Source organism: Elgaria multicarinata, chromosome 1 (genome assembly GCF_023053635.1).
Source record: "Elgaria multicarinata webbii isolate HBS135686 ecotype San Diego chromosome 1, rElgMul1.1.pri, whole genome shotgun sequence".
Taxonomy (NCBI): Eukaryota; Metazoa; Chordata; class Lepidosauria; order Squamata; family Anguidae; genus Elgaria; species Elgaria multicarinata.
Window position 1 is genome coordinate 210,559,943 of NC_086171.1, and position 144,179 is coordinate 210,704,121.

Sequence of the window (144,179 nt, forward strand, 5' to 3'; positions counted from 1 at the left end):
ACACAGGTACCAACCAATCAGTGCTGTGCATACATACAAACTGGTAGAAGCTGGTTTTCCCCATAGCTTGATTCTGGGAAGAAGACTGTAGGTATGAACAAAACACAGTGAATGCACTTTCATAGTGGTTCCACCATTCAAATATGTGCACTCTTAAATAATTTACAGTATAATTCAGCTAACTACTTTTCCCCAACCCTTCTTTTTCTTTAAAGGAAGTGCAATTTCTCTACTCTTATATACTAAATGAGCTGCAATCACCACCAAATTGGACTCTATTTACATACTGAAAGCATTATGTTTTTAATACTTCATCTTTTTGCTCTTTATGTTGCTTTCTGTTTGCACTTTCCACAGGTTGTATAGATAAGCCAAGTCAAAGAGCCACATGTTTTAATCACCTTTGCACACAAGTCAATTTACTCAGATGAGTAGCTCAAGAGGTCTACACCAAGGCTATGCATTTGAGTAAAGTTGCCCTTGTGGGTTTTTTCTCTCTACCTGCTCCATTGGTTGTTACTTATTGGAGCCTTCTCATTGACTTCAAAAAGTTTTAGTTTATAGCCTAAGTATATCCAGGATTAGGCTTTTAAGGCATTTTCACACCGAGGCTTAAAGTCGTTCATGTTTCAATCAAGTTTGTAACATGAATATAAAATCCATGTTAGCCAGAATAATCATTTGCATTACAAATGCCTCTCTTCTACTTTTGCTTTTCCTGTAACAACAATCAGGTATTCATGTAAATAGGGTGAGAGAGGCTCAAAAGCTCACATATCAAAAACAGCCTCCATATGAAAATGCTCCCAGAAACCCCATCTTTCTAACTTTGGGTAGAACCTAGTCTGGGATCCAAAGGGTACATAGCATTCATTGAGCATAGGGTGACCATATGGAGAGGAGGACAGGGCTCCTGTATCATTAGCAGTTGTATTGAAAGGGGAATTTCAGCAAGTGTAATTTGTATGCATGCAGCCCCTGGTGAAATTCCCTCTTCATCACAACAGTTAAAGCTGCAGGAGCCCTGCCCCCTTGACCAGATACAAAAGAAGGCAGGGTTCCTGCAGCTTTAACTGTTCTGGTGAAGAGGGAATTTCACCAGGTGCATACAAATGACACCTACTGAAATTTCCTTTCCTATGCAACTGTTAAAGATACAGGAGGCCCTGTCCTCCTTTCCATATGGTCACCCTACATGAGCTAAACAAAGTTTATCAGCTCCCCTTTTTCCACCGTAACCCCTTGTGCTCCTTCAAAAGTTGCTCCTGAAGATTGGGGAACCCTCTGGGGGATTCCACACGTCGTACTGAGGGTGCTTCCTTGCGCCCCCAGTGCGGCCCCAAAGCGATTGTGTAGCTTGCCTGGAGAAGAGACGAGGAAGAGGCGTCCTTGCCGCCGCCACCCACCTACCTCCTCGCTGGCGGGGTCGGAGAGCTCGGCGGAAGAAGGCGGGGTCCGCTGAGCTCTCCGACCCTGCCGAGGAAGTAGGTGGGTGGGGGCGGCAGCAAGGCCGCCTCTTCCTCGTCTCTTCTCCAGGCAAGCTACACGATCGCTTTGGGGCCGCACTGGGGGCGCAAGGAAGCACCCTCAGTACGACGTGTGGAATCCCCCCTCTGAAGCAGCATTTGATGTGGTGTGAAGGGCAACATCCAGAAGGGGGAAACTGGTATGCGCGCACACACACACGTGTGTGTGTGTGTGTGTGCATGCAAAAGTGTCTTAGGTGCAAACAAGGAGCCTTTTGGAAACCAGCCCTCGTCTTCATCAAATCAACACGTTTTGTCATTCACTTCAATGAAGCCAGGATTTCATTGTGTGTTTTCAGGGAAAAACCTGTCCAAGGCCATCCTAGCTGGCTAGAAAATACAACTACAGCACAATCCTATGCATGTTTTCTCGGACGGAAGTCCCTTTAAGTTCAGCGGACTTACTCCCAGGTAAGTAGGTATAGGATTGCAGCCTTAGAAGTAATCATGGGATTTAGTTGCGAAAACCAAATTATTGCCAAGAGAAGGGAGATTTCAGCACCATAAACCATTTCACAAAATAGTTAATACTTTTATCATGTCAAATTTATCTAACACGTCTTCTGGCATGTGGATATGCTGGGACCACAGTTCACAAAGCGTGAGGAGTTCCTACATAAGGAGGCATGAGCAGTTGCTGGGAAAATGAGATCTCCTTCTGGACTCTTTACAGATGTAGTTTCATGATTTTTGGGGTGGGCCTGTAATCAAGAAGCTGATGTCTTCCAGCCATTCAGTACAACACAGGCAGCTGTGGAGCTTGGACTACACTCTGCAGTAGTATGGCATGAGTAGCTGCCAAGTGACCTTCCATGGGGGGCTTTAAGTAGGGTGACCCTATGAAAAGGAGGACAGGGCTCCTGTATCTTTAACAGTTGTATTGAAAAGGGAATTTCAGCAGGTGCCATTTGTATATATGGAGAACCTGGTGAAATTTCCTCTTCATCATGCTAGTTAAAGCTGCAGGTGCCCTGCCCTCTTTTAAATCTGGTCACAGTATAGCTGCAGTATAGCTCCTGCAGCTTTCACTATTGTGATGAAGAGGAAATTTCACCAGGTGCGATATGCATATAAATGGCACCGGCTGAAATTCCCTTTTCTATGCAACTGTTAAAGATCCAGGAGCCCTGTCCTCCTTTTCATATGGTCACCCTAGCTTTAAGGGAGGGTCCATACAGTGGAGGCTGGTGGCTCCAATGTCAGTGGGGCAGTGAATCCGCTCCGGGTTTCAGTCAGAACTCTAAAGGAGCCTTTGACATTGGATCCACCAGCCTCCATTGGTGCCATATGATAAGATTTGATACTCCCACATGCTGATTTAGTATTTGCGTCTTCCCCCACCACTCTTACCTCCTTTTACAAAACCAGCAATACATAACGTGAGTGAAAGAGGTGCTGAAGCAGTTGGTTTTGCAAGAGACATTCACTTCACTGTAGTTCTCTAAGTGCACCGCGGACTACGTATACTGAAGGGATAACCGAAATACAAAACAAAACGAAGCGGTTCTTTGGAAGATCTATACCCAACTGTTCCTTTTGTAGAACGACGATCACTCTGTTTTGTTAAACTTATAAAAAAATGTAGAAAACAAAGCTGAGAACCAAGAAACATTGCCATGTATGTATCAGCCAAAGTCCTTAGTGGAGAGTAAATACTCTTCATAGACTCCCTCTTGTTCCTAATCGTACCTTAAACATGTCTCCGGCGTTGATGTCTGCAGTGCTTTCCAGCTACTCAACGATGACCACAACAACGAACAGAACCAGAACTGTCAGCAAAAGGACTTTCCAAAAACTCATGTACACTGGACCATGACACACTTAGAATTCTTCCATACGAAATGTTCCAATATTGGTCTGTTCATTAATAGCTATTCTCTTTTCTTTTCTTTTTTTCTTTTTTAAAGACGGACAAAGGAATACTGTAGTTGCAAACTCCAAAAAAGCTTCCCTGAGAACCTTTTGTATTTTTTTTTCCATTGCGCTTTCCACTGGAGATCCAGAGCTGCTCTTTTGGAAAATAAAAAATAATGCTACTCTATAATACTTGTAAGAGTTCTCATGTCCAGCAGGTATCGAAATCCTCGGTGGGGTAAGAATCCCATTCCGGATTCAGGTGGATGGACAGCCTGCAGCTCCAGCTTTATACAATACATGTCACATAATTCATGTGTGATCTGGGGACATGGTCACAGGCATCACACAAGGTTGTGGAGCCTGTTTGCGATACAGACAAAAGCCCTGTTCTTTTAATGCTCTAAACCTTGGACTAACTACTACGGAGCCTTCTTTGTTAGTGGAGGTGCCTAGCAGCCTGTGAAGATCCATGGTCTCCATCTGCTTCTAAGTCCATCTTTGAATTCCTCCCCATAGAATGGGGTGAAAAAACAAAACTAAGCTCCCACTGTTTGCCAAAGGGGTTTCATTGAGTAAACAAAAACATTGGGTTTAATTCTGCTTCTTCTGAATGGCCTCTTGGTTAAGTTTTGGTCCTTTTATTCATTCATTCAACAAGTTTCGTAACTTGTAAACCTGAATATGCAGAGTGAAGGTCCTCTATATTCTTCCAGTTACTTTAATTATTTTAAATGTTTTTCCTTCCCCCCCCTTTTCTTTTTTTGCCCCACTGTAATTAGACCTGAATTCCTTTAATGGCCTGTTTGATGCTTTCCAGTAGGTCTTTGTTCTCAGGATTCTGATAGCACTCCTGGTTCGTGTACATGTCAGTAAGGGTGTTGACATAGGCATCAAAGTTCTGCTCACTGATTGGCTCCTGGGTCCAACAAAAACAAAAACAAAAAGCAATGACAATCAACCATGAAGCCTAATTGGAAGTAGGATGCAGAGAGAAAACGCTCTAATCTTGGGCTCAGGTGAGACTAGATCCATGTTTCACAGTATAGGCTGGGCCAGAATTTCTCTACATTCCTGGGAAACAAGTATATCAGCTGTTCCTAAATAATTCACTACTAAGGGTTCCATCCAACGTTGCCTGAGTGGATTTCTGCTCATGCAACAGAACTTTCTTCTCCTGTCTCTTATAGCCTCCACATCTGCTCTGGGGGTCCCCGAAGGGAGCTCTGCAGAGGGAAAGGGGAATTGCCCCCTCACTGTTCCACTGACAGGAAGCCTTCCATCGGCCAAGCGACACTAGTTCAATTTTATCATTTTTTTGCTCATTTATTTTGTCAGGGGGAAAAAAAGCTAATCTCTGCATGCAGTGTTATAGCCTACCTCCCAAATAGAATTATTGCAGCAGCCAGCCACACAACGTGCAGCCATGCCTATGCTAAAGGGCCTTTTCAGACAATATAAAATATTTTTATCCTGAACATCATGCCTGCACAAGCTCCTATCCCGCACCAGTTGCACAATGTCCTGTCCTTCAGCGCCGGCCCTACCATTAGCCTTAGTCTGGATTGTATTAGCTATATGCCAAGCCTATTTACCAAGGACATACCAGATATACACTACAAACTTACACTGGATTTATATCTGTTTAACTGCCATGGATAACCCTAAGTAGTCATGGGAATTGCAGACTGGTAAGGGCGAAAGAGCTGGGATTTTTTTCTAGCCTCCCTTCACTGAGGCCGCAGCTAGACCTAAGGTTTATCCCAGGATTGTCCTGGGGTCAAACCTGTTCACCTAAGTGCCACACAGGGCATCAGCGCTCAGGCAGGGATGAACCCGGGATGATCCTGGGATAAACCTTAGGTCTAGCTACGGCCTGAGTTCCCTCAAAAGAGGAAATGACTCTTTTAAACCAGTTTTTGTCTACGGAACGAATGTGTTCACAAAGAAATTTCTCAGTTTAGTATTACAAAGAGGTTCCTAAGTTTAACATCAATTTACCAGAGAAACAGACTGCCTAGAGAGGTTGTAGGAAGTGGCATTCTTGCTAAGAATGCTGAACGACCAGTTCAACCTCTGCATGTTTATTCAAAAGCAAGACCCCTTTGATTCAGTGGAAGTTAAGTAGGTATAGTACTGAATCCCCAACTTTTTTGTTTTGAAGCTTTGGGGGAAAGCCCCAGGATGCCTGCGTGGTGGCTTCTGCGTCATGTAATTGACCCAGCGCCACCGCACACCCATCCCAGGGCTTTTGACACATACAGACACATCTCTCATTGGTCACCACCCCACCTTCTCCTGATGTTTTGAAGTGGGTGATTCTTAGCTCCATCTTAGTATCCTGTTTTGTGTGTGCTTTTACAGTGCTTGTAGCAGAGCAGCTACCAAAAATTTAAACAGTTGTTTTTCAAATGAATGCTTGTAGCACAGGGCAAGAGGACTACAGCTAGGCTTATTTCCAAGTAAACATGTTTATAGATCAGGCTAGAAGTAGAATCATAGAATCACAGAATGGTAGAGTTGGAAGGCCATCGAGTCCAACCCCCTGCTCAATGCAGGAATCCACCTTAAATCTCCCCTGACAGATGGCTGTCCAGCTGCCTCTTGAAGGCCTCTAGTGTGGGAGAGCCCACCACCTCCCTAGGTGACTGATTCCATTGTCGTACTGCTCTAATCGTCAGGAAGGTTTTCCTGATGTCCAGCTGGAATCTGGCTTCCTTTAACTTGAGCCCATTATTCTGTGTCCTGCACTCTGGGAGGATCGAGAAGAGATCCTGGCCCTCCTCTGTGTGACAAATGTTTAAAGAGTGCTATCATGTCTCCCCTCATAGATGTCACCTGAGAATGCTTGATCTCTGGTCAATTTCACAACTGGATCTAATCTAATCAGATGTTCTGAGCTAATCAGTTTCACAACCCAACCCAGTCAGTTTCATAACCCTGCCAGAAAACGTGCAGGTTTGATTTACCCTTCCAGAAAACATCTCTATTTTATCATAGCAAAATTTTATTTTTTAAGTAAGAGAGTAATCTTATGGTCCCCAGGGAGAGTGTTTTTTTAGCCTGATTTACTGTTCTCATTGCTATGATTATTCCTTTATTTCTGTTTTGTGTAACCCCTTCCCCCTTTCATATGTTTTAATGTGATTTTAGATTGTAAGCCTCTAGGCAGGGTATTGCTGTTTTATTTGTATATTCTGTACAGCACCAAGGACATTGTTGGTGCTAAATAAATAAATAAATAATAACAGGACTGCTTGGAAAACGCTTCTGAGATTGGAGACAGTGCTCCGGCTTCAGAAGGGGGAGTACGAGATCCAACCCCAACCCCTCCCAGCTGGCATGGAGACAACTGAGGTCGGAAAAGCAACAGAGAAGACGACAAGTGGGTGGGGAGTGGAAGAGACTGGAGAGGCCAGAACAGAAGGTATCCTAAGACTTCTCCACGCTCCTTCCCTCCCCCTCTGGAGCACCCATGCTAGATGGACTAAAAAGCCCATCTAGCTAAAGTCACATAAGACAGAGGATGGGGAGGCGAGGGTTGCTTCAGCATGGCAGGGAATAGGTATCTCAGAAGCCTCTGAATTTGGAGGATTTTAAGCAGGGAGGAACTTGTTAAATAATTTAAAAAGTGCCTACAGCACATGGCTAGAGGATTGCAGTGTTACAGGATTACAGATGGAATCTACATACCTATACTCAGAAGTAAGCACTGCTGTCTTCAAAGTAATAAACTAAACAAATAACTAATTGAAATGTGTGGGTTGAGGAAATCTCATTCCCGGAAGCAATTAATCAAGGCTGAAAGATCAGGGAAAGGACTGCAGTACAGGGCATGAAATGGCTCTGAAACAGAAAGGCACAGCATGCAATAGAGAAAGGAAGGTTATTTCCAACATGTCATTTACCTTCCCTGGGGACAACTACTCCCACTGTGCCTCAGTCACACATTTTCCTAGCCACATCTGCAAAGGTTATGGTCGTATTCTGCTCTTTCCCTCCTTAACGGATTTTCTGTGGTAAGAATAGGATGACCATATGAAAAGGAGGACAGGGCTCCTGTATCTTTAACAGTTGCATAGAAAAGGGAATTTCAGCAGGTGTCATTTGTATATATGTAGAACCTGGTGAAATTTCCTCTTCATCACAACAGTGAAAGCTGCAGGAGCTATACTAGAGTGACCAGATTTAAAAGAGGGTAGGGCACCTGCAGCTTTAACTGTTGTGGTGAAGAGGAAATTTCACCAGGTTCTCCATATATACAAATGAAACCTGCTGAAATTCCCTTTTCTATGCAACTGTTAAAAATACAGGAGCCCTGTCCTCCTTTTCATATGGTCACCCTAGGTAAGAAAAAGGACGGAAGAAGAGGTGGGAAAACACAGGGGGATTGCAATTAGGTTATGATGTTGTGTCGGGTCCCATAAAATTGTGTGAAAGAGGCATGGTGATTGCACATTAAAAGCCTCATCTGGAAGCACCCATGATCCATCTTGGATATGTGAGGTACTGGTTCTTCTCTATTCGGCCCTGGTTAGGCCTCATCTAGAGTATTGTGTCCAGTTCTGGGCTCCACAATTCAAGAAGGACACAGACAAGCTGGAGCGTGTTCAGAGGACGGCAACCAGGATGATCAGGGGTCTGGAAACAAAGCCCTATGAAGAGAGACTGAAAGAACTGGGCATGTTTAGCCTGGAGAAGAGAAGATTGAGGGGAGACATGAGAGCACTCTTCCAATACTTAAAAGGTTGTCACACAGAGGAGGGCCAGGATCTCTTCTCGATCCTCCCAGAGTGCAGGACACGGAATAATGGTCTCGTTAAAGGAAGCCAGATTCCAGCTGGACATCAGGAAAAACTTCCTGACTGTTGGAGCAGTACGACAACGGAACAAGTTACCTAGGGAGGTTGTGGGCTCTCCCACACTAGAGGCCTTCAAGAGGCAGCTGGACAACCATCTCTCGGGGATGCTTTAGGGTGGATTTCTGCATTGAGCAGGGGGTTGGACTCGATGGCCTTGTAGGCCCCTTCCAACTCTGCTATTCTATGATTCTATGTGTTACCTGGAAATGAACAAAAATTGTTAGTGGACGGCAACATGCCAAAAGCTCCTGCATAGTTATTACTTTCCTGAGCTGAAGCCCGTCCTTGATATGGCTAAGAAGTAACTAAGGGATTGGCTGTTTTGGATAGATTCTAGGAGGGATCTACAACTAATTAAAAACTCTAAATTCTCCTGGTGGTTCCCTCTTTTGAAAACAGAACATTTCAGAGCCAGCTATTGGTCCAAACTGAGGCCACTTTCCCTAAGAAATGCTTTTATTGAACTGAGATTCCAAGTGATGCCAACTGCAGTTCTGGGTGGACGCTATCACAAGGTGCCATCTGAATGCACACTGTGCATCTGTGGCCAACATCAAGCGGAAGACATTGTTCACTACATGTTAATTTGCCCTCTGTATAGGGACCCAAGAGAGAGATTCCTGAAACCCTTGTTAACACATGCATATAGGAATGCCCTGGCAGAAACGTTTCTTTTTCTTCTGAGTGATACCAACAGAAGATGCGAATAGCTGTTTTGTATTTCATAGAATCATAGAATCATAGAATAGCAGAGTTGGAAGGGACCTACAAGGCCATCAAGTCCAACCCCCTGCTCAATGCAGGAATCCACCCTAAAGCATCCCTGACAGATGGTTGTCCAGCTGCCTCTTGAAGGCCTCTAATGTGGGAGAGCCCACAACCTCCCTAGGTAACTGATTCCATTGTCGTACTGCTCTAACAGTTAGGAAGTTTTTCTTGATGTCCAGCTGGAATCTGGCTTCCTTTAACTTGAGCCCGTTATTCCGTGTCCTGCACTCTGGGAGGATCGAGAAGAGATCCTGGCCCTCCTCTGTGTGACAACCTTTTAAGTATTTGAAGAGTGCTCTCATGTCTCCCCTCAAGCATTTAAACCACTCTGACTTTAGGCAATAGTGCTACTTTATAATGTCCTTTCCCCAAAGAATTCTATGAAACGAAGAAAGAATTTATGGGTCGGAAGCGCTTTTTCACTTAATTATATGCAAAACTCCTCCTGAAAATGCTTTCGGGAACTGGTGCTTTATCGTGCAGACGGAGGCTGAGTTCATAAGAGAGTTCCTCACCATGTGTGGAAGGCGGATATTGGCAAGACTTTGGATAAGAGTCTGGCTCAGTCCTGAGAGCTCAAGGAAGAGGGCTTCGTTCTGTTCCTCTATAATCTTGTTCTCCTCCTCAATGTTCTTGAGGTTCTTCTCCATGCTTGAGATCTGCAGCGTGAAAACAAGAGGAGAAATGGTCAGTATTTTGAAAGTTCCATTGAGTGGCACAAGGTTTATTTAATGCTTGTTTATTAGGATTGCATCCTGCTCTTCTTTCAAACTGCATGAGACGATGGCTCCTGCCAAAAACAACAGACTTGTGGCCAGTAATGCAAAATGCATAATACTAAAAGATCATGCTGCACATTTCCTAATCTTCACTCAGCTTCATTGGCTGCTGCTTGCATATGGTGACCCTATGGAAAGGAGGACAGGGCTCCTGTCTCTTTAACAGTTGTATAGAAAAGGGAGTTTCAGCAGGTGTCATTTGTATGCATGCAGCACCTGGCCAGAAGGTTTACAATATTTCAACACAGGGGAAATTACAGAGGAATAGGAGGCGAGGGAACACATGCTTTGTATTAGTTAATCTGTGAGATAGGGCTTCTCCACATTCAGCAGAAGTTCTCTTCTGGAGTCTTCGCGGGTTTAACGATTGGCAAAATACGTGAACTTTCCTCATTGTTTTTTTCCAGTTCCCTCTCGTATGTTTAAATTCTACCGCCAGTAGATGGCGCTCTTTTACAGCGTGTTTTCCATTTATTACTGCATTTTCAGGATTTTATAAAAATGAGGGATTTCCACTTGAAAACAGCGGGAGAGGCATCAGAGGTTGGCGACATCATGAAAAGGACTTGCAAACTTCCATGAGTGACCAATTACGAGCATGCAATAAACCGCTCATGTGGAGAACCTCCTAGTGACTGGCTCAGTGTCACTCAGACAGCTTTGTGGCTGCACAGGGATTTGAATCCAGGCCTCTCTAGTCCATGTACAGGGAGGACTGCAGCCTTAAATGCACATATGCTATTCACAATTGCCAGTGCCATGTGCATATTTTCCCATTTGGCTGCAGCCAATTTTTGTACCCAAGTTCGAAAAGCCTGCTTTGGCTTTCAGGTCATTTCTTTTTCTTGCTATCAAACACCAAATCTGGGGGAACGGGCACAGCACCACGCTAATTCTCCACCAATTCTCATGCATTTTTGTGTTTGAGGCCATAATTCTAAGATATGTGGCAAGATGGCACGGTGCTCACCCTTACACCATCCAGGCTTAAGCATTTCCCACTGTTCTGAGGTCTTTCCATAAAAAACAGGACAATGCTGGAACTCAAGCATTGAGTTCCCAAGCATTTACAGAGAAAGTAAGCTCAGTCTTCACATAAGGAGCAAAGAGAAGGAAAATAAATGCTTGTTCATTAGGCTTACACATTTCTATCACCTTGAGCGTGCCCAAACTCTGAGGAGCAGAGGATCTTGTTGAGTTCAGAGTGCAGGAGATCAAGCTACACTCCATCCAACGGATAAAGGAATTTGAGGCACTTCATTTATGGGGCCATTGCAATGAACTCTGTTGACTTGGCATCAGCCCATGACTGTGAAGCGTAGCTATGCAAGCGATCGAGTACACATACCTGTGACTGCAGCTTCACCATGGCTGCTTCCATCTCAGTGTTGGATTCATTCAGCTCACTAATTTCTTTGTTTAACTGCTTAATTTCTTCATCATTCTCTAGAACTGTAAGGGTGAAAGGCTGAAATGAAACAGCAGCCAGAAAATGTCCTGCACTAATATATACAAATAGATCCAAAACATGGTGCAATTTTTGCTGAATCCTTGTCTGGGTTTGGTCAGTGTTTGAATGGGAGACCACCTGGGGACCATCATGTATGCCACCTTGAGTTCCAGAATGGAAGAAAGGCAGAATATACATGTAATATTCTGACCAGATAGTGGGTGTTCAACCTGTTCTGGATGGGGTTGCACTCCCCCTGAAGGAGCAGGTTTGTAGCTTGGGGTTCTCCTAGAATCATCTCTATCCCTGGAGGCTCAGGCGGCCTTGGTGGCACGGACTGCCTTTTACAAACTTCTGTTGGTGGCCCAGCTACGCCCTTTTCTGGACAGGGATGACCTAACTACAGTTGTCCATGCTTTGGTAACCTCCAAATTAGATTACTGCAATGCGCTCTACGTGGGGCTGCCTTTGAAGACGTTCGGAAGCTGCAGCTTGTGCAAAATGCAGCAGCCAGACTGATAACCGGAACCAGAAGGTTCGAACATATAACACCGATTCTGGCCCACTTGCATTGGCTGCCTATACGTTCCTGAGCCCAATTCAAGGTGCTGGTTTTAACCTATAAAGCCTTACACGGCTTGGGTCCACAATACCTGACAGAATGCCTCTCCCGACATGAACCTACCCGTACACTGCGCTCAACGTCTAAGGTCCTCCTTCGAGTGCCTACTCCGAGGGAAGCTTGGAGGATGGCAACCAGGAAGAAGGCCTTTTCAGTGGTGGCCCCCCAATTATGGAATGATCTCCCCAACGAGGCTCGCCTGGTGCCAACATTGCTATCTTTTCGGCACCAGGTTAAGACTTTTCTGTTCTCCCAGGCAGTTAACAACATATGCTGAGTTTTTAAACTGACCCCAGAAGAGCTGTTTTAAATGGATATTGCTGTTTTTATGCTTTTAAATTTTTGTATATTTGTTTTAATGTTCATTGTTTTTAACTTTTGTAAACTGCCCAGAGAGCTTCAGCTATGGAGCGGTATATAAATGCAATAAATAAATAAATAAATAAATAAGAGAGATAAACACCAACCATTTGAAGTGTGGCAAATTTGCAACACCACAAAACGTTCTTAATCAAGCAGAATAGGTTTTTAGACTGACTGGAGGAAATTTAAACAGATCTTGTTATATGTCCCAGAATGCAAAGGTCTGTTGGTTGGCCCTACAGCTATTAAAATATGGGAAACTGGGAGAAGGTTTCGTTCACTGAGTCACAGAGAAATCAGGCCTGGCCTTACTCAGAGAAATGGCTTGGACTATGCAAAAGCGATTCGATACACTGAAGAAAAGCAAAGTCATGGAAAGCACAGAATGAGTTCAGTACCAACTCAGGGGCAATTTATAATTTAACCTAAAAGTATTTTTTAGCCTGCCTTTAAGGGTGGAAATTAGGGATGTGCTCCGCTTCTAATCGGACCGGCGAATTAGAAGCGGAGTGGGGGGCTTCGCCTGCCCTTAAGGTGGAGGCGAAGAGGATTGGGGGGCCGGCGGAGTGTGGCGAAGAGGATCGAGGTGAAGGCGGATCCTTCGCCTCGATCCGGAGCTCCGCCGGAAAGGTAAGTGGGGTTTACCGGGCCCTGCCGCTGTCGCTGTCGCCCATGCGGCGACAGCAGCGGGGCCTGGTAACCCCCCCCTCCTCTCCCTTACCTGCCTCCGTCCGCGGTCCGTCAGCGTCTTCAATTGAGCCCGTGGTTCCAGCAGGAAGTCTGGGCCGCTTGCGGCCCAGACTTCCTGGTGGAACCGCGGGCTCAATTGAAGATGGCGACGGACCACGGATGGAGGCAGGTAAGGCCCCCCTCCCCCTTACCGGGCTCTGCCACCGTTGCCACATGGGCGGCGATGGCGGCAGGGCCCGGTAACCCCCCCCTATGGGGGGGGGAACGGAGCTCCGATCCGGATCCGGAGCTCCGAGCGGAGCAGAGTGGGCATAGGCGGAGTGGGGACGGGGCGGAGCGGCCCGATCCGAAAAATAACGGATCTGAAAGTGAAGCGGAGTGGGGGGTCCATGCACACCCCTAGTGGAAATCTCTCAAGGCTATCAACCAAGTAATCAATTTTATTCTCTTACCATCGCTGGTCTTGAGTTTAGCGTTGAGAATTTCATAGTGGGGTGGGGTGGGATGAGGAAGAATGAATCTGGGCTCCAGTGTACGATCTAAACAATATCGCACAATTTGAATGTTCCAGGCATTTTATATACAATGGCCAATTTGCATGCAGTGACAACTCCTGTCTTTTAAAACCTTGTTTTTTTCTTGAACAAGCCAATTTGCTGGTCACTGCAGCTCGATCGATCCTGCTTGGATTCTCCTGTCAGAGGGAGCAGCTAAATAACCCAGGCATGCTCCATCTCTGAGTTCTTTAGCACGACGTCCAAACCCAGAACTTTGGCTTGTCTCTCCTGCAACAAGCCAGAGTTGAAACCCCGGGTTGTTTGGCTGCTTCTGCTGGCAGGATCAGCCAAAGAGGAATGATCGAACTGTGGTGATCAGCACACTGGCTCGATCAGAACAACCCAGTTTTTTTGTTGCGGTGTGCGAACTATGCCATTATTTCATTAATCCTTATTACACCCCTGTAAGGTCAGGTCATAGAATCATAGAATCATAGAATAGCAGAGTTGGAAGGGGCCTACAAGGCCATCGAGTCCAACCCCCTGCTCAATGCAGGAATCCACCCTAAAGCATCCCTGACAGATGGTTGTCCAGCTGTCTCTTGAAGGCCTCTAGTGTGGGAGAGGCCACAACCTCCCTAGGTAACTGATTCCATTGTCATACTGCTCTAACAGTCAGGAAGTTTTTCCTGATGTCCAGCTGGAACCTGGCTTCCTTTAACTTGAGCCCATTATTCCATGTCCTGCACTCTGGGAGGATCGAAAAGAGATCCTGGCCATCCTCTGTGTGACAACCTTTTAAGTATTTGAAGAGTGCTATCATGTCTCCCCTCAATCTTCTCTTCTCCAGGCTAAACATGCCCAGTTCTTTCAGTCTCTCTTCATAGGGCTTTGTTTCCAGACCCCTGACCATCCTGGTTGCCCTCCTCTGAACACGCTCCAGCTTGTCTGCGTCCTTCTTGAATTGTGGAGCCCAGAACTGGACGCAATACTCTAGATGAGGCTTAACCAGGGCCGAATAGAGAGGAACCAGTACCTCACGCGATTTGGAAGCTGTACTTCTATTAATGCAGCCCAAAATAGCATTGGCCTTTCTTGCAGCCATATCGCACTGTTGGCTCAGATTCAGCTTGTGATCTACAACCATTCCAAGATCCTTCTCGTTTGTAGTATTGCTGAGCCAAGTATCCCCCATCTTGTAACTGTGCCTTTGGTTTCTATTTCCTAAATGTAGAACTTGGCATTTATCCCTATTAAATTTCATTCTGTTGTTTTCAGCCCAGCACTCCAGCCTATCAAGATCACTTTGAAGTTTGTTTCTGTCTTCCAGGGTATTAGCTATCCCACCCAATTTTGTGTCATCTGCAAATTTGATCAGCGTTCCCTCCACCTCCTCATCCAAATCATTAATAAAAATGTTGAAGAGCACTGGGTCATCAACCCTAACCTTATAGAATTTGCTTCCATTAGATGAAATGAGGACAACCAAATTGGATGGCTTTAAAAGAGGATTAGGCAAATTTATCAGTGACTACTAGTCATGATGGCTATATGTTACCTTCAGTATCAGAGGCAGTATGCCTCTCTATGCCAATTGCTGGGAACATGAGCGAGGAGGACACTGTAGCATTCTAGTACACTCATGCCCTGCTTGTGGGCTTCATACGTGCATCTGGTTGGCCATTGTGCAAACTGAATGCTGGGCCAGATAGGATTTAGATCTGATCCAGCACGTCTCATCTTATGTTCTTAACATTTTAAAGACTGGGAGGTGGGGGAGCTGAATCTGAGAGAACACAGGCGCAAGTAAGGTTCTCTAGAGCTCACAGCTTGGAACCAGGTCCTTTCTACTGCACAGTTTAAAGTGCCAGCCACGCCATCACACTGGGTTTGACAACCCATGGTAAGTGACACAGCTGAAGAAGGATTTAAATTGGTCTCATGTGGCGCAGAGCGGTAAAGCAGCAGTTTCTGCAGCTGAAACTCTCCCCACGGCCTGAGTGCAATCCCAGCGGAAGCTGGTTTCAGGCAGCCAGCTCGGGTCGACTCAGCCTTCCATCCTCCCGAGGTCGGTAAAATGAGTACCCAGTTAGCTGGGGGAAAGGTAATAATGGCCGGGGAAGGCAATGGCAAACCACCCCGCTATAAGGCCTGCCAAGAAAACATCAGCGAAAGCTGGCGTCCCTCCAAGAGTCAGTAATGACTCAGTGCTTGCACGAGAGGTTCCTTTCCTTTCCTTTTCACATTCAAGAGGCAGCTGGACAACCATCTGTCAGGGATGCTTTAGGGTGGATTCCTGCATTGAGCAGGGGGTTGGACTCGATGGCCTTGTAGGTCCCTTCCAACTCTGCTATTCTATGATTCTATGATTCTATGAAACCACAACATTCAAGCATATCACGTGATCTAGTAGGAAGAAAATTGGGAACATTTTAGGAGTATTTTAGCGGTGTAGTATATTTCTAGCTTTTGGGAAGCTACGCTAGCCATATGTGCAAGAATTTAATTGAGAATAATATACATTTTGTTCAGATATTGGAGAGGATGTAAACTGAAACAAGATTTGTGTTCAATGTTGTCAGGGACCTTCAGAGTGCAATAAATATTCTGCTTGAATAGTAAAGCAAACATTTTAGCAACTAAGTTACCAAGTTCTAATTAAATTTGCAGGGATTTTCTTGGTCCAATGATACTGTTAATGGTGTCAGTATACACATCGTTTATGAAGTTATGTTGCAGAACTAGCCAAGTGATAAATCATGTTCTCTTACCATCGCTGGTCTTGAATTTAGTGTTGAGAATTTCATCCCCTGAGATTTTTCCCTTTTTCCCAGCAAATGTAGCTCTTGGACACCCCGACAGGCTGAAAGACAAGTAAAAGAGGATTTTAATAGAACTTCCAAAAGTAACTGCAACTACATAATATTAAGGCTAAGACCTTAAATATACACCGTATTTTAAGTAGTAGCAAAAAAAGTTTCTCTTCTGGGTTGTTAATTAGCATTCACAGTAAAAATATTAACTTATTAATTTATATTGCCCTCATTTGCCTCACTCTCAATTCTCTCATTTGACCCCACTGAGAAATCTGATTGGATCTGTTTACCCACAAGTTTTTAGGTCCTGATATCTGGTGATTTAATAGCTGGTATAACTTTGTGATAATCATTACATGATCCCTAATCTCTCCGACTAATTCAGGAAGAATTAGGACTCTGAAAGCCCTCTCTGAAATTCTATAGAGCTGGCTTGAGCACCATTCTTGGCTGAAAGGTGGAGTATAAAGCAAATAAATAAATAGAAGCTGCCAGTCAGTGTAGACAACACTGAACTAGATGGACCAATGTTCTGACTTGGTATAAGGCTGCATCCTATATTCCTAAGAAGAAGCAGAATTAACAGAAGCCATGGAAAACCAGTGTGCCAAAACAGAGCAGAGGAAAAGTGAATAACAGTGTTTTTCTGGGAAAAGTTCAGCTTGGCTGAAATCATTCGTTCTGATCCAAAATAGAAAGGGAAAGATTTGGAAAAGTTTTTCAAAGAAGCATTTTTCGTTGAAACTGTTGAAATTCCCCTCACATTTTGTGACTAGAAATGTTTACATTTGTTTTCAAAACAAAGCGAAAAATGTATTTTTGTTCTTTGGGAGAAGAAAGATTCCTCTAATTTCTGTTTTTTATTATTTCCTCCTCCTTTTTTCAGTGGGGGAAAATTACATAAAGAAAACAGCTATTTTATGTTCATTGTAAAACCATTTCCCAGTGGCAGATTTTTCAGCTGACTCTATAAGCAGTATTTTTTATACATCCATCAGGAATTTGCCATCATTTGGACAAGCTTGTGTTTGAAAGTTCAAAAAAAGAGAAATGTCAGTTATTTATGAGAGAAATTCCCTTGCAGGTTGGCCCATAAAAGATTCAGCTATAAAATGCGGATTTTAATCAAAGTGCATATTTTATGTCCCATAAACCCGAACAATTCTAATCCTAAAACTTGCAGTACTCCCAGATAGCACAATGAACTGTTCAGGACTACATCTGAGCACTGCATGAGATACCCACAGTGACGTAACAGACCCTTATACTAGGCCCGTTGCATAAATCCTTCTCAGGCCGAGCCCCACCACTTGAAGACCTGAGAGATTAATTAAAACCTTTCCCCTAGCTATGAGGGAAGCAGGTTTAATTCAGGATCTGCTCTAAATATACTGTGGGTATAATCTGGGGTGGGTGTTTAATTTAGGTGACCGTATGAAAAGGAGGACAGGGCTCCTGTATCTTTAACAGTTGTATTGAAAAGGAAATTTCAACAGGTGTCATTTGTATATATGGGGAACCTGGTGAACTTCCCTCTTCATCACAACAGTTAAACATACACGGGCCCTGCCCTCTTTTAAATCTGGTCACTCTAGTATAGCTCCTGCAGGGCTTGTTACTGGCCGGCCGGATGGCTGGCTTTTTTTAATTTCAATTTTTTTAAAAAAGCTTGTGTATAATTGTCACAAGTTTCTCTACTCTAACATTAGGGTGGGTGTTGTGACAGTTTACCTAAAGACTGGAGATCCCCTTAATGCCAAGGGCTGAAACAGCTCAATATGCACAACCCCAAAGAGGAGGTTTGACAACCTGAGTTTGAAGGATATGGCTCCAGCAGTTTTAAAACACAATAATTTTAAAACTTTGAACTTTTAAAAAAACCCTTTAAAAAAATGGATGAACAGATCTGATTCAAACCTGGCATGGCTAAATCTCTCCTTAAGAGCTATCATGGTGCCAACTTTCAGCCCTTTATCTTTTAAAAATGTCATTTTAAAAAAAATAATTTTAAAACCTCAAACTTTAAAAAAAAATCCTAAAACTCAATGGATGGACAGATCTGTTTCAAACTTAGCACAGCTAAAGTCCTTGTTAAGAGCAATCATGGTGCCAAGTTTCATCTCTTTATCTTTTAAAATAATATTTTTTTTTTAAAAAATTAAATCCTCAAATTTTAAAAAAAATTCTAAAAATCAATGGATGAACAGATCTATTTCAAATTTGGTATGGCTAAAGCTTTACCTAAAAGCTATCATGGTGCCAACTTTCAGCTCTTTATCTTTAAAAATGACGGAGTTATAAGCATTTTTGTTAATTCCCATTAGAGCTGCTCTTTGGAAAAATCCGGATTTCCCCTCCCCCTCCCGGATTTGTGATCAAAAACCCGGACAAATCCGGTCAGAGCCGGTCATATGGTCACCCTAAGGTTCGAGCTCGCCACATACTTTTTCTTCTTCTTCTGGCAGCCTCCTGGCTCTGGGAGGGCAGCTTCCGGGTGGCTAGAGCGGCTCTGGGAGGGTGGCTTCCGGGTGGAAGTCCAAATGTGGAGCCACCCCACCACCCCAGTGTCCCTGGCTTCGCTTTGGCTGGGTGGGTGCGGGGCACCATCTCACCCGCCCAGGCCCAGCTGACAGGCTGGCCCAGCCCGGCTCACAGCCAACAACGCATGTGAGTGCTGCACGGTGCCCCCTCTTAGCTTGGCGCTCTAGGCAGCCGCCTGAGTGGCCTCTATGGTAGCACCAGCCCTGATCCCAATGAAAAACTCAGCAACTGTCAGGTTTTTTTTCTAGATCCCTTGGCTCAGCTACATATCAGTGCAAAATGGATGTACAACTAGCTCTTGGTACAACACCTCCTATGTTTGTATTTATATGCCTCCATCTGACAAGCGTTTCATTGCACGCTCATTACTGGGCACTCGTGGATTTTTTGCAGGTCCCTCACATGACATTGTCTGCCTCCAGCGCCCCTTCTGGCCTTCCTTGTGCCACAAGAAAACCCCTAGAAAGTCCGAAATATTTTTAAAACTAGAAGTTGCTGCTTTCTCCTGCTGTGTGCAGGAGAAGCAGCGTGCTTAGAATGCCCGACTGAATGGGCCTGGTTCTCGTTGTTTACTTCCTGTTTTGAAACAGGAAGTAACTGAGCAACGAAACCAGGAGCAGAGAAGTGACGGTAGGGAGCATGTTTTCCCACGTGTGATGAAGGCTATAATCTGAGACGGTTCAGGCAAATGGGCAATACAGTAGAAGGCAATCTCTCTTAGAGGAAAAAAAGTAGTTCTGAATCTTCTCCATACATGTTGTGATGTAGGGTTTAAATTAAGGATAAGTGGATGCATCAGCTTCCATAACACTGGGCATGAATGAAATTCGCAGGGCAGAAACACGTTTTGCCTAGATTTGAAACAGACTGAATTTTCAGCATTCAAAATCAGAAGTCAATGAGATAGTATAGCAGAGTTGGAAGGGGCCTATAAGGCCATCAAGTCCAACCCCCTGCTCATTGCAGGAATCTACCTTAAAGCATCCCTGACAGATGGCTGTCCAGCTGCCTCTTGAAGGCCTCTAGTGTGGGAGAGCCCACAATCTCCCTAGGTCATTGATTCCATTGTCGTACTGCTCGAACAGTCAGAAAGTTTTTCCTGATGTCTGGCCGGAATCTGGCTTCCTATAACTTGAGCCCGTTGTTCCGTGTCCTGCACTCTGGGAGGATCGCGAAGAGATCCTGGCCCTCCTCTGTGTGACAACCTTTTAAGTATTTGAAGAGTGCTCTCATGTCTGCCCTCAATCTTCTCTTCTCCAGGCTAAACATGCCCAATTATTTCAGTCCCTCCTCATAGGGCTTTGTTTCCAGACCCCTGATCATCCTTGTTGCCCTCCTCTGAACATGCTCCCCCCACATTCTTCCAGTTAATAAACAGCTGTGTTTAGACTTTTGAGGTATGTAGCTAATTGCACCAAACTCCAAATCATTAGATACCTGTATTACATATTCACAAGAACAGCTCACTTGAGTCTGTTTTCAAGATTATTCGGTGATTAAAAAAAGGAGAAATCAAAAACTGGAGTTGAAGAAAGCTTTAAAACAAACACTACTCTTTCTACTGAAAAATGTGCACTGACCAGCATAGTCTGGAAGAGAAAATACATTCAAGTCACAAAATTAAAATAACAAATAATAGAATCTATGTTTTGAAAAAAATGCAGCATCCACATATAGCTTCTGAGATGTGGATTGCTAAATGAAACTTTGAATGAATTTGTCCATTTAGGCAGCAGTTCTATATACTTACCTGGAATAAGTCCTATTGAATTCTATGGGACTAATTTCTCAGTAGATTGGAATGTTAACAATTACACTGTTAACGTTCCAATCTATAGTTTATTTTCCTTGGCTTCCCACTGAATGTTTAAAGGGCAAGGAACACAGGTTCTGTTGAGAAATTGTTCCTCACCACCCCACCCCGGATTACATCTGGGAAGAGGTTGGGAGTGGACCTGGGGTCTCTTCTGCTCCAAGTGCAGAGCAGTGAATAACCCCTGGCCTGCTCCTAATCACTGTTCAGCTACAGTGGCAGGAAAGAATATAAAATCTGAAGAGGCTATTAGAGTGTGATCTTCAGAACACAGTATAGTGTGTGTGTGTGTGTGTGTGTGTGTGTGTATGTTTGTGGATCATGTGAACACCCTCTCTTGGGATCTCAGTAATTGTTGCACAAAAACATCCATGCAGATCCAGGATCCTGCTCTGTATTTCAGGGTGACATGCACACTTTACAGGATCCTCAGGCTATTTGGCACAGATCGGGATGAAATTCTTTCCTTCTCGTTTTAAGAGGGATGGTCTAAAAGATCTAAAATATTTAGCTTGGTTCCAGGAGCTCAGGGTTGCTGAGAGGACATCCAGATGGCTTTGCAATGTGGATTTCAATTACTAATTTCTGCATAAGAGATTGAAGCTGCATGCATAATGTTTACCTTCTATGTGTGAGGAAGCTTCCGTTTGCATGACCTGAGCCATCACAACCTGGGGTTGGACAGGTTGGACCCTCGTTCTTGAGTGACTTCCATGAAAAGGATGAGCCATTGAGAGACCCTTCTTTCTGCCTCCGGGCTGCAAGGGGGCACCCGGAGGCACTGCGATGGGAAGCATATTTACCACTGATGTGTCCAAGCCCAACACAGCCAGGAACAGGGCACCTAGAGAAATGCAAAGAGAAACAAGGGTGGAAACTGTGAACAAGAAGGCCTTACAAATATGGAGAGATGGTTCTCAATAACAGCTGGATTTTATATTTTCAGAAATGGGGGATCAACTATTGTTTGCCTCATTCTTGTTCCCAGCAATCCTGGGGCAGATCCAGGTGAAACATGAAACCACACCTGGTAGAGTCCAAATTTGAATGTCTACAAACCCTCTTCCACCATTTCATCTTAAGCCTCTGACGATGCAGAAAGCATGACTTCAAGGTTAACATATTCTTTAGGGGTGTGCAGAGCAGGTCTGCTCCTCCCCAAAATTTGGGGTGGAGCTCCGTTGAGTGGGTTTCCCACTCCAATTTTTGGAGGCGCTCCGTCATTACTCGTCGGACAACCACTCCATTTTTGGAGAACCGCACTATTATCGTCAATGGGAATTAACACAAATGCATACATCTCTTTTTTTAAAAAAGATAAAGAGCTGAAACTTGGCACCCTGGTAACTCTTAAGTAGGGCTTTAGTCATGCAAAGTTTAAAAGCAAATCCTATCATCCCTTGATTTTTAGGATTTTTTTTTAATTTCCCCCCTCAAACAATCCCCGCCATACACACACACATCCGAAACTGCACAGGACCTTTTATTCTTTACTTTGCTGAGGCACAGTTGTGCATCTTCAGTTTATAAAAATAGATATCTGCTGCGTTCCCTGACCGTTTGCTCTAATGGGGTGAAATGGGTGTATGTGTGTGTGCTCTCCCTATGAGAGGTCAAACAAGAACAAACATAAATATAATGCATTTATTTTTTATATATATTTTTCAAAGAATATAAACTTGAGTCCTGTCTTCAAAACAGGAGATATACTACCACCAGCAATAGCAAACATTTCTCTTGCTGCCCCTTCTTCTCTTGACTTTACACCAGGGCTGAGTTGCGTCCATACTTGCAGTACACAGATCAGCCTTTGGCACAAGATTCTTTTCCGTATCCTAGTAATATTGGCTTGTGAGACTGTGTGGATCTACACTGCCTGCCAGTCATCATCACTTCCTGGAACAACTCATTTACATGGAATGGTTTTCATTTCCGCTCCACAAAGTCTTTAGCTTAAACCCTTATTTCTCACCCCCAGCTGAATCAAAGCAAGTGTACATGCAACAGTGCTATGCTGGATTAGACCGAGGGTCCATCTAGTCCAGCACTCTGTTCACACAGTGGCCAAGGAGCTGTCGACCAAAGACCAACAAAGGAGGACATGGTGCAACAGCACCCTCCCACCCACGTTCCCCAGCAACTTGTGCACACAGGCTTACTGCCTCAGATACTGGAGGTAGCACATAACCATCAGGGCTAGTAGCCATTGATAGCCTTCTCCTCCAGGAATTTATCCAACCCACAATTTGAAAACAGTCCGGAAGCTTCAGCTGGTACAAAACAGGGCAGCCCGTTTACTAACAGGGACTGGCTGGCGAGATCACATTACGCCAGTCCTTTTACAACTTCATTGGCTGCCAGTCCAGGTCCGGGCCCGATTCAAAGTGCTGGTATTGACATTTAAAGCCCTAAACGGTTTGGGGCCAGGTTATTTGAAGGAACGCCTCCTCCCATATGTACCTACCCGGACCTTAAGATCATCTACAGGGGCCCTTCTCCGTGAGCCCCTGCCAAAGGAAGTGAGGCAGGTGGCTACTAGGAGGAGGGCTTTCTCCGCTGTGGCACCCCGGTTGTGGAATGAGCTCCCCAGAGAGGTGCACCTGGCTCCTACACTGTACTCCTTTCGTCGCCAGCTGAAGACCTTTTTATTCTCTCAGTATTTTAACACTTAATTTTAACTCAAATTTAAATTATACTGTTTTAACTCTGTATTTTAACCTTATATCAATTGTGCTGCGTGGTTTTATCCTGGTTGTGCTTTTTATATTGTATTTTGTATTTGTATTTTTAACTTGTTGGTTGTTTTATGATGGTTTTAATTTTTGTGAACCGCCCAGAGAGCTTCGGCTATTGGGCGGTATAAAAATGTAATAAATAAATAAATAATAAATAAATAAACCCTTCAAAGCCATCCAAAGTGGTGGCCATCACTACACCTTGTGGTAGCAAATTCCATAGCTCATGGGATGACCCGAGTTCTATTATTATGAGAGACAGAGGAAAATGTCTCCCTATCCACATTCTCCATACGATGCATGATTTTGTACACCTCTATCTGGTCTCCCCTCAGCCTCCTTTTCTCCAAGCTAAACAATCCCAGCTGTTGTAACCTTCCCTCATAGGGGAGATGCCCCAGCCCCTTAATCACTTTAGTTGCCTTTTTCTGCACTTTTTCAAGATCTATAATATATTTTGTTTAATTCATGCCATGTGACCCCTTTCCTCTCCTTTCTCTTTGTCAGATCTGTCCTTAAAAACATTGTATTTTAGAATATAAAGTTAAGATTGTAAGTTGCTTGAGATGCGGACCTGCCATCTCTCTCTCTCTTTCTTTTTTCTTTGCTTTTGTTGTATGTACATTGATACCATGTACATTGATAATGTCTATAATAAAAATGTCTATATCAGTATATATGTATGTGGTTCCTGAGTTCCTTTCTGCTGGAGGGTCCCGGGAGTGGAGTTCTGCTCCTCCCCCATGCAGCCACTTGCACCTCCTGAAAATCAGCTATGGAGGGTGGGGGACAATGGGGAGGGGCTGCATGGGGAATCAGCAAAGGTCGCTCCCCCTGTTCCACAAGTGGAATCCTCCATTGGATGGGAAACATTTCCACAAACAGAAGGAGCCCTTCCACTTATGAAGAGGAATTCAGCATCCATGGCTATAAAAGTGAGCATATAACATGACATAAAGCAACAGCCGCCAACGATATCAGCTCTGGAAATTGCCCACGTGAGTCTAAGGCCTTAGCAAGACCTAAGGTTTATCCCGGGATCGTCCCGGGGTCATCCCTGTTCACAGGGCTGGCGCTGCCATAGAGGCCAGTCAGGCGGCCGCCTAGAGCGCCAAGGTAAGGGGGCGCCGAACGGTGCGCCCGGAAGTCGCCCTCCCACTCCCAGAGCTGCTCTGGCCGAGCGAGGGCAGCTTCCGGGCGCACCATTCCAAAGCTGCCCTTCCGCCGCTCCCCCCCCCCCAGCGTCTCTGGCTTGGCTTCAGCTGGGCACCCGCCCAGCAGCTGAAGCCAACCCGAGACACTGGGGGGGGGGAGGCGGATGGCTCCATATTCTGATGTCCGGCACGCGCCGAACGTCAGAACTTGGAGCCGTCTGACCGCCCCTCCTCCAGCTTCCCGGCTTGGCTTTGGCTGGGCTCGCCCAGCCAAAGCCAAGCAAGGACGCTGGGGGGCGGAGCGAACAGATAGCTCCACGCTCGCCCCACAAAGCCAAGCTGGGATGCTGGGGGGCGGGGCGGCGGCGAACGGACGGCACCACATTCTGGCCTCTGGGCACGCCGGACGTCAGAACGTGGAGCTGCCCGCCCGCCCCACTGTAGCATCCCAATCAGCCGAAGCCAAGCTGGGAGGACTTCAGGTGAGGGAAAGGTAGGTAACGCGGCCTCATCCCCGCCTGTCTCTGCCTACCTGGGGTGGGGGGGTATGGTGGGGTGAGGGTGAAAGCAGCTCGGCTTGCCTAGGACACAAAAAAGCCTGGCACCAGCCCTTCCTGTTCATGTAAATGAAACACAGGGGATCCCAGGAGCAGGCAGGGACAACCCTGGGACAAACCTTAGGTCTAGCTAAGGCCTAAATGCCTGATAAAATAAAAGAGCATTTAAAAGTCTCTTCCTAATCCTGGAACTGAGGGGACTCGTTAACCCTATTCAGATCTTCAAAACTGTACAGGCTCAATGTTTATACGTAAGGCATGGGGAGAATGCAGGCCATGTCCCTGCCAGGCTTCCATGCAACTACATTTGTATGGGCTATACAAATATAGTTGCAGGCAGAAACCCTGCCAAAAAAAAAAAAAGCAGGGAACCCAATTGTGTGCAGGGAGCATATGTGCAGCTCTCTGCGTGAGTGTAGGATACACAAACTACTGATATATATATATATTATAAAATATATAATATTTATGCGGTACTTATGGTTTTAACTTTTGTGAACCGCCCAGAGAGCTTCAGCAATTGGGCGGTATAGAAATGAAAATAAATAAATAAAAATAAAGTAGCAGGGTTCGGTCCAGACCTTATGTTGAATGCAGATTCCTTCCGTAGCTCATACGATCCTTGCTCTGTATCAGGGATGGGGAAATTGTGGCCATCCAGATGTTGTTGGACTACAACTCCTATCATCTCTCACTATTGGCTATGCTGGCTAGGGCTGATGGGAGTTGCAGTCCAATAACATCTGGAGGGCCACATATTTCCCAGTTCTGCTCTATATCCTGGCTCACCAAATTCCTCTAGACTCTTCTTCTGAACCAGATTTCTCCAGATCCTCCCCGTCACCTTCTAAATCCCTCCAGACACTCTCTCTGGCTCCGCCTGACTTGATCCCACCCGATGTCTCATCCCATTTCTTCTGCAATCTGAAGTTGTCAGCCCTGTTCTTATAATGCCCTTGCAATTAAGGTTTCTGCAATTGTTTGCATTTGTTTAAATATACATGTCAATTATAAACGCACATAAAAGTTTGTTACTAGTCAAAGCTTTAAAAGGAAGGGGCTGATGAGAAACAGCGGAGCCATCCCTTTATGTGAGCCAGCAATTAGGGACGTCAAAGACGACTGTCAAAACAAGCGCCCGCCCGCGCTTGAAATTCACATTCTACGTTTCATTGTTATCATCATTATTTTTATTTTATTCCATAAAAAAAAAAGAGAGAGAGAGCAGAGGAGTTGACAGTCGAGGGCTGCACCACTGTTATTTCATCCCCCCTCCGAGATAATTTGAAAAACGCTGATCCTGTTTTTAATCATCTGCAAATGTGGCACAATTCACTTATTATATCGCTGCCAGCAGGATGCTCACTAAATTCATAACGGTGTCGCTGTTTATATGATCGCAAGCAAATTACTGAAACCTCAGGAGAAAAAGAAAGAGACTGGGGGAGGAAAGAAAGGGGGAAGGCAGCGATTAGTATGTGCCGTTTACGGCCCAGCCGTTACATATTTTACACTGTTAATTTAACTTTCATTACACTTTTATTGTAAAAAATAAACCAGAGCCTTATTGTAGCAAACAGCTGGCTTGGGATGTGTCGGGGTGTGTGTGTGTGCGCGTGTGTGAATGTTTTTTTAAATTTATTATTGCTGTTTAATTGAAGTGGTAGTAACGGGTGGCCAACTGAATAGTCACCCTCCTGAATTGTCGTCTTCCTTTTAAGAGGGAAGGCAGAAGGTTGAGGTGCTACGTGGAAGACGGTTGTAATTTATTGCTTACGTGATACTGCGTGGCTGGGGCAGAAAGCATGCCCTTGGATGTAAACAGCGCGGTAAATGGCGTGAGGAAGGAGCAACAAGGCACCAGGGACTATATTAGATTCTTCTCGGTGGCAGCGTGGAAATCTCGGACTGCAGCCAAGCAGTTTTCTGGCACACAGATGGAGCAATGGAATTACTGCAGAGCCTCTTTAATGCAAACCTGTAGGGACCTTCATGAGAGCATACCTTGTTAGAGAAGACAAAATGCTACTTTCCCAAGGACTGCAGGAGTTTGGCAACGGAGGGGAAAGCTTGTCTTCTTGCAGTTTCTCCATCTATTCATTTCAAAGGGCCTCATTTTTTTCCCCCAAGTGTGTGGCCTACATGACAGGTGGGGCTTTGGGGAGATGTTTTCTGCCCTGATTTTGCAGTGCAAAACAAATAGCTGAATCCAAACAAGCTAAAGGCAAGGGCTGAACCAAGGAATCTTCTACAATAATATTATTAGTAAAAGGTGTATTAAAGTGCCAGGTGTGTACGTGTTTCGAACGCGGTTGCGAATGCATTCTAAAATTATCCGTCCCTCGCCCCCATCCCATCCCCAGTTGTCCGTCCCTCCCCCCATCCCATCCCTGGTTGTCTGTCCCTCGCCCCCATCCCATCCCCAGTTGTCCGTCCCTCCCCCCATCCCATCCCTGGTTGTCTGTCCCTCGCCCCCATCCCATCCCCGGTTGTCTGTCCCTCGCCCCCATCGCCGGTTGTCTGTCCCTCGCCCCCATCCCATCCCCGATGTCCGGCTTTCCCCCCCCCTCTCCTGCCGGTCTGGCCTTTCCCCCCCTATCTCCCCCCCTGGGATCCCCCCGGCCCGATGGGCACAGCGCTGAGCGCTGTGCCCAGTCCGTGGCTTTTCCCGGCTACTCACGAGTAAGCGACTAGCCACAAAAAGCCACGGACCTTGCTAGACGTTCCGCAGCCCCGGCCTCAGGCCGGGGCTGCAGAAAAGGTGCACCATAAGCGACTTCGCTTATGGCGCGTTAGGGGAGGCTTCAGCGTGGCCTGACCCCGGATTCCCCTGTGCGTCATCTGGACGCACAGCAGGGAAACCGGGCCTCAAAGCGCGCTAAGGCCTCGTCTAGCAAGGCCCTTACAATTGAAGAAATATGGTAACAGAATGTGAAGTCTGCAACATAATGTTGTAGTGTGGAGTGCTCCTGTTCAGGTAGTCAGTCCATTTTTCAAGGTACTTCATTTCGATATCCTTCCCTTATTTTTGTCTCCTCCCCCTGGTTCCCCGCTCCCTGATATTCAGTGTTCTGTGGCTACTGAGCATGCTCAGTCACCAGTGGGCTGTTTTTCAGTTCCCCAAACCTTAGGGTTAAAACTATATACTTCTGTAAACACTGGTATTTCCCAAACCTGCAGATACCTTTCTCTTGTGTATAAATGGTGCTTTTCTGGCTACATAAAGACTAGTATCTGGAGAATTAATTTGCTATTAATACATAGGATGGGAAAATCCCAAACCACAGGATTTTGAAAGTTATGATGAGGGTGTAGCGTTGGAATGACACCCTTAACACACATTCAAATCTCACCCATAGCCATGAAATCACTCCGGCTTAGGCAGGCCACTGTCTCTTAAACTGAGCCCTCCATCTGCAGTAGGGGATAATAATACTGACCCACCTCACTGGGTGAGTACAAAAGGGCTGGAGATTAATTTTAAAAAGATATGGAAGCAGAAAGGCCAAGGAAGTGGCTTAGAATATCCTTGAGGAGGCCTTTTCTTTGCAGGGTCCTCTGCCCTATGATTACCGACAGTACTAGGTAAAGACCCAGAGGAGACGTAATGTGGACTTTTAATCCTCAAGGCCAGAACGAATGCTAATGAATTCGTCCTGAGTTCTGGAAAAGGAATGTGGGTCTGTCTCCTCTTTTTGTTGGTAGGAAAGAACCAGCCATAATGTGTCACATGGCTGTGAACAATAGCTGGCATTTTTATCTGTACTTGGGTCTCTAATATTTGCATTTGTGCTTCTTTTATAGAATTTACCCATTCCCCAAATGGCAGCCTCCTCAAAGATAAGCCAAATGACTATCACTTGGCTCATGCACTTTTTACTAACTTTTCCTGCTCTCAGAAAGGGCTTTACTGCCCTCCGTTTCCAAACAATGCCCACAGCTTATTTGGAGGGGAAGTACAAAGGGGTTCCCTATGCCTGGTGGACTTTGTGGGGCAGGGGAGGTAGAAGACATAGTACATTACTTGTTACACTGCTCCTTGTATAAAGATATTAGGGATTGCTTTCTGGGAGGTCTTCTGATAGCGAGAGCGGTTTGACCCACCACTGATATTATCTGTGATCTGTTAGCAGATTATAGTAAAGTGATTACAATCAAGGTTGCAACGTTTGCTGCTGCAGCAGCTCAAAAAAATCCACCAAAATTTTCTAAAGAAATCTGGCATAGACTGCAGAGGGGACCACCTGCTATAATCTTCAGTTATTATTATCACGACGGGCTATATTAATTTTATTTTAAAAAAATCTTAGCCTCTTCTCCCAGTCTGGTGCTTTTATATGACCTTTCATTCCCTGACATCTTGTTGTATTGTTGTGATTGTAACGGCCTTTGTGCCATAGACAAATAAAATGTATTCACAAGTCACTTTTTACTAGGTCATTCCATAGTGCTTAGACGAGGCCATCATGGTGGAAAGATCCTCAGTATGACATCTCACATAGTCATAATGGGTTTGCCAACCAGCCAACTTTTTACCAGGCTGAGCAGTAAAAATATGATATGTTAGGCTCTGTGAGCTTCCCCCCATAATCCACCAGGTTCCACCGTAGCCCTACCTATCCTGGCTCCATCCTTGGTCTACTAGGCTGCCGGTGGCTTCGCTTTGATGGTCCTTGATCCAACAATTTCTGTTTTGGCCCACCCAAGGATGAACAATATTTTTTAAAATCAAAAGCTTGGAACCCTAAGTAACATGTTGACATATTTACAAGCTGCATTGATCCTGCTATAGTACTCCTGGAACTATTGCAGAAGAAGTCAATGCAGAGGAAGGAGATACACGGCCTTCTTAGTTGCGCTAATGGCTGTAAAGTGCACAACATAGCATTTAACCTTGGCAGTGTGATCCATTTCTATTCTTGTTTCTCTGCCACTGGACAATGGAATGACATTATGGATTATACATGGTTCCACCTCCGCAAGTGGTTTAGAGCATTAAAGTCAAAAGTGTAGGTTTTTGTTGCTGTTGTTCCTGTAGTTTTAAAACTGGGGTTGCTCAATTTTTAATAAACTCTGCTTACTCCTACTAATTGTGACACGGCTCATTTGATGCAAATGCTCTCCTTCCTGGGGATAGAAGGCAGAACAGATGGCTCCAAACGTCATCTGGTTCTTACAAAGACCTTTGGATCACTTACAGCATCACTATTTGCAGCGGATGCTTAAGTGTGCAGAATTTTCATACCCTTCCCCTTTCTTTGCTCATAATGCAACACTGGCAAATCCTACAGTTGTAGACAAGCAAGATGAGAGGGCGGGCCAGAGTGGGAAAAGCATGTACCTTAAGGAGAGGCAGCATACTCAAATCATAGTTTATCACCTAATTTCTCTCCAAAACTCTGAAATGCCACTTCATCCTTGGGTACCGTTGGCTAATCTGCTGCATTATAATGCTAAGCTGCAGCTCGTGCAAAATGCAGCGACCAGATTGATTTCGGGAACCAGAAGGTTCGACCATATAACACTTGGTCTGGTCCGCTTGCACTGGCTGCCTGTATGTTTCCGAGCCCAATTCAAGGTGCTGGTTTCGACCTATAAAGCCTTACACGGCTTGGGACAATACCTGACGGAACGCCTCTCCCGACGTGAATATACCTGGTCACTACATTCAACATCTAAGGTCCTCCTCTGGGTGCCTACTCCGAGAGAGGCTTGGAGTGTGGCAACGAGGGACAGGGCCTTTTCGGTGATGGCCCCCAGACTATGGAATGATCTCCCTGACGAGGCTCGCCTGGCACCAACGCTGCTATCTTTCTGGCGCCAGGTTAAGACTTTCCTCTTTGCCCAGGCATATGGTGGCACATCTTAATCACCCACGTTTAGTTTTTTAACGGTTTTTAATGCTTTATGTATGTATGTTCTGTGTTTTAGAATTTTAAATTTTGTATACTCGTTTTAATCTTAATTTTAGAATTTCTGTAAACTGCCCAGAGAGCCCTGGCTATGGGAACGCTATATAAGTGCAATAAATAAATAAATAAATAAATAAGTGTACAGGAACATAAGAAGAGCCCTGCTGGATCAGACCGAGGGTCCATCTAGTCAAGCACTCTGTTCACACAGTGGCCAACCAGCTGCCGACCAGGTAACCTTCCCACACATGTTCCCCAGCCACTAGTGTATATGCTTACTACCTCTGATAATGGTGGTAGTACATAGCCATCAGGATTAGTTGCCACTGATTGCCTTTTCCTCCTCCAGGAATTTATCCAACCCCCTTTTAAAGCCATCCAAATTAGTGGCTCCTGTATGTTTAACAGTTGTATTGAAAAGGGAATTTCATTAGGTGTCATTTGTATGCATGCAGCACCTGGTGAAATTCCCTCTACATCACAATAGTTAAAGCTGCAGGTACCCTGTCCTCTTTTGTATCTGATCAAGAGAGAAGGGCTCCTGCAGCTTTAACTGTTTATTTATTATTTATTTATTACATTTTATATCGCCCAATAGCCGAAGCTCTCTGGGCGATATAAAAATGTTGTGATGAAGAGGGAATTTCACCAGGTGCTACATGCATAGCAATGACACCTGCTGAAATTTTAGGTTTTCCAGCCTCCAGTCTGCAGTTTGCAGCTTGAAGAGCAGCAGCAAGTAAGCTCTGCAGAGAAGCAACATTGATTGGTCTGTTTGAATTTCAGCATCTGCTCCGCCTCTTTTAGGTTTTCCAGCCTCCAGTCTGCTGGAGGCGCGAACCTTCGGCGTGAGCCGAAGGGCGCGAGCACAAGGGCTCTCGGCCTGAGGCTCTCTGCCATGGGCGCGAAGCCGGTCAAGCGGAACTTCTACTCCGGAGGAAAACCCCAGCCGCGGTCCGGTCACTGCTACTTTCTGATTCAGGACACAATCTTCTCATTTCCTCCTCTCAATTCTTCTCTCCTCATATCTGTTCCTTATGGCTCATTCCAAGTTCGTCTCTCCTAACTTAGTTCCTATTCGGTGTCTCCCCTCTTCTCAGCTGCCTTTTTCGTGTTCCTTATGGAACTGTCGCTCTCTTGCTTCTAAGGCCCCTGTCATCCAGGACTTGTTTATCTCTAGGTCTCTCCACCTCCTTGCTCTTACTGAAACCTGGCTTCCTGCCCATGATACTGCCATCTCTGCTGCCCTCTCTCTTGGAGGACTCTCTTTCTCTCACACTAGTCGCCCAGAGGGTCGGGGTGGTGGTGTGGGTCTTTTATTATCTAGTTTGTGCCAGTTCCAGCCTCTTTCCATTCCACCTTCACATTGTTTTTCCTCCTTTGAGGTACATGTGGTGAGGCTTTTCGCTCCATTGCGACTGCGGATTGCAGTTCTGTATCGCCCCCCAGGCTCGTCCTCAAAATTTATCTCTGATTTTGATTTGTGGCTGTCCTTTTTCCTCTCTGATAACTGTCCTACTCTTATTTTGGGTGATTTCAATATTCATGTGGATGACCCTCAAGACGCTGCAGCTCTACGATTTCGCTCATTATCTTCCTCTTATGATCTTAAGCTTTGGTCTGATGTACCCACACATTCCCTTGGACACTGTCTGGATCTTGTTCTCACTCGGAATTGCTCTGTGTTGGACTTTTCTACTGCTCACTTTCCGCTGTCAGATCATCACCTAGTTTCTTTCAATATTACTCATAATCCTCCTGCTTCACGTCCCGCTTCTCGCTCTTGTCGTGACTTGCAATCTATCAATTATGAGGCTTTTTCTCAGTCTCTAGCCTCCTCTCTTCCTTCTGTCTTTTCGGCTGTCTCCTTGGACTCAGCTGTCTCCTTCTTTAATTCCTCCTTATCTTCAACTCTTGATACTCTTGCTCCATCTACAACTCGGATAGTTCGCCCTTCTCAACCCCAACCGTGGCTCACCTCTTTCCTCCGCTACTTTCACTCTTGTTCCCGGGCAGCTGAACGCCTTTGGCGTAGGACCAGGGACTGGGCGGACTTTGTCCATTACAAATTTGTACTCTCCTCTTTCTCTTCTGCCATTTCATTGGCCAAACAGCAGTATTACTCAACATTGATCCAGTCAAATGCTAGGCATCCTCAGTGGCTCTTTGCGTCCTTCAATTCTCTCCTGAAGCTTAATCCACCATCTCTCCCCGCCTCTCTGTCTGCTAATAACTTTGCCTCTTTTTTCAATGCTAAAATCCAAACTATTCACTCTGATCTGGCCAGCTCTGCTCCTCTTCCAGTTCCTGTTCCTCATCTGTCAGTTCCTCCTGCAAATTTCTTTGCGTTTACTTCGGTCTCAGCTGATGAACTGTCTACAATACTGCGCTCTTCGAAGCCCTCCACTTGTTCTCGTGATCCGATTCCCTCTCACGTCTTTATTAACCTTATCCCTGCTATCCTCCCTTCCTTGCTTCATATTATTAATTTTTCTCTGTCCTCTGGTTCATTTCCTTCTGCTTTTAAACATGCTACAGTCTCTCCTATTCTCAAGAAACCTACTCTTGATAGGCTATCTCTGTCTAACTACCGACCTGTCTCTTTGTTGCCGTTTGTTTCAAAGATCCTGGAGCGTGTGGTCTACTCTCGTTGTCTTGATTTTCTTTCTAGTAACTCTGCTCTGGATCCTTTTCAATCTGGATTCTGTCCTTTGCATTCCACTGAAACAGCCCTTACTAAGATTACCAATGATCTTCTTACTGCCAAGTCTAAAGGCCTTTATTCCGTTCTTATTCTCCTTGATCTAACTGCAGCCTTTGAAACGGTTGATCATGATCTTCTTTTAGATTCCCTTCATGACCTTGGATTTTGTGGCTCTGTCTATAACTGGTTTGCCTCCTACCTAGCGGGTCGCTCTTTCAGCGTGTTGGCTAATGGCAGCTCGTCTTCTTCTTTTCCCCTTTCAGTAGGGGTTCCGCAAGGCTCAGTGCTTGGTCCGCTGTTGTTTTCTTTATACATGTTGCCCTTGGGTAATCTTATTCAATCTCATGGCCTCCAATATCATCTGTATGCCGATGATACACAATTATATCTTTCTTCTCCGGATCTTTCTCCTGATGTTCACGATCGTATCTCGGCATGTCTCTCAGATATCTCAGCTTGGTTGCTTCATCGCCGTTTGAAACTTAATATGGCAAAGACTGAATTGCTTGTTTTTCCTCCTAAACCTTCTCCTCATCTCTCATTCTCTCTTACTGTCAATGATGTTACGCTTACTCTGGTCAAGGAAGCTCGTAGACTTGGCTTTATATTTGATTCCTCGCTCTCCTTTATTCCTCATATTGAGGCAGTAGCTAAATCCTGTCGTTTTTTCCTGTATAATATTGCCAGGATTCGATCATTTTTGTCTGTCTCTTCTGCCAAGACTCTTGTCCATGCATTGGTTATTTCTCGGTTGGACTACTGCTCCCTTCTTCTCACTGGCCTTCCTTCTTCTCACATCAGTCCATTGGTTTCTGTTCACCACTCTGCTGCTGAGATCATCTTCTTGGCTCGCCGCTCTGACCATGTTACTCCACTGCTGAAATCTCTTCATTGGCTTCCAATTCACTTCAGAATCCAATATAAACTTCTCCTGTTGACCTACAAAGCTTTTCACTGTCTAGCTCCTTCCTATCTTTCCTCTCTCATCTCACACTATTGCCCCGCTCGTGCTCTTCGCTCCTCTGATGCCATGTTTCTCACCTGCCCAAGGGTCTCTACTTCCCTTGCTCGGCTTCGTCCATTTTCTTCTGCTGCCCCTTACGCCTGGAACTCTCTTCCAGAACATTTGAGAACTACAAGTTCAACCGCAGCTTTTAAAGTTCAGCTAAAAACTTTTCTTTTTCCTAAAGCTTTTAAAACTTGATTTTGTTCTGACTTTATACTGTTAGTTTTACCCTACCCAGTGCCTGTTTGCATTCTCTTCCCCTCCTTATTGTTTTATTATGATTTTATTAGAATGTAAGCCTATGCGGCAGGGTCTTGCTATTTACTGTTTTACTCTGTACAGCACCATGTACATTGATGGTGCTATATAAATAAGTACTACTACTACTACTACTACTACTACTAATAATAATAATAATATGCAACTGTTAAAGATACAGGAGCCCTGTCCTTCTTTCCATATGGTCACCCTACATTAGAGAGGGGCTGGATTTCAAAACTGGAGGAATCAGAATACGTACTCACAGTTTGTTAATCCATACCCCCTTATAAATTGGGCTGACTCCCACCCCCCACTGAATTCAGTTTCTGCTTCTGTCAGCAAGTCTTTCCAGCCAGTTTCCATAGCCAATTTACCATTGCAAAAAGGAGGGACGGTTTCATGGGCGTGAGAAATTTTGTAGGCCTCTCCTCCTGAGCATGCTCAGGATTTCCTGCCTGGGTGCATGGGAGCTGTAGTTTCCTTTGCTTCCCAATGAAGTGATCCCACCGGCTGGTAGTCCCGGGCCTGCACAAGGGCAAGCTGTTTTGAGAGTAGCAGGGAGGGCTGTGGGCAAGCCTCCCCCTCCCCCCCCCCCCCCGGGGAAATTTTCCCAGAAAGATTGGGAAAACATTGCCATGCAGAGTCAGAAGCTGCCACTTTTAAAGAAATCCCACGCTTTCTCTGCTGTGGGATGGTAACCCCCTGCCACGACACAGGCTCTGAACACCAGACCTCCCGTCTGCCACCACTTCTTATGGGGCGACACAGGCTCTGAACACCAGACCCGGCCGAGGCTACTCCCTGCTCAAGCCAAGCACCAACACTTGGTACATCTGAGGCAAGGGATAAAGCCCACCCTCCTCCAAACTATGTGGAGAAAGGGGTTTAAAATGGAGAATGGATTTTAATATATATAATAATGCGCTGTGAGTTATATCTGCTTAGGTGAATGATTGTCAGAGTGGGTGCTGAATGTGTAAACTTAAGATGATAAATGCCAAACAGACACGTGGGATTTTTGTGGTAGTTTTAAAAACAAACAATCAAAATTTATTTTTAAAAGTTCGTAAGCTTTGTTTCAAGTAACAACATTTAAAAACCTTTTTGAAACCTTCCATACAATCCTGTCACTCTCACATTCGCGCTTTCCTTTTTCTCACACAATCACTCTTGAACTTTCTTTATTCTCAGTATTGATTAATATACATCAACTACGTGCACGCCACACTCTAAAGACACCACTCACTACACTGACTCTCAAATTTCCCAGAACTTAAGTACCATAAATACAGAGAGCACTACAGACTCTAAGAGTCCCTAACAAGTCTCCCTGAAAAGTTTTCCTGAAAAGATCTCTCAATCCCCTCAGTCCTTCCCTTATATATCACTCCTCCCCCTCCCAAGACATTCTAACTCCGCCTACTCAGGCCAACATTCTAAAAACCACAGACTTACAAACCACAGACATACCTTTGGGATTGACTTGTGGGGTGTAACGTGTGCCCCAGCACAACGCCTGGAACCCCACTTGACTGCATGGGTGAACTGGGTGCTTCTTGGGGGTGGGGAGGGGGAGGAAAAGGAGGACAAAGGGGGGAGGGGAAAGGTAGTGGTTGCTTTGCCTGCCACAATCTTCAAAAATCATCCTGAAAATATTATTGTGGTTTTAATGTCCTTAGCTACACTTATGGAAAGGCGGGATCTTAATATGTAAAGTAAAGAAGCAATGAGGGGTATTGGGAAGGGTCGTGTGCCTGTGCCTGAGAATAGTTGTTTTTAAATGGAAGGAAAGGAAAGGAACCTCTCGTGCAAGCACTGAGTCATTACTGACTCTTGGAGGGACGCCAGCTTTCGCTGATGTTTTCTTGGCAGGCCTTGTAGCGGGGTGGTTTGCCATTGCCTTCCCCGGTCGTTATTACCTTTCCCCCAGCTAACTGGGTACTCATTTTACCGACCTCGGGAGGATGGAAGGCTGAGTCGACCTGAGCCGGCTGCCTGAAACCAGCTTCCGCTGGGATCGCACTCAGGCCGTGGGGAGAGTTTCAGCTGCAGAAACGGCTGCTTTACCGCTCTGCGCCACACGAGGTTGTTTTTATACTTTCGGTGGTTTTAATTTTTGTATGTCTGTTTTTAATGTTCATTGTTTTTAACTTTTGTAAACTGCCCAGAGAGCTTCGGATATGGGGCGATATATAAATGAAATAAATAAATAAATAAATAAATAATCCTGATGCAGGGAAAGCATGGGGTTTGTGGTGTCCGTTCACCCTGCCAGGCCCGCCCCCTGCCTGGGTGGATGGTGCCAGTTGCTGTAATGAGGTTAGATGGCAGATTTATTTATTTATTTATTTATTTATTTATTTATTATATTTTTATACTGCCCAATAGCCGAAGCTCTCTGGGCGGTTCACAAAAATTAAAGCCATGATACAAATACAGATGTGCTGTATTTAATTGGGGTAAGTGGCTGACTTTTTTTTTTAACTCACAGCTTCGCGGGAAAGGTCTGCAATGGCTGTGAGGTGGCTGCTGAGTCATATACCTGACACAGCGCCACTGCGCACCCACCGCAGGGCTTTCAGAGCGTCCAGGCAGCCACTTAGATTCTCCACCCCTGGGCCTCCATAACAGGGTATAACTCCAGCAATGCTGCTGTTTACCATAAAGTACCCACAGAAATGAAGGATAATTGAATAAAGATTTTTGTAAATCAATTAACTACCTGGGCTTTTAACTAATCAATTAGTCAATTAAATTTAAATACGTTTGCATATTGCAAAACAGCAAGAGAGGGCCACCTGAGGATCCTGAAAGAAAGAGACTGCTTCTTGTAAGATAATTTTAAATGAAATGGACATTAAGAGTTAGTACTCATTGGTAGAAGGAAAGGGCCATTTTGTGCAGGAAGCCAACACATCTTTGCAGCCAGCATGGCAACAGCCATTTAAGAATTCCATTTTAAGTCCTTCTGACTGTGAGTTCCATTGATTAATCAGGGAAGGGGAGGATTTTCATCTGTGATTAAAGTTTTTGCCAATTAAGCACACTAATTTGTGGAAATGAATTGATGCAAGCTGGTACAATACAAGTTGTCCAATCACTGTCACCAACCATATTTGTTTGAGCTAAGCTAATCATGTCCAAATCCCAGTACTCTCAAACCGGCAATATTTGGACTTTCCTGGTGTAAAAATACAGTAAGAAAGTACAGATCAATTTTACATAAAAGTGCCAATAGTCTTCAGTGGAATAGGTAACCCCACTGAACAGTTTTAAGGTAAGTGCATGCTCAGAGCAGGTGGAATATTATCACCTTTATTTGAGAATCATAAACCAGGAATTCATTCCACTAGTTTTGGTGGGAATTCATTTTATGTACATCCAATCCTGACTTGTTTTTTGCCCTATACTTTTGTCCTAGGGGTAGTGCCAGGCCCATATATCTAAAAACAATTGATGTATTAATATAAAACTTTCAAAGCTGTATCTACATATCTGCATTTTGTATAGGACGTGCACAATAAGGTAGTTTAGGAAACCTGCTCAGAAATTTTCTGGTCACTTACTTCATCAGCTCTGGGTCCTCTTTGTCATCTTTTGTGGGGGTGATCTTGATTCCACTTTTCTTGGCACGAGGGCAGCCTGATAGACTACGTTTTCAAAAAGAAGAAGAAAGGTCATCACACTTGCAGCCTGGCAGCATATACCTCGTTCCCAGACTTCAGTCACCTTATTTTCTTTAAGAACATATGAAGAGTTGTGCTGAATCAGACGAAAGGCTTATCTGGTCCACCATTCCATTCCACAGTGGTCAACTAGACACCTGTGGGAAGTCAGCAAGTGCAAAAGCACTCTCCCATTCATGTTCCCCAGCAACAGGTATACAGAGGTGTAATGCCTCTGATACTGCAAGTAATCTATAGCTATGATGACTAGACATTGATAGCCTTATGTTCCATGCATTTCTCTAATCCCCCTTTTAAAGCCATTCAAGTTGGTGTCTATCCTACATCTTGTGGTACCCAATTCCACAGTGTAACTATGTGCTGTATGAAGAATTACTTCCTTCTGTCTGTCCTGAATATCCCACCTATCAGCTTCATGAGATGACTGTGGCTTCTATTATGAGAGAGGGAGAAAAATGTCTCTCTATTTGCTTTCTCCACACCATACATAATTTTGTACACCTCATCTCTCTCCTCACTTGCCTTTGATTTTGATCGCTTGCTTACCCTGTCTCAAGGACTTGGGTTAGGAAAAGATGATCTAAATTGGATAAAGCATGCGGGATAAGATAAAGTTAGGGAATGAAGGAGGGTAGCAAATACACTTCTAGAAAACTAATTCATCAGTTAATTCTACTCTCATTTTCTTGGCTTCATTTAAAGAACTTTCCATTCTTTTTCAACACAGCCAAATGTGAATGTTGAACATCAGCATTTATAGCTACAGCTGGATGCACCAAAATCTCAGGTTGACAATATTTAAAAGCTTATCCCCATTATGTATCTGAGACAGACATTGTCTGGCATAATCTTTGACTTTTGCACATATTCAAATGATTATTGGATCCTGTCACTTCTTTCCTTTCAATATTGCCAGCATCTGCCATTTCCTTTGCACCCTATGTCTAGACCTTTAGAATACTGGGACCCTTGCTAGACTTCCGTTCTATTTAAATATCCTCTCTCCAATATGTCTTGTATTCAGACACATTGAATTAACACTGCTCCTTTCTCTCAAGCACACACACACACCCTGCCTACAGATTCCATGTCCCTCCTTTCCCTTGGACTAGTAGAAATCTTGCAGGTGGCCTATGTTAAGAGCTTTGTCAGTAGCTGTAGAAAGAAACCTGTTGTATTATCAACACTAGAGCATCATCACACGGGGAAAATCGCATTTGCTTACTGTCGCTTCTCCGCCCACACGTTTGTCCCTCATTACTTCCTCTTTCGAAAGAGGAAGTAAACAATGTGCATGTGGTCCATTCAGTGGGCTGTTTTGATCCCGCTGCTTCTCCTGCACACAGCAGGAGATAGCGGCGAGTTCTGTCTTTACAATAAGTCGGATTTACTGGGGTGTTTTTTTGTCGTGCGAGGAAGGGTAGAAGTGGCGGGAGGTGTGTGGAAGGCAGACGACATTATGAGACCGACCCACGAAATCCGTGAGTGACCAGTAACGAACGTGAAATAAAACACTTGTCTGCAATAAAACGCTAATCTGATGTGTAACTCTGGCCTAATCTGCACCAAGCAGGATATTGCACTATGAAAGCGGTATGAAAGTGGTATATAAAAGGCAGGAGCCACACCAAGCAGGATATAGTACTATGAAAGCGGTATAAAAGTGGTATATGGTATGTGTTCAATGGGCCCCGACAGTTGTCAGTGCACTTCAATACTGCTATAAAGCAGTAGAGTGGCTCCTGCCTTTTATATACCGCTTTCATAATGCAATATCCTGCTTGGTGTAGATTAGGCCTAAATTTCAACAGACAACACAAAATCATTTCAAAACTCCATTGCAATATTGTGATCATATCACCCCTTCCATTTAAAACCCTACACTACTTCCCTGTCGGCATGGTATGAATCCCCTTCCAAATAGGAGTTCTCATTTTCAAAGTTTGCCACCTCTTTACTCTTGACATCTGTTAGTATGTCCCTTCTTCGTTACAAGAATTCACACACCCCTCCTTCGCTGCTTAATTCTTCTCCCATTGCCCTCTCTGTGACTTCTGTGATGCTTCTTCTCATGGAAAAGTCTACCTGGTCTTCATTCATCAGTCCGCTTTCTCCTCCCTTTTCAAATCTCTTCTTAAGAACCCACACTTTAGCAAAACAGCTCCTGAACAACAGTTTGATACATTCTAACTATGGCCCTGCACAAAATTTCATGTAGAAATGAAGGGAGGGGAGAATTAGGATTGCATCCATTGCTCCTCCCTCAAACACCACACATTCAAGGTTCTGTTGGCACTGTGGTCTACACATACCCAACCAAATGTGCATAGGAATCCTATGCACAGGATTTGTACTCTGTAAAAATGGCAGATACAGATTAGGGTTTTGTCAGTCGTCTTTATCTACTTTTGGTTTTATCGCAGAATTAAGGTCCAAGCACTACACGAAGAGTGTTTCCTTTCCTGCTACATAAGGTGAAGGTGGCATTATGGGATAGTGGAATAGCACAATTACCCAAGTGGAAATTGTGTTTTCTTTTGCTTTCTTTAAATAGTACCGTATTTTTCCTGCTCTAAAAAAAATCGATGAAGCGCTGTTTAAAAACAAGCGAAATTGGAATAATCTAAAGAACCCGTAAACAACCGTGAATAGGGAATGATGAGCGCACAATAAATTCCTTGTGTAGAAAAGCTATGAATGAGTATCTGCACAGAACTTGTGTCCATACTCGTTATGTATCTTATCATAAGAACATAAGAGGAGCCATGCTGGATCAGACCAAAGGCTTATCTAGTCGAACATTCCATTCACACAGTGGCTGACGAGATGCCCATGGGAAGCCCACAAGCAGAACATGAGTGTAATAGCATCCTCCTTGGATGGCTAGATATTTATGCTGCCTTTCCCTATCTTGCTCCTTTTCTCTTATGCCAAGGTGCCTTAAATGTGTTTCATGTAGGGTTATCTCAGTAATTGTTACAACAACCCTCTAAGGTGGACCACTATTATTACTAGGGGTGTGCACGGACCCCCCGCTCCGCTTCACTTGCAGATCCGCCATTTTTCGGAGCGGGTCGCTCCGCCCCGCCCCCGCTCCGCCCACTTCCGCTCCGCTCCGCTCGGAGCTCCGGATCCGGATCCGGAGCTCCGTTTTTGCCCCCCCATAGGGTTGCATTGAAAGCTAAAAAAGTAAACAACTTTTTTTCCGTTGAAGTTAGAAACCTCACGTTTGGCACCATGACACCTCATGGGCGTATACACACACACGCCAAGTTTCAAGGCAATCCCATCATCCCCTGATTTTTGGCGAATTTTTGAAAATCGGGCACCCCACACACAACATCCCTGCGAGGTGGGCAGGGGAGGAGGGAGGGAAGGCAGGCAGGCATGCAGCTGGCATTTCTGGGGGCATAAGGAAGGGAGCCAAGGATAAGCCAGTAATGCATAGAAAATGGAATAAATCAATCAATAAACAAAGGAGGGGTGGAATTAAAAGCAGCAGTGTTGCTCAATAAACAGCAAGAAGAATTAAAAAAAAAAGGCTATATCTGTCTTTTACCAGCAATAGGGGGACGTGCCCGGGGGAGGGGGAAGTAGCTGCCAGTTCAAGACAGCCACCAACAGCTCTGAGAAGAAGTAAAACGCTCACTTCAACTCATAACAGGCATTGCTCCACCACTGAAAAGTGACCATTCACTTCAACTCATGATAGGCATTGCTCCACCGTTTTACTCTCTTTGGAAGGCTCTATGGCCTTCCAGTGCAGGAGAGAGTGGGGGCACGTCCACGATGAGATGCCCTAGGGGAGCTCATCCCCTTGCACCACATCGATTCAGTTGTTCACCAAGGTTAGGGTGGGGAGCAGTGCTGTGTTTTCTATCTCTTATTCTTGGCTTAGTATATGATTTCAGGTTGTGTTTGTGCATTTGGTGGGGCTACTGTGTTAAAAAACACGGGGAAAAGCCCGTTCAGATGAAGAAAGAGAAGTTTCCCAGAATCCCAAGTTACCTGTTTTGCCTATGCCCTCCTCCAACTTTGGGATCATCATGACCGGGAGCTGACTCTGCCCCTCAGCCCTTTGAAAAAGGTATTTTTCCCGCCGATTTTTAAAAAACTTCTAGCCCGCGACCCGTACGATGCAGAAAGTTGAGAGTGGTCTCAAAATGACCCCCATCCACGACTCTCTGTGCACAAGAATTTTCAGAACGATAGCTTAAACCCCCCCCCAGTTATCCCCGATTCTTTCCCTCAATGCAATCCTATGGGCGAAAAGCCGAAACGGAGCCCCGCGGTTGACCCTATTTTTAAAAAACTTCTAGCCCGCGACCCGTACGATGCAGAAAGTTGAGAGTGGTCTCAAAATGACCCCCATCCACGACTCTCTGTGCACAAGAATTTTCAGAACGATAGCTTAAACCCCCCCCCAGTTATCCCCGATTCTTTCCCTCAATGCAATCCTATGGGCGAAAAGCCGAAACGGAGCCCCGCGGTTGACCCTATTTTTAAAAAACTTCTAGCCCGCGACCCGTACGATGCAGAAAGTTGAGAGTGGTCTCAAAATGACCCCCATCCACGACTCTCTGTGCACAAGAATTTTCAGAACGATAGCTTAAACCCCCCCCCCCAGTTATCCCCGATTCTTTCCCTCAATGCAATCCTATGGGCGAAAAGCCGAAACGCAGTTTGAGCCCCGCGGTTGACCCGATTTTTAAAAAAATATTGCACGTGAACCACAGCACGCAGAGAGGTGAGAGTGGTCTCAAAATGACCCCCATCCACGACTCTCTGTGCACAAGAATTTCCAGAACGATAGCTTCAAAAACAACGTAGTTATGCGCGATTATTTGCCGCAATGCAATCCTATGGCGAAATGTTTTCAAGATGGCGACCGGAGCGCTCCGACTGAACTCGGAGCTCCGAAAAATGGTCGCTTCTCTTCGCCTTGCTTCTAGGGGGTCCGCGGTCCGCTCCTACTCCGCCTCTGGGTAAGGCGGAGCAGGCCAATCCGCTACTGCTTCTACGCTCCTAATCGGAGCGGAGCACATCCCTAATTATTACCCCAATGTTGCAGATGCAGGGCTGACACTGAGAGACAGGACTTTGTTTCAGGCTGCCTTGTACGTCCATGGATGATTTGAAAATTGAACCTTTACTCCGTTCGCCACTGTGCAGCTTCAGCTTTCAGTAAAAACTCCTTTCTCTCAACTGAACATCCCAGCAAATAGGAACAATTTCCTCCTTTGATTCACCTGCCTGTGCTTTGATCTTGATCATTCTGTTTCCACACCTCACAAGGAGGGAAATGGTGAAAATTAAGAAGAAAAAGAAAAAAGAAATCATTTGCTTTGAGGGGGAGATAGTTTGCAATTAATAGTGTCTAGATAAAAAGATATTTGCTAGCAGACGGCAGCTGTTAATGGAACTGTTCAAATGGGAGCCTGTGAGGTCCCCATTAATGTTCGAGAAAGATAATAGAAGTCATAAATAGGCGGTGTTATTAACAGGAATTTTGTGTCAGCTAAATTCTGACCCTTTTGTGTTTTATTCTGCTGAAGAGAGAGCTTCTAATCTGATTCTGGGAAATGGTTTTTTTTTTTTTAAATCAGATTAAAGAGATGAAAGTAGAGCTCACTTGTTGCCAACTTTCATGAACACATTACAATTTGTCCATTGTGCCATGAGCAAGTAGAGATAGTGGTAGAATTTAAATGAATTTACTTCTAGAAATGTCTATGTAGTTTAGTACATAGTGTGTCCTATCCAAAGGGCCCAAATAACATTTCATAAGAAAAATGAGAACAACTTGGCTGGGGATAGTCATAGAATTTTAGAATCATAGAATAGTAGAGTTGGAAGGGGCCTATAAGGCCATTGAGTCGAACCCCCTGCTAAATACAAGAATCCGCATGAAAACATACCGGACAGATGGCTGTCCAGCTGCAGTGGCCACCATTAGAGTAGAATGGAAAACCCCGATGGGTGTGGGGGCAGAAGTGCATCTTCTGGGCCTCCGGAAAGTACGCAGATTCCCCTGGCCATGCCATAGCGTAGAAGGGAAAAACCCTTCTCCTACTTCACCTAGTGCCCATCAGGGCCTGAAAGGGCCTCTTAACACAAGAGGCCTTTTCAGGCCCCGATGGGTGTGTGTGTGTGGTAAGTGGGCCTCTGGAAAGTGTGCAGATTATCATGGCTGGGCGGAATCTGTGCACTTTCCAGAGGCCCGGAAAGCATGCTTTCCCACGCCTCTCCCCCCAGTGCCCATTAGAGCCGAAAGCCTTTTAGGCCCTGATGAGCACCAGGGGAGGAAGGGAAAGCGCACGTCTGAGGCCTCCAGAAAATGCGCAATTCCCCTAGCATGCTAATTCCCCCCACCTGAACCCTTTCAGTCCCTATTTCTCTCTTCATCATGTTCCCCTTTCTCTACTCTTTCCTTTATTGATTTCAGAGACCTCCCGCAGTTTACAAACCCCAAGCCATTTATTCTCTTCTCACATACCATCCGAGACAAACATGAATTGTGGGAAATAGAAAATTTGGGGTGGGTGTCAGCATGGAACCAGTCAGGATATGCCTGAGGAGGCCTTAAGAAACAAACCATGTCTGCATGATAAGTGTTTTATGATGCACGTTAAGATAGACAAATGCCCTACAGCTCTCTGCATTCCCTAGCCAGCATTCAGGAGTGTGCCCTTATTTGTCTGTCTGTCTCTTTTCTTCTACCCTATAAATCCTCTAGACATCATTGTTGGGTTTGGTGTGTGCAGGGTGACCATATGAAAAGGAGGATTGGACTCCTGTATCTTTAACAGATGTGGAGGAAATGGAATTTCAGCAGGTGTCGTTTATATGCATGCAGCACCTGGTGAAATTCCCTTCATCATAATCGTTAAAGCTGCAGGAGCTGTACTAGAGTGACCAGATACAAAAGAAGGAAGGGCTCCTGCAGCTTTGACTGTGATGAAGAGGGAATTTCACCAGGTGCTGCATGCATACAAGTGACACCTACTGAAATTCCCTTTTCTATACAACTGTTAAAGTTACAGGAGCCCTGTCCTCCTTTTCATAAGGTCACCCTGGGAGTGTGACTATTTCCTCGATCACTCTGAGGTGATCTTTTTAGGCCTTGACCTCCTGTTCCCCTCAGAATTCTTCTCAACTCTAAGATCCATCAACCCTTTCTCATGCTACATACATCTGTGCCCACCTTCTCTCACATACCCACTTTCCTGCCTTCAGTGTCCTTCCCCCAGTCCCATGAGAGTATTTCTAGGGTGACCATATGAAAAGGAGGACAGTGCTCCAGTATCTTTAACAGTTGCATAGAAAAGGGAATTTCAGCAGGTGTTATTTGTATATACGGAGAACCTGGTGAAATTTCCTCTTCATCACACCAGTTAAAGCTGCAGGAACTATACTAGAGTGACCATATTTACAAGAGGGCAGGGCACCTGCAGCTTTAACTGTTGTGATGAAGAGGAAATTTCACCAGGTTCTCCATAGTATTCCCCTTCTTTCATTTGCCCTACATCTTAGATGTAATGCTGTTGTGAATAGGAGGGGACAGAGCTGTTCACCTGCCAGAAACGTTGGCAGTGAAGATGGTTGTTATTAGCATAGGGAGTGAGTCAGATTTCAGTGCTGTTGTGCTGCTGGCAGAAACAAAAGATAAATCTTACACCTGAACTCCTCATGTCCTACGCTCCTTTAAAAAATAATTTTTTAGTGAGGGACAGCTCATATGCTTGGCTTAAGAGAGGTGGCCAGGGAACATGGTAGCCATATTATTCCAAGGGACTTTCCTGGGGTGAAATGGTTTATATCGTGTTGTAGGCCTTTCGATATCTATGGAGGGCTACCACAGAGAATGACTGTTAGCAGTTAGCAGCAAAAAACATGGCATGTGGTCCTGCTGAGAGATCAGAGCAGAGTGTGGGGCACGCCATGAAAGTGGCAGTCCTGAGGTAAACTCGTGTGGTAATATCATGAGGCCTGGCCAGTCAAGACTCACTATGGAAAGGATTCACTGCTTTAAGAAATATTTGGCTGTTCCCAACCTGGGTTTGGAGGAAGAAACTTGTGGAGGGAGAAAACTTATCATGACATTTATATAGGTTGTAGCTGTGCGTATTCCCTTCCCCAATTCTTCTTCCTCTTTGCCCCACTTTTGCCCAATTATCTAATTAGGGTGACCATATGAAAAGGAGGACAGAGCTCCTGTATGTTTAACAGTTGTATTGAAAAGGAAATTTCAGCAGGTGTCATTTGTATATGTGGAGAACCTGGTGAAATTTCCTCTTTATCACGACAGTGAAAGCTGCAGGAACCCTGCCCTGTTTCAAATCTGGTCACGCTAGTATAGCTTCTGTACCTTTAACTGTTGTGAAGAGGGAATTTCACTAGGTTCTCCATATATACAGATGACACCTGCTGAAATTCTCTTTTCTATGCAACTGTTAAAGTTACAGGAGCCCTGTCCTCCTTTTCATATGGTCAGCCTAATTATGTCTCAAAATATTCAGCTTTTGCTCATGATTCTCATATACTCCCTTTGCCTCACTGTTGCCCAATTATCTGTTTGGAACCCTTATCTTTAGGCCCCAAATAGACATTACTTTAAATCTCTGTATAGCAGGTACATCTTCTGTTCTACAGCAGGCAAAAGGGCCCCAATCCATCTCTTAAAATCCCCCTTACGCCCAAGCTGGAGTCCCAATGAAAATTGGGAGCCCTAAAGTAACATCTGTTTATTCTAGAGTAAAATTCTCAGTTTTTGCTCACAAGTCTCATACTAGGGAGGGAAAACCCCAACGAAAGCTGCCTCCTGCACCCAGTTTTTAAATCTCTGTATGTGGGTGGGTGGGGGTTCCTCCCTTCTTTCAGCTCTTTCCCCCAAATAACCTCAGGAATTCTCTTTGGTTTTGTACTAATAAGAGGAAAAACCATCCTCCAGGCATTCAGCATGTTCTCCTATTCTTGCTGTTACTTGAGGTTTGCTGGCCATGCCAGGTTGCCTTCGTGATAGATAAGCAGAGCCAAAGTTTGAGCAGGATGGGACATCTCTGAATCCTCGTACATTTGCACACAAGAATGCAGAAGATCTTGTATATTGTACAGGGGATCTTGATTCTTGCATACAGGCAAGGATTCTTGCACATCTGGCAACATTGCTTTACTTTCCAGTTGTTTCAGTCACTTTCACACATATGTGCTTGGAAAGTTTCCAACTTGTGCCAGGATTTGGGGAACTCACTATTTTATTTATTTTTTTATTGCATTTTTATACCGCCCAATAGCTGAAGCTCTCTGGGCAGTTCACAAAAATTAAAACCATTCAAAGTATAAAACAAACAGTATAAAAACATGATATAAAATACAATATAAAAGCACAACCAGGATAAAAGCAGCAGAAATACAAATTTAAAATACAAATTTAAAACAGCCAAGTTTAAATTAATTTATAGACTGTTAAAATGTTGAGAGAATAAAAAGGTCTTCACCTGGCATCTGAAAGAATATAGTGTAGGTGCCAAGCGAACCTCCTTAGGGAGCTCATTCCACAGCCGGGGTGCCACAGCAGAGAAGGCCCTCCTGGTAGCCACCTGCCTCACTTCCTTTGGCAGGGGCTCACAGAGAAGGACCCCTGAGGATGACCTTAGGATCCGGGCAGGTACATATGGGAAGAGGCGTTCCCTCAGATAGCCTGGCCCCAAGCTGTTTAGGGCTTTAAATGTTAATATGCGGTATTTGAATTGGGACTGGACCTGGACTGGCAGCCAGTGAAGCTGGAAATGGACTGGCGTGATGTGGTCTCATTGGCCAGTCCCTGTTAGTAAACGTGCTGCCCTGTTTTATACCAGTTGAAGTTTCCAGACCATTTTCAAAGGCACCCCCACGTATAATGCATTGCAGTAATCCAAACGAGAGGTTATGACAGCATGGATAACTGTAGCTAGGCTATCTCTGTTCAGATAAGGGCACAGTTGGAATATCAGCTTAAGCTGATAAAAGGTGTTCCTTGCCACTGAGTTCACTTGTGCCTCAAGTGACAGTTCTGGATCCAAGAGCACCGCCAAACTACAAAATACAGCTACAGGGATTTCCCCTCAATGCTCATTTTCACCTCTCCCCTAAAAATAGCCCACTCTTATCCTTAAGGTCCCAGTTTTGTACTCACTTCTCTCTCCTTTCAGTCACTGTCCCCACACCTAAAGTCTTCCCTTTATTCTCATTTGACCTTCCCCAATTTCTCCCCTTCTCCCAAAAAGCTTCCATCTTTCTAACTCCTCTCACTTCCCCACATACATATGCAACTCACCTCCTATGTGATGCATAATTTCCAGTTATGTGGCCAGAGCCATCACAGCCGGGAGTTGGGCACCTGAGTAACGAGAAGAGAAAAAGGAGTAGCTGAGGATTGAAACTGAAAACTGATTTTAACACTGAGGTAAATCTCCTTCCAGGAAGATCCAGCTGACATCAATATGGCAACACCCGTGTTTGCCTTCAGATTCTACAGAAAAGTAAGGATAAATCAATCTGTGATTCCACAATTAATTGTTGTACCATATTTCCCCCCTTAAGATAGTATCATAATAATTTGTCACTGAAGACATATGGATTTCCAGGCGACATTGCATATATCTAGCAGATCAACCAGTACCACAGGGAAGAAAAAACAAAACCTCAAATCAGAAGTGGATACACATTCCTATTCACTTCACCATTGTTGTGCTCTAAAATGGAGATGGGAAACATGATGAAAATGAGGACTAAAAATAGTACTGGAATGAAAAATTCAACAATTTCCCCGCATTTATCATTACTGAATTCAAATGTGAAGGTAAGTAAACAGCTTATATTCAATTGTACAAAATAGTTACACGCTCCCCAAAGAGCTTTTCCACATGAGAATTTTATTGTTAACTCATCATTCCCTATTCACGGGTGTTTATGGTTCTTTAGACAACGTTGTGACTTTCCAGTTTCGCTTCTAAAGTCTAAAGAGCACGTTTGGCAAATATTTTTAGAGCAGGGAAAATGCAGTATTTATTTGTAAAAATGAAAGAAAATGCTTTCCCCCCCATTTCCCCCTTCTATTCCACTGAAACACAGTGCCACCTAGAGGTTATGTAGAAGAAAAGCAAGAAAGGAAACGTTCTTTGTGTAGCGCTCGGATCTTAGCTCTGTGACAAAACCAAAAGTAGATACAGTGGATTAACAGCCTCATGTAGAAAAGCTCAAACAAAACTACCAGCAGAACTTGAAATTTGTGATGGAACATTTCCCTACTTTGCCATCCTCTTTAAAGATGTAGTGCTCTGCACTGCAGAGTCAAGTTTTGAGAAGCATATCTTGTGAGTGGTTTTATTTTTAAACACTTTTGTTTAAATTTAGCATGATTGCATTTTCCTATTTTTCTTTTGCTTCTCCAGTGTAATTTATATAAAAATGTTGACTGTCATGAATACTTATTAGGATTTGCTGCTTTCTCTGCATTTGACAGATGTTAATACTGCATCCCAAAAAGAGACTGTGAGGTGTTGTTGTTGTTGTTGTCCTTTCTTGAATATTGTTGTCAAGGATGCAGATAGTTGAATCTGTCCCTAAAGTAGCTACATTATACTAACGCTGGATATAGAAGTACTGGTGCTTTGTCATTTGTGATTTATGGCTAGATGTGAAAGATCAAGCCACCATAAATACAATGGCTCTGTTTTGCATGATCAACTACCCTTGAACATCAGAACCTCTGAACTCGCTTCAGTATCTGATTTGATTACACTAGGCCTGCCAAGCTCACACCTCTCAGGCTGATCATGATACATCAAACACCAACCCTGTGTTTCAGCCAAGTGTTTCATAAATCTCCTGCTTCTGCAGCCTGGGTGAAGTGTATTATATAGTTGGTGCTCTATGGGCAGTCTAGGGACCACATGTTTGACAGGCTGCATTTAAGACTATAGGAAACTGCCTTACAGTATAGTAGGTCAGATTATATTTCTGTCTAGCCAAGTATTATCTGTGATTGGCAGCTGCTCTCTAGAGTCTCTACCAAATATCTTCCCCCATCACTCGCTACCTGATTCTTTTTGTAATTGGAGAAGCCAGGCACTGAACCTCTGCTCTTTTGCATGCAAAGCTGAGCTTTGACTCCTCCTTTAAGAAATTAAAATAACGGTAGATATTGTGTTATGTTCACTAGTCTATGAAAACAAACTGATCTCTGGGCCAAAACAGGTGAGGTGCAGGAGTACTGTGATTAGATTTTCTGAAGTTTCTGTTATCACATAGTCCTCTGAATTTGATTTGGTTAGTGGTGCTAGGAGAGGGGAGCGTAACCTCTCCCCCACCCCATGCCATTGCATTGATATAAATCTTGCTCTCCATTCACAAGCTGCCATTTGCCCTGATGGGGAAAATTCACCTGTATTCCCCAGTGGGGCAAAGAGCAACAGTAGTGGGGGATATTAGTTCAGGGAAATAGCGTAGCCATAAATGGTCAAACCCACCTGCTGGGGCCACTTCCCCAATCTATCTGTGCGGAGGGGGCTGCAACTACGTTTAGCTAAAACTAGAAACACAATGAGAGATCTGATCTGCTGCATCTCCTGTGTCATGGTTTCTTGTTTGGCTTCCTTATCCTGGAGTGCTGGTAGATGTCATGAGTCAGATTTTGTGCTTTGAGTTTTGAAGGAGACAGATAAAAATCAGGGTGTTTGACTACAGGTATGCCAAATTTTAGCTTTCTATCTACTGAAGAAGTAGTGTTGAGTAGTAGGGAGACATGATAGCAGTCTTCAAATACTTAAAAGGTTGTCACACAGAGGAGGGCCAGGATCTCTTCTCGATCCTCCCAGAGTGCAGGACACAGAATAACGGGCTCAAGTTAAAGGAAGCCAGATTCCGGCTGGACATCAGGAAAAACTTCCTGACTGTTAGAGCAGTGCGACAATGGAATCAGCTACCTAGGGAGGTTGTGGGCTCTCCCACACTAGAGGCATTCAAGAGGCAGCTGGACAACAATCTGTCAGGGATGCTTTAGGGTGGATTCCTACATTGAGCAGGGGGTTGGACTCGATGGCCTTGTAGGCCCCTTCCAACTCTGCTATTCTATGATTCTATGATATACTCATCAACAAGTGAGGCCCACGTGTATTCTTATATATACTCATAAAATCCAGGGTTCCCAGACCTTTATTTTTGCTTTCTTTTATCCAAGAATATCATCATGTCTAACTCCTAGCGTTGTGACCCGATTCTTTAGATTTCATGAACCTTTCCACTACCTCTGATGTGAGTAAGTGAAAGATGCATGGCAGCAACGTGTATCTTGACAGAAAATGCACTGAAACAAACTCCGCGTTGAACCAAAGGCAAAAGACTAAACTTTTTCCATCTTCCAAGGGAGGCTGGGAAATTGAATTTAATTCAGTTCACAGTTTCAGGTCTGCTCTTATTTTATCCAAACGCCTTCCTCCATTTCAGCTTTGTAATGAGAAATCACGACACTAGTTCCACTTTCCTGATTATAAGAATACATTGGCAGGAAAAATGTTGCATAGAAAATATTACAAGTGGAAGAGGTGCAGACTACACTGGGCTAATTATTTGGGGACTTGTTTTCTAGAACTGTAATCAAATATTTACCACTTTAAGACTGATGTAAAATCTCATGCAGAATCTTGAAGACAGGATGTGATCAAGGCTGATGGGAGACTTGAGGATAGTAATAATTTGGACACACTCCATTTACACATGAACCAATCTCTGCCTCCATTTGCACTTCAGTGCTTGAACAGCAGCTATTCAGGCTTCTTTAGCAACCATTCACAGCTCCACTAGAGTAATTAACACCTCATTAAGACACTTGGCAGTTCATGGAGCTTGGTTTGAGTTGGGGCCAGTTCACCCCATGCATGCAGTTCACCCCGGCAAAAAATTCCTGACTGTTAGAGCAGTAGGACAATGGAACCCATGACCTAGGGAGGTTGTAGGCTCTCCCACACTGGAGGCCTTCAAGAGGCAGCTGGACAGCCATCTGTCAGGGATGCTTTTAGGTAGATTCATGCAATGAGCAGGGGGTTGGACTCGATGGCCTTAGAGGCCCCTTCCAACTCTACTATTCTATGATTCTATGTATAAAGAACAATGATTTCCCACAATTTGTGATATGTTAACATTTGATGGCTCTTAGCTGAATGAGTGAAGTGACACCACCGGAAAGGATTGGTTTGTGGCGGATATGAAAGTTCTGTCTGCGATGCTTGATCTGATGGTACATTCACACATGCACGTCAGCACTTAATGTTGCAATGATGAGCATTGGGAGGGGAGAGGGGAGGTATGTCACAGTCAGAGCCTTTATGAATGAACTCTAATGTGCATAGAATTGTGATCCACTTCATTTCCCCCTCAGTGCTATTATATATCCTGTCAGACATTTTTGGGTGGAAAAAGAAATCTACCAGGATGGCAAGAACTTACCTTTCTGGGGAAATGAGATGTATACAATGTGTGAAATTCTGCCATTGTGAAAAGGAAAACAATAACTCAGGAATGTGCTAAACAGCTGTTTTGAACAGCCTGGCTTCAAGGTAAGCTGCATTTGGCACATTCTGGACTGCAGCAAAGTTCAGTTATATCTGGATTTTTAACCATAGATTATGTTCATGTGCAGATAAGTGAACAAGTATTCATGTACATTTTTTGTGATAATTGAAGAGTGGGGCCCTCATTTTTGTAATATCCATACACACTTTAGGAGTATATTAAAACTATACATCATTCCCCCCCCCCCACAAAGAGAAGTATAATTTGAAGGCTGCATTCCAAATCAAATTACTTGGAAGCAAATCCCACCAAATGGTACTTACTTTCAAGTAAGCATGGTTAGTATTAGGATGGATGAATATTTACCACAGCTGTCCTCTGCTCTGCTTTCTAGAGGAAGCATTCATCCTCGGTGTGATAGACTAAGCATAGATACTCCTCTTTGTTCTGTGCTTCTGGACATTTTCACCTTAGCTCTTGTCTCTGAACTGATTCACATGAGCACTTTTTAGATTCATTCTCCATCCATGCTGACTGTCCCCCCTCATGTTTGCCTAGATTGAATATTAAGGTGTAAGTTCTTGAACTGCTCCATCACCAGCCCAGATTTAGTATGCCATGGCAAATCAAATATTTTATACGGATATTTTATGATAGAATAATAGATTATGAGCTAAACCTGTAGGAGAAGGGCTGGATGGCTGCTACAGCCAATTGAATGTTCAGTTCAGGCTGAACAACAACCACAAAAGTCATAATGGATGGAAAATAAGCCCCAAAAGTAATCATGTTAATTGATCCCCACTGAGAGTTAAAGCAACTGTTAATGTGAAGCAACCGTTCAGGTTAATCTGAAAATTGGACTGTCAGGTTGTACTGACAGAAATACAACCAAATGTCAGCTTTTATTGGCTTATTGGAGCCAGTTAGATTCATGCTTGAAGAATGAATGATCTCTCTCTCTCAAATCCCCATCAAAATTCTTCTTCAAATGGAATTCTGCCTAAAAGTTAACATGCATCTTAAGTGCAATTAACCTGATTCTACTAGATAGCAACTTTGTATAACAGTTTGGGAAAGTTTGAGCAGTCATTCATTTATTGTTAACGTGACGACAAAAGCAATGTCATCTTTCTTTGGGAGAATTGATACAAACTTTCACGCCTCACAGAGCTGTTCCTCAGACAAGAGAAGAAGAGACAAGGTTCCCCTCTTTGATGAAGAACTTGAAAGCTTAGGCAAATTCCCCATCTCAGACCAGTAACTTCCCTGTTCTCTCAGCACGTGGCAGATAGGTTATTAACCCATCTAACAAAAATGGTGCACTTTTTATTATCCAAGGACACTGCTGCCAATGTTGCAATCTCTAGAAGATCATCAAGAGAGAAGTGGGAGAAAAAGGGGAATAGCATGTCTCCATGATTGCCAATAAAAATCTGCCTGGGGTTCAAAAGGACCTATATAGAAGTTTCAAGCCAATTTTTCCTACTAACAAAATACTCTTCAACATGTCCCCTCCCAACCCAATATTGTTCATTTGCCACCAGTTCAGGATAAATTTGACTCACAGACAGGTTTCTGATTGGCTTTTTCTAAAGGAAAAGTGCAGGGGAAAGGAAGAAGAAGCCAAAGTGGTAGCGAAAAGGAGAGAGAGAGATTCAAGTTCAGCGCAAACATACTTGAGGTCAGCAGAGTGGGCAGCCATGAGATTTCTGAGGCTCTTGTCAGCAAGAGGGCAACCAGAAAGGCTGAAAAAGAAGAGATGGAATATTTGGGTAAGCTAAAAAAAAAAAAAAAAAGTAGGGGAGGTAAAAGAAAGGGGAAGAGGGAATAGAACCAAGTATCCACACTATTTTTTTTTAAAAGAGATCTTTAAGAGACTGTCAGAGCCTGAAAGAGTAGGGTAGGTAAGGTCAACTAACCTGCGGTGAGAAGCATAATTCCCCGTGATGTGTCCGCTGCCATCACAGCCTGGGGTAGGGCAACTGAACAAAAATAATTATGGGGAAAAAAACGTGAGTGGCAAAAAAAATAAAGAAACCAGTAAGATTCATGCATATGTAAAAAAATTTAAAAATATAAAAAGGGAGAAGAAAATCCTTCTTCCGTAGAAATTGGGAGAAAAAATTACTGAAGAGCTTGTAGGGATATCTAGAAGTCCAATCACGCTTCTTTAAGTTGCTCATAAGCCCCTTTATAGAGATGGCCATGTTCCTGAGATTAGGAATTTGCCATCTGGCCGGAACTATTATATGTTTTTAGCTATATTTATTGAACACAGTATGCTGAACCACCATCTCAAGGGGTGTGTGTGGGAATAATTGGCTGACTACAATGCTAAAGACACCCCAAAAAAACCCCACCCCAATGTGCAATAACTTTTATGGCTTTGGACCAAGTTACTTGAATTAATGCCTCATGCATTGAAGATCTTCAATAAAGGCCTCCTGAGGTGAGGCCGATGGCTACCAGGCGGAGAGTCTTCTCTGTGGTGGCACCCTAATTTTGGAATGCTCTTCCCAGAAAAGTTCTCTGCCAGGCAAAGATCTAATTAATTTCCCAAGCTTTTTAGCCATTTTATTCAGTTGACTATTTAGTGTTGCTTTAAGATCTGCTGCCTTGTTAGTTTTTGTGTTTACTGGTATTGTTATTTTAACTGTTTTGTTGTATTTCTCCATTATCATGTAAAATCCTCCTTGGGAAGTTGATTGAAGAGTGGTATATGAGTATCCATAATTATTTAATAAATACTGTGATTTCTCTTTTAACCTAAAGATGGCCAGAAGCTCTGAAGTGCTGGCACCAGGGCGACTGTATGATGGGAATTGCAGGGTCTGATCCCTAAGAATACAGCTGAGATGTTTAATAATGGCTCATGGAAGAGGAATCCTAGGAGGAATCCAACTCTGCTATTCTTTGATTCTATGAGACAGGCTGGTTCATCATATTGAGTAGCTGCTAAATGGATAGCAGCTGCCCATTTTTAAAATGCCACACATGTGTTCTCCTGGGTTTTTTTTTAGAGCTGGAAATGGGAGAACTGTATTTGTTTGTTTGTGTTTTATCTAGGTTGTTATTTGGTTTATGGCAGGGGCCAGCCAAATGGCTATGGGAAGCTTGCAAGCATTCCCCTCTAGTTTGACCCCAGCATCTAATGTTTAGAGATCTAGCATCTTTGAATATGGAAGTTCTCTTTAGCTGACGTGGTTGAAAGGAGGGGCTTGCATGAGCCAAGTTGAGATGGAGCAGGTAGGAGATTTGGGTAAGTTTCCCATCTCGTACCACGACTATGTAACTCTACACCTTCTTACGGAACCAGAACTGGACAAATATAGATGAGGCCTGAAAAAACCTATTTGTTTGAGTCAGAGCCATAGGTGTTGGCATATGGCGTGAAGAACAATCGATTTGCTTTTGAGTTTGGTTGTTTTAATTGGTTTGAATTAGTTTCATTTTGGTTTAGTAGTTTAACTAAAGTGTATTTATTGATTTTTGCTTATATTGCTGTGCCTTGTATGTTTTGGTTAATCGGAATGTGCTCTGGTATAGAGTGCAATATAAATTTGTGTTGCTGTTGTTATTATTATTATTATTATTATATAGAGCTGAAGGAAAGTATTGTGGGAGTGGCAGGACTGATGAGCCTTGAGTGAATGTAGAAATATAAGCAAATCTAGATGTTTTAAACCCCTGTGCAAGAGCATATCTGCATTATACGAGCTTAAACTGGACTCCAACACTTCACAGCTGCCCCTTGTTAGTGGCTCACCTATGTGCACAGTGTCCCTTCTTTCTAGATGCCAGTTGGTGGTGGCAGTTGGGTATTGTTATAAGCATCACCATCATTGCTGCTGCTGATTTTTGTGAGCATAAGGGCTAAAAGCTTTGAAATCCATGCTTGCACAGTGGTGCCATGGAATGGTGGAACACAAATAGCCCTGGCTATATACGAAATGGAGCACAGCAGAATTACTCTGGCATGCTGTGTCATCTAAAGCCAATTCATTTGATTGATCTGGCTTAAACAAACAATGTTTCAGGTGATATCTATCTATCTATCTATCTATCTTCTGGCAGGTTTGGAATCTAACAAAAGGATTTGCTCTTCTTTCCTTTCCTTATTTTTTTGCATTCTCCAAATGCCACCAAATCTGTAATTTCAAATTTGCAGAAAGTCCTATGCGATTTCCCCCCAGAATTTACAAATAATAAAGAAATGAACAATCTTTAAGCCAATTACTGAATCTGAAAAGAATAGCTTCATTGTATATGAGTTACAAAAATATTTATTTATTTATTTATTTATGAAATTGTTTGTATCCTGTCTTTCAGTTCTCAAAAGAGCTCTTTAGCTGGCTTACAATATCAGAATAATACGATGCAAAACCCAAAAACATAGAACATTAATACTATCATTTTAAAGAGTTCACTGAAATGAAAGTGGCAATTTCTATCAGTTCCAGTACATAAGACCTTTATGTTGTTTGCAGTTCATAAGATTTTCATTTCAGTGTACCTTTTATTATATGGATATTTTGGAGCAAAGCGCATGAGTCGGGTGAATGAGCCAGCATCTCTTTGGAAGCAGAAATAACGGGTAGATTTGCTTGTTTTGCTTGATTTCAGCCTGTTTTCAAAATACACATAAGTATAGTCTTTTGAGGCAAATGAATATTTGCCCTTGGAATGCACATCAAGTACAATTTGATAGTTTATAACAACTCACTAAGAGGGTAACACTCATAGAGACAGGATCCAACACTGCTCTTTCATATATTCACATTTATTACATTTTTTATACCGCCCTATAAAATGGAAAAGCGGGGTGTAATTAAAGCACAGCATTAAGGGCTGAAGGCTGAGAAAGAGGTCTGCTGTGGGTGGCTCAGTGGCATATATGCTTGGCATGGACACGGCTTTGGGTTCAATTTTCCCACTTCCCCACCCAAACGGTTCTTAGATAGAAGGGCTAGATTTCTGGAAAGATTTCTGACTGAATCCCTTAGAAAGCTGCTGCCACTGTCAGCGTTACAGGCTGGATGAACCAAAAATCAAACTCGGTATCCAGTAGTTTCAGATATCCATGTGAGGCACCTTAACTGTCCCATGTATTTGCATTCTACCAAAACTGACTGACTGACTGACTGACTCTCTCTCTCTCTCTCTCTCTCTCTCTCTCTCTCTCTCTCTCTCTCTCCTTCCTTTTTGGGCTCCCCTTCCTTGTGGGGGCTAGTTCTCATCATGGAGCCTCACTGAGAGAGAGAGAAACTTATTAAACAAAGTGATTGGGGGATAGTCTCAGCTCCCCACTTCACATCTGCCCATAACACACTTTAAATAACCCCAGCTCTTCAGCTGTATAGGAAATCAGTGGTGAAACCAATTTTACACATGGGTTCTGTTGCCATCAGGTCTAATTTGACCTTATGCAGGGATGGGGAACCTCTGTCCCATGGGCCACATTCACCCATTCGGTCCACAGGGACACAGGCAAGGCCCTCCCCAAGGCCCCACACCTGAAGGCTAGCAGGGAAGGGAATCTCCACAGTCATCAGAGATAACAGTGGGGATTCTTCTTCCTGCTAGCTTTACCTTTCCTGGTGCAGGGCAAGCAATGCCACTCCATTCAAGATGCCAGCGGGGACTGCTCCAGATGGCATGTCAGTCATGGACTGAATGACAGCAGTGGGTGTGGCCAATCACACTGATATTATTTGGTCTAGAAGGCTGAGGGAGTGTCATCTGGTCTCCATGCAAAGCTAGTTTCCCATCCCTGAGGAATATCTACATATTATTATGCTCTGAAACAAAGTGATGGGGAAGGAATAACCAACAACTGTCCGATCCCACCCCCAGGAGATAGAAGATCTGATAATGGATCTTCAGCATCTCATCTCGTTGGGTCTTGGATTTCTTGCCCTTTTCTTTCCAAAGAGCATTTTGTTGACAAAATTGCACTATGCCTGAAAACTGTGATGATCAGCCTTTTGGAGAACCAGTTTTCACCATACCATAGCCTTATAGAATACGTTGGAGCTTTGTACATTATCTCAGACATTTATAAACAACAGCCATGGAAAACAGGCCAGTATTATCCACATATTGCTTGTGTATGTGTGTGTGCATGCTGAAGTTAAAAGAGTGTAGCTTGCCCCAGTCCACTCAATGAGATTGTGCCTGTGGTGAGATTTAAAACATAGCTAATATTCTTAGCTGTTGCACTGCACCAAAGAGGCAAGCCTTTCTAACTACTATGTCCATTAAAAATAATAATGCTGGTGATCCGAGTTAGAAGTAGACTATAACTGTGCAGATGTTCATTGTCTAGACCCATAAGGTGTCAGACCTGTTACTTAGCTATGCAAGGATGCAAAAGCAGAAGTAGGAACGGGGGGGGGGGGAGAAATGTGGTCTTGAATGGGGAGGGAGCTGTTTGAGATCAAGAAAAATGGGGTGTGATGGAAGAAACTGCTTACTGAAAGCAGCTTTGGGGCAATTCCTGCGCCCTATGGCTCTCACAGGGCCCACTGGCACTAACACCTGTTTTGGGCCACCTACCTGACCGTTCCTCTGGCTGTAGGCTTATCTGGTGGCAGCTGTTGGGTCTGGGAAGCTGCCCACCGTTTAAAATTTCCCAGAATGCCATGGAGTGCCAGATCTAGTATTTTTCAAGAACATTGTGGCCAATTAAAATAGCTGGCAACTTTCCAGATTAAATTGTCGCAAAACCATAGAAGGTTTCGCGACCCCCTCAAACTTGCAGCTGACTCTGTCCTTACCTCTGAAGCCTGTAGCTAGCCACTCCTATCAAACACTTGAGAAGTCTGCTAGCTGGAGTAGGGCAGATCATATGCCACCCCTGGGCCAGAAATAATTATGGAGTCAAGTCCACCACCATCAAAAGAGCAATGGGTAGAGTAGAGGGTGGATAGGTGGGCAGGAATTGCTAGGGATTCCTGGTAGCTCTTCTCTTCTCTGTACATTGCTCTATGCTTCCCTAAGGATAAATACATGGGTGGGCATCCCTACTTAGTTGATTTAAGGAGCCAATTGGGTGGTTCTCGCAAGGAACCTGGTGAGTTTCCCAATGGAAGTAGGTGACACCTCCCTTTCTATTACATGTTGCTGTATATTAATGAGGCCCATGCTAATTCAACAATGCCACCCTCCTCAAGGATTAGATGCGAGGAAAAGTGGTTTCTTCAAGTAATAGCTCAGGGATTACTGAGTGGCACATTTCTCTTCCTGCCTCATAATCATCTATCTAGTCCAGCATTCTGTTTGCGTAGACATGAGCACAATCATAGCACCCTCCTCGTCGTGTTTTCCAGCCACTGATATTCAGAGGCATATTGCCTCTGATCCTCTGATATAGCCATGGGAAAGGAGGCATCACAACATCACACTTTAGATATACAAACCCCAAATTTAATCCTAGTCCTGGATTTGCTCCCACAGTCACTAAAATGAGATTAAAAGAAGCACAACTCCACATTTCAGAACATATTAATATTGGTAAATATAAAAACATCATATGCTTTTGTCCCTGAGTTGTTAAATATTGTTTTAATTTTATACATCCGCTTCCTTGAGGTATTTTTAAAGAATAGGTCACTTCTTTGCCATCCATGACATAAGGAGAAATCAAAGGTTTTAGCAATCCCATATGTTTGTAAATCCCTGTGCCTTATTCCTCATTAGTGGGCACATCATTCAACATTTTGTTATTATTACATTAAGTTATTCATTTAGAGAGCTTTCAGGGGGCTACTAGTGGTCTTCCATCCAGGCACTGATCAGATCTACACCTCCTGGTATCACCAGTGTGATAGCATTAGGTTAAAGTAGGTTAAAACTGGGTCCTTTCGCCCTGCTGTGCTAGTCTTCTTTGTGTAGGGAGGCTGTTTTTAATGTGAGTGAGGATTCAAAGATGTGATTTCGCCACAGGCCAGGAGAACTGCATTGAGCCAAATTAGACATGATCCATGCTACATGTGTCACTACAAATCATGCCCGCTATTTTATTTTAATTACTAGCAGACATACGGGTGTGGGGACTATTTTCATTGGGACCACAGTATGGAGGGTGAGAAGGTTTAATCTTTACTTCTACAATAGTCCTAACGAAATATTCGTTTGCCCAAGTTGCTATTAGCTCTGCTTTTGAGCCAAAGGGAGTTTGGTTCTAATTGTTTGGGGGATTTTTAGTTCAGCAGGCAATCTACACGGGGAATTTATTGTGGTGCCACTGCGCCTCAAACACTGTTGCGGCATATGACACTCTCCTCAATCTCTGTCAATCCTAGGTTTCGTTTCCATAAAAACCATATTTTTGCAAAGTCCTTTTGTAACAGTCTTTCCTTTTATTGGAAATTCCCTGAGTTTTGGGATGAATGTGCCCTAAATTTCTGATATGAATCCACAGTATCTCCTGAAATAATTGTGTGTGTGCCCTGACGTTTCTGTGTTTGTTTTTACTGCGCTACTAGTGAGATGTCCCATGAGTTTCTGTTTTCTTCCCATCTCTGAGCTCCTCTTCCCACACAGTATGATCCCAGTGAAAATCAACACCCCACCCTACTAATTTAAATACAACAACAATATCAGCAGAGACATGATTTGTAATAACAGGTTTAGCATCAGTAGTTTGGCAATAAGTTTAGTGTCGCTAGTTTGGCAGACAAGGTGGCTTTAGGTTGGTGGTTTCACTGTAACCAGAAATGTAGAATACTTTTTCTCAGATGTGAATCTGTTTCAATCAGTGTTATATTTTGTTTTTTTTCCATCCAGTTGGGGATGGAATGGGGGGCAAGGACATTTCATGAAAGTCAAAAACATCCTGGGATCCTGAATTTGCTTGTGCTCCTATGCAATCAAGCATTTTCTTTTGGATCAAGGCTGGACTACTTGGCCAGAAAGCATGGTCATTGTCCATTCTTTTATAAAAGGATAAGAAAAAAATTGGATTACCAATATAATAAATAACTGCTCACATCATTTCTGTAAAAAACATAAAATTCTGTGAAGCATTAGTACTCATGACACTGCTATTAATTTCAATAATTTTTACTCTGTTTCGCTAACCATCTGGAGATTCTACATTCTCCCATTGTCTATTGTACCACGTCACTGAATTTAATAATAATAATAATAATAGGTCCAGGGATGTATCAGATAGTTTTGAGGAGTACACCATGGAGACAGAGTCAATTGGAGACTCCATTTTGAAAGTTCAAGCTGGGTTTTCATATCTAAGATAATTTAGAAGTTTGGGAATACTTGCAGATAATGATGTGTATGTAAGTTTGCATGTATTGGTGATAATATCACATTTTGTTATTCTCTTTTTATTTAAAACAATTGAGTTTGAGGGAACAACCCCTTAAAACTCTTCCCCCCTCTTTCAAACACTTTCAGGAAGTTTATTGAAATATAGAGGTATAACAATCATGTACCATTGCAATTTGTAAGGCATTCCAATATTCAAATTATAGCTAAATTCAATTGTGGAGAAATGTGCATATTCTCCAGTTTCCACTTGGAAAACCCGCATCTCAAAATCTGAATTCCAAATTTTGAACTACTTAGTGAATCACACAATCCTGCAGGCACACAAAAGTCCCTTCTGTCTCTAATTTATCCACCTACTCTACCCCACAATGCTTGGAGGGCAAGAGTGATGCCGCTCAGTGCAGGATGCTTCCAAGAATGTGGGACAGTTCGGAAATGCAATTCCCAGGAAGCAACATGACACTTTGTAAACAAGGAAGCAGTATGTTCAGAAAAAGGTTGTTTTAGCCACTACTGCATTAGAAAGAGTAGTTTGAGTATGAAAAGAAATAAGTACGGGGAAATTTGGTTTTTATAGTCACTTTAATGAATCCTGAGATTCTGGTGCTTTAGTTGAGTGTGTGTCCCTCTCCTCACCTTTAATCATGGCACAGCTTCAGGAGACTATATGGAATGAGACTTCATCTCAACAATCAGGAATAGCTAGAGTATGAAGTTTCTCTAAAGCTTTTGATTTGAAGTGTTTGGATTAAATAAGACCCTCACAGTATGAAACATCAATGAACTTGGATTTTTACCTTGAAGAATTCCCCCCTCTACCCTTTCAGCAAAATTATTCCTTCCTTCTTGCCCCCTCCCAGATGTAGTCCAAGTGGCAAGACTCACGTAAGTAGCTCTTTCTTGATCTCCTTGGAAAGAAACTTAAGTTTGAAGTTTGTTAAGGTGATTTCCCCGGGGTACTTCCTTTCTTCAAAATTTTCTTCAGGTACTTCCTGATCATCTGCTTCAGAAGAGGCAAAAGAACGGACTGCAGGCTCTGACTGCAAGAAACCAGCAAAGGTTGTGTGTAGGGGGTGGTGGACAATAGAACTATACACAGAACTATCTTGCTAGCAGGCTGTAAAACTGCAGAGAATTATTCTCTATAGGTGTAAAGTGCCTCTCACACATTACCAGGTGGTCCTTAAGTCCACTGTTAGATGCCATGGGATTCAAACCAGGAGCCCTGCAGAGCAAGCACTACTACTAAATGTATCAGGGACTTGCAGGCAATTCTATCCAGGAGACTCACATAATCCTCCTAGCCTGAGAAGGCAGGTGCTACTGGAAAGTCAATCCTGTCCCACTGGCAAGTGTAAAAGCCGTTAGGCTTGCAGATTTACAAAATAAAATAGATATCATCATCATACCCTGTTTGTGAATCTGTTGGGTATCTGGATGGCCGGAAGGGAGACCTTTGGTCTGGTCAAACGTGCAAGATTTATGCATCTATGTTTATGGTGCCCTCAGCGTTTAGAGGAATGCTGAACCTTCCCAGGGTGTGCTAAGGGCCTGTTCAGATGTCACGCTAAGCCATGATAATTAAGTGTTTTTACCAAACTATGGTGGCTTAGCATGTTGTGTGGGGGAGAAAAACGGCATAACGATGGGTAAGAAACCACCCTGGGTAACCATTCTGCTGCAGCAGGGCTAAGGACACCTGGGGTGGCTTACCATTATGGGTGGCGGGCTCCCCAGTGGTTAAAAAGGGCTCCGGGTAGTTTATAGGCCATGACTATAGAGTCCGCTGGCAAGAGTAACTGTGACTTCTGGTGCTGCTTTTGCCATGGTGGCAATTCTCTATGGTTGCATGGCCATTCCTCCCCTTTTTTTCTGATGGAGAAACTGCCGGGAGCCTGTTTGTGCCGTGGAGGAGGCTGGGATGTGCGGTTAAACTGCATGGAGGTATGCCCGCTAACTACGGTGGGGGGAAGGTAGTGGAACTATGCAGCGCCTTGTGGTTCCATGGTCGTGTGGTGGACTAATCCTTGCCTCTCCATAGTTACCTTATACACGACCCCTTCCTTGCGCATGCGAATAGGGCCTAAGTGATCCAGCAGTTGTGTATCCTTGTTCCTGTTATTATTTACCTCTTCGGGCTCCTCTTCCCGTTGCCGATTTGGTTTTGTGTAGTCAATGGGGCCATCCCATTCATCCTGGCGGGACGTGTGGCTAGACTGGGGTGAGGTCATGGTGCTGCTTGTGGCACTCGTGCTGTTTTGGCGTTGGGATACATCTGGGGATTTGATGCTAGGGCTACTGCTGCAGCTGCTGCTGCTGGGGAAGGCGTTCTCACGTTTGCGGTGCTTGTTCATGCTTAAGTCCAGAGTCCCATTTTCATCCACTTCGATGTCCATTGACTGAAATGTTGGAAACAACAGCCTTGACTACCCATTTTCAATCACCTCCTTCAGTACTCCTGCAGAAATCATCTGTTCTCCTGGAATGCAGTGCACCTAATCTCTCTGGACAACAGTGCCACATTGGATTGGGTTGATCAGGAAGCAACTAGTATATCTTGATTTGGGGCTGAGGAGTGGTTTAGATGGCTTTTGGTCCCTTTTGTGGACCCCCTGCAAGTGCTTGCATGAGCATTCATAACCCAACAGGGACTGAATGGAGGCATCAGGTGTGTGAACTGGTCCTTCCATGTGGGACTATGATATGAAGTGACCCTAACTTGTACAATCACAACAGATCTTTTGCAAATGCAAATCACAGTAGCTGAACGCATAAGCCCCACTTGGAAGTGCCAGGTCAGTCAATGCTACCATGTGATCCTCAGTGCATCAACAGTCCACTGGTGCCCCTATACACTCCTGCCATTGATTGGCCATCTGTAAGGAGAGTTGGGTCTAAAGCACCTGCAAGCTACACACCTGATCTTTAAGGGGGAATACCATTAATATCATTAATACACGTTCTGAAAGGTGGGAGGAATGCCTCAGTCATAGTTGGGGAGCCTCACCCCCTTCAGCTATTATCCATGTACTGGTAAGATTCGAGACAGATTATTACACTGCAGAAAATTCAGTTAATTTAGGATATCGTGGCCAGTTTTTTAACTGGGAACTGACTTGCTGAACACATTTCATTGGTGCTTAAAAATGTTCACTTCCATTTTGTTTCTAGGTACATTTGAAAATATAGGCTTTGATCTATAACATCTAAATAGCCTGGGACCAGCCTTTCCCTGTACAAACCTCACGTACGCTAAGATCACCAGTTAACGCCAAGCGGCTGGCTCTCATTCCCTTGGCGTTAGTTGGCTGGGAAAGGGACGTGGCTCCCCAGCTATGGAAAACTCTCCCCAAACATGTTCACCTAGAAAACCGTGCTTAAAAACACCCAAATTCTTCAACCCTAATACTCCAAATGTGGTGACCAGTCTCACCTTGCTGGGGAGGTCTTGTTGCTTGGTGCTGAGATTCTCAGGCATTTCCCAACAGCGAGTGGAGAGGTTCAAAATGGCGGTGGCAGCCATATGCGCAGCTTCAGCATCATGGGAATAGTCGAAGCCTGTGGATGAAGACGAAGTGCTCTTCACGTAACTGCTGGAGGGACTGTGGCCCGGGGAAGAGGCCTTTGGAAAAGGTTTGGCTGTAAAAAGGGAGTAACACAGGTGGGGTGATGTGTGATGGTTGCAAAAAGACCATTTGCAAGTAAATCAATCCAATGCAGTTGGCTCCAGAGGCAGGAGCCTCATTTCAGTTAGAAGTGAGGGTGTGGGTGGGAAAGGGATTCAGCAAGATTCAAAAGCACAGTATTGAACACATTCAAGGTTAAATTGCAAATAAAAGCAGTATGTTTTAGGATCAAAAACTGCAGGCATGATATGAACAAAGGACAATCTTGTAATACCCCCTTTATTTATTTTTAAACAATGGGATTTGTCCCTTCAGCATGAATATCTTAACACATAAGCTGAATGGATTATATACATGCAATAGTGGACACCCTGTGTGTAGAAATAGTGAATTGACTAGAAATAGAAGTACCCTGTGGTAACTCATGTTTTGGTAATCCAGGTGAGTTGATTGTAATGTATGCAGTACCGTCTTTGAGGACTGTTGGTAAAGTTCAGCTGGCTCAGAATACAGCAGCCAGAATATTAAGTAGACCTGATGAACTGAGTGAGAAAATCTTCACGGTGTGCAAAGATCTGCACTGTCTGCCCATATGATTCCAATCAAAGTGCTGGCGTTGACATCCATTTGCCCATTTTCTAAGGTCATCTCCTAAGGCTGCAGGTGCCCTACCTTCTGAGATGAGGCAAGTGGTGCCCAGCTGCAGAATTACCAATCAAAATGCATTTGTTTGTCACCTATTCTTCCTCCTGTCTTTTAAATGTCAATTCAAGACATTTTTATTCTCTCAGCTATTCGATGCTTGAAACTTTAGATTTTGTCCGTTTTAGTATTGCTTTCTGCTTCTCTAATATTAATGTAAGTTTCATTTTTATAATGTTTTGTTTTAATTATTTTTATATTAGTAAATGGACCGGAATGGGCCACTTCACATCAGATCAGCACCAGATCTACTACGGTGGACAAGAGGATCACAGAAGAAACGGAGTAGCCTTCATAATTAATAATAAAGTGGCTAAAGCAGTGCTTGGATACAATCCAAAAAACGATAGAATGATCTCAATTCGAATTCAGGGTAAGCCATTTAACATCACAGTGATCCAAATATATGCCCCAACCACAGATGCTGAAGAAGCAGAAGTAGATCAGTTCTATGAGGATCTGCAGCACCTACTGGATAATACACCAAAAAGAGATGTTATTTTCATTACAGGAGACTGGAACGCTAAGGTGGGCAGTCAAATGACATCTGGAATTACAGGTAAGCATGGTCTAGGAGAACAAAATGAAGCGGGACATAGGCTGATAGAATTCTGCCAGGACAACTCACTGTGCATAACAAACACTCTCTTCCAACAACCAAAAAGACGGCTTTATACATGGACTTCACCAGATGGCCGACACCGAAATCAGATTGACTGCATCCTTTGCAGCCAAAGGTGGCGGACATCTATACAGACAGTAAAAACAAGACCTGGAGCTGACTGTAGTTCAGATCATGAACTTCAATTTAGAATCAAACTAAAGAGAATAGGGAAGACCCACAGATCAGTTAGGTATGAGCTCACTAATATTCCTAATGAATATGCAGTGGAAGTGAAGAACAGATTTAAGGGACTAGATTTAGTAGATAGGGTCCCGGAAGAACTATGGACAGAAGTTCGCAACATTGTCCAAGAGGTGGCAACAAAAAATGTCCCAAAGAAAAAGAAAACCAAGAAGGCAAGATGGCTGTCTGCTGAGACACTGGAAGTAGCCCAAGAAAGAAGGAAAGCAAAAGGCAACAGTGATAGGGGGAGATATGCCCAATTAAATGCAAAATTCCAGAGGTTAGCCAGAAGAGATAAGGAATTATTTTTAAACAAGCAATGTATGGAAGTGGAAGAAGACAATAGAATAGGAAGGACAAGAGACCTCTTCCAGAAAATTAGAAACATCGGAGGTAAATTCCAGGCAAAAATGGGTATGATCAAAAACAAAGATGGCAAGGACCTAACAGAAACAGAAGAGATCAAGAAAAGGTGGCAAGAATATACAGAAGATCTGTATAGGAAGGATAATAATATCGGGGATAGCTCAGACGGTGTGGTCAGTGAGTTAGAGCCAGACATCCTGAAGAGTGAGGTCGAATGGGCCTTAAGAAGCATTGCTAATAGCAAGGCAGCAGGAGACGACGGTATCCCAGCCGAACTGTTTAAAATATTGCAAGATGATGCTGTCAAGGTGATACATGCCATATGCCAGCAAATCTGGAAAACACAAGAATGGCCATCAGACTGGAAAAAATCAACTTATATCCCCATACCAAAAAAGGGAAACACTAAAGAATGTTCCAACTATCGTATAGTGGCACTTATTTCACATGCCAGTAAGGTAATGCTCAAGATCCTGCAAGGTAGACTCCAGCAATTCATGGAGCGAGAATTGCCAGATGTACAAGCTGGGTTTAGAAAAGGCAGAGGAACTAGAGACCAAATTGCCAATATCCGCTGGATAATGGAAAAAGCCAGGGAGTTCCAGAAAAACATCTATTTCTGTTTTATCGACTATTCTAAAGCCTTTGACTGTGTGGATCATAACAAACTGTGGCAAGTCCTTGGTGGTATGGGGATACCCAGTCATCTTGTCTGCCTCCTGAGGAATCTGTATAACGAACAAGTAGCAACGGTAAGAACAGACCATGGAACAACGGACTGTTTTAAGATTGGGAAAGGAGTACGGCAGGGTTGTATACTCTCACCTTATCTATTTAACTTGTATGCAGAACACATCATGCGATGTGCTGGGCTTGACGAATCCAAGGCTGGAGTTAAAATTGCAGGAAGAAACATTAACAACCTCAGATATGCAGATGACACCACTTTGATGGCTGAAAGCGAGGAGGAGCTGAGGAGCCTTATGACAAAGGTGAAAGAAGAAAGTGCAAAAGCTGGGTTGCAGTTAAACCTAAAAAAAACCAAGATTATGGCAACCAGCTTGATTGATAACGGGCAAATAGAGGGAGAAAACGTGGAGGCAGTGGCAGACTTTGTATTTCTGGGCGCAAAGATTACTGCAGACGCTGACTGCAGCCAGGAAATCAGAAGACGTTTACTTCTTGGGAGGAGAGCAATGACAAATCTTGATAAAATAGTTAAGAGCAGAGACACCACACTGACAACAAAGGTCCGCATAGTTAAAGCAATGGTATTCCCCATAGTAACCTATGGCTGCGAGAGCTGGACCATAAGGAAGGCTGAGTGAAGGAAGATAGATGCTTTTGAACTGTGGTGTTGGAGGAAAATTCTGAGAGTGCCGTGGACTGCAAGAAGATCAAACCAGTCCATACTCCAGGAAATAAAGCCAGACTGCTCACTTGAGGGAATGGTATTAAAGGCAAAACTGAAGGACTTTGGCCACATAATGAGAAGACAGGATACCCTGGAGAAGAGGCTGATGCTAGGGAAAGTGGAAGGCAAAAGGAAGAGGGGCTGACCAAGGGCAAGATGGATGGATGATATTCTGGAGGTGACAGACTTGACCTTGGGGAAGCTGGGGGTGGCGACAGCCGACAGAAAGCTCTGGCGTGGGCTGGTCCATGAAGTCACGAAGAGTCGGAAACGACTGAACGAATAAACAACAACAACAAAGCCACTTTATGTACTTTTTTAAAAGTGGAAATGTAGGTTCTTTAAAAATTATGTACATAGGAAGGGTCATAGCCCAGTGGTAAAACACCTGCTTTGCATGCAGAGGTCCGAGGTTCAATTCATGGCATCTTCAGGGAGGGCAGGGAGAACTCCTGCCTGAAACCCTGGAGACCTGCTGCCAGTCAGTGTCAACAATATTGGGCTAGATGGACCAATGGTCTGATTCAATATAAGGCAGCTTCCTGTGTTCTCATACATGAATACGTACTGACATGTGCCTGACACATATTACACAGGTGAGAGACACCCCCAAATAGCGCTTCTGTGCAACACCTTCTATAATTCCAGCAGGCTACTACAATAGGCATGTTCACTAAACTTAGCTAAATCTACCCAGGAGACTATAATGAGAGACTTTAGTAAAAGTTTTTTGGCATTCCAAATTCCCCCAAATTAAACTTAGCAATTATGGCATAATAGGATAGGCCCTATTATAGATAGTAACTGCTTCAACAACAAGAAGTAGAGAGCAGAGTAGGAATAAATATGGAGTTTTCACAATGCAGGATTGAACAGTTTGTAGCCTGTTGAGACACCAAATTGTTTAGGATGATGATAACCCAAGTGGACTGTGAAAACTCTAATCTGAATGAACAGGCAGCAAAATGGGAAATGAGCTCAGTGTAACTAAATGTAAAGTGATCCACGCTGGGGCAAAAACATCCTTTGACATGTACACTGAGAGTTTGAACCGGCTTTGACTAACCAGGAAAGAAATATTCTTGGTGATATAGTTGACAGACACGTCAGTGAAAACACCAATTCAATGTGTGACAGCTACGAAAGAGGCAAATTCCCTGCTATGGATTATTGGGGAAGGGACTGAAAATAAGACTGCCAGTACAGAAATATCCATATACAAATCTAAGATGTAGCTGCATCTGGAATGCTATGTGCAGTTGTCTATCTCAAAAAAGATATTGTAGAACTGGAAAAGGTACAAAAAAGGTAACCAAAATGACCCAGAAATTGGATTACCTTCCCTTTGAGGAAAAGACTATAATGTTTGAAGTTTTGTAGTTTAGAAAGAAAGCAGCAAACGAGGGCATGATAGAGGTTGAAAAATTATGCATGGTGTGGAGAAAGTGGCTAGAGAGGTGTTTTTCTTCTGCGTAGTAATAGAACTCAGGGCTATCAATTGAAATTAATCCACAGTAGATTCAGGACAGACTAAAGAATGTGCTTCTTCACATAATACAGAATAGGTTCATTGAGAAGTGCCATCACACGGGGAAAAATCGTGTTTGCTTACCGTTGCTTCTCCACCCGCGTGTTTATCCCTCATTACTTCCTCTTTTGAAAGAGGAAGTAAACAACCTGCACGTGGCCAATTCAGCAGGCCATTTCGATTGAGCTGTTTCTCCTGCACACAGCAGGAGTTAGCGGCAACTTCCGTCTTTAAAAATAAGTCGGACTTACTGGGGTGTTTTTTGTAGCAAGGAGAAGGCTAGAAGGGGCGGGAGGTGAGTGGGAGGCAGACAACGTCATGAGAGGGACCCACGAAAATCCATGAGAGCCCAGCAATGAGCATGCAATAAAAAAGCTCATCTGATGGAGCTCAGAATTTGCTGCCACAAAATGTGATGACCACTGGCTTGGCACTTGGCTTAAAAGGAGATTAGACAAATTCATGGGGAGAGTTCTGTCATATTAGCCATGAGGTCATTATGGACTCTCCATGCCACTGAATATCAGCTGTTGAGCAGCAATGGGAGAGGGGTATTGCCTCCATGCCCTACCAGGAAGTAATGAGGGATAAACGCGCGGGTGGAGAAGGCATCTAATTGGCCACTGAGGGAAGCAGCATGCTGCACTAAACGGACCTTTTGGCCTAATCTAGCAAAGCTCTTACGTTCTTAACCAATGAAATTCCCCTATCAAATGAATGAGGGGGCGGGGGAAGGAGCTGGGCTGTTGGAGAGAGAGAGAAATTTATGAGCAGGTCTACCAAGGTGAAAGGTTTACCCACTAAACTGAGTGCACCACGAAGTTCCCAGAACACTACAGTCTTCTCCATTAAAACTGTATTGTTGCATGCCTCCGAGGAATTCAAAAACAGGGGGTGGGGAGGAGAGATGAAACCTTCACCTCCTTGTTCTTTTTTCCCTTCCTTATTCACTGAAATGTGTATGTTTCCAATCATATTTGCCTTGCGGGAACAAAATCTACCCCTCCCTGACAGAAAGGCTTCGATTCTCCCCCAATGGAACAGCTGCTCGAAGATACACATAAATCTCTCTCTGTGAAACTCCCCCCCCCCCAACATTCAGCCATGTTCTAGCATGTCCAAGAAACAGAACCCAGGATGAGGCGGTTCAGATAGTTACATTGATTTTCAAAAGCTAGGGTCCATGGGATCGCAAGAAGCAGAAAGAAAGTTTGCCCTTACAGACATTTGTTTGAAACCCTGTGGTGGTGGTGACAGATGGAGATGGGGATTTAGAGCAGAGAAACTCTGGGCAGGGAAAAAGCTAAACACTTCCTTTGCCCCAGCTTTCCACACTGAACACCATCTCTCCCCCAAGCAGCTGCTTGAGGAGAAAAAGGTCTCTCAGAATAAATTATACATGTTTTCAGGTAACAGCTAACCCATCCCTCATAATGCCAGCATATGGGATTGCCCGGTGAAATTGATAGGAGCTTCACGATAGATAAGAGAAACTGCTACTGTACACAGCATTTTATTAGCTGATTGTATTCACTGCCACAGGCTGTGCTAATGACCAACAGTTTAGCTCTTAAAAAAATAATAATGACAAATTCATGGAGGATGGGTCTAACAATGACTACTAGCCATGACAGTGAATTGGGATCACCAGGCTCAGATGCAGGAGTATACCTCTGAATGCCACATGTTTGGGATAAGCAACGGGGAAGAATCTGCTTTTGCACCTCCAAGTGCTGGATCCAGGTTTTGGAGGGTCCTTGGGCAAGACACCCTCCATAGGCCCCATTCCCCCAGTGAGTCTACTTTCTCAACGTCGTTGTCACCGACTGCTATCGCTTCTCATCTTTTTCATAACTGCTCCCACTTGCTTGCTTGGCAGGCAGAGAACAAGTAAGCAGTGGCATGTATTGCTTCTCTTCAGTATCACCGTTATCTGGGCCAAAGCAAGAGGCAGGTAAACAAACAAATGGCAGTTGTGAAGAAGAGAAGCAAGCCCAGAGGGCTTTTTGCCAGTAGGCCCCTGCTAAGACGTGAGCCCTCGGCAAGTGCCTGACCATGCCTAGCCTTGACGCCGGCTCTAGTTGGACCACTATTAGAAACAGGAAGTTGGATCAGATGGATCCTTGGTCTGCTCTAGTAGGGTAATACTTATGCAACAACAACAAGAAACAACAACACACCCTTTAGGGCATTCCAAACTACTGGCCATGACCAGCCCCAACTTACATTTAAAGGCTTTAGGTGAGGTTTCGCTAGTCTGAATCTTTGGGGCAAGCATGCGTTTGCCAAAAACCTGAGCATCAAAACTTGCATAATCGAAGGTGACCTTGGAGTACTTCTCCAGCTCCTTGGCCAAGTTGGCCCTTGGCGTGGTGGGAACCATATTGGGCCTGTAGCTCCCGTACTGAGGCACCTCCAGTTGCTTCACAAAGCACATAGGCCTGAGGAGGATGAGAGAAATAAAAGATTGCAAAACATTTCCATTCTAGGTGAAATTTTGTGGGAAAGTCTCTTTGGCAGGATTTTCCTTCAGGGAGGTTATTTTGAAAGACAAAAAAAAATGTTATTAAATTTGAATTATTTTGTTACAAGCAAAATAAGCTCTTGAAAAGAAAAGCAGCAGAAACTACAGATAACATTCCTTTGAATTCATGTTTAAATTCACAGTTTTAGAATTACAATTCCACAATTTGAGTCAGAGAGTCTGGAATATGGTATTTATAGGGAAAGCATATGGTAAGCTTCAGAGATGGAAGATATAATATAAACATGTTTTTGGAAAAATGTAATAGATTAATAATTGTAACATATTATATAGCCAAACCATTTTTGTAGATATATCATAGTGGTTAAGGTACTAACAGTGCCATCCTACACATGTGTTCTCAGACGTAACTCCTATTGAGCAAGACACTCTTTTTATTTATTTTTTATTTTCATTATTGCATTTATATCCCACCTTTTTTCCTGCAACGAACCCAAGGCGGCGGACATAATCCTCCTTTTCCTCTCCACTATCCTCACAACAACCACCCTGTGAGGTGGGTTGGGCTTAGAGTCTGTGACTGGCCCAAAGTCACTCAGTGGGTTTCCATGGCCAAGTGGGGACTAGAACCCGGATCTGATACTGATATACCTTGCAGGTTGTTGTAAGGATTACAACTAGATAATATATGTGAAGCACTTGAAGAATTGAAAGTGCTATGCAAATGTTAACTATTCTTCTTATTATGAAATGTGTGGAATAGGGTTTAAGGTGTACTATATGCTTTATTATATTATACATTATGTAAATATAAATACATTTTAAAAAGAATTCACATTTTTTAATTTCCCTGCCAGATTTTGAAACAAATTTCTATATCTAATATTTTTAAGCACCCAGAAATAAGCAGATAAGTCAAGTATTAGCATAAATGAGTATCGTTTCACCCTATTGTATGAGTCGTAAGAAATTTCCATCTCTGTTTCTGTTCATGCACTGCTGACCTAGCCACTCTGTAGGTGATATATTTCATGTGGTCAGATAGTAAACAGACTATTTTAGAGTGAGCACTGCAGCTATTATCGTTATTAACAAATTTTCAATACACTTCCTTTTAAATCTGCATCCTAAAATATAATCGTTAACATCAAAATACCTGTGATTCCCCTTGCCCCGATGTCAGAGTTCTGAGCCAATTCATCCCCCCAACCCTATTGTTGCTTTTTTGAGAAATATAAAGAAACAGCAAATCTAATTATGGAACTTCAATGTGTTATCTAGCTTGGCTCTCAGAAGCATTGTGGGACAGGCAGTTAGAATCAATGGCCCAGTTTGGATGTAACACTCACATTTCCCAGGTTGTTTAACCCAGGAATTGTGGGGACAAGTGAAGTGTCTGAGTCGCCTGCTCATTGTTTCCAGTTTTAATCAATGGATAATGACAAACCATGGGCAATTGCTGGGTTAACTCTGGGTTGCTAATTGAAAACGGAAGTGCGAGTGACGTACTCACTCGCTCCCGTGTACCCCTGCCAATTCCTGGGTTAAACAACCCAGGAATTGAGCATTACATCTGAACAAGGTCAGTGACTATAAAATGCAGCAGAGGAACATTTATCACAGCGTAACAGAGGGAGCATGTTAAGAATAAGGGTTGAGTTACCCTAGAGAGAGCCTATTTTCATCTACGGGATTTTGGAGGAAATACTGTGGTAATTGTTTCACTTCCTGCCACTGATTGCAGCCTGGATTTCACAGACTTGGGTTTCAAATTGAGAACCAGGTGCCTGAAAATGTTTTTTGAATTTCGTGGAGCACATAAGCTGTTTGTGCTCCCAGATGATGGGAAGGTGAACTTTCTCACTCTCTCCAGTTGATATTAATGCGTGGATTCTAATTTTCATTGGTGAGTTTAGCTACATAACTAAGGAGTGAGAGTTTTTCCAGATTAATAAATCAACATGGAAGAGGTTTGACCTCACGTATGCATGCATTCTCAAATAGATATTGGAGGCAACTGTTTCTAGTCTGGCAGACGCAATCTGTAGCTGGCTGATGATGGGGGGTAGCAAAGAGTAAGTGTGCTAAACGGTCTGATCGTTAATCAGGGCCAAGTTCCACTCCTGAATGTCACACAGTCTAAGAAACAAAAGGGCCTGGTGGGATACGTTAACAGAACAGAAAGTGAAAAATTGGATTGTGACTTTCTGCCCCCTTCCTTATAATGTCAGTATAATAGCTGTAATTCTCTGGCAGTTTGCATTGCAATGTAATCAGTACGGGTGCTGCTTGGTGCACTGTTTCAAATCCTTTGGCCTGTTGTCTCAGCATTAATTCATTGTCCTGTATGCCCTGACTAGGAACATCAATTAAACTGTTACTGGGTGGTTGTTGTTTTTTTGCATTTGACAGTAAGAAATGCATCAGCAAGAACAACATATGCTGGTACTTGCATAAGTGGTGATAAGCTCTTCTTTCAAAGATATTATATTATTGTGAGGGAAGGGAAGAGCAGAAAGAGAAACCCAGTGCTTTGGCATCTGTTTGTCAGGCTCAATTACCTGAGTATCCGATCAGAATTTGAGTTATTCTTTGAAGGGTCACCGGTCGTGGGCTGCTGCTTCTCATGAGATTTGGCTAGTTTTTCTGCAGCTGCAATGGGGCAGCCAGATAAGCTGTTGCAAAGAGGGAAGGAATAGCAAAATGGAATGAGAAAGGAAGGCAGCAAAAAAGAAAGAAAGAACAGTTAATACAAGAATAATAAGCACTGAGTGTTTAAAGTACTTCATATACATTATTAGTTTGCTGTAATTCTTCTTACAAATCTGTATTATTATCATATTACAGGTAAGTATTATTATCAAATTACAGAGGCAATGTATGGCTTCATTTAGGGCCAGCCTTAGTATTAGGCAGAGTGAGGCAAACATCTCAGGTGGCAGATGCTAGTAAGTGGGGAGAAGTGATGAGATGTTGGAAGACAGGACTCTGAGCCATGTGCCCTATACCCCCTAAGATAGCTTGCTGCCCTCAGGTGTGAGGAGGACTTTTCTACATGAGGCATTTGTTGTGCGCTTGGCATTTCCTATTCACTGTTGTTTATAGGTTCTTTAGACAATGTTGTGACCATCCAGTTTTGTTTCTGCAAGGTTTTTTTTACAGCAGGAAAAACTGGGTATTATTTCTGATGGCAAGAGAAAGTGTGATTTCCTCATGTATTTACACTATTTTGCTATACCATAGTGCCACCTAGAGGTTATGTAGCAGAAAAACCGGAAAGAAAGTGTTCCTGTCATCAGTTTCAGGGGGAATTGCAGCCTTATTTTCAATGGGTGCAGCAGGAGTGGCATATGCTAGCAGCTCCAGCAGGCTGGTATTTGTAACAAACACAGGGAGAGAGAGAGGGGGGAGAATAATAAATAAATAGCGTCATCAGCCCTTGGACCACTGATTACCAAAGATGGAAGTATGGTCAGTGTGCACAACATGAGAGGTGACCCCTCTTTCAAACCACTTGCATTAACCACTTGCATTATCATGGTTCTCTGCTACAAAAAGCCCAGAGAGCTTCGGCTGTGGGGCGGTATATAAATGTAATAAAATAAATAAATAGGGGACACCAAAGGGGGGGCCATGGGATGGGTGCATAAATCAAGTATCCGCCTTGAGACTAATAACTTTCCCCCCATCCCCTTGTTGAACCCCTGTATACTTTTCACTTGCTCACCTCCCTCCAGAAATGCCCTCCTATGCTCTCCCCGATATTATTTTCCAGTGCTGCCAGTGTGAATAAGCCTTGTGCATTCTTCCCTCCCCATCTCCTCGTTCCTGTGCCAGAGGAGGTCACTGGAAGCACCATTTCCAATTTTAAACTTGCCACAATTTCCTGTGATTTCTAAACTCAGAGAATTGTGTTTTGTTTAAACTATGATGTCAGAACTATGATGTCTGAAACCACGCCTGTTCTCGCTAACCATAATTTAAATGAACCATAGCTCCCCAAGTTTGGAAGTCACTGGGAATTGTGGTTTATTCAAAATTGGAAGCAAAAGCTTGCTGTCTTCTCACAGACACTAGATAGGAGGAGAGGTGAACACATGAGCCTGAGGCTCACTTCAGGTGTTTCATGTAGCTTTCTCTGGTCTGTTTCCAACCTAAAATGTTTTTTTCTCCTTTCTCTGCCTCACTTCTCTTACTGTCCAGATAAGCTGGCCATCTGTGATAAACTTACAGCTTATCCAGCCCAGTTTATTAGTATGATAGCAGAGATCTGGCATTATATGGAATCCCAAACCTCTGTCGTTTGCAATATCCTGGACAGTTTTAAAATCAGCTCTAGAAAACCTGAACTCTTGCTATGAATGACTAGGATGCAGAGAACCACATACCTTCGGTGAGTGTTGCGGTTGCTGTTCACATGGCCCTGTCCGGTGCACCCAGGTGTTGGGCATTTTAATACATTCTCGTGCATGGCCAGGACTTTATAGTGAAGATGGAAAGGAGAAAAATGGTGAAAAGCAACATGATTAAAGATAACAAAGAGAGAGAGAGAGAGAGAGAGAAAATACTTCATCTGGTCTCAGTGCAGTGGGTTTCCTGTCAACAACAGAACAAGGACCTGTTGGGATCTGGAAGTCTCAATTTAGCATAAAATGTGATAGACGCTTGCAATATTTCCCAGTTCTGTCTGCCATGAATCCCCAGTCCAATTGTCTGGGAGCTGACATAAACATCCCAAGTAGGTGTAGCATGGTGGTTAAGAATATGAGCTGTGAGCCAGGAATCCCCCCAATTTAAATTTTGTGTCAGCTTTCCCAGATTCAGCCAGGAGCATTATCTGGACAAGGGACCTCCCCGGAAGCACGTGTAAGCTGCTTTGATCCTCTTGTACGAAGAGTGAGTACAAATGTTTACTTTTTAAAAAGATATTTCAAAAATGTATTTTGTCTTGGTACTTCATTACAGTTCTCTTGCTTATATCTTTCAGGTACTTTTAAGTGATTGGAATTATATTTGCTTTCATCTATAGTCTCTGATTTTTTGATTACTTTTTTTTAAAAAATGATTTTAATCTTACTGCCTCCTGCAGTGATGACCTTAAAAGCAAAGAAATAATTTGTTTTACTGTTCCTTGGAAAGTACACGGCTTGTGTTATTATTATGTTTTAGAACACACATCACACATAAGAGAAAATAACTGATGTCCTGTTGTCTCATCCCGCCATCCCCAGGTCTGCAACCTTCAAAATGAACTGATAAGGCAGTTTCCCCCCCCCCCTCTTTATTATCATAAGCGCATACAGCATTCCCTGTGATGCTGTTATAAAAGAAAGGCTTTTAAAGCCACGAGTACTAAATATTTATCCTTTGGGGAGGAACTAGTATTTGAAACTTCTTAATGTCACTTTATACTTCCTTATTAATGCTTTACAAAGATTTTAAAAGTTGACTGCTCAAATTCCTTTCTATTCTGACATATCCCCTCTGTCTGTCTGTCTGTCTTTCTCTCCCCCCTCCCCCTGGCTGCTTACAAAATATGTTGAGATAATATCAACTCCCTCTTTATAACATTTCATGGAAATGGATATAGACTGATTCATCCCAGGCAAGACTGAATACTTAATAGTTCTACTCTTCTTTGTGCCTTAAAAAATAATATCGATAAACTGAATAACGATTACTGAATATATTTCTGTTATTATAGTACCGTATTTCTTCGATTGTAAGATGCCATCGATTGTAAGACGCACACTAATTTCAGTACCACCAACAGAAAAAAATCCCCTAAGACACACCCGCGATTCTAAGACGCACCCCATTTTTAGAGATGTTTATATGGGAAAAAAGTCCGTCTTAGAATCGAAGAAATAGGGTAATATTTATTTATATAGCACCATCTATGTACATGATGCTTTACAAAGAACAGGTATGATAAGTTTTACCTCAAGGGGCTTACAATCTAAAATAGATATAGGGAAGCAATAGAGGAAGTGGGAAATGGATGCATGGATAAACAGATAATCTGTGATTATTTCAGCTGCACGTACTATTGCATTATTATTATTATTATTGATCTTTGTAAACTGCTCCAGGAGCCTTTTTCGCTAAAGAGTGGGGTATAAATAAATAATATTCCACCTTCTATTATGGAGAGCCTCGTGTGGCGCAGAGCAGTATAGCAGCAGTTTCTGCAGCTGAAACTCTCCCCACGGCCTGCATTTGATCCCAGCGGAAGCTGGTTTCAGGCAGCTGGCTCAGGTCTACGGCAAACCACCCCGCTATAAGGCCTGCCAGGAAAACGTCAGCGAAAGCTGGCGTCCCTCCAAGAGTCAGTAGTGACTCAGTACTTGCACGAGAGGTTCCTTTCCTTTCCTTCTATTATGGAAGTCAAGGTGACTTACATGTTGCTTCCAGGTGAGCTCTCAAACAGGGACTAACCAGCCCCATACTGCTTAGCAACATCAAGGTGACTATATCATGGGCCATCATACCATGGATTATGTCAGGAGATCTGCCTATAAAATCTAGGGCCATAAGTCATTCTGAAGTTCTACTGATTCCAGTGAGAGAAAGTTAAGCACACACTTAACTCTCCCATTTCCACAACTCTTTCAGATAAACCAATAATATGATCCCCTTATTCCAGGTGTGTGTGTGAGAGAGGAATATGGCCAACCAATAAGTTCCAAGATGAAGTGAAAAACCAGGGACACCATAGCTTAGAGCTCAATCTCTTAACCAATATGCTATACTCGCTAGAACACGGGAGTCTAATGTAAAGCAATGGGCACCTATAATGCAAAATGATGCAGAAATAATTGAAATGCGTGCCCTGTTCAGGTGTTCCGTACCTCAATAGAGCAAACACACGATGACAAGGAATGCTATAGCCCTGCCTCTCTCCTTCTGCACAATCATGGCTCTCTGTGTCTGTGGAGGCTCTCTACATGAGCTAGAACACTGATTGCCTTTTAATTTAGGGAATCTAGATTATTGCTTGACACAAGGAATTGCCCCTTTATATAAATCACTGGTTTTAAATCAACTATCCTGTTTTGAAATTCACGTATTTTCTGACTCGACAACATGACAGTTAAACTTAAAAACAAATCTGAGTTGCAACAAAATTGAGCTTTTTATGCAACGTACAAGCATCACCCAAAGCCGTTGTTCATGCAGCTCATATACTTTTACATTGCAAAATTATATTTACTGAGAGAAAAGAGATAGATTTTTGTTTGGTTTTCCTTGCATACATGCAAGGATATTAAGCAAGATTTGATGGGACTTGTTTCCAAGTAGGAAGCATAGGATTGGTCTGTAAGTAGGGTGACCATATGACTGGATTTGTCTGGGTTTTTGATGGCAAATCCGGGAGGGGGAGGGGAAATCCGGATTTTTTTTTTAAAGAGCAGCTCTAATGGGAATTAACAAAAATGCTTACAACTCCGTAATTTTTTAAGATAAAGACATGAAACTTGGCACAATGGTAGCTCTTAGGAAGGGCTTTAGTCACACCAAATTTGAAACAGATCCATTCATCCATTGATTTTTTAGGAATTTTTTAAAAATTGAGGTTTTAAAATTATTATTTTTTAAATCGTCATTTTTAAAGATAAAGAGATGAAACTTTGTACCATGATAGGATTTAGGTAGAGCTTTAGCCACACCAAATTTGAAACAGATCCGTTCATCCATTGATTTTTTAGGAATTTTTTAAAAATTGAGATTTTAAAATTATTATTTTTTAAATCGTCATTTTTAAAGATAAAGAGATGAAACTTTGTACCATGATAGGATTTAGGTAGAGCTTTAGCCACACCAAATTTGAAACATATCTGTTCATCCATTGATTTTTTAGGAATTTTTTTTAAAATGAGGTTTTAAAATTATTTTTTAAACTGTCATTTTTAAAGATAAAGAGCTGAAAGTTGGCACCATGAAAGCTTTTAGGTAGAGCTTTAGCTGTACCAAATTTGAAACAATCTGGGGGCAGTAGCAAACCCTGTTAACAACAACAGCAGCTTGCAATAAGTGAAGATAAAGTCAGAAAAGATATTTGAGGGAAAGGGAGAATGTCACACACAGAGTATAGCAAAAGTTTCAAAGTACAGCAAAACCTACAAAAGTAGGAGTGAGTGAAGTTAATTTCAGATACATTGAATCTCTCACTTGTTCTTTATTTCAGTGATTTTATGTAGAACAGATTTGTCTTAAATGTGTGCTGTAAAATCAGACATGTGACCAAGGCTATTTTTGGGTGGGCACGCCCCCTTGGTACTAGACACGCCCCCTTGGGGGCGACCATGTTGTCCTCCTTTTTGGTTTCCAAAATATGGTCACCCTATCTGTAAGTATTCAGAACATTGAAGAACCAAGGGATGGTTGTTAGTTACTGGACAAAACAACATTTTCTCCATGAGGTGGAAAGTAAATGTCCATGCTGTTTTGTTGGTAGAAGCATAAATATGCATAATTTAAAAATTAGACATAAGAACATAAGAAGAGTCATGCTGGATCAGACCAAAGGTTATCTTGTACAGCATTCTGTTCCCACAGTGGCAAACCGAATTCCTCTGGGAACTCCACAAGCAGGATACGAATGTAATAACACAATGTAGAGAGTAGGGAATTGGGAACAAACTACAAGATCATCCACATGGTCTCAGTGGGTGATCCTAGGGAGATAAAGGATGCATCCAATGGTTTTCATTCTGTCAGCCATCCTCACAACAACTCTGCAGGACAGGTCACAATAACCATCTCTATACTGCAGATGGGTGTCTCTCTCTCTGTGTCTGAACCTGAAGGAATAGTAGCTTGCTTCAGGCAACCTAGTGAGATCAGTCATGGCCGAGATGAGAGCTGTACTGGGTTGTAAGCTTGCAATTTTAGCTAATGCACTGCACAAGCTGTAATGAAGCAGGTCATGTAGAAATCAATGGACACCTTGGAGTCTTATAGAGCAAATGGCCAATGAGGGAAGTCTGTGTGACCTTCAGGCCATTTCACACATTTCACAGAGGCAAACCGGGGCTTGGGATCAAGGGTATATTCAATAGGGAGCTTCCCCTTCCCCTTCACACTGTGCATTTTTAAGTTTATGCCTGAGATATTTTTGTGCAATTAAAAAAAAAAAGTAATGTGTGATGGAGTCCTTAGTCTGAGCCTCACTGCTACTTCACATGGCCTCATATATTCCTTCTCAGTTTTTTTCTCCTGACAGATGACTCTGTCATATATTGAGGCAGAGCACCAGTCCATCAAGTTTCCTCTGGCTATGCACTTGTCTCTTTGTTTAGCCCTCTACCTGAGATACTTTCTCAATGCAAACAACATTATCTACCCCTAAGCTGTGGGCCCACCCTGGTTGGCTCAGCTGCTACCTGACTGAGTTGTTCCCTTCTTCAGCTTCACCTTTGCCATGCTGTACCTGGAACACTCCAACTCCATGTACACTAGAGTTGCTGAACCTACTAATAAATCCATTCATTTATTACATTTCCATAATGTCTAATAGAGCTCTCTGGGCAGTTCACAAAATAAGAACATAAGAAGAGTTGTGCTGGATCAGGCAAAGTGCCCATCTCATCCAGTATTCTGTTTGCAGAATGGCCAATCAGCAGCCCATGGGAAACCCACAAGTAGGACAGCACCCTCCTGGTTATGTTCCTCAACAACACGTATATAGTCATAGGCATATTGCCTCTGACACTGGAGGCAGCAAACAACCCTCAGGACGAACATCCATTAATAGCCTTGATAGTGCTAAAACCATAACATATAAAAAGAAAACATAGTATAAGCACCTTAAAAGAAACCAACAGAATAAAACCAAAGTAAAATCAACAGCAGCACTAAGTTCTAAAAGGCACAAATACCATTTTTTTAAAAAAACTGAAGGATTAAAAATCCTGGGAGAATTTTTTTAAAAAAGTTCTTCAGCTGGTGTTAAAAAGACTAGGCATCAGGTGAACCTATCTGGGAAGGATACGCCACAACTGGGGGGCCAGCATGGAAAAGGCCTTCCTTTGATGAACTCATTATTTCATAAAAGTAAGCGTAGCTGAAGCTGCAGCACTGATCAGACAAGTTCTGTTGTGTGACTAGCATGAACACACACTTACTTTCAGGAGGGATCCTGTCTTTGTGCGGGCAGCCAGACAAGCTGCGATGGTGGGGATACAGCCCTGTGACATGACCCGTGCCATCGCAACCAGGAGTTGGGCATTTGATCTCACGCTTCTCAGGTCTTGAAGGATCTAAGAAATGAGCGGAGAAGAAGGTTCAGGAAGAAGATTTTGAGGCAGTAGAGATGTGCTAATATCCGTGAGATATTAAAGTAGTCTTAATGGAATTCTTGCTGTTTCCCTGGAAATTCTTCATATGAATAATCTGAGGAAGAACCTTCAAATCTGGTTTGCATTTTGCTTTAGTTAACATCTCAGTGGCAAGTCTACTAAAGATGTGTGGAGGTATCTAGAGGAACAGGATGTGTACATTTGCACTAAAAGGACGTGGAAAGAGCAAACCGATGGTGCAAATACCCTTGGGAATGAAGCTTAGTTCTTTTGCTATTGTTGCCTGTCTTATCCCTAGAACTCATCAGCCCCGTTCAGACAACACACCAAACCATGCTGCTTAACCACAAAGTGGTTAATGGAATGCATTAAGGTTAATGCATTTTTGTAAACCGCCCAGAGAGCTTCAGCTATGGGGTGGTATATAAATTTAATAAATAAATAAATAAATAAATAAATAAATAAATAAAGCATTCCGTTAACCATTTTGTGGTTAAGCGGCATGGTTTAGCATGTTGTCTGAATGGGGCCAGTGCAGGCGTCATCAGATGGGTGGATTTTTGTGTTTTCCTACCGTCGCTATGGCCTCCTGCTGCTGTCCCACAATAGCGACAGTCTCTTTACACGGGGAGAGAACGAGGAAGCAGCAATGACCACATGGCCCATTCAGGGGCCGTTTATATTGCGCTGCTTTTCCTGCACACAGCAGGAAATGGCAGCACAGTTCATTTTTTTCTTTAAAGAAAAAGCCGGATTAAAAGGAGTCTATTTTCAATGGAAAAACGAGTGGAAGGAGTAAGAGGCACGTGGGAGGCAGACAACGTCATCTAAAGGATGCATGAGCATTCGTAAGTGGGCAGTAGCGAGCATGCAATAAAACGCTCGACTGATGACGCTCGACGTTTACTACATCTTGATTCTATGGATCAGCTGCAATTATGCAAGTAGCAACTTGAGCTATAGAACTGCAATCCTATGGGCATAAAAGCAAAAAAGAGAAAAAAGAATTGCCTTGGTGTATTAGTCCAAATAATAATCTTCTCCAGCAACCAGCCAGATGCCCCTGGTAAGCAGGGCATGACTGAGACAACGGTTGAGGGAAGCCGGGTCAGTCAGGGCGGCTTGAGTTCCAATTTGAAGCTTGGTCAACTTCATTCCCATTTCCAATTGTGAGCTTTTGTTGTTGTTCAAACGGGAAAAGTGTGGATTTGGGTGCACATTTCTTTAAAGTGCACAGCCAAATGTGCATTTCCCCCCATTGACAACAGCATAAAAAGGCATATTATTTCCCCACCCCCCACATGCACATTTTAAAAATGCACATTTTTCTAAAGTACGTGTTTTGCGAACACAATCACAAGCGTGAGAATATGCAAGCTTTACTCATAAATGCACTCAAGTTTGCGGGTGTGAACAGGGCATGTTCTGATGTTAAACAAAAGGGGACAAAATCCTCATATGTTCGTATCCTCCGTTGGGAGCCACTGTCTCGAGACAGGACAGCTCCCTCTCACTGCTGCTCAGCTATTTCTTGAGACTCAAATCCTTTTATAAAGTCATCTGTGCTAAAGTCCACACTCACAGCTTGTGACAACAAATCCAAAAAATTAATTCGCACAGTATGAAAAATATTTCCTTTTTGTTTGTCTTGAACCTAACAAACTGTTTCCCTGAATGAATTGAAAGTCTGAGAGACAGAGAGAAGATTCTCTCTCTCTATCTCTCTGTTGTATATCACTGGAGTAGGAGTGGGGAAAAGATTTAATAATAAACCGTTTCTGAAGGTTCTGTTTCTACTACTCTGGCAGTCATAGGGTCACAACAAGAACCTTAATGTCAGTGCAAACCAGCAACAAATGGTTTATTGCAGGATACAGACTCAGCATTGGTACAGAAACATCCACTTTCAAAGCTGCAGCATTGGTTACCCCAGCAGGGCATGATGATGTGAGGAGAGAGTATTTGCATCATACTTTTAGGGGCAAGGGGGCAGTGGGAGCATCCTGTGATTGCTTTGCATTTAATGGACATAAAACCTTTCACCAGCCTCGGTTGAAAGCAGTGAGCTGGAAGCAGGGATTGTTTAGATTAATAGGGTTGGAGCTCCCAGGCCCAACCAAGCTCAGTTTCTTTGCCATTGGAAGGGAGAAGCCCTCACCTTTGCTATAGTAGCTCTTTCTGATGGAGTCCAGGCCTTTGTTTTGCTTCTCCTCAACCTGGAAATGTTTTACATGCTCCTCTGTCAGCTGCTGGCCAGGCTCCCTCACAACTTTTACTTGTTCAGCTTTCAGCGCAATGGCCTGTTCCAAGAGTCCTAAGTTCCCCCGGGTCATCATGTCATACATCTCAGATTCATCGGTCACAGTGGATTTCTGGGAGTGGGAATCATCGTCCTTGTCGTCGTCTGATCTCACCTCCACAATTACAGAATATTCAGGCTTAGGGCTGACCATCGGTCCTTCACAGTGGGTTTTTGGGGAATCCTGAGATGTGTGAGGAGCTTCTTCACAGATCACTTTGGTCGCCGAATCCTCCTCCTCTTCCTCCTCTTCCTCTTCTTCCTCCTCCTCCTCCTCGTCATATTCTTCTTCCTCTTCCTCCTCTTCTTCCTCTTCCTCTTCCTCCTCTTCATTCTCCTCCTCCTCTTCTTCCTCACTCTTTTGCAGTTTGCAAGATTCCTCATAGCTCACCTCATCATCCCGATGTTCCAGGCACATATCACTGCTGCGTTCACTGGTGACCTCGATTACTTCCTCTGCATCCTCCGTCTGGATGATGATCTCCTTTTCACATTCCTCCTCAACTGCCTCTTCCTCCTCCTCCTCCTCCTCTTCCTCTTCTTCCTCTTCCTCCTCTGCTTCTCCATGTGGCAAGTGCCCAACATTTTCCCCAGCACTGGAGACTTGTCCTTCACTTCCAGACACTTGCCCCTTGGTCGCAAGAGTTCCTTCCGCTATTTGGCCTAGATTTAAAAGAGAGTTGGCAATTATTTCTTGATAGCTGTTGTAGCTGGCCTTGAGACGGCCTGGTGTAAAAGTGCCCATACTTTGCCCATAATGTGGGTTTCTGGGGTTCAGCCCTGTAAATGGGAAAGAAAGAGGGGAGGGGAACCACAGAAGCTTGTGAATAGCCCATTTTGAAGGTTTAACCACAACCCTTGTCTTGCTATTGCATTTCTGATGCAGCCATATTTATAGCATTCAGCAATGGCAGGTAAACAGGCAGTTTTCTATCCTAAAATTGCTCCCTCTGATGAGATGAATGTCAACATCTGACATTTATTTTCCCCAGGATGCTGCCTGAAGTCATCAACTAGACACTTGTGTGCTTTGTCTTGTGCCTCTCTGGACCAATATTTACGTGCAGAAAACATCACACAGAAGGTTGATGCCAACGAAGATATACATCATTACCTACATTTACATGGAGAGAGCAATGAGCCTGGGGTCCTCAAGCCAAACTGCCTTTGGTTGTTCCAAGAATGCTTTCTTCTCGGTGCCAACAAGCTTTGCGGTGAATTGGTACCCACTGTGCTTAAGGGATTTCCATTGGCAGCAAGAGATGAGGTACTAATCGAATGGTCTGTCCTGAAAGCACCTTGCATTGGTAGTGTAGCTACAGGTAAGCAAAAGGCTTGCCTGCCCCAGATACAATGTAGATAGGTGCAAAATGGGCATTAAAGGTATTACAAACATCTTACTTGTTTGGTTACTATATTTCTAAAAAGGGGACTGGTCAACTTGTAACCAACAACTCCCATCCATCGTAGCCAGCAGAGCCAATGATGAGAGTTGTAGGCCAAAACATCAGGAAGGGCGACAAGTTGACCACCCCTGATATAAAACCATGCAATCGCATTATTCTCTGGGTGGGACACGTAAAACAATAAAATAAAATCTATAAATACAATGCCATAAAAATCACAGTTTGCAGCATAAAATACTTTTTCCAGACAAAAAGAGTCAGACCAAGAGAACACAACCCATAAAAAGTAGTTAAAAACACTAAGTCACATACTTATTAAAATCACAGGTTTTTAAAAAAGTTGTCACCTGGTGCCAAAATGACTTTAAAGAAAGCACCAGGTGAGCATCTCTGGGCAAAGTTTTCCAGAGAAACGGTTTTTTTTTTTAAAGGCAAGGTACGAAGATACTATTTCTAAACTAATGTTGAACATCTTAAGAACTTATCACCAGTTATGCTCAGAATAGTCTCTCCAATTAAATGCCTCCTCCTTTGTTGTCCTTTGGTTGAGTATAGTTGGAGAATCCCTCCATATATTATTATGAGGAGCTATAGCTCGAGATTCATAACACACCCTGCCTTATTCCTATACATAAATTAAAATTCTGCAGTCAGTAATAAAATAAAACACCTTCTTCTGGTGGAGGGCTGCTGCAGACTTCCTCTTGGTCTATCGTCTCTGCCTCTTCCTCCTCCTCCAGCGTGCCTTCAGAATCATCCGTCACAGACTCCTCTGCCTCTTTGGCCTCTGCCTCTTCACTCCCATCGCTGTCGACATTGTAGCCTTCATCAAGGGCTAGTTTAAGGGGGTGGGATTTCCTCTTGGATGCCAGATGTTCTGCCTCTGCATGTTGAAGTTTCCTCTTCTTTGCTAGTGGGCAACTTTGTAAACTAGAACATAGAAGAAAGAGAGAGAAGTTTCACTGGAATATGCTGGGTTCAGGTGTCAAAAGGAGCTACATCTAGTAATGGTAGGCTAAATTACATGATCATGATAACATGGTTCATCTTTTCGATCCAACTGGCACTCAAGGCAACTAATATTTTTGGGATCACAGTAAAAATAGCTATTATGAGTTTTATGCTTTGGGGTGCTAAGTTACGTCTGTGTTTAGGAATAGCAACAACAACTATTATTATTTATTTATATTGCGACTTTTTTCCTCTTACAAGGAACCCAAAGCAGCTTACACGGTCCTCCTCTCCATGTTACGTTCACAACAACCCTGTGAGGTAGGTTAGGCCGAGATTCAGTAAGTGGCACAAAGTCTCCCAGTGAGATTCATGGTTTAGGGGAGGATTAGAACCTGGATCTCCTGAGTCCCAGTCCAACACTCTAACCACTACATCACACTGGCTCTATTGACATTATTATGCCAATCTACTGGCATTAGTGTGATATTTATCCAGCACAGTGAATAACCACTGTGGGGAACAGAATGGTGGAGTCCTAGATGGGTCTGATTCAGCAGGGCAGTTATTTTGTTACTGCAAGTATCAAAGAAAAGTCTTGAGGTAATGATGATGGGAGGAGAATATCAGCCTTGGGAGGAAGATCTGGAAGAGTGTATTTCTTTCATACAGGATAGATCTATAACTCCTGGAAGATCAGTGAGTGATTTGCAGTAGATCTGCAAGGACTTCTGACTCCCAAATGTTTAATAACAGCAGCAACAAAATGACTTCCCCACTCTAGCCAGATTGCTGAAATGAAGAAAGCTTGTGGGGCAACGAAGAGTGAATTTTGTGCAGAAGAACTGTGAGCTCCATTCAGTTCTGGTCCTCAAAACAAATTCCTGGGCTCCGCACCCTTTAATTCTAAGTGCATATCTTTTGCACCAGGCTCTGTTTGGTGTATGTCACTGAACACAGTGGGTCTTACTTCTGAATATACATGTATAGCATTTTGCTGAAAAATGTTTAAGCTCAGATAACTAGCCATCAATCAACTACCTCTGCCTTCATTTCCTTCCCTTTTGCTGTCCTAAATGCAAATGGGAGCAGGACTACTTTGGTTTGAAAAATGTTAGCAAATTCCTGAATCTGTGTTCATGTTCAAAAAGTGGTGATTTTAAAAAATATGTGTACTTTGAAATGTTCATTTTTTTTAAAAAAAGTATTTTCATGCTTTACTCAATGGGGGAAAAGTGCACACTTTTGAAAAATAGGCACAGAAATGAGCACTTTCCTCATTCAAATGAGGTGAAAAGGGTCAAAAGTGAAAATGGGAGTGAGCCAAAGCGAGTGTCCAAGTGAATTTCAGAAAATTTAGGCAAGTTTGAAAGTTACTGGTTCTACCATCTTAAAACTTTTATACTTAACACCCCCATCTGTGAATCAACCCTCAGTTTTTAAAGGTTTCCGTAACTTTTTTATGCACCAGCTTCAAATGAGGCAGGAAACCAGCTTGTCAGTTATCAAGATGATATACCAATTTCATTTTAGCGTTTTAAATGTTACAGTTTCACTGCAGCTGCCACTGAAGAAAATCCAACACCAGTTCTGTTAACCCCCAGAAACCTGCTTTGAGAGCCCTGGGACTGGAAATAGGCCTGCAAATGCTTCTGCAGAATCTCTGCAAACATCGATGCTATGTCACTTCACTATTGCTAAGGGCAAAAGCACAGGAGAATTCAGCCTTTCCCAACCTGATGCCCTTCAGATATGTCACACCAACTCCCATCAGTGGCAATACCGACAGGGAGGCCACATCTGGAAGACACCAGGTTGGAACAATCAGAACGGCACTTTACACAGCTCATACACAGCTGCATGAGGGAGATTCCCTCCCCATCTATATCTGTCACAAATTCCAAAGCTGCTTCCATGCACTCCCTTGCTGGGGCAGTCTGAACTAGGGGTGTGCACGGACCCCCCACTCCGCTTCACTTTAAGATCCACCATTTTCGGATTGGCCCGCTCCGCCCCGCCCCCACTCCGCCTGTGCCCACTCCGCTCCGCTCGGAGCTCCGGATCCGGATTGGAGCTCTGGTCCCCCCCATAGGGGGGGTTACTGGGCCCTGCCGCCATCGCCACCCATGCGGCGACGGCAGCAGAGCCCGGTAAGGAGGAGGGGGGCCTTACCTGCCTCCGTCCATGGTCCGTCGCCGTCTTCAATTGAGCCCGTGGTTCCACCAGGAAGTCTGGGCCGCAAGGGCGGCCCAGACTTCCTGCTGGAACCACGGGCTCAATTGGAGACGGCGACGGACTGCGGACGGAGGCAGGTAAGGGAGAGGAGGGCGGGGGGCGTTACCGGGCCCTGCTGCCGTCGCCGCATGGGCGACAGCGACAGCGGCAGGGCCCGGTAAACCCCACTTACCTTTCCGGCGGAGCTCCGGATCGAGGCGAAGGATCCGCCTCCACCTCGATCCTCTTCGCCACGCTCCGCCGGCCCCCCAATCCTCTTCGCCTCCGCCTTAAGGGCAGGCGAAGCCCCCCGCTCCGCTACTGCTTCTCCAGTCCGATTAGAAGCGGAGCACATCCCTAGTCTGAACACAGGGAAAACCCCACGGTGACTGCGGATCTGCACTGCGACAGTAATTGGTCACCTTCCACCAGGCGGGAGCGGCTCCAATACCCGGATGGCTGCCCAGAAACCCTGCGCTCCCTCCTCAGTGTTGGGATTACCCAACACCACCCCAAGAGAGGGAAAGTGTGGTGTTTCAGAGGGAGGTTGCACTAACCCGGCGCCGTGAAGACAGTTGTTGTGTTTCCCAAGAACTCCCGTCTTATTGGGAGACAATAAAGAGGTCTGCCAAGTAGCCCACAAAGCTTTATTCAAGCAATAAACATCTCTTCCCACCTGAAGAGAGTCTAATCTCTAGGATCTTTCCTCTAGGAAAAACTATGCAAACTAAGTGAGACAACTGTCCTTTCAAGAAGAAGAATGGAAAGCCTTTTCCCAGAATGCTTTAATTTCAGGGAGACTGGTTCTGATGCAGCTTCTGACGATATGCTAGCCGGGCTGACTTTCACCTTCCCGTTTTAGTCTGCGGCGTACTCTAGGATCGGCTAGCCTCTCCGTGCCCTCCCCCTCGGAAGAATACTGATTTCCTACTGACTGTGTGTTGTTTACACTTGAGAAGATAAGCTCAGGAGAAGGTTCAGTCTGAGCTGGCAAAGAGTCCATGAGAGCTGCCTCCCCCATTGGTATAGGCGGGTATGTTTCTGGCCCGCCTCTTCTGCTTCAGAATCTGATTCTGATTGATTGCCTGAAACTCCTTTCCCCAACCTAAGGGGAGCAAGGCTAGACATGACAATAGCCCCCTGGATGGAAGTGTTTTCATTTGATGAGGATGACAATGGTGGCAGTGGCATTGGTGATGGTAATTGAAACTCACCTCCTGTGCCTTGCATACTTTCCCCGGATGTGTCCCGATCCATTACATCCTGGAGTGGGGCAGCTAAGTTAGGAGGGTGACAAAACCAAGAAACAAAAAGCAGGCATGACTTCAAGAAGAAAAGAAATCTTTTTGAAATATCAAAGTACACCAGCTATCGAGAGCATTTAAACAAAGCCCGTGTACATTTGAAACCAGTGGAACCACCTAACTGCCCCATGCAAGAAAAGATAATTTCCTTTAAACAGTTCATCTCTTCCCTTTGAATTCCAGCAGAGGAGGGCAACGCAGCAGCTCTGCAGTTTACTAAAAATTAATGAAATGACTCGCCCTATTTAATTAAATGAACGGTTCATTATAGTTTTATGAGTATGTTTAATTAAAGATTTGCATGTGTAAGAGCAAGCCTTTTAAAACCAGACAACTCCCACACTCACCTCTTACTATGGGGCTTTTATTTATTTATTACTGATGCACATGCACACACAATTAAATGTGGACTCTATGTCTTTCAGACAGTGGTGGATCCTAAAGGCATACAGTCATATGTCTCACGCTATCTTTGATTAATTTGGGTGTTTTCACATGACCATGGTGCAATTGTTTTACTTATTTATTGACTTTGCCAATTTATATACAGCTTCCCAACAAAAATTGTCACAGCGGTGAACGTAAAAAGAACTGCAACACTAAAGTATAACAATAAAATACGACAATAAAATAATCATTCTACTGATCAACAATAAACCTATAATCAACTGACTAGGTTAAGAAAAGCCTGTGAAAAGAGATACAATACGTCTTAAAGAGATGAATTGCAGGCATCAATCTAGTATCAATTGGGAGTGCATTCCAGAGGGTGGGTGCCACAACCCTAAATCCACTGCTACTAGTGCTCCTAAGGTGAACCTCAGGACCAGACAACACCATTAAAAGTGCCCCTTCTTAGCATTGCAAAGACTGGGCAGGGACATAAATGCTGAGGCAGTCTCTAAGGTATCACACCCTATTTTAAGCTCCCACCATCAACTTGTCCTTTTTCAAACTTCTCTTCCAAACCATGAAGGCCAGAAACTTGAATGTATGGGCACCACTCTGTCACAATCTATGGTTTGCTTACACACAAGGTTGGGTGCACATGGGCTGGGTGTCACCCTGGAAAGTCTTTTTTCCACAGCCACCATAAACACAGATGTTCCCTATGAAAATATCTTTTGTCTATGGCACAGGTGAAATGTGAAGGCATGTCTGCCAGCTTTTAATTATTGTGAATCGCCCTGAGAACGTTGGCTATTGGGTGGTATAGAAATATAAGGAGTAGATAAATAAATGAGTGAATCAGCCTCCCATAAGGAGATAAGAGCAGCTATGCTGGATCATATCAAAGGCTTATCTAGTCCATCATTCTGTTTCCCACGGTGGCCAACCAAATGCATCTGGGAATACCACGAGCAGGACATGAGGGCAGTAGCTCTTTCCACTGGTATTCAGAGGCATAGTACCTCTGATCCTAGAGGTGGCATATAGCCCTCCTGGCTAATAGCCTTAGATAGCTTAATCCTCCATGCATTTGTCTAACCCCTCCCCCCCTTAAAGACATTTGAATTTGTGGCATGCATAGAATTGCACTATTAATATCTTCTCTTACCTTGCCTTATTCAAAGCCATAGTGGAAAATATTATCAGGACCACTTAAATACGTTTAGGGTGATGGTAATCTGGAAAAATCCACCCTGAACCAATTGGAATTATTTGTGTGTGTGTGCATTGGAGGGAAGAGGTGAACAGAGTTTGGAGCAGTACCACTTTTGGGGGACATCAGTCACCAACGACTTTTTTAAAAAACCAGAAACTACTCTAAAAACAAGATCTTACTCTTCCAACTAAAGCTGTCAAGACACACGTTAAAAAGCCCTTTTAAAAAGAAAACTTGGGGGAGATAAATTCTTGCGGCATAGACCTCTTTGGCTATAGCCCTGGTTTGATATCTCTTAAAAACCCACCAGGTGCCTCCAGGTCCTGCCACCCTCTATGGTAGGTGGCCCCTGTACTCCAGGGCACAGATAATTCTTCCTCCACAAAAAGACTTTAGCCGTATTAATAGAAGTAGAGCTTCCAAATCGCGTGAGCTACTGGTTCCTCTCTATTCAGCCCTGGTTAGGCCTCATCTAGAGTATTGCGTCCAGTTCTGGGCTCCACAATTCAGGAAGGACGCAGACAAGCTGGAGCGTGTTCAGAGGAGGGCAACCAGGATGATCAGGGGTCTGGAAACAAAGCCCTATGAAGAGAGACTGAAAGAACTGGGCCTGTTTAGCCTGGAGAAGAGAAGATTGAGGGGAGACATGAGAGCACTCTTCCAATACTTAAAAGATTGTCACACAGAGGAGGGCCAGGATCTCTTCTCGATCCTCCCAGAGTGCTGGACACGGAATAACGGGCTCAGGTTACAGGAAGCCAGATTCCGGCTGGACATCAGGAAAAACTTCTGACAGAGCAGTACAACACTGGAACCAGTTACCTAGGGAGGTTGTGGTCTCTCGCACACTAGAGGCATTCCAGAGGCAGCTGGACAACCATAGGGTGGATTCCTGCATTGAGCAGGGGGTTGGACTCGATGGCCTTTAGGCCCCTTCCAACTCTACTATTCTATGATTCCATGATTATTCAGGCATTCTGAACCTGAATAAGACAATAGTCATGAGGAGAAGAGTGCTCCAGTCCTGCCCCCCCCTCTCAAATCGTTTTTGTCATTCGTTTTCATGAAGGACGACCTTGTGAAGTGGGGAGCCTCTTGTACCTGTGGAGGCTCCATGCAAGCCAGAACACAGATCTTTCAGCATTCTCAAACAGAGAAGCTCCACAACGAGGCTCCATGGTGACAGGAGGTTCTCCTCTTCACAAAGTCACCCTTCATGAGTAAGGAACAACAAACACAACGAGGGAGAGGCGTGGGGCTGAAGTGCTCCTTCTCCCCACACTTTGGCCCTCTTCGGGCAGTTCAGACTGCCTGAATAGGGCTCTATGCTTTCCAAAATAGGGGCACATTAAAAAAAAAAGGCACAACTAGTCTCATCATCCTTGTGACATTCATAGCCATCGCTCAATGTTGCTCCCCTACTTCTTGCAACAGTGCTAATTTCTTTTATCATGGCCTCCTTTCCCTTTTGTCATGCAGACACAGCCTCGGCTTCAATTAGTCGATTAATTGTCCAGTTAATCAGGCAATTAGAGCACAGCTGCAGTGATGGCGGTGTGCAACCCTCAGAACTGCCCCTTAAATATGTCACCAGCTTCAATTACTACCTCCACTCATGTGTTCAGCAATAAAAGGCAGACAAGTAGTGTGCCTGCCGCTCTTTAAACTGGTATCTTGAGAGAAACAGCAGGATCTCAGAGCAGAAAGACCCTAGGATGCCGGGTCACGTAAGGTCCAATTACTCTTTGATGCGGTGTGTGTGTGTGTGTGTTCTAATGAAAAGGGAGAGGAAAGGCAGCCTCTGTCATTTGCCCCATGCTACAGAGTTCTTCTCACTTGAACCTTGGCACTCGGATATGTTTCTAATAGCGCTTGGTCTTTCGTGAGCCTATAATTTACATGCTCTTGTGTTCCGAACTGTGTTAAGTTCTTCAAGAGTTTCCTCGATTTCTCTCATGGTGCTCCCATCATGGGGGCATATTAGAGAGCACCAAACTCTCAGAAAACAAATCAATCTTGAGGTAATGAAAGAGTGAGAGGAAAAGATGATGGCCAACCCAGTGGCAAAGGGGGAAGCGACAGCTTTCATTCGTGGAACGTGGTGGCCTCCATCTGTCTCAGCCTGTACTGGATGATCTTGTACCTCTCCTGCATCCTGAATGAAATCTCCATCCATGGATGGGTCCAGAGGGAGGCGGTCTTGAGGAGAATAGGGGGTCACTGCGGTGGTTTCTCCTTAGGCCTTAGCTAGACCTACCTGTTATTGCGCAATGGAGGGGTGAAGATCTCGCAATGTTTTTATCGCGAGATCCCCCCCTCTGTTTACACGCAGTGCGTCATGTCAATAGCACTTATTAACACCCTGGGTTTCCCAGGAAACTCATTGCACTAGCAAGTGTTATTGATGTTGCACAAGCACTAGTTTCTGCTAGTGCAATGTCGATTGCGCTAACAGTAGTACACTGTTGAATCCTTCCCATGAGAAGGACACAAGAACATAGGAAGCTGCCTTCTATCAGATTTCCATCCAGCCCAATATTGACTGTTCTGACTGGCAGTGGCTCTCTAGAGTCTTAGGCAAAAGTCTTCCCCATCACTTGCTACCTGATCCACTTCTCTGGAGATGCCAGGGTTTGAAGATGGGACCTTCTGCATGTGAAACATATGCTGTACCATTTTGCCCAATTCGCAGTCTCCAGTGCTAGTTCTGATTCCTTAGCTGGATATCTTAGGAACATAGGAAGCTGCCTTATATGGAGACAGACCCATCTAGCCCAGTATTGTTGATAATGATTGGAAGAGGCTTTCAGGCTGGACTGTTTCTTGTCCTACCTGGAGATGGCAAAGCAGTTGCTCTGCTGGAGAGGGTTCAGAGGAGGGCAACAAGGATGATCAGGGGTCTGGAAACAAAGCTCCATGAGGAGAGACTGAAAGAACTGGGCTATTTTAGCCTTGTAAAAAGAAGACTGAGGGGAAACATGATAGCACTCTTCAAGGATTTGAAAGCTTGTCACACAGAGGAGGGCCAGGATCTCTTCTCGATCCTCCCAGAGTGCAGGACACGGAATAATGGGCTCAAGTTATAGGAAGCCAGATTCCGTCCAGACATCAGGAAAAAATTCCTGACGGTTAGAGCAATATGACAATGGAACCAATGACCTAGGGAGGTCGTGGGTTCTCCCACACTAGAGGCCTTCAAGATGCAGCTGGACAGCCATCTGTCAGGTATGCTTTAAGGTGGGTTCCAGCATTGAGCAGGGGGTTGGACTCCACAGCCTAATAGGCCCCTTCCTACTCTACTATTCTATACTTCTATGGTTCTACCACTGAGGCACAGCCCCTCACCAAGGGCTTCAGCAACCTTGCTACCTGCCTCTTGCTTGGCCATACCATACAGCAGTGATGGGTGGAGGAAGAGGGCCACTGTCTACCAGCTCCACATATCCTAGTATGCTAATTTTGTATAATTTACTAGCTTTGGTTCAAAGTATACTCTGTCAAGGCTGTGCCCTCCTGGACTTCTTATCGCTTTGAGAATGACGCAAACAAAAGGGCATTAACTAGTTAAGCACTTTTAAGCCACACTGATTTCAATGGAAGATTTAAGTATGTACATGAAACTGTCCAGGTGAAATCAATAGGACTTAAAAGAGTTCTAGTTTACTTAGAATGTGTTCTTTAAATTGCCAATGGGTGCAAATGAACATCCTCAGCAAAATTTTGCTTAAAGTCACAGTTTATATTTTTGGTGGTGATTTTTTGGGGGGGGGTTTTTTGGTAGAGGGGGTACAATTTGGCCCTAATCATGGGCCTCTTGTTGTTCTGACTCATGGATTTATGGAGTAAAATATAAAACGTCTTATGTTCTCTGACCAAATTAAGTATGAATTTACACATGTGTGACATCAAACAGGGAAGACCTGGCGTGTGTGAAGGAGCCATGCCAGACCAGAGACTGCAGAGTTTCTGTTTCAGCTCATATCACCTCGGGTACAATAATTTTCAACAGGAACAGTTCATGCTCTTAGCTGAGTCATCAAGTGGTGAGGTATCAAGAGAAATACATGTATGTGTGAATCAGCCCTGAGGAGTTGAGAAGAAATTTTCCTTACCTCACCTCCTGGCCGATGAGTTCTGTAGGTACTGAGGTGTATGACGGAGAAGAAAAAAAGGAAAACAAAACAGAGACAAGACAAGTGAGTAAAACAAGATGTCTATCTCCGGTGATTTCTAAAGGTGGAGCAACACATTGCACTTGCCACAGAGCTGCCACTGAAAACAGTATCCCATGTTAAATAAAGTTGCATCATACCCATTCAAACCATTGGTCCAAATCGTCCTATACAGTCTACCCTTGGTGCAAGTTGAGATCTGTTTAGTACCTAGTGGAGGCTTAACATACTGAAATTTGCACAGTTCCTTTGGCGTTGCAGCTTAAAACTGTTTCAGTCTTTGAAGTTCTAATACCACGCTCTAACTTTCTTTTGCCTCCACCCATTGGTTTAACAGCCAACCTGAAGAACAATTCTGGAGATCTCCAAAGCTTGTTTATGTCTTTGTGACACTTTGATTGGTCCAAATAGAGGTATATTACCTTATTATAGCTTTTGGATTCTCCAGCCACCCAAAGGACCAGCACAGTGAACAACCATTTTTGTATGACTAGCTGCAGCTTTCTGAGGCTGCAGGTGGAGATGGTTTTTTATCACTAGCTACCTGGTCTATTTTGACTGGAGACACCAGAAACTGAATGAGATCTCCTGTATGCAGAGCATATGCCAGGGTGGGGAACGTCACATTTGAGGATTAAATCTGGCCCTCACAGGCTTCCAATATCCCCCCCGCCATGGTTCCTTAGATAGCCACTCCCCCTTCCTTTGGCCCCGGGCCCTTTCCCCAACCACCAACCATCGGGTGGTTTCCTAGATTGTATGCAGTTTTCCCTCCATTCTAAAAGGTTGAAATTAGAGGTGTGCTCCGCTCCGATTAGAATCGGAGAATCAGAAGCGAATTGGCCTGCTCCACCTTGCCCAGAGGCGGAGTAGAAGCGGACAGCGGACCCTTAGAAGCATGGCAAAGAATAGCGCCCATAGGCGGAGCGCTTCTCTTTTCGCAGAGCGATCCGATCACAATTTTCGAAAATTTCGCCCATAGGATTGCATTGCAGAAAAGAATAGGGGATAATTGTGTTGTTTTTTAAGCTATCTTTCTGAAACTTCTTGTGCTTAGGGAGTCGTGGCTGGGGGTCATTTTGAGCCTACTCTCAGCTCTTTGCGTGGTGCGGTTCGCTTGCTAGAATTTTTTGGAAAAATCGGGTAAAAAAAGCAGGAGAGGTACCTTTTTGAAGTGCTGAGGGGCAGAGTCAACTCCCGGTCATGATCACATGATCCCAAAGTTGGAGGAGGGGATAGGCAAAATGGGTAACTTGGGATACTGGGAAACTTCTCTTCTTAGTCTGAACGGACTTTTCCCAGTGTTTTTTAAAACCCACCAAATGCACAAACACAACCTGAAATCATATACTAAGCAAATAAATAACAGATAGGAAACACAGCACTGCTACCCACCCTAACCTTGGTGAACAACTGAATAGATGTGGTGCAAGGGGAGGAGGTCCCCTAGGGCATGTGGACGTGCCCAGTGCACTCCTTGGAAGGTCATCAGAGCCCTCCAAAGAGTAACCCGTGGAGAGACTGAACACTGAAGCTAATGCCTATCATGAGTTGAAGTGTAAGTTTACTTCTTAAAGACTGCTCCCTAGACAGGGACAGTCAAAATTGGCACAATTCCCCCTCCCCCTGGGCACGTCCACTTCCCTCTTACTGGTAAAAGACAGATATAGCCTTTAAAAATTTTTTTTTACTGTTGTTTATTCAGCAACACTGCTGCTTTTAATTCCACCCCTCCTTTGTTTATTTATTTATTTATTTATTTATTTATTTATTCCATTTTATATTTACACCCCATAGCCCAATCTCTCCTGGCTTTTCCTCTTCAGTGAAATCAGGCAGGCTTTCATTGTGGTTCAACTCCTTATTGTTGTTGTTGTTATTATTATTGCTATTAATATTAATTAGTACTGCTATTATTAACATTATTATTTTGTTGTTGTTTAATAATGGCTGTGATCACAGTGCAATCAATCAACTCTGAAGCAAGGATCACAAAGCTTTACTCTTATCCTCCTAGCCTCCTAGTTAGTTATGGGATGCAAAAGAAAAGGCATCTCTCTGTGTTGCTCCCACCTCACAGGGATGGTTTGCATTACTGGCTTTGAAACTATCCTTGGCTCACTTCCTTATGCCCCCAGAAATGTCTGCTGCCTGCCTGCCTTCCCTCCCTCCTCCCCTGCCCACCTCGCAGGGATGGTTTGTGTGTGTCTTGCTTTGACTCAGGGGATAAGTCCTTCCTGCGCTCACTTAGACTTTTGGAAGTTCCAAATCAATTTTTCAAGTGTGGAAGAAAATTCATATAGGTTTATCTCTACTCCCCAATTCATGGCATGTTGGGATTTCCTTTGAAATGGCTCCATTGAGCTGTCTGCAGCTTTAAATCCCTGAGATACTGGGGTGTCCGATTTTCATAAATTCCCCAAAAATCAGGGGATGATGGGATTGGCTTGAGTCTTGGCATGCATGTGTATCCATGGATAATCTATCATGGTGCTGAGTTTGAGGTTTCTAATGTGAAAATTGACGGAGATATCGAAAGGGATGTGAATTGGGGTTATGGGTGGTGTGTTAGAGGTTTAAAAATCAGGGGATGATGGGATTTGCTTGAAACTTGGCATGAATGTGGATCTAGATGGCATCTGTGAGGGTGCCTGCTTCCAATTTTTTTATCTGTCAAAATGTTGGAGAACAGTCTATGTCTGAAAATGGGGTGTCTGATTTTCATAAATTCCCCAAAAATCAGGGGATGACGGGATTGGCTTGAGTCTTGGCATGCATGTGTATACGTCCATGAGGTGTCATGGTGCCAAACTTGAGGTTTCTAACTTTAACAGAAAAAAAGTTGTAGACTTTTTTGGATTTCAATGCAAGCCTATGGGGGGGGAAAGCGGAGCTCCGATCCGGATCCGGAGCTCCGCAGCGGAGCGGAGTGAACTATAGGTGGAGTGGGGTGGAGCGAAGCGGCCCAATCCGCAAATTGCAGATGTGGAAGAGAAGCGGATCGGGGGGTCCGTGCAATGCCGTGCAATGTCCAAGTTGAAATGCCTCTCCTAAGGATGACAGTAAGAGCTTTAAGATTACAATATGCTGGTAATTTGTCCTGTATTTTTGGCTCCACCCTTTTTCTGTTTAGCTCCCCCTGGTGGTGGGTAGGAAAAGTGATCCTACACGTTACAGGGATGCCGACTTCAGTGGCAGCCTTGTGTTGCACAGAATTGAGTAGCTACACCCTCAGTAACTAACGTAGCCTTCAAGGAATGCTGCTGGTCCTAGCTACCGTGCAATTACAGAGATTTTTTGCTGGCAGAGTATTTCAAGATCAAAAGGCAAGTAATGGGCTAGAAAACAGAGATTGAATATGACAAGCAAATGCATTTCATATTATGAGATTTCAAAGCATGCTGAGCAACTCTGCTTTTCTAGGGTGTTCAAACTGAACTGGCTTCTTTCAAAGGGTTGGGTTTTTAACACTTCCTGAACATTGAGCGTATTGTTTCATGTTGAACAAACTAAAATTTCCAGGCACAATCCAGCCAGTGTAAAGCACTTTTGAGTCCCATTGATGTCAGTGGGAGTGATTTAAGCACATGCTTAACTCTCCCATTGAAATCAGTGGTCGGTATCCAGTGCGACACTACTGCTAATGTAAATTATGTTGTGCTAGTGTGAATGACCTCTAATGCAACTCCAGTAGGGTTTACTGGCATGATGGGTTTTCCAGTAAGCATTATTGGAGTTGTTTACACTAGCACAATGTAATTTACATTAGCAGTAACATCACATTAGATACTCCCCTAAATGCTTAACTTTGATTGGAACATTTATTTATTTTTTGAGGGAGTGCTGTGATTTTGTCCCGTCCTCCAAATTGCAAATTAGGGAAAAAAGAGAGCACCTAAACAGAATTCCATAATATAAAACACAGGTGTGATTTCAGTCTTGTGGGATCAACTTCTTTTTCTAGCAGAATCCCTTGGGTCCACAGATGTATTTTAAATTTATAAAGCAAGAATGCACATTTTGGAAATCTTAACAGTGAATTCATAACAAATCTGTATTAAGTGTTTCGGACTATTTGTTTTTGCTTAAGACCAGAAGTCCACTAATCGACTGGAAAATACCTTCTGTCTGCCCCTGATTTTTTAGTACATTTATATCCCTTCGTTCTCGCATTAAGAAACTCAGGGTGGCATATATGGGTTTCCCAGGAGGTCTCCCATCCAGACACTGACCAGACCCAGACCTCCTTAGCTTCAGCACGGTGCCCTCAGGCCATGCCCTGATATAATGCAGCTTCAGAGAGACATAGTAGCATGCATTATTTCCAAGGCTGCAATCCTATGTAAACTAATCTGGGAACAAGCTCCATTGAAAACACTTAGATTTTCAACACTTAGAAGGAAGAAAATATGCATAGTATAGCACTGTGATTACACTAAACTAATTCTGTATTATTGCTGGGTGGGTGCATGTGCCTTACATCGTTGGTAATCCTGAACTCTAATAATTGTATGAAAGGAGGCTATTTATCCTCAAAATATTCTCCATCCTGCTGCAATTCCGCTGGCAGCACAATCCACCCCCTCCCACCACGAGCACAGAATTGTGTGTGTGATTCCCCATAAGGCTTAATGAGCCCTTTTAACTGCCCATCCCTGCTGGCTCTCAGCTGGGTGTGCACAGAGTGCCAGTGATGTTGGCATGCCTATGGCAAAATTCGGTGGTCCCGCTGTTTCCCAGGGCTGCAAAGGCAGGCGACTTGTGCTCTGAGCACGAGTGATCTGTGTGCCAGGGCACTGTTATGTACAGGCTGCTCTTTGTAACTAATGGCTAGATGGATCCCAGTATGCGGGCAATATCTGTGCATCCAGCCAAGAACTGGTGGGACAATGGGAGGGAAGGTTTTTTTTTTTTTTTTTAAAGGCTTTACTGTGGCCTCTGGAAATTCCCCTCCTGTGCACACATTTCTGTGTGCATCTAGAGTATGCCTGGTGGATGGGATAGATCATGCTGATCGTTTGTCAGTTTCATTATCTTTTTAACATTTCCCAAACTTTTAGATAAAAACCAACTGTTCAGCAGAATAGAGTCCAAACTTTCCCCCACCCTACCTCCTGAAGGGGATAAATTAGCATTCAACTTACTGAAAGCTTTTTGAGTATCGAACAGTAAAGCAAAAAATGTAATTTCAAAAAATAATAATCTGAACACTAGTTTTAAAAATCCTTAAATGTTCATGTCAGATTTTTGAAATTTGCACATTTAGATCTTGCAGCTAAAAGTGTTGTTATTTTTGCCTGGGTTATAAATCATGTCACCAATAATTGAGCATACATATATGCCCTTCCATCCATCCATACCAACACACACCATGGAGAGTTCACTCAGAACTGAGAAATCAAATTTAAACATCACCATTTGGATTTTGGATGTTGAGAGTTGTGTTGTTTTTATGTTCAAGGCAATGATCAGGCACCCAATTTTATATGTCAGGCTTTCTTCCTTCTGCCAGGTGAAAAGCATGACGGCATTTTGCTTTCAAAGTCAGAAAATAAATAGCAATCAAGCTTTGAATTAACAAGTCGTTTGTGTTCAAATCCCCACCACAAGACAGCCTTGTTTGCTTCTGCAACATGCACAGTTTCTGTCTCGCTCTCTCAGATGTATGACTTCAAAGCCTCGGGCCGAGCACATGCGATAAAAGTGATCTGAAGCTATCAAGATTTCTATGAGGCAAAGCATGTGAGGCCGCTGCTTTTTAAAGAAGGAAAATGGCAGGAGGGAAGAATGTGGATTGGAAATGTTTTGTTGCTGGCTTGAGTGTCCATATCAGTCATTCGAAGAAAGTGCTTGGGAAAAGTTGTGGATGATGCGTGTATGCACCATTTAAACACACACACACACGATCAAGATTCTGGGCCTCCAACAGAAGTCCATTTAGATGAACCACACAAAGTCACATTGCTTGTTTTAACTTCCTGTGCACATAATTCCACATGGGGGAATAACAAAGTGCTCACCTCTGATTGCCTTTGATCGTGTACGTGCTCGCTTATCGTCATTCTCTAAACTCATCTGGAATCAAACAACAACAGAATTAACATTTTATTTAATGAAAACAATTTGCAATCAAAGCTAATGTGCCCCTGGAAACCATGAGCCGAATTGCACAAAGGCGGCAATGATCTAAGCCATGAGCCCTCTGAGAAATAATCTCAACGCGTGGCTAATAAACAAGAAGACCACTGCTTTGGCACAATTAACACAGGAGTAAGCCGTGGCTCAGTTTCCACTTGACATGCCACTGTGTGAAGGCAGCTCTACATGGCAAGCCACGTAGAAAGGAAGTTCTGGCCGTCTCAAACATAGTGTGACAAATTGAACAAAAGAAATTCACATTCTGTAGGCCAGTAATATGTAAAGTTGATGGCCAAAGAACCCCTGAGCAGCTGCTATAGAATCCCTGTATCTTCTGAGGGTTCTGGAGCAAGTTCTAAGATGCACACACAATTCACAGGTCAGATCAACGTTTGGAAAAATTGATATTGATGGGCAATCTGTTTTTCAGGGAAGTATGTCTACCTTTAGTGATCATGTTGAAGAAAATAAGCGGCTTTCTACTAGGTTAGATCTTTGGTCTAGTTGTCTACTCTGACTGGTAGTGGCAATTCAAGGTCTTGGGCAGAGATCTTCCCCATCTCCTACAGAGCATCTTCTAAACGGATCCCTTGGGTTAGCTCACAGGAGATGGTGAGCTTTTGGTGCAGGTTGGATAATCTCTTGGTGATGAAGGTGAACATGTTTTTGATCGCTCAAATGGGGATGGGGTGGAAATAGGCCACAGTAAAACATGATTACTAGTCAAAGTGGCCAAAGTGCACACACCAGAGGTATTTGGAGAAGGACATTGTCTATAGGTGTTCCTTTCTATGCTAATGCTAGAATTCTCTGAGCTAAGAGGGGCGAGTTGGGGTGTTTGATTTTAAAGGAGAATACAGATGTAATGGATATAATGGAAACCTACAGGAATGGAGTGAACCAGCGGGATACACTCATCTCTAGATACAAACTCTATAAGAAGGATGGGTAAGGGACTACTGGAGGTGATGTTTTTAATTTAATTTAATTTTTAAAATTGTAAGCCACCTTGAGTGCAATTTTTTTTTGGTGGAAAGGTGGGCTATAAATTAAGTCAATCAATTAAAAAAATGCTTGTGAGAATGAGTCATTGCACTCCCCTTGACATATATTTCTCTGGTTTCATTGAAGCCATGTTTCCTTTGTGTTTTTTTTGTTCAACTATGAAAGTATGGGCCAGAGAAATGATATCATGGTTCACATTGTCTACAATCCTCTAGCAAGGTGACAATGAAGATTGCTCAAAACTGAAACTTTGCTCAGACAGATGAATGCATTCAAATATCCTCTCTAATTCCGGAACATCAAACATAATGTTTGGTAAGGAACAGCATCATGAATAAATAATATTTGCAACTTCCAAGGGCTGGAAGTACATTTATTAATTAAGCATAATCACACTGCAGTGTGTAATACAGAAGGGGCTAGAGGAACCACATCTGGGGCAGAATGCTGTGAGAATTTTACAGAGAACACAGCTAGCAATTATTGGTGCATTCACAATAATGTGACAGAGAACCCCCAGTTGAAATTCAGGTCTAGCATGGAACCAAAAGGATAATGTATTTTCCTGAGGCATCCATTTGTCAGGGTGTCTTATACTAAAGAAATCCTGACAAATGGATATCAGCTAAAGCTGAAATAAATCTACTTTCCAAATATGCAGATGTTTGCAGAATATTCACCAAATATTTGATATATGCCTTTGATACCTGGGATTTAATTACAACACTTTTTGCTGGACTTCGATATTTGACTTCAATATTTGTTATCCGGCAGTATTTGCTAGCAGATGTGTAATGCTGTCTCATATTTGACAGTTGACAGCTTATGAGATTTCGTATGTTATGCTTGCAAAAATAAAAATATAAGAAATGCCAGCAAACCTAAAGGAAAACGTGCAAATTTTGAATGTCGAGCTAAATTTTTGCAGTCAAAAAGCAAATTTAGATTTCAGATTTAAAGCTCAACACCTGAAAGTTGGCAAAGTTTGGAATATTTCAAAATATTCATAGCTTATGTTGATATTTTACTTAGAAGTGTCTAAAATATGAATTCACAGCTTCTCTGGACAGCTTATTATTTAGCAAAGTGCTCTGAAAATTGAAATGTCTGTGTCCCCAGAATGTGTCCAGTGTCCCCAAAATACACACATTTTACTTTCTCCCAGAAAAGTGAATGGCTCACATGCATTCCTATGGGGGAAAAGAAAGCTCTGCTCTTGCGGACGCATCTGTATGGGCAAACCCTGACCTCAGCCCATTGAGTGGCATCTGGCAGAGGACACAGTGTATCTTCACAGTGGAGTCTTCAAAATATGCCTTTCTATCCCTGCAATATATAGAGTACTGCTGAAATACTACATTTCTTCCTCTTCCCTTTACATCCCCTTTTCCTTGCATGTCGTCTTTTTAGATTATCATTGTACAGGCAGGGATTGCCTTCTTTTACTGACTGCATGTAAGACTTTTTGGCTGAGGAGCAGGATAAAAATACTTTAAGGGTGCAGGCCTATGGGAATGACGATAAGCATCCGAATTTGGAGGTTTACAACCATCTAATGAAGAACAGGAGGAGCAGTAGAGTCAATCTTTGCCTCCGCTCTTCTCCCGCTCTGCATTTCAGCTAGACGGGCTTTTTTGCCCATCTAGCTGAGGTGTTGATGAGGGGGAGGGATTCCTCATAAGCCAGCCTCCCAGTCCCCTTCCTTTCCCATCTATGGGGATTTCCCCTTTACCTTTCCTCCAAGGTCCCTGCAAGGGGGAGAGGGACAGGGTGGGGAACTCAGACTCCATAGAATCCAAACTAACCTATAATGCCGGGTGTTTTGTTCATTTCCTATTAAAACCGTGTCTGCTGCACATAGATGTGCCGTATAAACAAGCAAGTCAGTCGAAGTGTAAATCCAGGGCTTGTGATGCTCGTTGACATGCAATGCCTATACATTCTAAATACTGCATATGTACTGTGGTCTTAAGGCAATGGGGTAGTGATAGTGGTCTACATGTGACATGAAAAGAGGCTTGTGGGGCGGGTGAACAATCTCCTTTCCCCTGCATTACCTCTTGGCACTCCATCACTTCAGTTGTGTTTCTCCCAGCTCATGTGCAGGGTTAGAGCTGGGCTTGTGAAGCAAGGGGTTTGGGCAACAGTCTCTAAGTCCCCAAGGTGGGAGAGGGAGAATATGGTTCTGCTCCTCTCACTTGAACACCCCCTTTGATGTAGAAACAAGCCTCTTGTCCTGCTTCATACATGGATGGAGCAGTTCCTTGAAGAACAACAGGCTGCAGAGGTTACGTCTCACTTGGACCCTAGGAAACGCTGCTTTCAGGTGCAGCGGAAATGTCATGGGCCCAATGGGGCAAGCCAGGGGGAGGTTAGGTTCGCCTATTGGTTTAGTCATAGAAGATTTCATCACTACAGTTATGGGGCATGATATGCCAGCTCTGGAGAAAAAGAAAGATAGAACTGAAACTCTAAAACGGCTGCATTGCGTTGTCAAGAAAGACTAATTCTCTTCAACGTGCATAACCCCAGATTCAGCCTTCCATGCAAAGCATGGCCCTGCTATCAAATGCTGACAGCATCCCTTGTGTGATGAGACGGCACAGAAAACGATGCCACGGAATGAAATGAAAGGAGAGGAGTGTGTGTGTGTGTGTGTGTGTATTTGTGTGTGTGGAATAGTACGGCTGAAGGCAGCAGCTGGAACATGAGCTGTGTGTAACGGCACGCGCTGCTTCCCCTCTCTGTCCCTTCCCTGGCAGAGCGTCTAATAAAAACAAAGCGTGCTGCCTTCCTATTGGCATAGAGTCATGAGTAAGTGCCAGTTGCCAGCCACATGATCGCTCCTTCTTCAATGAAGGAGGGAAAAAAGAGGCTGTTCTTAAATAGGGAATTGTCTGCATCCATATCTACAGTACAGGGTTAACCTGATTGAATTCCCACTTTTCAGGGACCCCTAGGAACTGTAGGTCTCTAAGGAGGGTAAGGGCCTCTTACACAGCTTCTCAGTACCTCGCCAGATTAAAAAACCCAGGATTCTTTAGAAGAAGCCATGACTTTTAAACTTGTATAAAACTGGCACCCAGCATCTACAAAAGGCCTTCCTCAGTCCCGCGTCCATCATTTCCTTGTACCAGGCTGGTGTACTTTTCTCCTAAGCTTCACAAGGGAAGGGTTGCTGCCAGGAGTTTGTTCCCTAAGTTGTTTTTGTTTCAAATGCTGAAGGATGACAAAGCGTCCTGAAGTGCCGTCCGTGAACCGAATGGCTCAGATGGAATTTCCATGCATATTATTCTCCCTCGCGGTAATGTAGCACTAACACACAATGATTTATACTGTGTGATTTGCTAGTGGGTCTGCTGGAGAGGGGGAGGGGAAAGAAATAATAAAAAAACAGGGGTAATTTATGCATCCTGTCAACCACAGTCTTGCCGCGCCACCGCCTTATGAGCCCCACGTATATTACAACCTTCCCAATAACCCAAGAAGACAATTACTATAATTTCTATTTTTAAAGCCTCGATTCCCTCTGGACCGATGGCTCACATTTAAAGTGTGGAGAAGAGCAGGTGTCAAAAGGACTTCATTACATTTATGAGCCTTTCAAATATGCCGTTCCTGGTGTTCACTAGAGTTAATGCCTTCCGAGGCATGCCTCACAATAGAATTAATATTTTTGATTGCTGGATGGCTGTGTGTGTGTGTGTGTGTGAGAGAGAAAACGTGTTTTCGAAAATGAAATCTAGCATGCTTCTCTTTTCTCCCCCCCCCCCCACTTTATTTTGTCAGTTTTCCCAGGGATATTGGCAAACGTTCTGCTGGTTCTCAAGCATGCCTTGGCAATTTGGATTTCATGCAGAAAAAAATATTTTTTTATAATAATACAAAAGGGGGGGGGTAGAGCAGCAAACAGAAAAGGTTGCAGAAAATATAATAGGGCAGCATGCAAGCTGCTAAGTCCTCTTGATGGACATCAACATCCGTAGCTTCCTTTTTTCTTTTCAGCATCACCTTTCTCCATTGGTAATTGAGAAACATAGAAAGGAAATATCTAATAAAGCACTTCCTCCCCAGTTCTGGTTGCGGGGAGAGGGGGGGAATGACAGCTTTGGGTTTACAGTTGCAACACTTTTGTGATGGCACAGAAAGCTGCATTGTCTGTGTCGTGAGTTATTTGAGATGGCTCCCCACCGCCACCACCACCAATAGAGCATGCTTCTGAGCGGTCCTCAGCTTTTAAAGGAATCTTCTTAACCCAAACCTTCAGAATGGGATGTGCACTTTCTCGTTTTTGCTCACCAACTTCCTGCAGCTGGCTTTCCTCCTGGAGCCTAGCCAAGAATTTTGCACCCATGTGCCCAGCTCTTGTCGTTTTTAACTTACACGCATACACAGAACTCTAAAGGAGCTATCCAAAGTGAGGAAGCTTGTCCCCAAAATGGGTTCAGCATCTTGGTTACCTCCTTTAGAGTTCTGGATGGTTCTGACTGAAACTCAGAATGGATTCACAGCTTCGCTGGAACAGGAGCCACCAGCCTCTACTGGATGAGCTGATGGGAGGGATTAAGACAAAATAATAATAATGGAAGAGGTGGACTTTTGAGCTAGGGCTTGAAGGAAGAGAGCTAGTGGCACCTTGTAGCTATTTTGGGAGGGAGAGAAGGAAGGAAGGAATTCCAAGCATACAGAGCAGCAAGAGAGGATGGAAAGAATCCTTTAAGAATTCTCAAAGAAATCAATCAATTTCCATCTAAACATTAGGAGAAATTTGCAATGCAGAAATCCTGCATTGCAAACTCTGCATTGAGCAGGCGGTGGTGGTACTGGACTAGATGAACTCCAGTTTCCCTTCCAACTCTATATTTCCAGGACTTGATGAACCTTTGGGAGGCTTAGGCTGGTAAAGCTGGAGCAGTGCTTGAGTGACAGGGTGGTAATTCAGACCCAACTTTTGTTATAGACCCTTTAGCTACTGTTTTTAGAAGACTATGGGGGGGGGGGCAGAGACAGGGGGCATGATTGATGGAGGACTTGTGGAGTTCATTAAGGTCCTCCTACTTTTCCCCTTATAGTTCAAGCATGAATGTACAAAGGTTGTGGGAAGGGAGAGATCAGACCAAGTAGCTAAGGATGGGATAAAGCCTTGGAGAGCAATTGGTTAAAAATGACTAGGAAACCTCATTTGAATTGGGTTGTGTTTGCACCCCCTTGGTCTTTAACGGGAGGCCAACGTGGCCAGGGTTGTTGACTGTTCAGGGGGCAGAGTTCCTTTTGTGAGGCCTATGCAAACATGCCAATAAGAGCCAAGTTCTATTCCCCCAAGGTCAGCGTTAATTCCTTATGTATATTCACGAACACTGAAGAGCTCGGAAGTCAGAGCTGACATCTTTAGATGGCAGAGAGTGGGGGTGGGCTTGGCTGGCGGTCTAAAAATATTTATTTGACATGTCAGAACAAGAACAGTAAAGACAAAAAACCTAAAAAACCACCCAAGTGTTCTTATTTGAATATGTATCTTTTAAAAAAGGTCCTGTTTCAGCTTGGCTACTGGAAGACAGACAGAAAAAAAAAAATAGGTGGGAAAGAGGAATTGAAATCTTTTAGTTGCCCCTCCTCCCTTATGACCTGATTTTGCCCAGAGGCAGCAAAAAGCGGAGGAAGGGAAAAAAAAAAAACGGGTGGGGGAGGGAGAAGAAAAGATAAAAGATAACACATTTTACCAGCAAAAGGAGTTCAAGACAACACCTTTTCAGTATGGTTTCTATTGGATTATCCTACCGGCACACCAAAAAAGGCAGTTTTTTTTTTTGCAAATATCAAGAAAAAAACTTCCTAGGAAAACACTATTGGCCACAAGGCTGGATAATTTATTTGATATGTTTCTTATTGGCTTACCCCAGTACTCAAGAGAGCTTTCGATATAATTCAAAATCATTACATATATACTCAATTAAAAAACTGCAACGCCAAAATGATTAACCTGTAAGTACCAAAGCAGGACAACCAAATCAAGAGCTGTGGCATTATTATTATTATTATTATTATTATTATTATTATTATTATTATTATTTTATATAGCACTCTCTGACAAAGTGCTGTACATGAGATAAAATAGGTCAGCAGTTTGCAAAAATGCAACAAATACAATAATTCTAATAAAAGACCTTAACTGGATTTAAAAGAATATAATGATAAAACTTTAAAATAAAATCCACATAAAATATAAAAATAACTAAGAGAACACATTCTACCTTAATGATTATGAACAATGGATAAAATCCAATTAAAGCCCTACTCAGGATAGATTCATTGAAATGAATTGGACCCAAGTTAGTCATAACTAAACCCCCTGACATGACCCTCTGACTAAGTCACTAAATGCCTTCACTATCAAATAAGCCTTACACAAGCGTCTAAAGTGTGAAGTGGAAGAAACATACTTTCTGAGGAGATCCAGTATTTCCAAGGGGCTAGCAAAAACCACTGGGGAAATTAGAGCTGGTGGGGGGGGAGAGACATTGGTTCAATTTGCATGTTAGTACAAATTTTGCACCTTTGAACCACTATTGCAACCAATCTCCAGTTATCCTTTGAAATCCGCAGAATTCTGCAATGGAGCTTTCTAACAACAACAACAACAAATGTGTACAAAAAAGTTATGTTAGAGGAAATAACATTAAAAATGCATTGTATTATTCTCAAAATTTGAGACAAACCAAATGTAAGATTAGAAAAATGAGAAACTGAGAGAAACCAAAATTGATAGAATTGTCCATCCTTAGCCGAAATCAGCAGAGGAAGCTATTAATGGCATTTAACTGTGCGCTAGCCCCGTTCACACAACCATATTCATGGGTCATGCATCTGCGTGTGGGAACAAGATCGGAATAGTCCAAAAGTGGGCAAGTTCCAGATTTCTGGGCGTATAACTTCCATTGGCCCTAATTAGCATAGTCCATGGCAAGGCATTATGGAAGTAGTAAGGCAAAACATCTGGAGAGCCACAAGTTGCCCACCCCTGGAATAGAGCCTGTGCATAGAGAGAGAGGTGAGTCTGGTGCCACCATGCCACCACCCACACATTCACTGAACGTACATATTGAATGACTGAAAGGGATGCTGGATGACAGTTTTTCCTAGTGTTAGGAAAAACTGTCCTAACTGTTAGGCTCCTACACTAGAGGCATTTCAAGAGGCAGCTGGACAAATGAATGCCTCTAGTGTAGGAGAGCCCACAACCTCCCTAGGTAACTGATTCCACTGTCGCACTGCTCTAACAGTTATAGTCCCCACTAGGTAATGGGTGCCTGTAGCTTCTGGAGATATGACACATCAAGACCCATCCTTCAGAATGACCCTGAACTTGAAGTTTGAATCTTGGTTAAAGTAGTCCAAAGGAAGCAAATGGGCATTTGCTGAAATAGAGATAGAGGATTTATTGTTGGCTTTAGAATGTGATATAAAGTCTGGATGTGTTTTATAAACTTGCATCTTTGTACATCAGTTCTGTAGCTCCCAGCTGCAGTTTCATAGATATCTTCTGAAATCCCCCCCCACTATTTTTCCTTTAGGGTCCTCCCAGCTGCTTGATTTAAGTTCTCCTGACATCTTACCCCTTGTGAGTTTTGTTCACAGCTGAATTAACTAGCAGTTTGCTGTTTTACACCCCCCCACACACCCTGTTAAAGGGCTCTCCCCCCCCACGTGGCCTGTATGTGGTATTCACCAGCATTGCATCTTGGGAGCAAGGTGGCTTGTTCTCTCATCCCTGGGCCTCAAATTAAAAATTACTACTGTGTGATAAACAGCCTAACGAAGCTGGCTTGTCAGTTTTCATTTGCAGAAATGAAGGGCACAAATGAAACATTTAACTATGTGTGATCAAGAGAAGTTTCGTCCGTGAGTGTGGAGCGGATCAGAAAGCCCTGCTACGAGGCATTGCGCCTGGTGTGCAATTTGTGGCACTGGCATTTTAAGCAGAAGGCCGGAGCGACACAATAATATGCAGCTTTCTGACATTCAGTGTTTGGATACTGCTGGTGAGGGGAGATAATATCAGACATAAATGGATAAAATGAACTAGTAAGGCCTTTCCTAGTGTTGGAAGACCTAAAGACAGTAGCGCACGCACTGGTAACTTCTAGACTTGACTTCTGCAATGTGCTGTATATATAGGGTGACCATATGAAAAGGAGGACATGGCTCCTGTATCTTTAACAGTTGTATTGAAAAGGGAATTTCAGCAGGTGTCATTCATATATATGGAGAATCTGGTGAAATTCCCTCTTCATCACAACAGTTAAAGCTGCAGGAGCCCTGCCCTCTTTTAAATCTGGTCACTCTAGTATAGCTCCTGCAGCTTTAACTGTTTATTTATTTATTTATTTATTTATTTATTTATTACATTTCTATACCGCCCAATAGCTGGAGCTCTCTGGGCGGTTCACAAAAACTGTTGTGATGATGAGGGAATTTCACCAGGTTCTCCATATATACAAATGACACCTGCTGAAATTCCCTTTTCTATGCAACTGTTAAAGATACAGGAGCCCGGTCCTCCTTTTCATATGGTCATCCTATACTGTATATAGGGCTACCATTGACTACTGGCAGGCACATCTTACAGAGACTACATAACACCTGTCTTAAAAGAATTGCACTGGCTGCCTGTACACTTTCAGTCAGAATTCAAAGTGTTGGTAATAACATTTAAAACCCTAAACAGCTTGGGACCTCAATAGCTGAGGGAGCACCTCTCCCTATATATGTTTGCCCAAGACTTAAGTTCTGTTATGCTGGGACATGGGAGAGGGCTGGGTGACCATATGAAAAGGAGGACAGGGCTCCTGTATCTTTAACAGTTGCATAGAAAAGGGAATTTCAGCAGGTGTCATTTGTGTGCATGTCACACCTGGTGAAATTTCCTCTTCATCACAGCAGCTAAAGGTGCAGGAGCCCTGTCCACTTGACCAGATACAAAAGAGGGCAGGGCACCTGCAGCTTTAACTGTTGTGATGAAGAGGGAATTTCACCAGGTTCCCCATATATACAAATGACACCTGATGAAATTCCCCTTTCTATGCAACTGTTAAAGATATAGGAGCCCTGTCCTCCTTTTCATATGGTCACCCTATCTATGGTGGCACCCCAGCTGTGGAATGCCCTCCCCTTGGAGGACCGACTGGCGCTGGTGCTGGCTTCATTTCGGCACAAAGTTAAGACATGGCTTTTTAACAAAGCCTTTGATGGCTAATTTTACCAAGCCTGCACATAGTTGTAATTGTTTTAATTGGTTTATACTATTTTAAATTCTATACTGGTTTTAGCTTGATTAATGGTTTGATTTGTTTTTAGCTGTGTATATATTTTTTTATCCGTATGCCATTCTGAAATCCTTGTGATATAGGGCGGGATACAAATGTTTTAATAAACATTTCACTGGCCTATCCAGTGAAATTTTAGAATGTTTTAAAGATGTTTTAATCATGTATGGTATGTTTTTAATCAGTTTTTAATGTGTATTTTATATCATGTTTTTATACTGTTTGTTTTATAGTTTGAATGGTTTTAGTTTTTGTGAACCACCCAGGGAGCTTCGGCAGTTGGGCGGTATAAAAATGCAATAAATAATAATAATTAATAAGAATTAATAATAAATAAATAAATAAATAAATAAAATACGGTAGTATAAGCACAGCAATAAGTCTGGAAGAGCAAATTTCAAAATGTCTACCAAGTAATTCATTTCCTTTTAGCATCGGTCAAGTAGTTGGGCCAAGAGTTGACTACAGATGACCATATAGCAAGAGGATTCTTGTCGGAGCGCATGCAGCCTCTTGGTAAGCTGGTGGTATGTATGTATGTGTGTGTGTGTGTATCTATTATTGCATTTATATTCCAACTTTTTTCCTCCAAGGAACCCAAAGCAGCATACATAACCAACCTCCTCTCCATGTTATCCTCACAACAACAACCCTGTGAGGTAGTCTGGGCTGAGAGTCTGACTGGCCCAAAGTCACCCACTGAGCTTCCATGGCCAAGATGGTACTAGAATCTAGATCTCCTATTAAGTGATGAGGCTGTGTGTGTGTTTTAACCACGCTTCTGCACCTCAGCAGAAATTTTGGTGGCAGGGAGAAAGCAGGACAAAAGTCCTCACAAAGCATAACTAAAGGAGCATCTGGTTAGTCCCTGTGGGAACAGAACGCTGGAGTAGATGAATCTGATTCAGCAGGACTCTTACGTTCTCATGAGTGGAAAAATTCTCCTTGCTACTTAGCACGATGATTTTGAGTTAGGAATGGGTGAAAAATTCTTTCGTGTGTGTATGTGTGTTTTACAGATTTACCTGATTTGCTCCTCCTGTGCCTTTCAGTGAGCTAAGATAGATACAAAAATACAAATATTTGGGGAAAATGTGCTCAAAACTGCATTTCAGCAATGTTAGTTGCAAAATTGTGTCCATTAAAAATGCAAACAAAAATGCATACATTAATGTACGGGGATGTACGGAATTTTTTTAGGGATGTCCACGAACATTTTTCCTGTTTGCAAATGCGTATTAGTGGTAATGCACACTTATTCAAATCTTCCCCAGAATAATAATAAAAAAATAGTCTGCAAAATCCTTGCAACTCAGAAACAATCGCTATGGAATCTGCAAGTTGGATTCATGGAAATCTTCGCTCATTTGAATCATTGTGGATTTCTCTGACATCACTAAATTACAGAAAAAGTAAAGAGTGCACATTTCTGCAATGATTTGAAAATAAAATAAGACCGTCTAGAAATGGTACAGAACAAGCTTGATCTCAAGTAACTGACAAGATTGACAGATTTATCCATTCCTATTAAGAGGTCAGGCTTATTTTTGAAAAAGAAAATCTGCTGAAGGAACCAAAATATCTCTGGCTCTGTTCGGAAGAGACTTTAAACCACGGCTTTAAAAGCCTTATTCACTGTGGTTAAGAGCCATGGTTTAAGGTGTCTTTTCAGCGCTGTGGATACATAGCTGACAGTAACTAGTCCCAGAAACTGAGAGAGCGCTTGTAACTTTTATTGCTGCACCAGGTGCAGCTCTTCGTATCAATACAGCACTGTGATGTGGAAAAGCCACACCTGGTGAGGTTTTCCTTTCTCAGCAACACTTAAAAGTGACAGGAGACCTTTCAGGGTTTGGAGCTAGTGAGCTGAACAGAAATCCTCTTTGGCTTCTTCTGTGTAAGTGGCACAGTAGAAGCCAGGCTGGCTCAGCTGCCTTACATTGAGCCCATTGCTACCATCACAAGATGATGCCTTGTTGCTACGGGGACACAGGCCACCGTGTTTCAGCAAGATAAGGCCGGAAGTATCCCTTCATAAAAGCCCCCCTAATCTTCTGGCAAGAGAACTTAGCCCTGAACTTTTGACAGTTCCGCCTTCTGCCTTCCCTCCTTTTCAAAAAGTTGCAGCTGTATCTCTTTCCTTAAATACCCTCCTGTGTCCAAAACAACAGCACCGACTTTCTTTCTCCAACTTGCTTTCCTCTCGCTAAGACTTCTAATCAGGGCTACTTCATTCATGAAAGAAGGGGTTCATTTAGCTCTTCCAACGTTTTTGCCTTTCACCTGGCTTGTCAGGAGCGTCTTTCGACAAGCCCGTGTCTTAACGGGGAGAGGGGAGTCCCCCCTCAACTCTTTCAAATAGTTCCTCAATTCAGAGCTTGTCTCACTGATATTTATTGTGTCTCTTTCTACTGGGAAGGAAACCAATTTTGGAAACAAAAGGCCTTTGGTAGGGCCTCTGAGAGCTTTCAAACAATATTGCTTGAGCCACGATGTTTGGGCCTAACAGAAGGCCTCAAGCATGACCTCCTCAGGCCCAAACTAGATGTTATGTGGGGAGACACAAGTCACTCTGCTGACTTTAAATAAAGAAATAAAAGCAGTTAGTAGTAACCTATGGCTGCGAGAGCTGGACCATAAGGAAGGCTGAGCGAAGGAAGATAGATGCTTTTGAACTGTGGTGTTGGAGGAAAATTCTGAGAGTGCCGTGGACTGCAAGAAGATCAAACCAGTCCATACTCCAGGAAATAAAGCCAGACTGCTCCCTTGAGGGAATGGTATTAAAGGCAAAACTGAAGGACTTTGGCCACATAATGAGAAGACAGGATACCCTGGAGAAGAGGCTGATGCTAGGGAAAGTGGAAGGCAAAAGGAAGAGGGGCCGACCAAGGGCAAGATGGATGGATGATATTCTGGAGGTGACAGACTTGACCTTGGGGGAGCTGGGGGTGGCGACAGCCGACAGAAAGCTCTGGCGTGGGCTGGTCCATGAAGTCACGAAGAGTCGGAAACGACTGAACGAATAAACAACAACACCAGGTGGCCATATGGAAAGGAAGACAGGGCTTGTGTATCTTTAACAATTGTATAGAAAAGGGAATTTCAGGGGTTACTTGTATGCATGCAGCACCTGGTGAAATTCCCTCTTCATCACAACAATTAAAACTGCAGTAGTTCTGCCCTCTTTTACTTCTGGTCACTCTAATATAGCTCCTGCAGCTTTAACTGTTGTGATGAAGAGGGAATTTCACCAGGTGATGCATGCGTACAATTGACACCTGCTGAAATTCCCTTTTCTATACAACTGTTAAAGATATAGGAGCCCTGTCCTCCTTTCCAGAGGGTCACCTAATATGAAGACTGCGGGCATGCCTGGCACCAGATGTTTCCCTCTTTCAAATCACACTGCCTGCCTCTTTTTCAATGTTAGGCCTAATCGACACCAAGCAGGATATTTCACTATGAAAGTGGTATGAAAGTGGTATGTAAAAGGTGGGAGCCACACTACTGCTTTCATAGTGGTATTGAAGTGCACTGACAACTGTTGGGGGCCATTGACACATGCCATATACTGCTTTCATACTGCTTTATCCTACTTTGTGTGGCTCCAGCCTTTTATATACCGCTTTCATAGTGCAATATCCTGCTTGGTGTAGATTAGGCCTTAGTCAATCTCTGGGTCCCCAGATCTGTGCATCTACAGAGAATGTCCATTTTTAAGCTCTGCAATAGAATCAGAATTGCTGGTCCTTACTACATGTTATCTAGAACTGCTTTCTTAATCATAACCACTTGTGGAACACTTGATCGCTACTTTGGGTTGTACTCCTTTTGGGGAAACACACACACACACACACTGTGAAGGTGATGACTGTTAATTCAGACCATGAATGCAAGGGCCTAGATGGAAATGAGAAGAGTGTAGTTTTGGCCCCATGAATTCAAGGTTTGTCTGTTTCTTAAGGATGGAAGGATTAGGGATAAAATTAATATAGGTAATGTTGCAAACTAGCTGGAAGAAAACCAGCCATGGTTTCTCTTGTGACTTTATGCTCCTGCAGCTTTAACTGTCCAGTTCTGGGCTCCACAATTCAAGAAGGACGCAGACAAGCTGGAGCGTGTTCAGAAGAGGGCAACCAGGATGATCAGAGGTCTAGAAACAAAGCCCTATGAAGAGAGACTGAAAGAACTGGGCATGTTTAGCCTGGAGAAGAGAAGATTGAGGGGAGACATGATAGCACTCTTCAAATACTTAAAAGGTTGTCACGCAGAGGAGGTCCAGGATATCTTCTCGATCCTCCCAGAGTGCAGGACACGGAATAACGGGCTCAAGTTACAGGAAGCCAGATTCTGGCTGGACATCAGGAAAAACTTCCTGACTGTTAAAGCAGTACAACAATGGAATCAGTTGCCTGGTGAGGTTGTGGGCTCTCCCACACTAGAGGCCTTCAAGAGGCAGCTGGACAACCATCTGTCAGGGATGCTTTAGGGTGGATTCCTGCATTGAGCAGGGGGTTGGACTCGATGGCCTTGTAGGCCCCTTCCAACTCTGCTATTCTATGATTCTATGATTCTATGAACAAATTTGTATGTAGTGACTGTCCAGTGGAACTTTTCAAGGCATAGAGATAAGCATCAACATTAGCTAATAACTGCACACTGAACAGTGCAGAAATAGGACATTAGTTGATTAGAAAAGAAAAAAAGAACACCTGGCAACCATTAGAGTAGCCCATCAGTTAACAACTCTGACAATTCTACCTTGGTAGACAAGAGCGTATCTTGGCTCACTTACTTTCCCTATCTCTTTGGAGACTTTTCTGCTCCATCTCTGTTTGTCCCTGTTTGAATCACTCATTTAAAACACGCACAGAGTATTTATTTCCACCCCAGGAATAGCATTATTTACAAGCAAGATAAACACGGAAAGCTTTACAAGGTCTTCTCTCCATTTGCTCATCATTTCAGAAAACTTTTGCAAAGAGTTCAGTTGCAAACCAGTTCAAAGTTGGAAGAACCTATAAGCATCATGGAAGCATACAGAAGATCCAATTCAACTGTTCAGTCTATGGCAACACACACACACACAAAAATCGCAATACTTTTCTTTAAATATACATTTAAATATGTGATTATAATGAATGCAAACTTCAAAAAAAAATGGACAAGGTTTACTGTGCCAGGGCATGTATGTAGGGCAGGAGCACGGTAACTTTCTTTTCCCTGTTGAGAACCACATTCCCTCATAAGAACCTAAGAGCCCTGCTGGATCAGACCGAGGGTCCATCTAGTCCAGCACTCTGTTCACACAGTGGCCAAGCAGCTGTCGGACAGGGACCCACAGGTGCAACAGTACCCTCCCACCCATGTTCCCCGGCAACTGGTGCACACAGGCTTACTGCCTCTGATACTGGAGGTAGCATATAACCATCTGAGCTAGAAGCCATGGATAGCCTTCTCAGGGGCCATCTGTTGAGGGTTGTATGCTGGCAGTGGGCAGGGGCTGAAGTCAAGCGTGGGAGGGGCCAGAGTCAAAAGTGGGTGGAGCCATCCTTTTCCTTTTTCTCTTTCTGCCCCCCCTTCTCTTCCTGCCTTCCTGCCCCCCCCAGTCACCCCCTCCCTCCCTATACAACAGGCGAGCAGGGAAGGGACAGAATACTTTTGGCAGAAATCTGAACTGATTGCTTGGAGAGGGCTTTTGAAATTAGGCCAAGGGCTGCTTACGTCTCTAGGGTCAGAGGTTGCCCACCCCTGATGTAAGGGAAGAAAGGGCATCCATACTGATGTGCTGCAAGGTTAATAGTGGGTGATCAGGAACGTTCCCTCGCAATCTTATGCATGTCTACTCAGAGGTCAATCCTACTGAGTTCCATGGGACTTATTCCTAGACAAATGTGTATGACAGCCTTCCCCATTCTGGTGCCCCCCCAGATGTGCTGGACGACAACACCCATGATTCCCAGCCAGCTTGGCCAATGGCTATATCAGCTAGGAATGATGGGAGTTATAGTCTAAAACACTTGGAGGGCCACCAATTGGTACATGGGATTGCAACTTCTGTCTGCCTCTTTGGAATTTTGGAATTGTCAGGTTGGAGTGGCAACAGAAGTTGAATGAGTGGGTGGGCTGTGGGTGTGCAAGTGTACTGTGTGTGAAAATGACAACTGCCTGTGCATTCAGACTGTGCATCCAACCTCCTGTTTCAAAAAACATCCAGCCAGATGCCTCTAGACACTCGCTGGCACGAAGACAACAATCTCCCTCTGTACCTTGTCTCCAGCACCTGGCATTTAGAAATATTCTGCCATTGTACATAAAGGTCCAATTTAGCTAGCATGGCTTTATAGCCCTTGACAGACCCATCCTATTCCACATTTTCCTCCTTTTCTGAAACTCATCTAAGCTGGTGGCCTTCATCCCCAGCTTCTGCTCAGGCCTGGGCATGTGGTATGTGTGTGTGGTTCGTTCTGGCTTGTAGGGTGACCAGGTGTCCTACTCTGGAGAGGACAGTCCTCTATTTGAAGGTGTCCGGTCCAAGTCTGGTTTAAAGTCAAAGAACCATAAGGTGGGAGAGGCAGCTGGGGACTGGACGTTGCCCATCAACACTTAGCACCTCGATAGCAGATTGAGCAGGCACACAGCTGGTCAGCCTTCTCCAGTATGGTGAAATATTTCAATAATAGCTATTATTTCTACTTGTGCACCTATGCATACAAATTTACATGTGCAAATGTTATGCAGAGTAGTGTCCTCTTTTGGGGGGATGCATTCCTCTCTTTTTTGGAGGTGCGTACGTGGCCAACCTAGCCTACTGTGCTCGCACTGCTTCCTTCTGAGGAGGACCTGCCTTCTCACCTTGATGTGCCTGCTGTGGAGGCTTTTTGCTGTCTCGCAACTGCTGATCTTTTCTCCACGGGTCCACCTTTGACTCAGCAGTTTGCCTCGGTACTCATTTTCTAAGGATGGAAGAGAAATAGATAGCATCAGCAAAGAAGGCCGCAGCTTACGAAGGCCACGGGAAGCACTCTCGCTAGCACCGCTACGCGACGCTTCTCTAGGTGACCCAGGCTTCAGACTGGGGGGCAGTCAGTGGGGTTTTCCTCTCCTCTCCAGAGTTTGCATTGGCAGGCTGAGGGCCTTTCTGTTCAACCCATGCAAAAGATCGATGCCAGGGGTGGGCAACTTGTGGTCCTCCAGATGTTGTTGGACTGCAACTCCCATCATCCTTTGCCATTGACCATGCTGGTTAGGACTGATGGGAATTGCCATCCAACAGCATCTGGAGGGCCACAAGTTGCCCACCCCTGATCGATGTCCAGCCTTTCAGCAATTGCCAGATGTTTGTCACTAGACAACTGCAACACACTCCTTCTCTGGGCTGGCTCAAGGCATTTTGATGCCATCATTGGTAGTTTGGGACTACTGCCATGAAAGTGCATTCAAAACCTCCTGGGATTCTGGGGGCACTCTCTCTAATCACGCAGGGAGCCACCATGAGATCCAAAAGCAGCATGCATGCATTTGTGAAACTGGGCACTCCTTCTGGCATGTATTTATGACATGTATACATTTATACAATTCTTCCATTGTGGAACTTGAGACAGAATGCATGAAGATTTCCTGGTGGTCTCCCCTCCTGACACTGGCCAGGCCCAGACCTGCTTAGCTTTAGCAAGATTGCTGCATCATTGACCTTCACATTATGCCATGGTATAGTCAGTATCGTTGGGACTGTGATGCACCACCAGCTGCCCAGTCTGCCCACTGGAGTGAGCCAACACTGTTACCTCTTCCCCTTCCCACTCTTCAACACCATAATAGCAGTCCAGATGGAATTAAAGCAAAGTGATGCTACTAACAGCCGTCTCACCTCTCAAGTTCAATGGTAGGATGGAAATGCTTAAACTATTTCTAAATATAAAAACAACTATGAGCCATACATCTCAACTCAACTACAACTCAGCCCATCTGGTGGCAAGACAGTAGGCAGATGCTCTAACGGGTGAAAGTATCATTGCTAGATTATCACAGGTACGAGATCATATTTCTATACACAATCCACTGGTTCCATCTAGGCTCACAATCAATGGCATGGATTGGAATCTCCAAGTCATCCATAAAGATACATGGAAAAGGTGGTAAGCATGCAACACTGTCCATGTTGAGACTGGAAAAAAGGCCTACAACTCCCAGCATGCCCCAGCCTGCACGTAGGCTTTTTTTTACTATCTAAAAAATGCATAGGATTGCACACTTAATCACCTTTCCTCAAGACCCTTGTTGACTTCATTGCATGGGGAATTTGTGTGGTTATCTCAGGGGCTTTGAACATTCTAAAATGGTACCTACATACTAAGTATTATTATTACTTGATCATGCCTGTATAAAGTCCATACAGTTCTTATCATGGGGTGTCATCAGAACATAAGAGCTGTGCTGGATCAGACCAAAGGCCTATCTAGTTCTGTGTTCTCACAGTGGCCTTCAAGACGCATATGAGTCCAACGGCACCCTCTCTTTCATGTTCCCCAACGACTGGTATTGAAAGGTACAGTGAGTCTGATCCTGGAGCTAATGTAACTTGGTTAACCTTCTATTAAAAACAGCTGATTTACTCCTCTCCAGTAGGGAATTCCTGGCACCAGGCAACTTCTTTGTGTGCTAAAATAATCACTGCTATATATACATATGTCACTTTACTAGATGTATCATTATTCACAGGGCATCCATGTACCTTGCTTTGCCCTGATCATGGCAACCTTTATAATAATAATAAAAAAACACCCTCAAGATACTCATTTGTCTTCCCAATGCGTATATTTACAGCAAGACATATTAAAGGTTAACAAAGATGTCACAAGGAGAGGAAGGCAAAGAGAATTCTTCACTGCCTGGTAGAGGGCTGCTCCCAGCAGGGAAGTATCTAGCTGAGGACACAGATCAACAAAACTTAGCTTCAATCTTTAGTCAAAAATCTCATGCTTTTGCTTATACATACATGTTTATACATCACTTCATATTTCATTTGCACAATGGTTCACACACAATGCATGGACACTCCTTGATTTCTCTTATTTCAGCAGCTAAATGAACTCACTAGAGAACATTACTTTGTGAGGACATACAGAGGGTTCTTTCTGGTGTTATATTTGTGATGACTGCATGCAACCTATCCCTTGATGAAGTTCCATTTGTTAATCAGCCTGGTGACTTCGCTCTCTGTGTGCAAGTCAGTGCTTGATGTAGCTATTCTTGTGTGATGGTGACGCATGTTCGAATGGAATCCTTCTATCAACCTCAACGAACAATTTGCTCTTTTCTGTTTACAAATACTACCAGCATTTTAGGTCATTCTCTTATTATTTGCTGCATTGATTATTGGCACAGCTTCCTTGTCGCTCTTCCTGCTTTTACTCTTAAGCCTCTGCACACTGGCTTAAATGCTGCCGGTCATTTAATATATACATGTGCTCATAATTCAAATCTCATATTACTCCTGTGCAATAGTCTCTTTGTTGACTTCCTTCTTTTGGTCTCATTTTCACTTTAAGCTAGTTGTACTTCCAAATTGTCTCCATGGTCTTGCTTCTCCTTTTCATCGCTTCATTCTGTTTATGCTCCTCCTCAGTTTCTTTGTTCTACAGGTACCAATCTTCTAGCGTAAGCTAAGTTTGGCCTCTCTCTTCCGTGCCTGCACGCCTTCCCTAGAAGCTCCCATCACTGGAATGCACTTCTTTGCACTTGATATCTGAGGCCATAGCTAGACCTAAGGTTTATCCCTGGATCGTCCAGGGGTCAAACCTGTTCATCTAGGTCAGCGGTTCTCAACCTGTGGGTCGTGACCCCTTTGGGGGTCGAACGACCCTTTCACAGGGGTCGCCTAAGACCATCGGAAAACACATATTTCCGATGGTCTTAGGAACCAAGCTACATAATTTTGCTACATAACAGTAGCAAAATTACAGTTATGAAGTAGCAACGAAAATAATTTTATGGTTGGGGCTCACCACAACATGAGGAACTGTATTAAAGGGTCACGGCATTAGGAAGGTTGAGAACCACTGATCTAGGTGACCCACAGGGGATCCAGTGCTCAGGCAGGGGCGAGACCTGGATGATCCCAGGATAAACCTTAGGTCTAACTGTGGCCTGACTCTTTTCCTCTGTTTTTACATCCAGGGTCTCCTTAAATCACATCTAATCACCCTAGTTGACTTTCCTTTCCTTTCCTCCCTAACATGTCTTGCCTTTGTCATTAGATTGCCAGCCTGCAAGTAGGCAGGGCCTGGTTTAGTTTTAACTTTTGGACAGCACCTAGTATTTTTAGGCACTTCATATGTAAGACTAAAAGTAATAGAAGATGTCAGATGGATTTCCTAACTATTCCTGGAGTCCCATCAACCCTCTCTATCAGACAAAGCTAGATGCATGATAACAGAGTATCATTAGCGAAGCAGATTGTATTGCTCTTTGTCTTTATATCCTTTCGTGGGAATTTTGTTCACTTTTGGGGATTGCATTTTCACATTACTACTGGATGTCATCATGATCCATTTGGAACATTAATATAATATTCTTAACCTTTGACAGATCTCTTAACTCTCTATCCTTTGTCAGTCTTCAGCTGGGAGAAGATAGTGCTGAGTACCCTGAAATAAACCTGCCCTCTACCTGGGATGGAAAGGCCTACATGCACCTTTCACATCTCTCATTGGTTGGTATGTATGTGGAGTGAGACAGCTGGATGACTCTATGAGAAGTACACATGGGCATTCCACAGTACAGCACAGGCATAAACATGGGAGATGCACAATCATTCTCTGGATATCCCCTTAACTCTGGAAATGTAGCTCCAAAGGAGCACAAATCTGGTTGATGTGAATGATGGCAGGGGTTAACACTGTCACCTGGGGCCATTTTTTTGGTTAAAATTGGGGCCCAACTGTATCTTTTCCCCCATGGATAGAAAAAGTAGCTACCCATTATTTTTGATTGAAAAAAAGGGGCCCAAGGGGAAAGGTATTATTATTATTATTATTATTATTATTATTATTATTATTATTATTATTATTCCTTTCTTAGCTGCCCACCACTCCCTGCCTCACTGCTCTCTGCCAATGATAAACAAATGGTCAAGTCACATCTAATTTCTTTGAATGAGTTCAAATCTCCAGGGCCTGATGAGCTGCACTCTAGAGTAATAAAGGAGCTGGCAGAAGAATTCTCAGAACCACTGTCCATGAACTTTGCAAAATCATAGAAGACAGGTGAAGTGCTGGATGACTGGAGGAGGACTAATGCTGTCCCTATCTTCAAAAAGGGCAAAAAAGAGGAACTACAGACCAGTCAGTCTGACATCCATCCCTGGGAAAATTTTGGAGCAGATGATAAAGAAGTCAATCTGTGAGCACCTTGAAAACAAGGCAGTGATTACTAGAAGCCAGCATGGATTTGTCAAGAACAATTCCTGCCGGACCAATCTGATCTCAATCTTTGGTCAGGTAAGCTCCCTTGTGGACTGTGGGAATGCTGTGGACATAATATATCTTGACTTCAGCAAAGCTTTTGACAAAGTACCACATGGCATTCTGATTAGCAAACTAGCTTAAAGTGGGCTAGATGGAACAACTATTAGGTGGATCCACAGTTGGCTACAGAATTGGACTCAAAGAGTGCTTATCAATGGTATCTTCTCAAACTATGGGGAAGTAACAAGCTGGATACTGCATGGTTCAGTCCTAGGCCCAGTGCTCCTCAACATTTTTATTAATGGCTTGCACGAGGAGGTGCAGGGAATGCTTATCAAATTTGCAGGTATCACAAAATTGGGTAGGATAGCTACTACACTTGAAGACAGAAATAAACGTCAAAGTGATCTTAGTAGGCTGGAGTGCTAGGCTGAAAACAACAGAATGAAATTTAATAGGAATAAATACCAAGTTCCACACCTAGGGAAAAGAAACCAAATGCAGTTTCAAGATGGGGGATACTTGGCTCAGCAATACTACAAGCGAGAAGGGTCTTGGAATTGTTGTAGAACACAAGCTGAATATGAGCCAACAGTGAGATGTGGCTGCAGAAAAAGCAAATGCTATTTTGGGCTGCATTAAGTATAGCTTCCAAATCACATGAGGCACTGGTTCCCCTCTATTTGGCACTGGTTAGGCTTCATCTTGAGTACTGCGTCCAGTTCTGAGCAACACACTTCAAGAAGGATGCAGACAAGCTGGAAGGGGTTCAGAGGAAGGCAATGAGGATGATCAGGGGTCTGGAAACAAAGCTCCATGAGGAGAGACTGAAAGAACTGGGCATGTTTAGCCTGGAGAAGAGAAGATGGAGGGGAGACATGAGAGCACTCTTCAAATACTTGAAAGGTTGTCACACAGAGGAGGGCCAGGATCTCTTCTCGATCATCCCAGAGTGCAGGACGCTGAATAAGGGGCTCAAGTTAAAGGAAGCCAGATTCCGGCTGGACATCAGGAAAAACTTCCTGACTGTTAGAGCAGTACGAAAATGGAACCAGTTACCTAGGGAGGTTGTGGGCTCTCCCACACTAGAGGCATTTAAGATGCAGCTGGACAGCCATCTGTCTGGGATGCTTTAAGGTGGATTCCTGCACTGAGCAGGGGGTTGGACTCAATGGCCTTATAGGCCCCTTCCAACACTACTATCCATGATTTTAAGTACTAGCCCAGCATCCAGTCTCCACAGTGGCCAACCTGACGTCTCCACAACGAGGACAAGCCGCCTCCATCTCCTCAGCAAACTCCCTTTCATCGTGCCTCTAAATCTGGAGGTAGCATATAACCATCATCTTGACTAATGGCCACCTCTAGCCTGGTCCTCTTCTATCACCGAGCTATAGGAGGAGATGTAAGTGTGAGGACATCCGTGGAGGGATTGGAAGGTAAAGATGAGCAGCTTCAGTTTGTGCTGTATCCAGGAGTGTCCAAGAAGCCAGTGCAGAATTGAAATTTGGGGGTGATGGTGGGCGTTATGATTTCTTGAGAAAACAATAAAGGAAAGCAAGAGGCTATCTGGATCGCCACGTGGGTGCTGTTTAAAATTATTATTATTATTATTATTATTATTATTATTATTATTATTATTATTATTTATTTATTTATATAGCACCATCAATGTATATTTTAAATCTTTGATTGTTATTTTATATTCTATCCTGCAATTTTAAATTGTACTTTATCATATTGTATTTTATGGTTTTAATTGTTGTGAACTGCCCACAGATCTTTGGCTATTGGGCAGTAGAGAAATCTAATAAATAGCCATTCCATCGGTTTTCAGCCTTGAGTCTAAGGTTTGTTTGTTTATTTCGCTTGCAGCTTCTTCTCAAGAAATTATGCATGTTTTATCTTATTTATAGACATCGGCTGGCATCACTTTTATCCCCGTCAGATATTACATCATATTTACTGACGGAGTGAGCATCATGTATCTCTATTACACAGCTGTTAAACCTCAATTAATAGGTTTTAATGATTAGCTATTAGTGGTGCACTATACAGTTTAACGTTCTGTATTAGGGTTTAAATTAAATGCACGCTTCAAGAGCTAAATTTTCCAGGCATCACTCACTGCTTTGCTTAAGTAAATAATATTCACATGGGATGGAAATGATAGATGTGGGCTCCCCCCCCCGCCCCCTTGAAAGAGAGGGGAAAAGAGATTAAGCAAACAAAGGGCAATTAAGCGTTGCAGCATTTCGCTACAGAAAACACACAAAAGGGGAAACCCGATAATAATGCACTGTGGAATATATGGGGGAAAAAAGATGCAGATAGAGGACTTGATCCAAATGGGCCATTCCTTGAACGGAAGGACTCTTTCCATGATCGGAAAGCACCAGGATCGAGTGATGCCTTTGCTGATTCCCCCTTTGCCCTGTAAACATCTGTCAAAGGAAAACTGTTATCACATCACCATGGTTGTCATAGAATAATAGAATCGCAGAGTTGGAAGGGGCCTACAAGGCCATCGAGTCCAACCCCCTGCTCAATGCAGGAATCCACCCTAAAGCATCCCTGACAGAGGGTTGTCCAGCTGCCTCTTGAAGGCCTCTAGTGTGGGAGAGGCCACAACCTCACCAGGCAACTGATTCCATTGTCATACTGCTCTAACAGTTAGGAAGTTTTTCCTGATGTCCAGCTGGAATCTGGCTTCCTTTAACTTGAGCCTGTTATTCCGTGTCCTGCACTCTGGGAGGATCAAGAAGAGATCCTGGCCCTCCTCTGTGTGACAACCTTTTAAGTATTGAAGAGTGCTCTCATGTCTCCCCTCAATCTTCTCTTCTCCAGGCTAAACCTGCCCAGTTCTTTCAGTCTCTCTTCATAGGGCTTTGTTTCCAGACCCCTGATCATCCTGGTTGCCCTCCTCTGAACACGCTCCAGCTTGTCTGCATCTTTCTTGAATTGTGGAGAAGTCATAATAGTATCAGTCGTAGTACTAAAGATGTGAGCCTAAAATAGGCCCCATAATCAAACTTGCAGTAGCAGCTTTCCCCAACTGGATGCTCTCTAGATGCATTGGACTACAAACCCCACCATCCACTGCCAGAGCGGACACGGGTCATGTTGGCTGGGGATGATGGCAGTGCAACACATCTGGGAGGCATTAGCATAAGGAAGGCTATGCAGGTGATTGTGTAGTGTAGCAGCTGACAGCAGAATCCTATGTATGAACTCAATGGGAAGTAAGTCCCATTGAGTCCAATGACATTCCCAAAGGGGTATTCATGTTAGCCTGTTTTTACAGCAAAAACAACACGGAGCCTTGTAGCGCTTTATTGTGGCATTAAAAAAAAAAAGGTTGGAATCCTGTACCTGCTTCCTTTGGAGTAAGTTCCATCAAACTTAATGGGACTTATTTTCAATAGATACATATGAGATTGCACTGTAGACTGCAATCCTGTACATATTTACCTGGGAGTAAACCCCATTTGACTTGGTGGAAGTTACTTCTGAGTAGCCAATGCATGCAAAGGTTCTGGCTGCAAACTGTGAGCTAGGAAGGTCCCAGGTCAAATTGTATCTCAGCCATACACTCTGTAGATGGCCGTAGAAAAGCCATAATCTATTAGTTTTTGAATGCTGAAAACACATGAAAGCTGCTTTATACAGAATCAGATCATTGGTCCTGCTTGCCCAGTACTGTTTTCACTGACTGGCAGCACATTTAGGAATATAAATAGCTGCCATATTCTTAGTCAGACCATTGCTCCATCAAACCCAGTACTGTCAACACTGACTGGCGGCAGCTCTCTGGGGTTTCAGGCAGGACCTTTTCTTAGCCCTACTTGGAGATGCTGGAGATTGAACCCGGGACCTTCTGCATGCAAAGCAGGGGCTCTACCACTGAGCCATGGCGGCTCACAAACAGTTTTCCCATAGATTTGCAGGGGGCTGTCTATACATACTCGAAGCGAATCGGCGCTGCGTCAGTTATATGATGCAGCTTCAGATTCGCAGCCACCATGGGGCTTTTCCCAACAATTACCCCAACTTTTTCATTGGGAGTGCCATCTTCTGCCATCTGACCTCGCTCTGTGGCCAATCCGGGGTGGGTGGGGTGGTCCTGGCAGATGGCGACTGGCAATCAGGACGAGGAGGAGGAGGTACCCCTCCCCCACTGTCGGTCGGGCACATTGGAGCAAGTTGAGTCAAGACAATTTTGTAAACTGCCCAGAGAGCTTCAGCTATTGGGTGGTATAGAAATGCAGTAAATAATAAATAAATAAACAAACAAACAAACAACAACAGCTTCCCTGTAGGAGGGTACACAGGAGGAGGAAGAGGATGACAATGACCCCGGCCCTGCACTGGAAGCCCAGCCAGCCAATAGGAGTAATACTTTAACTGAGAAATAAACAGCCTGCCTGATTCAGGTGTAGAAGCTTACCCACTGACGATGCCAGCCCAGCAGCACTTTCGCACTGTGGCTGACTTCTATGAGTCCAAGCAGAAAGGCGCAACCAACCAACCAGCCCTGCACTTCCTCTGCCCGCACGGCCAGAACCAGCATCAGTCAGTGTTTCCCACGCCTCGTGATGGAATGTTATCAAAGTGTGCTTTATTAATTGTGTACTGCTTGTGTGCACTGCACAACCCTAAAACACACAAACATACAAGTACAAGAAGAAGACACTTGTAACTTTGAAGCCAAGGGCTGCTGCGAAGGCTCAACTTTGAGGAAGGAGAACTTCAGCACATCAAACCATTGAATAACAACAACAACAACAACAACAACAACAATAATATAACAAAATGCAGCCCTGCAAGGTGGGACAGGCAGGCACATTGGAGGAAAAAACTTCAACAGAATAGCAGGCACACAGTGGGGTGGAACAGGTGAAACAGGTCCCCCTCTCTTCTCTCTCTACAAAGAAACAGAGTTGACTCAAGATCTCTCCTCCTCTAAATCTCACTTTGCAAATACACCCCCATCTCGCTTTGCACTGTGTGTGCAAAGATAAAGGAATCTCTCTCTCTCTCTCTCTCTCTCTCTCTCTCTCTCTCTCTCTCTCTCTCTCTCTCTCTCTCTCTCTCTCTCTCCCTCTGACCAAAACGAACACTGCAAGGCCAAGAACAGCAATGAGCATGTGGAACCAAGGACCATGAGAAAATTCCCTCCCCTAACACTGTGATTGTTGGAGAACAGATATTCTCAGTCAATATCAATTCTCAAAACTTCCCCACCCTATACCCCATGTTCTTTATTGGGAGGTTTTCAATTAGTCACAACACACACACACAAAACGGTCGAATAATTACGGAGACTTTAGAAGCACTGATTGGGCGCGTCTCCACTCTGAGATTATTTGATGGGTTTAGAAGTGGCCAGTCACCACTCTGGAAGATCGAATGCTTTGCAAATGATCGTGGTTACCAGATAATGGGGTGGAGCGCCCACCCCTAGTGGTGGACTACTCCTTCCTCTATGACTCCCCTTTTTCAGTGGCCTACACAGAGGCTGTGTGAGGGCTCAGTCGACCCTCTGGATACATGAGGGCCTGTGTTTTCTGCAATCTGCTTCTCATTCCTAATCAAAAGAAAAAGGGGAGGGGGGTTGCTGATTCAGGCAGGTCAGATCTTGTGCCTGCTTCACTGTGGAACGGATGTTCCCAGCTCAGCAGAAACACGCCTTCGAGGTGTTTTCTGCTGACAGCTGAGCATAATCTGGTTCAAATCTGCTGGCACTAGGGCAAACGAGAGAGAGAGAGAGAGAGAGAGAGAGAGGAGCACAAGGTCTTCTATCCGGGCGCACCAAGGGGAAGAAAAAAGGCCCAATCCGTTGCTCTCAGCTGCTCTTTTAAGCATTGGCAATGAATTCCTACCGATATCTGCAAGGCTACAAGATTCTCCCATGATAAAACAATACAGATGACACGTTCGTTCAGGCACTTTTCTAGGAGGCAACAAGCTTTGCTCCAGTCACTTGGAATTTCTTTAGGGATGCTCGAGGTATTCACTCATTGCGGATTCTGGTAAAAATCGACCTGATCCACACTTCCTGGATTAAGGGGTGGATCGGAATTCAGTGAACCACAAGGCTTTCAACACTTGCTGACTGTTCATACAGCCTTTACAGGTGTAAGACCACCGACTTTTTTCTCCTTTTTCTTTTTTAAAGTCTGTATGCACTCCAGGCAGTATTCATTTGTTCAGGCAATCATTGCATTTACCTTGTTTGGGGAGATGATCAACCTGAACAAGGATCTCCTGCTTTCAAAAAGCAGGTTTGGATGATGGATTGGCATTGGATAGCGAAGTGAGGATAAAAAGAGAAACACTTTCTTTGCAGAGAGAGAAGGACCTGTTTCACCTGTTCAACCCCCAGTGTGTGCCTGCCTGTTCTGTTGAAGTCTTTTCCTCCAATGTGCCTGCCCATCCCACCTTGCAAGGCTGGGTTGCATGATGATGATGATGATTTCCCCTTAATGGTTTGACGTGCTGTAGCTCTCCTTCCTCAAAGTTGAGCCTTCGCAGCAGCCCTTGGCTTCAAAGTTACAAGTGTCTTCTTCTTGTACTTGTATGTTTGTGTGTTTTAGGGTTGTGCAGTGCACACAAGCAGTACACAATTAATCAAGCACACTTTGATAACATTCCATCACGAGGCGTGGGCAACACTAGGGTGACCCTATGAAAAGGAGGACAGGGCTCCTGTATCTTTAACAATTGCATAGAAAAGGGAATTTCAGCAGGTGTCATTTGTATATATGGAGAACCTGGTGAAATTCCCTCTTCATCACAACAGTTAAAGCTGCCCTCTTTTAAATCTGGTCACTCTAGTATAGCTCCTGCACTTTTACTGTGGTGATGAAGAGGGAGTGTCACCAGGTGCTGCATGCATACAAATGACACCTGCTGAAATTCCCTTTTCTATGCAACTGTTAAAGATACAAGAGCCCTGTCTTCCTTTTCATATGGTCACCCTAGGCAACACTGACTGCTGCTGCTGGTGGTTCTGGCCGTGGGGGGAAAGGGAGTGTAGGGCTGGTTGGTTGGTTGCGCCTTTCTGCTTGGACTCATAGAAGCCAGCCACAGTGTGAAAGCGCTGCTGTGTCATTTGTATGCATACAGCAGCTGGTGAAATTCCCTCTTCATCCCAACAGTGAAAGCTGCAGGAGCTATACTAGAGTGACCGGATACAACAGAAGGCAGGGCTCCTGCAGCTTTCACTGTTGGGATGAAGAGGGAATTTCACTAGCTGCTGTACGCATACAAATGACTCCTGTTGAAATTCCCTTTTCTGTACAACTGTTAAAGATACAGGAGCCCAGTCCTCCTTTCCATAGGGTCACCCTACCGCCCAGGGTTCCCTGCTCCCTATGTTCCCCATGCCCTGCATCACCTCTACGACTCCGTCTGCACCGAATTGGTCAGCTTTGGATTTGGGATGGGAAAGTAAATTACTACCAGGGTGCTGTTTAGCAGTTGTTTTTCCAGCGCCGGCAAGGTTAAAAGACATAATAATAGTAATAATACCATAAGAAAGCCTCAGCAGAGCAACTGCCTGAAACATGCCATTTGCATTTTTAAGGAAATACTTCTTCGAGACAGCCTGGGTGAAAGGTCGGCATTTGCATATAAATGGAAAAGAAAGTGTATGATGCTGGAAGTTACATCTATATCATTTTCTCAGCGGTGAGCTGCTGTTTTGGAGATTAAGGGACACGCTTTGCATCTTGCCTTTTATTGAAGACAGAAGGTGGTTGGAGAGTCAAATTGGGATGAAAATAACAAGGAGAGGGAAGTAACAGCCAATCATCCCCCCCTTCCTCAGATGTACATAAACGTATCAGAGGTCCAATTCACACTTGACTTTTTAAAACTTGGCTATAAAAAGGACCTGAGATTAAGTGGCAAAAGATGGGACAGTGCCATCGGTTCTGAACAGGGCACGCACCTCGAGTTGGGTGGTTTCCCCCGCCTTTAATTCAGAAGTGTTAATTGTACAGTGACCATATGAAAAGGAGGACAGGGCTCCTGTATCTTTAACAGTTGCACAGAAAAGGGAATTTCAGCAGGTGTCCTTTGTATGCATGCAGCACCTGGTGATGCTCCCTCTTCATCACAACAATTAAAGCTGCAGGAGCTATACTAGAGTGACCACATTTAAAAGAGGGCAGCTTTAACTGTTGTGATGAAGAGGGAATTTCACCAGGTTCTCCATATATACAAATGACACCTGCTGAAATTCCCTTTTCTATGCAACTGTTAAAGATACAGGAGCCCTGTTCTCCTTTCCATATGGTCACCCTAGGTAATTGGGAAAATTATCAGGCCTCCATTTCTGCAGGAAACACCTGGCCATTTTATAAAAATAAAGTATGGCTCATCCCAAAATTCATAGTATTAATAGCGTGACCCTATGAAAAGGAGGACAGGGCTCCTGTATCTCTAACAGTTGCATAGAAAGGGGAATTTCAGCAGGTGTCATTTGTATATATGGAGAACCTGGTGAAATTCCCTCTTCATCCCAACAGTTAAAGCTGCAGGAGCTATGCTAGAGTGACCAGATTTAAAAGAGGGCAGGGCGCCTGCACCTTTAACTATTGCGATAAAGACGGAATTTCACCAGATTCTCCATATATACAAATGACACCTACTGAAATTCCCTTTTCAATACAACTGTTAAAGATACAGGAGCCCTGTCCTCCTTTTCATAGGGTCACCCTAGTATTAATAATTTCTTCCTTCCTTTTTTGTTATCCTGTGAAGCCTTCTATAGCCTCATTGGCCTGTTCCTGACAATGATGTGGAGTAGATAATTAATATAACATATAAATTGAACTTATAAGGAATTGCAAAAGGAAGGAAGAAATGAGACTTACTTCTGAGCAAAACGCAGAGGACTGCAGCCCAAACCAATAGCGTTTCTTGCGTGGCTCTCTCTGTTTCTCGCTACATCTGCCATTAAAATGTAAAACATAAGAGCAGGCCAGCAGCTGAGAGCGAGCGAGAGCGAGAGCGAGCACTGGCTAATGGGCGTTCTGACTGGGAATTTGATGACTAAGAGCACTCCTTCGCCATGGCCAGCTTGTCATCCCAATATTAAGTCCCTTCTTCCTCCTGCGGTATGAGAAATGAAAACTTGACACAAAATGTGTGTCATACCGAGTCAAAGAGACAGAAGCAATAAGGCGTAATGAGGAGGCAAAATCGCTCTGAAATCAGCAACCCCCCTTGGGGTGGTTTAACACTTCCTAGCGCCCTCTGACAACCCTCTTTCCTAGATGGCAGGAATGTGCGCACACACGCACACACACACATGCAAACTCATCCTGCCCCACATTTTGTGGCTTCCTTCCAATAACAGCTCTCTCCTTCAGTCCATTTAGGACAGATGGAATGCATTTCTGCTGGACCCCACAACACCCACCCACCAACAGAAATCAAGGTAAATTTCCTAAGTACATAAAAGGCAAGTCAGTTTCACTCCCTAATATCTGAGGCACTGCTATGCCAGCTCCAGGGCAGAGGCTCATCTTATTAGTATTTAAACACACACACACACACACACACACACACACACACACACACACACACGTTTCTAGCCCTTGCTGATGATTTGGAACCTGGCGTACATGAAAGCTAGTGGATGGTGCCTGATGAAATCTCCAAAGCTTGGATGAGCCAAGCAGGACTTTGAATGGTTGGTGAAGTAGTATCAGTGTTGCGCTTTGTGGCATGACTAACAGCATCAGAGAGATATGAAAATGAAGTCCTGCAGCCTCCCCAACCTAGCAGCCTTGCTGCAGGATCACTGGGATGGGGGTGGAATATGTGTCCGTCCGTCCATCCGTCTGCCCTCCCACCAACAGCACATAATGGCCCTCGAGGCCAAAAAGATTATACACCTCAAGTTTCAGAAGTTAAGATACTTTAGATTAACATTCTCCAACCCGGCTCCCCACAGATGTGTTAGACTACAACTTCCCCGGTCAGCATGGCAAAGGTGGGGGTGGTAGACCAACACATCTGGAAGGAGGCTGATTTAGATAGTAGGATAATAATGTAATGGCTGGGATTTTGCCCGCAGCATCCTCCTGGCAAAGACAGAGGGATTCTGGATGCCTTTAGCTTGCTGCAGGTGGAGCATCCCGTAAGGGGCTTAGAGAGTTCCATTTGGTCTTGGGATGGAAGAGTTCAAATGACAGAAGAGTCTCGTATTTAAGTACAAACAAACAAACAGTACAGTAGCAGAAGCCTTTTAAAGAGATATCAGAACTGCGAAGGCAAACTGAGGTGGGGTGGGGGTATGTTTCATGAACGTCTTTGTGCTCCTTGTAAAGTCCTCGTCTGTTCTCTGTGCTTCTCTTCACCTGAAGGAAGGTACTTGGCTGTTACGGGGAGGAGCAGTTCCTTCAAGCACTGGCCAAGCAGCATCCCCAGTGGGACCTCCTACTCCCAGCACTGGCTTCACACACCATTTGTCATCCCAATGGGAAAAGGACTCAGCTGGTGCTGGGAAGAGCCTCTCCTCCTAGCAGAAGCTGAGTTGGGTGCCTCCTTCCTGCGCCTCTCATCATCCCCATTGGGGGCAGCGTGGAGCACATGGAGGAAGACTCTTCCCAGCATTGCTATGTCAGGTGCTTCCTCTGCCTCGGACAAGAGACATGAGAAGGAAGAATCTGCTGGTGCTGGGAAGAGCAGTCAACCTCTAGATGAGGCCTAACCAGGGCCGAATAGAGAGGAACCAGTACCTCACGCGATTTGGAAGCTATACTTCTATTTGGGCTGCATTAATAGAAGTATAGCTTCCAAATCGCGCGAGGTACTGGTTCCCCTCTATTCGACCCTGGTTAGGCCTCATCTAGGGTGACCATATGAAAAGGAGGACAGGGCTCCTGTATCTTTAACAGTAATGTAGAAAAGGGAATTTCAGCAGGTGTCAATTGAAGAGGGTGAAATTTCCTCTTCATCACACCAGTTAAAGCTGCAGAAGCCCTGCCCTCTTTTGTATCTGGTCACTCTAGTATAGCTAGTGTAGCTTTAACTGTTGTGCTGAAGAGGGAATTTCACCCCCTTCAACTGACACCTGCTGAAATTCCCTTTTCTACATTACTGTTAAAGATACAAGAGCCCTGTCCTCCTTTTCATATGGTCACCCTACCTCATCTAGACTATTGCGTCCAGTTCTGGGCTCTACAATTCAAGAAGGATGCAGACAAGCTGGAGCATGTTCAGAGGAAGGCAACCAGGATGATCAGGGGTCTGGAAACAAAGCCCTATGAAGAGAGACTGAAAGAACTGGGCAGGTTTAGCCTGGAGAAGAGAAGATTGAGGGGAGACATGAGAGCACTCTTCAAATACTTAAAAGGTTGTCACACAGAGGAGGGCCAGGATCTCTTCTCGATCCTCCCAGACTGCAGGACACGGAATAACGGGCTCAAGTTACAGGAAGCCAGATTCTGGCTGGACATCAGGAAAAACTTCCTGACTGTTAGAGCAGTATGACAATGGAATCAGTTGCCTGGTGAGGTTGTGGGCTCTCCCACACTGGAGGCTTTCAAGAGGCAGCTGGACAGCCATCTGTCAGGGATGCTTTAAGGTGGATTCCTGCAGTGAGCAGGGAGTTGGACTCGATGGCCTTGTAGGCCCCTTCCAACTCTGCTATTCTATGATTCCCACAACTGGCTGAGGCCCTGCTGCCCACATCAGATTGGCGATGAAAGCAGGGGTGACTCCAAGGGGGTTTCATGAGCTGCATGCAGAACCACAATGGGCCGGATTAGGCTTGCGGGGGTGGGGGGTGGGGAGAGGAGGTTCTGAATCGCTGCCCCTTACAGCAAGAGGAGGCTAAAATGTTTGCAGTGATACCTCCCCATCTCTCTAGTTCACTTGCAAGTGCCTTGCCAAGCGGGCAGGAAAGATTGTGCTGAGGACCATCTCCTTGCCAATCTGCAAGTGCTTTGCCAGTTTAAAAGAAGCGACCTGCTGCACAATGTGCAGCGTGATCCTTCCTCCGTCCTGGCAAAGCACTTTCAAATGGACTAGAGATGGGGAGGAATGACAGTGTTACAAGGTAGCTTCTGTGAGCAGTACTGACTCCATTTTGAAGCGACCCCAAACCCCACCTACAGACTGAGAGCATTCACAGACAACCTAGGTCAAGTAACCATTTCCTGATAGACTTCTTCAAATGCATTCCCCAGAGACAAAAGTAGGGGTAAAACTAAGCAGAATATGAATGCTGGATGGCAAGAGTTTTACCTGGTCATACACATGCTAATGTAGCCCTGTTGCTGAACTCCAGGCTGCATCAAGTACAGCCATCATCCCAAATCACCCTCTTTTGTTCCCATAGCAAGTAGATCTTTAGATAAGATCATACAAAAACCCTCAAGTTTGAGAGAAGAGGCAGGCTAGCTCTCTCTCTCTCTCTTTAGAACCAGAAACACAGAGCATACTACACTTTCCAGCTTGAGTGCAAGCCGCCATGAGTGAGTGCTTTGCCTCGCTGTATTCGCTTTTCCTCTTCACCTAAGACCAAGAGCTGCAAAGCTCCCCAGTTCTGCTCTACAAGAAAGGGCTACAGCCCAAGGAAAGGTATACTGCCTTTAAAGATTCCCTCTACTCTTTCCCCTGTTCTCTCTCTCTCTCTCTGTGTGTATGCTCTTAAGTCTCAAAAAGTCTATTTTTCAGTCTTGAAACTGCTTCTAAGCCTCTACTTGCTCAGCTAATTTCCCCAAAACTAGCTTGTACTTTTGTATTTGTTTCAACCTCAATAAATGTGCCATTGTGGCGTTATCCCCTTCAGTGCTGTAAGTTTCTTGAGTAAGAATCGCCTTACTTAGCCACAGACGCTCTATTGCCAATGTCAAAAGATTCCTTAGAAGTGGGTGTAAGTCTCATTAGAACGTGTGCAAGTTTGTACACGGGTCTAATGAGAGCACATCACGTAACAACAGTGTGGATTGCCTACTTTGAACAGACAAAGTGCTTGCTATTGACAGTGTAAAATAGGCATTTTGCTGTGCCACATGCAGCCCAATCTCCATAGCTCTCTTTTGTCGATTTGAAAGCACTTTGACGGCTTAGAGGAGAAGCAATGTGCTCTTGATTGGTTAGGATCACCCATCGAGGAAGTATTGCCTTCGCTCTAACAGCTACATTTGACCTCAGTAATGCCATTCCACTCACTACATGCTCCCTGATTGGTTGGGATCGCTCCAATAACTAGATTAGAAGGGGAAAGACGGCACCGAAGTAGCAGCAGGCCAGGGAAACAAAGCCTATAAAGAGCTGTGAGTGATGCCAAAACCCTGGGAAAACATGGGCTTTTCAAGAACTCTTTTGGCTCTCTTGAAAGCGCAGTGTTCATCCTGAAAATATTCATAAGTGAACATTTGGCAAAGCCTTATACTTTGATATTCTTTTTGGAACTGGGCGACCAGAACTGCACACACTGTTCCAAATGTGGGTGGAGCATATATTTATATAATGACATTCTGATACTTGCTGTTCTGTATTCATTCCCTTCCCTAGAAATTCCTAATATTGAATTTGCCACTGAATTAGCTTGTGAACTGCATGTAGGTGTTGTGCAGAAAAACAGCAGCGGCACCCCAATATTTTGACAAAAAAACACAAAAACCTTAGCACATTGCATGCGGGAGAGTCAGAAGGATTGGCAAAATGAATGCAAGTATTCTACACCCAAAAATCTTGCATTTGAGGAATTCCTTTGCTTCTCCCCGTCTCTCGTCAAATCAAAGAGCCCCTCCTGGGTCACCTGCAGATTAAGCCAATGGTACTTTAGGATTTAAGTACCATACGTATGCAGCCACCCCCAGTGATATCTCATGTACCTTGTAATAACATTCACTGTGGGAGCATTGTAATACAGCTTTGGAAATCTGTCTGCCCCATACACCTGACTTTCTCCTTAAGCCAGTAGAAAGCCCTTGAGTAAACAAGGTTCCAGTTGAAGGAGATGATTTACTCTCATCTCATCTTGCCACTGAGTTCAACATTCAAAGAAGTTTGATGAAATCTGTGATAAGAGAAGTAGTTTCATTGTATTATTATGGGCCATATTTCACGGGTTTCCTGGAACTTGGTTGGGGAAGCAGACACGTCGATGCAAGAAACTAATCTGGACACCCAGTAGACCAGAGAGAGGCCACATAGAATCATAGAATCATAGAATCGCAGAGTTGGAAGGGGCCTACAAGGCCATCGAGTCCAACCCCCTGCTCAATGCAGGAATCCACCCTAAAGCATCCCTGACAGATGGTTGTCCAGCTGCCTCTTGAATGCCTCTAGTGTGGGAGATCCCACAACCTCCCTAGGTAACTGATTCCATTGTCATACTGCTCTAACAGTCAGGAAGTTTTTCCTGATGTCCAGCTGGAATCTGGCTTCCTGTAACTTGACTTGTAATTTAACTTGACTTGTAATCCATGCCTTTGACTTAAACCGTCTTCCCTGGAGTTCAATGGGAAGCGGAAATAGCTGTAAAACCAGCAAGAAGTCTTCAGTTTCGGTTTGCCCTCTGTATATTTTATTGTAGTTCTATATGGACCGTCTGGAGTTTGCAATATCCTCATAAAGGCCTTCTAGCCCTTTTAGATCATCACAACATCTGACCCAACATCTGACTATGAAGGGGTCACAGTCTAAGAATCATGTATGGTGGACCACTGAGAGCGCAATAAACCTTCTGTTTATGCTGACTTCCCAGGACTGCAACAACAGGAGGCTTACCAGGAAAATGGCGAGCTGCAATTCATGGTTGGTGGACTCCTGGACCAATAACAGTGGGTCAAAAATTATGCAGGCCTGAACTGCAGGCAACACCCTCAAGAGAGCATTTCCCCATCAGAGCATATTTAAGGCGTCTTGTCTGAAAAGCAGAAGCTACTAAACCGCTCAGAGAGCTTCAGCTATGGGGTGGTATAGAAATGTAATAATAATAATAATAATAATAATAATAATAATAATAATAATAATAATAATAATAATAATATCAAAGATAGGGCTTTGTTTTCAAAGCCCTATGAGGAGAGACTGAAAGAACAGGGCATGTTTAGCCTGGAGAAGAGAAGATTGAGGGGAGATGATAGCACTCTTCAAGTCCTTGAAAGGTTGTCACACAGAGGAGGGCCAGGATGTCTTCTAGATCCTCCCAGAGTGCAGGACACGGAATCATGGGGTCAAGTTACAGGAAGCCAAATTCTGGCTGGACATCAGGAAAAAACGTCCTGACTGTTAGAGCAGTACAATGGAACCAATAATCTAGGGAGGTCGTGGGCTCTCCCAGGCTAGAGGCATTCGAGAGGCAGCTGGACAACCATCTGTCAGGGATGCTTTAAGGTGGATTCTCGCATTGAGCAGGTGGTTGGACTCGATGGCCTTCTAGCCCCCTTCTAACTCTACTATTCTGTGAATCTGTGGCCATAGCTAGACCTAAGGTTTATCCCAGGATTGTCCTGGGGTCAAACCTGTTCATCGAAGTGCCACACAGGGCATCCAGCGCTCAGGCAGGGACAAACCCGGGATGATTCTGGGATAAACCTTAGGTCTAGCTACAGCCTATGTCAGACTTTGCCTTAAGGACGTTTCCTTGGCAAACATAAAGTTCTTTGAACACCTTCAAGTGGAGCTGGACAGACAGTTTTTCAGGACACCTGGCCTGAAAAAGCAGGAGGGTGTGCTTGGTTGCTGGGCAACGGTGCCACTTGAGCTACCTCTGTATCATTGCCATTCTTCTTCCCACCTTTCTCCTCCCATCTAACTGCCAGCTCTGAGGGAGTAGGATGGCAACCGCCTGCTACTACCACCATCCAAAGTGTATATTCCTGGGCAGGGCTTCCCTGTGACATTCTCTTAACTTACCCCTGCTCTTGCCCTGTGTCCTCTTTTACGAGGACAATCCTTTATTTTAAAGGCTTCCTCTGTTTGAAGGGCTGCCCAGTCCAAGTCCAGTTTAAAGAAAAAGGATGATAAGAAGGGATGGCAGTGGCCTTGAAGTTGCCCAGCAGACTGTAGCTTACCTATAGTTCTACCTATAGTCCCCAAGCTGTTTCTTACTTAAGTGGCAGCTAACATGGCTAGATCCACTGAGCTGCAGGATCTCATGGGTTTAAGTCATTTTCTGCCTGAGGGAGTTGCCTTTTTCTGCCTAATGATACAACCCTCCCTGCTCCTAGACCACTTCAACTGTTCGGAAGAGAGAAAAATACAGAAAGGGAAGCCCAGTGCGTGCCATAAGTCGGGGTCCTCTGCCCAATACCTATAAAGGGTTGCTGACCCATAAGCAGAACTGGACTTGTAGATAGTAGTTAGTTTTGGAAGCTATTTATCTAGGCCTTCACAAGAAGGGGAATAACTGAGACAGGTAAACCTTGGCCCTTTCTACACCTACGGGTGTAGAGAGAGGGAGAGGGGACGATCCCGGACGTACCTTGTTCTGGGATTGCTGCCCTCAGTCTACGGGCCATGCAATGTCATGGGCATTGCACCCGTCACGGCCGCCATTTTTTAAAAAGGGCCAGAGCTGGAGTGCACTTGCGCTCCAGCAAAAATTAAAAGGTAAGGGGGGGGAACCACCCCGACCCCGCTCACTACCCCACCCTGGAGGGCTCTGGACTCCCTCCCATCCCAGCTCCTTCCCTCTGATGACCCTGCTACTCACGGGGAAGAGGGAAGAAGTCAGGACGGGTGCCCACACTGCCCGTGGTCCTTGGGATCATCCTGGGACCGCATGTAAAACTGGGATAACCGAGGTCTCAGTTACCCTGGGGAAATGGAGAGATCATCCCTCCTGGTCCCAGGATCCCCTGTGCGTCATTTTTCCTCCAAAAAACAGGGGTGTAGAAAGGGCCCTTTTTTACTACATCCAACTTGCTTGTTTCCCATAGCTGAACAGGTGCTTCTGTGACTCACCTGACTAAGAGTTTCTTCAGATGAACGTGGGTGGGTGGTGGTGGTGGTGGTGGAATCACAGTTCCCTCCTGTCGCTTTGCCTTGTGCTACTGTCCCACAATAGGGATGAACAGCTCCCTCTTCCTTCACATGTTGAAGAAAGAGGAAGTAAACAAGGACCACATGGCCCACTGAAGTGGGTGTCTTTATTGCGCTGCTCTCCCTGCAGACTGCAGGAAACAGGGGCACATTTCGCTGTAGGAGGAAAAAATTGGATTTCCTGGGGTCTTTTTTTTTTTTTTAAACAGGAAAACAACCAGAAGGAGCAGGAAGCGCATGGAAGGCAGACGGCATCATGAAAAGGACCTGCGAAAATCCGTGAGTGCCTAGTAATGAGCTCGTCTGATGATCCTCAAAGAGAGAAAACAGTAGCTGTATAGGCCAAGCCCACTCAGCACCAGATTAATAAATCCCAGCTGAGCGTTTTGGGCTTCAAGAATTAATTTGTCGGTGGTGCCTGAAACACCCCTAAAGCCATGTAACACAACGTAGAACCACACTGATTACTGAAACAGTATTAGTGAATCACAAAACTTTGCAATGATAAAGCAAGCAAAACACATTACCATATTCAGTGCAGTTAGGATGATTAGAAGCGCAACAGAAATTGTGGCGGGCACATTTCTGATTAAAATTAAATTTCTGTTCCTCTCAATCAACAATGCAGTAGGCAGAGCTTAGGTAATCATGTGCGTTAGGCCTCTCGTTCTGCCGGGATCTGTCTGCTCAACCCGGTACAAATCTTACTATTTATAACATTCTAACTAATGTTAGCTCAGGTACTTTATCTGAAACTTTTACACGCCTTGACTCAAGCAGGAGCTTCAGACCTACTCATAGGCCCTGCACACCACTTCTGAACATAGGTTCTGGACATCCCTAAGGCCAAATCTGGTCTACATCAAGCAGGGTATAGCACTATGGCCCTTTCTACACCTCCTGGCATTCTGGGAGGGAGTGGGGAGGCTCTCACAATATCCTGACCATGAGAGCCTCCCTCAGCATGCACATGAGGTGCGAGACATCCCGGGAGGAAGCAGGGACATTATGGGTGCCTCCTCCTCCTCCTCCTCCTCCTCCTCCTCCTCCTCCTCCTCCTCCTCCACCTCCTCCTCAGTTGGGCTGGTTGTGCAAGCCACCAGCTGTTCACCAAAAATGTACGTTTTTTAAAAAACAGCGACAACCCAAAATCATCCCCCAATCCCCTCTCTGTCATCCCAGGGGTGGCAAAATTGCTGCCACTCCCTCCCCTGATGGGCACAGAGCAGCACGGCATGGCTCCATGCCCATTTCTGGTGCTGCGCTACTCACGAGTAAGCGCAGCACCAGGCGCGACAGGCACCCACACCTCCCGCAGTCTTGGGACGATCCTGAGACCGGAGGAAGAAACGGGTTTTTCCAGGGTTTCTTCATCCCTGGGAAAATCTGTGCCCATGCCCCCTGGCCCCGGGAGTCACAGGGACTCAGCCGTGACCAGCCCGGACTATCGGGCTTATGTAGAAATGCCCTATGAAAGTGGTATATAAGAGGCAGGAGCCACACCGCCCAGGATAGAGGATAACAAACCACACTGCATGGTCAATGATCAACCCTATGGAAAACGGGCT

The 144,179-nt window shown here is 43.9% G+C and overlaps 1 protein-coding gene across 1 annotated transcript; it reads right to left on the reverse strand.

Moving 5' to 3' along the window:
• Positions 1–4,132: 4,132 nt before the first annotated feature.
• On the reverse strand, positions 4,133–121,033 carry MYT1 (myelin transcription factor 1). The gene is made up of 22 exons (XM_063120970.1): positions 120,980–121,033; positions 103,679–103,733; positions 97,599–97,629; positions 91,791–91,853; positions 88,082–88,341; positions 85,865–86,785; positions 83,533–83,667; positions 77,794–77,884; positions 75,967–76,080; positions 73,147–73,361; positions 65,871–66,076; positions 64,567–64,836; positions 63,323–63,477; positions 55,069–55,131; positions 54,826–54,894; positions 48,912–48,974; positions 38,477–38,560; positions 21,204–21,425; positions 16,183–16,274; positions 11,138–11,241; positions 9,526–9,669; positions 4,133–4,299 (listed from the first exon to the last, which is right to left on the reverse strand). The coding sequence occupies exons 2-22, from the start codon at positions 103,731–103,733 to the stop codon at positions 4,159–4,161; spliced, it is 3,498 nt and encodes a 1,165-aa protein (XP_062977040.1). The 5' UTR covers positions 120,980–121,033; the 3' UTR covers positions 4,133–4,158.
• Between the last annotated feature and the right edge of the window lie 23,146 nt (positions 121,034–144,179).

Bases quoted from the DNA above. Each gene is read 5' to 3' on its own strand.
- MYT1 (XM_063120970.1), bottom strand. From the start codon at position 103,733: ATGAGTTTAGAGAATGACGATAAGCGAGCACGTACACGATCAAAGGCA. The intron at 63,478-64,566 runs GTAAATAATAAC...GGTTTCTTGCAG, and splicing joins GGGAAGAGGAGCCCGAAGAG to TCAGAGCCTGCAGTCCGTTC. The intron at 21,426-38,476 runs GTAAGTGACCAG...GCATTTCTCTAG, and splicing joins GAGGACCCAGAGCTGATGAA to GTGCCCTGTTCCTGGCTGTG.